This window comes from Dreissena polymorpha, chromosome 1, assembly GCF_020536995.1.
Source record: "Dreissena polymorpha isolate Duluth1 chromosome 1, UMN_Dpol_1.0, whole genome shotgun sequence".
In the NCBI taxonomy this organism is placed as follows: domain Eukaryota; kingdom Metazoa; phylum Mollusca; class Bivalvia; order Myida; family Dreissenidae; genus Dreissena; species Dreissena polymorpha.
The window spans coordinates 10,829,214-10,970,650 of record NC_068355.1 but is presented as its reverse complement, the minus strand read 5'-3'; the positions used below and the strand labels follow the sequence as shown (position 1 = coordinate 10,970,650).

Here is a 141,437-nt window from a genome sequence, read left to right as displayed (position 1 = left end):
AAAGCGAAAATATCGTATTGATGACATTTCTTTAAAAATGAACGATATATTTAATTCCTTGTGTGAGCGGTAAAAAAACACAGATGACGCAGATATTTTATTAAGAGATGCATGTATGCTATAAATACTTTACATGATCAAAAAGTCAACAAAGTATCTTAATTGTTTTTAAAAAAAAGACAACGATCTTTTATTAAAATTATTCTTTTCGCAGACATGCTGATGATTTCTAAAACGTCTAAATTTCGCTAAGTAATTTGACGTCATTTTGCATTTATGAAGTTATTTCGCTCCAAAAATGGCTTTCGATAGGAATTCGAAATATGTAACCCTTGCAAACTCTTTAGCTTATTTTTTGTTTGCATAATTAAGATGCATATAATAGCGACTCATGTCATAAACAAGAATAATGTATGACACACATTAAATACTATTTTAGTAAGTAGAGGAAATGCGTAAGTTTCATGATTGGATTCAAATACCATGAACAAACCAAACAACTTGTTATGACCCCTCAAGTTTGAATATATTTTGACGGTCCTTTTTAAGGGGACAATCTGGCTCTTAAGATTGCCAAGGGGCCTCTCGGTATCGTCGCGGGTATAGCATATGGATTCGCAGCCGGAATCTTCCTCTGGTACATCCCTTCCGGAGACGGGGTAAGTGCTAGCTGAGTAGGGTTTGAAGAAATAAATACCTATGAATACCTATAAATATCTTAATGGTGCTGCCATGGATACTCCTAGATTATCTCCCATTATCCCACCGTGAGTTTTGTAAACGTTAACGTAATTTAACAGCATGTAATACCGTTATTTCAATCTAAACCAATAATAATTTTGTATTCACGTTTAATTTTCTCCCCTACCTAATGCTTCAACGTCTATGATATGTGATATTCCTCAAACACGGATTGAGTCACTGACATGTTGTATTCTTGTTCCATTCCCTACCAAATGATTGGTACCTTTATCTAAATATTTCTCCACAGACTAATTATTCCATCTAAATCGATCTTCAACTGTTGATTCTTTCCTAATGTATGGATTTCAATTGTATTCTCTCTGCAGCCTAACCGTGTGTTCTATCGCTATGTGATGTTGCTAAGCGCTGGACTTATCGTGCTATTCGGGAGCTCGGAGGTCGGCCTGTCGGGCGCAGGACCTATCGGCTGCCTCACCACCGCCACCGTCGCGGCCTACAAGTGGCGTCAGGTCGCCTGCCTCACCACCGCCACCGTCGCGGCCTACAAGTGGCGTCAGGGACGACAACCAGGGAAAAAGGTAGAGCTTACAGTTTTCAGCAGCATTTCGGTTACATTACGGTGGTGAGTTTACCTACAAACATTTTGCGTTGCAAAATTAATTTTAATTACATGCGTATTACAGCGTTTAATAAGTCAAAAAAAGAACAACCCAAAACTAAAATAAGTATTTCATTCTATTTTGATCACAGAAGAGGTGACATTTGAAAATTGATAGCTACGTTAAAATGTATGTACTCTTATTCTTTTACTCATAATGTCGTAACGATAAACTAGGATTGACGAAAAGTATAGAGGGGACATTTGATCAGATATGAGATTCATGTAAATGACTTTTCTTGCGTATTAATGACTTATACTTGAAAAGAGATGACATAGCTCTATGTATTCCAAAATATAAATCCATGTCATGTAGTTGGCTATTGGGTGTTTATATTTCGTTACTTAATCACTAAAGAATTCAATTAAAATTAAAAAAATTATTTGTATAATTAAAACAAAACAATTCTTGCAAATAACAATTCAAATATACTTCTTCTTTCTAACGATACACATTTATTTTCTACTCTAGACCGATTAACCAATAACGAATTTGGTGCGAGAGATGCCGGGTTCAAATCCCGGACGAGCGCTGATAGTTTGCAGCTGTTATGCTGTATGAAATTAATTTAAATGTCTTGATGTTAATTCACATGAGCAAGTGAGACTTTTTGCTGAAAGATTAATTAATAATGTAACATTAATCATATTTTTTCATAAGGTATAAAAAATCATGAACAGTAGTTCTATCAAAATATATAGATATAAAATATGCATCGGCCGGGAAAAGCTAGCATTCTACCACTGAACCACCTATGCGCATCTCTATGAGTGACTTTCAAACAAATCGAATGTACACCGATATACTGTTTTCGATCGTCAAAAACGAATGTTCTTTTGACAAGTTGGGTATGGGTGTCACTTGAAGTTATCACCAAAATTAGCATTATGTTAAAATGCACATACTTTGTTATGGAACGGTTATGCAATATTTTCTTAATATTAGGGGAATGTCTTGTGGAAATCACTAACATTGAAACATTGCACTTCCAACTATATGAGTACCCAATTTTAAAACGTCGAATACCTCTAACAGCTCCTGCAATAGATTAAGTAGCGATTTTCGTGAGATATAAATGTGTGTTTGCAAACATTACTGTAATTATTGTTTCGGTAGAATGCAAAAAACACACCGAGTGAAAGTATAAAATTGTCTTTAGAACTATTTAAAAACTTGATATTTAATCATTTCATAAAGAAGTTATCTTAGTTTGAATCCTTGGGAAAGCGCACAATAAATCAGGCATCCCGTTTCAAAGACAACTCTTAGTCGGTTAATGCCCTTATTGAAACTTTTAATACTGTGCCTTGGTTTTACGCCTGTCTAGAAGGATGACTCAAAAGGTTAGATTTAATCGGGGGATCAAACCTGCCCCATTGACATATTGCTTTCATATTTTGCATACTTGTTAACCATCATGACCCCAACCTATTAACAAGAGCAGACAACTGTATCAAGCATTTTGACAGAATTATTGCCCCTTTTATACTTAGAATGTTAAAGTTTTCGTACTACCCCAAATATTTTCTTTGTCCCTTGACATATTGCTTTCATATTTTGCATACTTGTTTACCAACATAACCCCAACCTATGAACAAGAGCAGACAACTCTATCAAGCATTTTGTCATAATTATGGCCCCTTTTCCACTTAGAATATGCAGCAAATGTTAAAGATTGCGTTCTACCCTAACTATTTTCAATGTCCCTTGACAAATTGCTTTCATATTTTGCATACTTGTTAACCATCATGACCCCAAACTATAAACAAGAGCAGACGAATGTATCAAGCATTTTGACAGAATTATTGCCCCTTTTATACTTAAAATATGCATATTATTGATAAATCTGTGTTAAAGTCTGCGTACTACCCCAAATTATATTTCCTATATCCTTTTACATATTGCTTTTATATTTTGCATATTTTATTTTGAAAAATCGTCTAGTAAATTTTTTAATTTGAACAATTTCCCCATGATGGCTTACGTTATAATGTCAAGCACTCGAATAGTCGAGCGCGCTGTCCTCTGACAGCTCTTGTTAATGTATATAATCATTATCAACGGTGAGAGTGTATCCAAATATTTTATCTTCTTGTCATATCATCATAGAAGATTCGACCGGACAAAAAAAACAATAATCAAGAGGACGTGCAGGTCATGGTAGAACGTGTAGTGTCCGGGTGGGATTGGCGAAGTTTATAATACCGCTGTCTGTAGTATTTCTACCATTTTAAACAATTATGGCGGCCACACAAAACACGATGACTTAAATCCGATGTTTTAAATATTCCTGCAGTCGTTTACTTGTGTTATTGTTATGTTTCTTAAATGGACAACGCCAACGTTTCGTTCATGGGACCCGCGAATGGTCGCTAAGCGTGAAAACGGTCTTTACGAACATTCATATTGTTCATTTCCCTTGCCATGTTGGCTCTGTTCAGTTTCTATTTCAGCGTACATTTGATGGAATTCTTGACGAAATAATGTGTTTCTGTAATAATTTTGTTGATACGCTTGTATAACACGCATCTATACAATAACTCGGATAGTGTGTTATTCAAAAACAAACTCGAATACAAACATGTTTTTTTCGGTTCTAAAAAAGATTTAATTCTTTAAAACATTTCCAAGAAATCAACAAGAACGTAGAACTTTCAGTAGTTCTTGTTTTGACGTCATCTTATCCTATAAAACTAATGCGGTATTAAGTTCATTCATACACATTATAAAGTCAGATGTATTGATAGAAATGAAATATCCAATATGATGTCACTGTAAGCAAAAATACTTTCAGTGTATTCTGACAAACACAGCTTGCATTTCGTATTATACTTTTAAAATAATTATATTATATTGTATAAATAATTTATTAGATTTTTGAACGATCAGGCATGTATTTAATTTTATAAATATTAAAAGTTGCCCTGCATAGACTTCGCATGTGAGAGCAAATGAGTACACGTTCTAAAATCTTTATAAATGAAATGTACATGAAAAACCGCCTAACTCTTTTGATATCGCTACCCATATTGAACGACTTATATTGAAATACGCAATCTGTGATGCAGGCGTTCCGAATCACAACGGATGGGTTATCGCCAAATAATAGGAACTAGTGTATACAGGTTTTTCTTAAGTAGATAGAAAAATGCAAGAAGGAAATGCATTATTTCAATACGTGTCTATATTAAGGAAAATAAAATCGATATGACCTTAAAAAATAAAAATAAAGTTCAATAACGTTCAGTTTATAGTACATATGCAAGTGTCATTATAGATTGTATCGTGTTTTTATTGCTGCCTATCATATTACAGGGCCGTACCCAGGATTTTTTTACTGGGGGGGCCCAACCGGGGAGGGTTTGGGAGGGGTCCCCCCTCCCTTTATATATACTTTTTTTAATTTGGCACTTTGCAAGGTGAATTTTAATGCTTATAAAAAACGTATTTTGTGATATGAATTAATGGAATATAACAAGTAAATCAGCACATTTCGGAAGTCTTAAGCTTTAAACATTGGTGTGAATTCACAACAATATTAAAAGCTTTAGATTTCCGAAACTTACAGATTTAAACTGACGATTATCCACATCAACTCTCGTATTGCTTCCACCATTTTTTTTCACAAATCAATAACGTCACAGGTTTTTATAATCTGATTTTTTGGGAAAGACCTTGCCATTTTTGAGGAAAAAAAATGCGCGAAATGCCTAATTTTTGGGGGAAATAATGAAAGTCTTAAATTATCAATTTAACATATTTTACTGTTTTCAAACAAATTCAAGGAAAGAGATAATTTAATTATACAATATTTTTCTACACTGGATCAGGTTAACTTATATAATGAGATCGATTTGTTGTTTCAATTTTCATTTTTTTACCAATGAGCCATTAATAGGTTGATATTACTCAATTCTCGGTACTCAATTATTTTAAATACTGAATTCTGCCAAATTCTTATCTGTTGCTCGGCAAATTTATGAATCTGTTTTTCTTTTAAACAAACATGTTAACTATCTCATCGTAGTCTTTTTCAGTGATTTCCTTTCAAAAATTATAAATACTTAGTTTTAATACCTTTGTCAGTGTTTTGTTCCGGTTCAAATTCAGGGCCCTATTCTCAATGCAAAAAGTTTATATGGGGACTTAAAATCCCCAATAAAAGGTTTAAAAAAAAGCAATTAAACTTTTAGAAGGGAAAAAAACGTCTGGGGCCTTCTCAAAGAAGGAAAAAAACTTGAGTCGCAATTATCAGACCATAGTCTACGACCTCCTGTAGCAGTTGCTTCCATTCGCTGCACTTATCAAAATACATGTTACATCAACCAGCGATAGATGAAGCAATTATGATCACAATGGGGGACTGATCGGGGATGTGTGTACAAGGCGATAAGAAAACATTGCCTAGAGGCTTATCTCGATTGGCGAGCGTTAATCCCCTTGTTTATCAGGGACAATAAAACAAAGCTGCTTGTTTTGAGGGAAAGTGTACTGTGGGCCCTTGCACGAGAGAAAAAATTGCAGTGGGCCGATTATTTAAAAAAAATCATAGTTCGACAGCCAGCTGGGGGGGCCCGGGCCCCTGGGCCCATGGCCTGGGTACGGGCCTAATAAATACAAGATAAGTATTGATGCAAAGCATCAAAGGGCCTCGGGAATTTCAGTGTAAAAGGCACTCAATGAAGTTACATGGAGCGATTTTTTTCTACTGTAAATATTAATATATTGGCCGATTATTTAAAAAAAATAGAAAAAGATACAGGTATAACCAATATCTATGATTTTGTGTTATAACCCCCAAATAACGATTATCTATGATGTTGTGCTATAACCTCCAAATAACGATTATCTATGATTTTGTGTTGTAACTCCCAAATATTTCATAGTTCATTTTATTTACATTGGTTTCCTTTTTTTACTGGCATCCGTGTGCAGTTTTCATTAATGGAACAGTTCTGTGTAGGTTTTAAAAATTCTGCTTCATCTTGTAAGCGTAATTTCATATTTTTCTCAACTTCAAGGGGAGATGATTCTGAACTTATTCTTACGTTGCTCATTTACGATAGGGGTTGAGTACTCATTGATATGAAAACACTGTTAAAGTTTTAATGTGTTTACGACCCCCCCCCCCCCCACCCTCTCACACATATATTTCATGGGCATAAAAAATGGTTACAATAAAACAGCATATTTATTTAAACTAAAATGTCTACATCAAAACAAAAAGTTAACATAGAACACAAATAAAATCATTTGATTCTACTGGGGCTCGAACCTTGGACCTCTCACATGTGAAGCGAGTGTGTAACCACTACACTACGGAACCGCTTGAAAATCACCTTCTAACTAAGATATTAATAAGTGACTGTGGTGTAACGGTTATCAATAAAGCAATAAATCGTGTAATCGCTGTCGTCTTGTAAAATTGAAGAAAATACGCGTTAACCAAAACTCGAACAGCAAAAGTCTGCGCTATTGTTAGAAAAATCACAAAATAAAGATATTTTGATTATGTTTTGTTTTTAGACAAAACCAGAAAGTTTCACCGGTTCGCGTATTTGCCCAGTCCCTGTGATCTTTTATTATTGCCCAGTCCCTGTGATCAGTTATTAATTAAAAGAATTAGCTTTGCATTATTGGCAATAAATGTTGTAGTTAATGTAATAGGCACAAATGGAGTACTTATTTACACTAATTTACACATAAAAATCACCACTATGCAAGATATTCTGACAACAAAAATATATACATTGATCGTAAAATAACTTCTCCCATTAGCGAAAAAACGTATTACATATTAGTCGCCAACCTCCGCGCAGTGATTTGACGGGAACCAGCAAAGCTGGATCAAATCCCTGCCATCATAAGCAACCACGTGATGATAGTCGAGCCACGTGATACGATAAAAAAACAATGGCGCCTTACAATATAAAGTGTTTCTTAATTTCTGTTCATTAAGCCTTAGAAATTGCCTGTAACAAAGTTAGTGATAAGTGTAAACTATTAACTGATAACTAGGAAAGTGGACAGAATAAAGTCGAGTGCGCCCGCTAATAAAGTAAGTTTAGAACTGTGTTAAAATATGTTATGTCTCATCGAAATCCAGGCAGACGGCGTAGAAATGGTAGAAAGAATGAAAACATTGGCTTCAAATAGCTGCTAAGAAGCGGGATAATTATATTGTTTACAAATTATTTGAATTTGTGTTGATTCCTCAAAGGAAATGTAGAATAACCCCTAATAAATTGTACATATTCTTTTAAGGACCAGCTATGAAATTAAACAGATAATTTCCCTTTTCCACAATAAACTTTTTTCTATAAATAGACATCAACTATATTATTTAATATACCAGTAACCTTTCGGTCTATTGTAGATATTATCCAATCGAATTCAAGCAAGATTCTTGGAACAAATCAACAATGTCTGCGCACGATTGTCCTCTAGAAATGCTGCATTTAACAGCATTCTTCTGAAAAAGAAGTGTCTCACAGTTGATGCAGAATGCGGAAAACATTATTCCAGAAATATTACACGAAATATCAGAAAGGTAAAGACTTATTTGTAACCATACATTAATAAGCAATCTATACAAAAAATGTGAAACTGTACAAATTGATCCTATCTGGTGCATAGAACTCTAGTAGAAGTATTTTTTTTATGAATGAAAAGAACATGAAAGTACACCTGAATGTGCAAACACACTAGCTGTTCTTCCCAAGTTATAACCCTACTTCTGTTTAAGATATTTTCATTCATCAAAGTGGATTCTGTAGGCATTACTTAAACATTAACATTTAAATAATACCTTGATGAAGTGTAAATTCTACCAATCATGACTATGCATCTTAAAAGTCTTTGATAGGTTTTCTTCTTTATTGTGAAAATTCCCTCTTATATGTTGTATGCATTACTATATACATGTTTGTTTTTTGTGTGAGTTTATGATTAGAACGAAAGCTTCCACTTTATCTTATTGGATCATCATTTTCACGTGTGTGATGAATACAGAATATAAAAAACTTTCATTATATTTATCTGTCAGAAGTGGATGTATTTAGAATTGCGTTCTGTTTCTTTTTTCGTTTTACACATTTTGTTTAAATAAGAGAAAAAGAAATTGTCAGTATTCCTCTTTGTTGACAGGTCTAATTCACAATAAATCACAATTAAAAAGTGACATGCATCATGCCTTGTTGTTTTTTTTTTAGCCTTCCGTTCGTCCTTGACCTGTTCTGCACAATGGCAATAGCTGGGAAAAACCCATCGGCCAATAAGATTGCCCCGATTGTTGCTGCCTAGTATGCCATCCTCATGAATGCCAGGAATGAGAAGTTGTCAGCGTGGCACAGACTCACAACAGTTGTATCCATCAAAGGGCACTTTGATAACTCTGTAAGCTCTAGAGTTGGCACAAGCACATTTTCTAAAGACAGGGATTTATGTTGGGGTTAAACGAGCTGCAGACAGAAAACTAATTTAAAGGAATAAAAAATGGGGGATATTTATATATGGGGCCTCATCATAGCTAAAAAATAAAGGAAAAGATGGCCCTAGTTTGGTTTTTACAACTGTAGGAATATGATCATTGAGGTTGGGAATTAAACTAAATTTTTCGTTAAAGTATTTTAACAGCGTGGTTCAAATTATGTATCAAATTCTGACCACAAAAATATTAACAGGACTTATGTTATATCTTTTCACAACAATCTGAAAATTTAATTAAATAATATGCCTATGGATAAACATTTGTTTTGTCATTTGGAACCTGACCCAAAAATGAGGATTTATCCATTATTGTTATTATCTGTTATTGAAAGCATTTGATTTTGTATACTATTCAAAATCATTAATATCTGCTGCATAAATCCATTAGCATTCTTAGGTTTTAAGATTAAAATAAAATGATGTAATGAACACTTTAAGTCATTAAGTGGCTTCTTCTAATTAGTTTCTCTTACTGTTAATATATGGATCATTTCTACAATTGACTACTGGTAGGCACTAACACTTTTCAACCGCACGGGGCTGACAATGTCGACATCATCCAAACTGCGCCTACTGGATGAAGCTGGTGAAATGCTGGAAGACAACATCGCCAGAAGTCTAAGAAAAAACCCACTTGTCAAAATCACGGGTGACAATTTGGACATCTATGTCAGAACAGGACATCATTCACTGGACAGACACGAAAAGGACCTCCACATGTTTGCCTCAAATATCATCTTCAGCAGGGTAGGTAATGTTTGAGCTAATGGTTAAAACTACACCCCTTCTTGTCTGGTTTGATAAGTGAGGTTAACAATAGCATCACTGAACTGTTGATATTATGATCTGTTAACAATATACTGAGTAAATAGTGGTAATGCATTTTTGTTCACATTGATGGTATCAGAAGCTTTCCACTCTATTAAACATGTAAACAGGAGAATATTGTTTATTAGTTAAAATGAATGCATGTATACAACAGGTATTTTTTTTTTAATATCGTGATTCTGATTCACTTATTACAAAGTGCCAAACACAGCAAATTAAATTTATATGGAAAAAAAACACTCAATTAAAAGGTGTTCAAAAATGTTGTAAATCAAAAACACGTGTATGTCTATGTGTATTTCAGATTGCACAACTAGAATCGTTCAGCACTAGTTTCACCATGCCATCACTTGGAACACTTTCTCCAGAGAAGTTCTTTCCCAATGGTCACCACAGAGACACTTTGACAAACACCTACTGTGTATTGGTAGGTAAAATTCAAATTATTTGAGTGCTGGTATTGTTTGACGTGTGAAGTGTTTTTTTTATTTATTGTCTATGGTTGAGCATGAATCTATTTATCAGCTAAAAAAATCTTGTACAGTTACTATAATTTAATAAAATACTCTTAAAATATATAATCTTTATATTGAGTAGACTGGGCTTTTGTTAAAGGAAGTTTGGGAGTAATTTACTCCCAGTTTTGTTCATAAAAACTTTCAAAATTGCATCCCAGGAAGTCTCAAAACTTTCCAAATCCAACACTTCAAAGTGGAAAATACAGAGACTTCCAGATTTCAAAGTTAACGGAAACCCCGGATATCATAACATGTACAATTTTCTTCTGTTAAGCTGCTTAAGCATGTTATTCCTTAAATCTGGTGTTATTACTGTATAATCATTAATGCTAAGTTTACATCTGGCCACGATCTCCCCGATTAGCCAGAGGCTAAAAAACCGGGGAGCTCTACGATTAAATGGTATACTCCACGTTCTGTTACGCTTCCTGACAAAATCAGCACGATCGATTTGCATCACGTTCTTTTACGCGATTGGCTTCCACGCTCAACCACGTTCTGTAGTGTTTTATACAGGAAGGAAAAGGGGCGTGGTGCAAAATTTCAAAAAAGGGCACTTAAGCGCGCGACATCCATAAAAAGGGCACAAATATATCTGTATAGTGACTTAATAACAAGCTTTGTTACACACAAACATTGTATGTATAGTTTTGAGATTTATTGTTGAATAATTAAACCAACAAAATCCAGAATGTATATTTTATTATGTGTTTTATATTTTCATGTAGTAACAAAAAACAAGTTTAAACACCATAGGATATACATGATATACAACTGGCTTTCCTGTTAGCACTCAAGTCGAGGATCCTTTATATGACAACTGGGCTTTCAAATAACTTAATTATTTTATTTTTATTTAATAAATGACATGGTGAAATATGCATGTACTAAAATTAAAGTGTTGCCGCATAAAATTGTAAACGGGTATTGTTTTCACTTTGAACTTTCATGACCACGTGTTGTATTGTGAACATTTTATTTCGCAAAAAGTGTAACTAGGAACGGCGCCGTACTGTCTTTTGTACATTGTCAATTAATTAAATACACGTTAATTGGTCTCCGATATAAACTTGTTTTGCTTACAAAGCAATTTGCATCAATTTCTAATTTACGTTTCGTCGAAAGTGGAATGCCAAAATCGGAAAGCATACGTTGCGACATTCTAAACACGAATGAGAAGTGGTACAAGTTCAATATTTTTGTAAAATTCATATCTGTGTTTGACAATTAACATATTTTGACAAGTTACAAACGGGTCATAATGTTTTTAATTGAACGAATGGTGCAGGTTACTACTGTTACAACAATTAACAACTTTTGGCCAAACAGGGTCCAAGACGGGGTATCAACTTCTTTGCCGACACTCACACGTTATTGTAATCAAAACATCGTGACAATAAACAAGCACGTGCTCCAATTAAGCGCGCTCTGCTTAACCGTGAACAGCAAACGTGTTAAGATTGTCATCTGTTACAATTCATCAACACACATCTACTGTGAGCCTGCGCCAATTGTATTGGATAGGAGGCGGAGCGTTATTTTAATCGACAGCTTTAATATGAGCCTGCGCCAATTGTATTAAATAGGAGGCGGAGCGTTATTTTAATCGACAGCTTTAATAAGTCACGGGTTGCTATTTTCGGCGTATGGCCAATTTTCAGGAAGTACAGTGGACGTCATGAGGCTTTGTAATCGGCGTATGGAAACAATTAACGGGCGTAATATACGGCCGTACGCCGCTTAGTGCAAGCCCTGTTAATTAAATTTTATTAACTTAAAACTGTTTTGCATTAAATTAAAATCAAATCAATATTTTACAGATACAACTTTTTTTTTAAATTTAATTACGCGTAAAAATAAATGTTTTGATATAACTGAATTACGCATGAAATGCACAATTTCCACGTGAATAACATCGAGGTTTTCATCAAGTCTCCTAAGTAACTGCGCACTCCGGTAGTGTTACAAAGCCACTGCAATTATCGATTGATATTGACACATGGTTATTCACGCATGATGAATTCACAACCGCGCGAATCTTCGCTGATAATAGCTTGGTTAAGAGGCAATTAAGATGTTATCAATAAGGTCGCGCACAGCGGAAAACAGGGCGGCGGCCTTTGAAAGGGCAGCGTGGCGCTGATTTGCTTTGAAAGGGGCAGCGAGGCGCTTCAAAAAAGCGGCGTGGCGCTGCGCCACGCTAAAACGGCCTGGATAAAACACTACGTTCTGTTACGTCCTGATAAGATCTCCCACGACAAAGCCGCTTTGTTGCGATCTCATGCTCTGTCACGATTAAAAAATGAATCGGGGCAATCGTGGTGAAATTTAAGTTTGATTTAAAATCTGTCCCGATGCCCACGATGTCCCCGATTCAACCACGTTCCGTTACGCTCCCCCACGATCACCCCGATTCGACTCCACGCTCTGTTACGTTCGCCACGATGCTCTGGAATCGGGGACATCGTGGTAATCATTGCCAGATGTAAACCTAGCATAAAGTAGTTCACTGAAGAATGCTAGATAAACAAGTAATACAAAATAGCAAGAATTGTTATGTATAGAAAATAGTTGTGACTACTGTATTTATTGTTTATTATGTTGTTTTACTCCAGGAAGAATACTGGCAGAGCTTAAAGACTTCTCCTGGCTTCAAAAAGTGCTCCCAGCCCACATTTATCATCTTTACCAAGCCGAGATGAGGCAATGAAGTTGACTGAATACATATAAAATGATATATAATTAAACATGTGAACCTACATCACAGCGGTTAATATTTAGCTATTGATTTTTTTTGTGGATAAATAATGAAAGGGAAAAAAATACCAATAAGAATCATTCTTGGAAGAAATGATCAATACATTAATGATCAAAATATACTTATGTTAAACAAATGCCCTGCACAAGCATTTTGTCCTCCAAATAACACATGTGTAAAGTATGGCCTTTGCTGGGAGTTGAACCCAGATTTCTTCCCACAGAGCAGGGGAAGTGTTCTTACATTGAACTACAAAGGCTAATAAATTGTATATGAAATTAAGAGGATATATGTCTTGACTGTTCTATGGGGCCCATATTCCCTACTTCACTTACTGCTGTTTTTGATTTTGTATGTGAATACATGTGAAATCCTGTATAAACAGCATTTTTGTGTGAGTTCTTGTTTACGCCTCATAAGATTTAGTTTAAAGAGTAAATGTATGTTAAAATTAATGCATTAATTTATGTACTGATAAGTATGAGTACTCCTCTTAAATATAATTACAGTCAATATGTATTTCCTGATGTAAATTATTTATTGATTCATGTACTCAGTGTGCGAAATTCGCATTAGCTTGAAGTGTTTTGGCTAGTGAAAATCCTTTCGAGGTAGTGGAAATTTAAAAATGTATATAGTTGGGCTAGTAAGAAATTTAACTTTTCTATACATGTGTAAAAGAATTTGGGATATTACTTTCAAATTTGAATTTTCGCACACTGCTTGTACTACTTATGTTATTGTTATTTTAAACGTTTTGTAACCTCATAATTTCAAGTCCTTGTTAAAATACTGTATATATGTCTATTAATGTTATTATCATATTGCATGTATTAAAATCTGTTAATATGGGCAATTGGCCTTCTAAAAATGCTGTTAATAAAATCTTGAATCTTACTTAGTTACTTACCATTCTTTTACAATGTGACATTCATCTATCACTACCCCTTTTACATGATCAATGAATTGTCTTTTGCTCAGCAAGTCTTTTCCACTGACTGTGTTAAGAAGTACTTCAGGATGAGCAAACACAATTGCGAATTCCCCTTCTGCAATATTCTGGATCATATCTTTCTCCATCAGCTGTAAATAAATATACCAATATTTGCTAACTTACAGGTTATATGATGTAAATAATAACTCTTCTTTCACTCTTGGTCAAGTCCGAGTGGAAGTAATAAGGTACTACTTTTACTGGTATAGTTATCGATTATTATATATATGTTATATTTCTTGAATAATAATAATATGGTATATATACTGACTATAAATACAATTACAATGGCATTATATCAGTACAGCAAAGCATATACATGTTATATAAATATCTATCATTTATTCTAAAATATCATTTATTCTAGCAGTATTAAAAATAAATTTGAAATACGTCATACAATGAATTACATGTACTTATTAACAATTATTGCTGGATCTACTAAAAAGTGTTAAATTCCCCCACTTAAAATTAATGAAATACGAATGTTATGATCATTGTAAAAAAACACTTACAATGTATCATACCGGTAAAAACAACGCTGGTCCATTATATCAACTAATGATATCTTGATTTAACTTATAACTGTTGATACCATGTGTGATTTTGAAAGTACTATAAATGGGTCAGATTTATTTGTACCAAAAGATTAGTGGGTAATTTCAAAAGGTTACTTTTCCGGGATACATACATTCCACACATAAAGAGATGTTTTAAATGCCACAAACAAAAAGGTACATATATATTTTATTTTGTTGAAAATATGGGTAAAAAATCGTCACAAAAGGGCATGCAAAGTCTCCTGGTAAGAAGTCTTCATAATATTTCTAATAATGATAATGCATGATAGCTATAGGTTAGTCTCATTTATAAGACGCGCAAAGAATTTAGAAATACTTTTTATATGGGCTAAATTCTTAGTCTCATTTATAAGACGCGCAAAGAATTTAGAGATACTTTTTATATGGGCTAAATTCTTTGGAACGTCTCATCGTTGAAGGACCTTTTTTGTGGTGGAAACCAGAAAGTTTAAATTTTCATCAATTTGCGTAAAATTGCAAAATAACATTACCAACTCATTCAGAAGTCCATTTTTACATCAAATATCGTCGATTCGAAGTTAGAAAGGCATAAATTCTTCAGTTAAACATCTGCTTAAATCGCAAAACAATCACTGACCTGTAGCCATGTCATGAAACTGATTTAAATATGAACCAATCAGAAGAAGGCATTACGGTGTAACGTGTACGCGTAATTTTATTTAACATGAGCTTTTAACACCGACTTTTACCTTACTAGATCTAGTTTGCTAATCTTTGTCGATTTGATAAGCATATGTTCAAAACAGATATGGTGCAGTTTCTATTCACTGTTCTAAGTTTCAGCAAGTGTTTATGCATGTCTTTTTCGCACCTCTGTCTGTGTTGTTTTATGTACTTACATTTTACGTTACAAAGGACGGTATACTGTACGATCTGTATCAATATTATTTATGTACAGTATAAAAATAAAAGATGTAATTTATTTCAGAACTTTTTAATTGTCAATTTAGAAAAAAAACAATGCTAAATTAATCCAGAAAAGTATAACATCGGTTTACTATGTAACGCGCTGCACCACAACAGACGAACGCAAACTGTATTTTACGCTGTTTATTCTTCCACTTTAAACCAGATGCTTTACATCGAGGTCGTGTTATCGATTTATATCTACACAGCCAGCGAATCGAGAGATATTGAAAAATTGAATAGTTGTTGGATTTAAATTGCTCAGGCGTGCAAAATTCAAAGTGTCATTACATAATTTTTACGGAACATTATCGAGAACTGAATTATCTACACAGGTATGTAAATATTATTGCAATCCGTTGTTATTAAGTATCTTATATCGGGGCTTGAATGTTGCGAACAAAATCCTTGCGCAACAATATAGACAAAGAACAAAAAATTCCCACTACATAATTGGTCTTTCACCCTTTGTACGCTCCAAATATTACCCATATAAAAAGTAGCTTAATAATTAAGAGCGTCAAAAATTTGGACTAATATTACCCATATAAAAAGTAGCTTAATATTTAAGAGCGTCAAAAATTTGGACTAGCTATAGGTGTAATACTTAAAGCTGTGAGATTTTTACGCTACCTCTACTTCTCCATCACATTCATGGTAAGAAAGCCTACAGGCCTTTACATCATACTTTTTCAGAGTTTCAATCTGCTCATTTTGAATGATTGTTAATGGAGAGATGACTAATATCGTCGCTTGCGGTTCATCTTTTTTCACAATTGACAACAACTTTGGAATTATCTGATACACCAAACTCTTTCCATAACCTACAGGAAGGTTAGCAATAATGTCTCTCCCTGCTAAAAAATGTTCCAAACATTCAACTGTTTCGCTTTAGGCTGAAAAGATGGACAAAATTCAATAAAAGCTCTCGTTATTTCAGAAGTGAACGCCATTTTAACCAATTCGAAAAAATGTCCCGTCGTTATTTTTACTTTTTTAATTTAGGTAATTTATTTTTTTATTATGAACCTAAACTAATTCAATACGTTGAAAATCTAAAAGAGAATGATACTACTTTTCATAATATAACACTTATAAAAAAATAATAACGTCCTACCGAATCTGGTAGGATTTTCTTGTGATGGCAGAGGTTGTATGTGAGAGCAAGGAACGACAACTCTGCATGGAGATTGATTAGTCGCTGCACTTCAGTGCGACGCCAATAAGTATGAAACGATTTTGATAGAAGCCGTTCAAGAACATCCATTTACTGCACAATGTCCCGAATAGTACCAACTATTATTTCCAAAACGCTGTGCCTCGCAGATTAACGCTCACTTTATTTGCAGCTCTATTTTGAGACGACAATCCATATGTTGTGTTAAAATCTGAGGTAACACCGGTGAGGTATAAAACCCGGAAATATCCGGAAAACCCGGAAATCTTTTAGGTAAAACCCGGAACCGATATAAATGGTTATAACTTCATTATTATTCGTCCGATATTAATTATAATGGTACCGTTGTAAAGAAGATCCTCTACAGATTCTAACCATATCAAAATATTTTATGGCAGGGTCGTAGTCGGCCTGTAAATCGCGGACAAAGTCGGCCTGTTTTAACGTTGTTTTTTTACACACGCAAATGCCGTAAAGAAAACCCGGAACCGATATAAATGGTTATAACTTCATTATTATTCGTCCGATATTAATTATAATGGTACCGTTGTAAAGAAGATCCTCTACAGATTCTAACCATATCAAAATATTTTATGGCAGGGTCGTAGTCGGCCTGTAAATCGCGGACAAAGTCGGCCTGTTTTAACTTTTTTTTTTACACACGCAAATGCCGTAAAGAAAACCCGGAACCGATATAAATGGTTATAACTTCATTATTATTCGTCCGATATTAATTATAATGGTACCGTTGTAAAGAAGATCCTCTACAGATTCTAACCATATGAAAATATTTTATGGCAGGGTCGTAGTCGGCCTGTAAATCGCGGACAAAGTCGGCCTGTTTTAACGGGTTTTTTTACACACACAAATGCCGTAAAGAAAACCCGGAACCGATACAAATGGTAATAAATGCATTATTATTCTTCCGATATTAATTATAATGGTACCGTTGTAAAGAAGATCCTCTACAGTTTCTAACCATATCAAAATATTTTATGGCAGGGTCGTAGTCGGCCTGTAAATCGCGGACAACGTCGGCCTGTTTTAACGGGTTTTTTTACACACGCAAATGCCGTAAAGAAAACCCGGAACCGATATAAATGGTTATAAATGCAGTATTATTCGTCCGATATTAATTGTAATGGTACCGTTGTAAAGAAGATCCTCTACAGTTTCTAATTATATATAAAATAGTTTATGGCAGGGTCAGAGTCGGCCTGTAAATTGCGGACAAAGTCGGCCTGTTTTAACGGGTTTTTTTTTACACACGCAAATGCCGTAAAGAAAACCCGGAACCGATATAAATGGTTATAAATGCATTATTATTCGTTCGATATTAATTATAATGGTACCGTTGCAAAGAAGGACCTCCACAGTTTCTAATGATGTTAAAATATTTTATGGCAGGGACAGTGTCAACCTGTAAATCGCTGTGCGGTAAAAGTTGACCGAAAAATACCGTGTTTTTTACACAGAACAATGTCTTGAGGAAAACACGGAAAAGCTAAAAGGGGTTATAAAAGCATCCTTTTTCCAACCGACCATACATTTTTGGTACCGTTGTTACGATATTCTTCCACTGTTTCTAAATATGTAAAAAATATTGTGAGAAAGCATAATATGAATTAAGGCGAAGCATCAAAGCCAAAATGGTTATAAATGCATTATTATTCGTCCGATATTAATTATAATGGTACCGTTGTAAAGAAGATACTCCACAGTTATTAACAATGTCAAAATAATTTATGGCAGGGTCAGAGTCCGCCTGTAAATCCCGGTCAAAGTCAGCCTGTTTTAACGGGTTTTTTTACACACGGAAATGCCTCAAGGAAAACCCGAAAAAGGTAAACGGGGTTATAAAAACAGTATTATTGACTCGATATTAATTATAATGGTATTGTAGTACAGGAGAACCTCCACAGTGTCTAACCATGTAAAAATATTTTAAGGCAGGTTCAGATTCAGCCTGTAAATCGCGGTCAAAGTCGGCCTATTTTAACGTTTTTTACACGCGCAAATGCCTATAGGACTACCCGGAAAAGGTGATAAAATCATCACTTTCCCAACCGACCATACATTATTTGATACCATTGTAATGTAAACAATGCACCTATTCCTACAGCAGTGTTAATACCAATATGAAAAGATGCCATATCAATCCACAACCCCTGGGTAGGTAGATGGGCACCTTAGACCACTAAGTCACGGTAACTCCGTCTGTTACTGCTACTTTTGACATTGATGTTACCAGTTAAATGTCAATTTGGTGACATGGTTCATGCAATACCCTGAAATTTTCCGGGGACACAGTAACAACAACTGCCAATTAAGGATACAATGGTCGCGATCACAGGTTAGTGCCACTTATGTATATCTGCTCTTGGCATGTTGTTCTTACTTACTGTCAATCGAAGATTTGTGTCTTGGGTAGATATACAGCTTGTTGTCAAACCGTTCCGGTCCGAATACTTAAATAAGAAGTTTTTTGTTAAGAAAAAATCATAACTGCAATACAAGTCTAGCTTTGATCACGATATAAATCATATAAACATTTTATGAATCGATGTTGATATAAAGTGTGTTAATTGACCTTGTGTTCGAATTGTTGTGTTTGATTTTATTTACTAACAATGCCTTTAGTAGTGGGACATAGCCAGACAAAGTACTTGTCTGATTATTTGTGTAAGGGATCGTACACAGTGTTCTCCTATTCTGGATATAAAACGCTCCAGTTTATGTACGAGAGGGACGTTTTTGAAGTTGCGCCTTTCTTTTCGGTAAGAACCGTGCACAGTATATATATATATGATATGATTATATATTGTATATATGGGTAGATTGCTCACTATGTATTGTTCCCGTTGTCTATACATAGTTATTTACGGGTGCATACAAACACCGAAAAGTACCGAAAAGCATCGAATAGCACCGAAAAAACACTCAATTTCTCGCTATATATATGCAATATAACGTTTCTAGTGTGTGTTAACGGGTTTAATAGTTAATTAATGGTTATATGATTGTATGTCTACACTACAAAATTGGATAAATATCGGCAATATACCGACCGAAATGCTTTTCCTATGAAGACCGAAATGCACACAATTTCTAGCTATATATATTTATATAAAGTTCCTATAAACGGATTTAAATTAAATAAAAGTTAAGAAAAAGATGTGTGGAAAAATACCAAATAAGCCAGATACTTCATTCTGATTTCGTAAATACTGTACAGATCTTAAATTTACGGATCATTGTAATTTCCTGCAACGATATCTATTCATACGACACACGAACACTAACACGGATCTTAATTAAGCAGACAAATGCTTCTGCTATTCACAAATTCACACGAGCCGCACTTTTATAAAGGATAATAACTGAATATACACTTATTGACAGAGATCAACGCAAATGTATATTATGTAACCTAAATGACATCGAGGATGAATTTCACTTTGTTCTTAAATGTCCTTATTATAATGATGTTAGGAATGCATTAATTCCGAAATATTATAGAATCCGACCAAATATGTTCACGTTTATTAAACTACTTAATAGCACAAACAAAACTGTATTAAGAAAGCTAGCCATGTATTGTTTAACATGCTTTAAAATAAGAGAAAATGTCATATATATGTAGTGTTAAATAGAAATACATTTTTCACACAAAAATAAGGTAAGAAATATGTAACTGTATCTATATTTTTGTAAACCTATATGCATAACATTGTGTGACCACTGTGTATTAAACCCATCCATGTACCATTCTCACGAAATATGTTCACGAAATATATTTCGTGTTTATTTAGATTATTTATTTCTTAAAATGATGTGTGTTTTTGTGTGTACTTCAACGCATGCTGTTATTTATATGTATGTTAATAACGATGAGCTTCACATGCTTAAGTCAAAGTATGTATGTTAATAACGATGAGCTTCACATGCTTAAGTAAAAAATAAACTATTCTGTTTTGTTCTGTTATATATTTGCAAATGCAGCAGCATCATACTAAAACAATCCCAGAAAAAAATGAATATCAACCGACATAACCGACAGAAATGATTCGATGCACGATGTGAATCAAAATTTAGTTTAAGTAATACGACACAAAGAAACTTTTTTAGTTTACGGATCATTTCGGCTTAGAGGACTGAGACAGTCATGTAAAATATCAAATAAAATATATAGTTATAATCAACTGGTAGCAAGTTATAAATATATCGGCAATGTACCAACCGAAAAGCACTGCTGTTTATCATCTTATACGTAAATTGGTGTAAATGTTTTAAGTATTTCTAATTGACGTGAAACTCTTAAATAGCAATTGCAGCATGACTTTTAGTTAATGTGCTTTGTATTAATAATAGCGATTTGAATTGTTCCATTAAAAGCATTTATTGCGCGAGCATCGAGACACTTTTGAGTTATCGATGTTAGCACAATTCAAGGTGACACAATAGTATCAGTTTTTAATTATGTGTAATTTCATTCGCACCTCTCGCTTAACTCAACGTTCAAAGGCACGCGCCGTCTTTAATCTGTTCTATAGATAGATAGATAGATAGATAGATAGATTTATTTCGGCAAGGAATGCATACAAGGGCATTTACAACATGTACAAAATATAAAATATAACATACATGAAAATAAATATACCATTACATACATACCAACACCAAGGATAACACAAAAATGGGTAAACCCATATTTCCATTGTGGTCCTTTGAGCTGGTGGCATGACATAGAGTGGCACTTAAATATTAAACAAAATTACATCAATAAAATGACCAACATAATTTAAATAAATATATTAAATACTATGCATGTATATCACAGACCATTTTGATACTTAAGATATCACAGATATCATTATTAATTATGAGATCCTAAAAATACACTATTAAAAAATGTGTAAGAAATAAATTAGATATCACAGATAGCATCATTTATTACACCATCCTAAAATACATAGAATAAAAAATGGAGAATGCATAACATTTTTGAAAGATAGGATCAATTTTGATAAAAATTGCTGACTAAAACTGATTCCTTAAGCCGAAAAAAACAAACAATACACATAAAAAATTACAGATTTTCTAATAAATAATTTTTTAAAGATGACTTAAAAACAGGCAATCTGTCAATCTGTGTAATACTGGAGGGTAAATTGTTCCATAATGAGCATCCCGTGTAACAAAAGGACTTTGACCCGAAACCTTTGACCCTGGGGACAGCAAAAGCACCTTTTTGAGTTGACCTGGTCCTGTATGAATGAATAGAGGCCTGCGGGATAAAATGTTCTCCCATATAGTCAGGGGCCAAACCATTTTGAATCTTAAAAACATGGCCAAGAACAATCTGGTCTACACGTTTATTGACTGGTAGCCAGTTGAGCAAACGAAAATGTTCTGGCCCAATGTGTGCCCTTGCATCGAGACCTAGAACGAACCGCATTAACTTATTCTGGGTGGTTTGGAGCTTATTTTGTAACATTTTTGTGAGACTATGGTACCATATAGAGCAAGCATAATCAAAATGACATTGGATTAAAGACATGACAGATTGATGTGAACTTAATGAACACAATTATTTTAACTAATGCAAGTTTAGCTAGAATTAATATATGACTACTTGCTATACAATCATTATCATTCGAAAATGGATCTTATTTAATTGTGGTTCCTTCTTTGAACTTATGCTGTCCGCCGACATTTAGAATAGGTAGTGTCAGTAATAAATGTATTGCTTTAGATTCACGTGTTTGTTTTTTTAAGATATGAAAGATGCAAATGTGTCTAACTTATATTGTTTTCTGGTCTTTAAGCTATCTTATATATGTGACTACGTGCTATTTTGTTGGAGAAATGAAAGATTCAAATGTGTCTTATTTATATTCTATCCATGTATCATGTGTATTCAGTGTCATGCGTAAATATATCTTATTTCTTAATTTCCACCTTCGCACTTTATTAGCGCCGTCTTTAATTAGTTCATTAAATTAATTAATTTAATATACTGTGCAACGGTGAGGTGGATCAATGCTCGTTGTTAATTTAAATTACACACCACTTCAGCAATAAATGAAATCAGTTATTTTGGCTGTAAATCCAATTTTTTCAGTACAGTAGCCATGTTCCTGTTTATTGAGATGATAAGATCACCACAGCAAGTTGCTAATACACAGTGTAGACTTAAACGAAATTGGTTATTTTGACTGTAAATCCAATTTTTCCAGTACAGTAGCCATTATGGCCATGTTCCTGTGTATTGAGCTGATACGATAACCACAGCAGGTTGCTAATACACAGTGTAGACTTCCCCTGTTTTATTGTCGTATTTGTTATTTACCTGCTTGGAATAAATGACGTGTATTCATTCGGGTCTGATGGCGTTTTGTTAAAGGTCATTTTATGCGAAAAGCTGGTTTTCTGACATAATTTTTCAATCATTTAAATTAAAAAAAAAAAATGAAACAATGAATGTGTTATTTAATTCTCAACTCTCGCTTAACTCAACGTTCAATGGGACGCGCAAAGTTCTGTTTATAAATTATGTACAAATATAATATGCTATACATTGTTGTTAATTTACTCAAGAAGTACCAGAAAGAAGCATTGTTATGTATAAAGCGCTTTACTTTTTCAAAATTCTACATTAAATAAAGAAATATCGTATTTTTTGTTAAGTGTACGTGCTTGATATATATTCATAAAATAGCAGTTTTTTTAAACAATCGGACTTTAACCTTTAATTTGATGCAAATGAAAAGAAGAACTGCCTTTTTTATTTTTAAACTTAAATCAATATTTAACGAAGTCATTATTGACTTAATAAATATGTACATTTTTTCACTCCATTAAAATCGGCCCTTATAGTTTACTTTCATGTATATATAGAATAATTGAGTGCTTTTCGGTGATTCTATGCTGGCGCGATAGTGCTTTTCGGTTGCAAATAAAAATACTATTGTGCGTGATCTTTAAACTTAAATCAATATTTAACGAAGTCATAAATGACTTAATTAATACGTACATGTTTTCAATCCATTATAAACGGCACTTATAGCTTACTTTCATGTAAATATGAAGAAATTGAGTGCTTTTCGGTGATTCTGTGCTGTCGGGGGAGTGTTTTCGGTCTTCACATGAAGTGCTTTTCGGTCGGTATATTGCCGATATTTATCCAATTTTGGGCATTAATACATCATAATAAACACAAGGTAGTATAAATATGCATGAAATATAACCATTTATATCTAATTTAGTCCATTTACACACAATAGAAACGCAATTTTTCATATATATAGCGAGAAATTGAGTGCTTTTCGGTCTTCACATGAAGTGCTTTTCGGTCGGTATATTGCCGATATTTATCCGATTTTGGGCATTAATACATCATAATAAACAAAAGGTAGTATAAGTATGCATAAAATATAACCATTTATAACTAAAATCCGTTACACACAATAGAAACGCAATTTTTCATTTATATAGCGAGAAATTGATTGCTTTTCGGTCTTCACATGAATTGCTATTCGGTCGGTTTATTGCCGATATTTATCCAATTTTGGGCATAATGTAGTATAGACATACATTCATATAACCATTAATAACTAATTAAACCCGTTAACACACGCTAGAAACGATATATTGCATATATAGAGAGAAATTGAGTGCTTTTCGGTGATTGTATGGACCGATTTAAATACCAATAGAGCGTGACACAAACACAGCACAATTGTTTATTTCGGCAAATATTTTGATATTATTTGCTTTTAAACATAGCTTTTAATGACCATTGATAGATGAATAATGTTATACTATTATTTGTAATTTCAAAACATGTTACTTGGTGATGTTATTCACGTTCAATAAATACATCAGTTATTCTTATTAACCTGATGCCTGTTGTCTGCTACTGTTACAATACGACGCTTGAAAATGTGGATTGCATAAAGTTAAAGGTCAAATTCCGTTTGCACTTTAATACTTGTAATAATGCATTATAAATATGTCAAGCATGTTCACTTTAACAAATACGATACTTCTTTATGTAATGTAGAATTTTGCAAAGGTAAAGCGCTATATATATGACAATGTTTTATTTTTTCTTGTTGATTAAAAACAAAAACAAAATATACCAATACATATAATATGTGAACATACTTTTTTAAACAAATATAATGAATCACGTGATGATTTTATAATTTTGTGAAGCGTGCGTGGCATTGAACGTTGATTTAAGCGAGTTATGCGATTTAAAAACTGATACCACTCAGCTTGATTTATACTTCATGTTCCAACGCGCCAATGTATTTAATTAAATGGTTTCATGAAATTGTGTTTAAAAGCATAACGATTGAAATTATGTAAGAAACACAGTTTTGCACATAAAATGATCGCCAACAGACCCGAATTAATACACTTCATAAATGCCAATCAGATAAAAAACAATTCCAATAATAAAACAAGGGAAGTCTACACTGTGTATTAGCCACCCGCTCTGGTTATCCCTATTTATCAGCTCTATCTCAGGCACCTGGCTACTGTTATGAACAAATTGGATTTACTGAAAATAACTGATGTCATTTATTGCCAAATTGTTATGTACATTTAAAATAAACAACGAGAGTGGACCCACATCATTGTTGCACATTAGTATAAACTTCACTGTAATCTGGGCGCCCCGTAATCTGTTCTTTAAATAGACATAGCCTTAATAAAGACGGCGCTAATTAAGTGTGAAGTTGGATATTAAGAAATAAGATCCATTTTCGCATGACCCTGGCAGTATAGCATGTAGTATTATATCAATAAGACACATTTGAATCTTTCATTTCTTCGAAAAAATAAGCACGTAGTCACAGGTAAAGAAGCTACATTAAGCGCAAAGATGAATTGGACACATTTGCATCTTTCATTTATTACAAAGCATGTGAATCTGTACAATACTTTTATTACTGACACATTATTCTTAAAGTCGACGGACAACATGAAAGGGAACCACAATTAAATAAGATCCATTTTCGCAGGATAGTGGTTTTTTAGAAAGTATTCACATATTAATTTTAGCTTGCATTAGTTACAATAATAAGTGCGCGTGCCATTGAACGTTGAGTTAAGCGAAAGGTGCGAATTAAAATCTGAAACTATTATGTCATCTGTGCTAACAGCATTAACTCAATGGTGTCAAATCCTCTATAGTCAATTTAAGGGACATTTTCATTTTTTGAAGTAGTTAAAAACCAACTTGTAGTGAGTGATATTTTGATGCAACCAATTGAAACTTTTGACTTTAAATGACGAAAAATCGGATATGGGTACATTGTGTGTGCTTTGTATAAAACATGACAGTCACTACAAAATCGTATATATAATATACTCTGTAAGAGACGTTACATATTATGACATTTCAAATTTAAACCACAAAATTGACAACTATCCTAAGATATATCATTCATTTTAGTGAAGGAATGATATATTATAATAACCATGAAAAGTTTTTCCGTTTGACTATGCCTTTAACGGAATAATTTTTCATAATAATATATATAAAATAAACGAGGTCAATGATACCTTCCTTTCATGTATAGTGTACATGTAAGACAAACAGATTCTTTCAATTCATCGCTGTCATTACAACAGTCTATTAGCATCTCATTCGCAATGAAATAATTTGCATTTCACGTGTGCAGAAATTGATTCATATTTTGGTAAAAGGAATTGTACTTCTTTTTAGCGTATCTTACAAAAGTATAAGCACGCATTGCAGAAAGCACTTTTTAGAACAAAAAAAATCAACGAAAGACTGACTTGCCTTTCGCTAGTAGTAAAATCGTTTTAAACGTCTACTGTAAACAAGACCACAAGCTGAAATAACTGCACAAAAATATGAGATTGTAAACGTATATTGCATTTAACACCAGAGAGAGACTTGAACGCTCCAAGGCTGCGGGTCAAAACTTGTACGAATTGGTCCAAAATCAACGAATTAGTATGCATAATGCATGTGCGTACAGTGTCGTCCCAGATTAGCCTGTGCAGTTCGCACAGGTTATGAGGGACGACACTTTTCGCCTTACTTGTATTTTTGCTAAGAAGAGACTTCATTTAAACGAAAAATGTCATAACAGCGAAGAGTGTCGACCCTGTTTAGCTTGTGTGGACTGTATGTTAAATATTTTGAGGTTAAACTAGTTTTTTTTCGTCACTGAAATGACCACACACGATATACGTCACAAATCTCCTAATTTAAATTTAAAGCCACAAGGCAATGCAAAATTAATAAAACATTATCTTATGAAAATGAATGAAGATGTTTTGATTACAGATTTATAAATTTACAGAAAAAGATTTTATGTTAGTCAATTGTGTTTTGCTATGAGCGGGGATGTGCGAATAACTGTAAACTTTTGCTGAGCAAGTCATTCATGCTATTATACAGAATTGCAGTTTACCTACATATTTTTCAAAAGGTCAGATAGCTTAATTGGTAGAGCAACCCAGGCCGGTATCATTAGATGGCTCATGGGTGGGTTCGGGTTCGAATCCCGATCTGAACTTCGTAGGTAAACTTGTGGTTGCAAGGCTGGAAACTGATAATGTGACAATTTGTTTTCGGCGGGGTTTTGGGCTAACCGTTCAGTTCATCAGTTCGTCCGGTCACATGAAACCGTTTAATATGGCCTGTTTGTTGTTTAATTGCTGATTAACATATTTGACACAAATCGTGCAGTCCCGCTTTAACTCCTTATTTATGTTGGCTATATTGCACTTTACCGGGACGCTGCCATCATGGATTCCGAAATTTGCGCAACTTAACACTAATTATAAGGGCTTGGGTTATAGTGCGTACCGGTAAAGTGCAATTGCCCCGGACTGTTTAGTTGCTCTTATCCGCAGTTGGTATTCGAACCATATATACTTCAGATGTGTGCCGACATAAGGTGATTTTATCTATTTTACAAACAGCAGCTTTTGTGCGATTTTAAAACAAAAAAGTTACTTAGTTACAAGGACTATTCTGTTGCTCTTATCTGCAGTTGGTTTTCGATCCATATATGTTTCTTCCAGATTTGTGCAAAATAAGGGTTTATATGAACTACACAGTCGGCAAATTATCACCATTTTACAAACGGAAGCTTTTGTGGGCTTTTCAAACATTGCCTCGTGTGACCTTTTGAACTGACAATATATCGTTCTAAATCATAAAACAATTTCACTGAAATGTACATGTAATTCTTTGGAAACGTTTTTCTATGCAAGTTAATCATGCTATTCAACAGAATTGCAGTTTACCCATATATTTTTCAAAAGGTCAGAATAGCTTAATTGGTAGAGCAACCCAGTCCGGAATAATATCTTATTAAGATGGCTAATGGGTGGTTTCGGGTTCGAATCCCGATCTGACCTTCGTAGGTAAATTGTGGTTGCAAGGCTGGCAACGGATAGTATGACAATTTGTTTTGGGTGGGGGTTTGGGCTAACAGTTCAGTTCATTAGGTCACATGAAACCCTTTAATATGGCCCGTTTGTTGTTGAATTGCTGATTAAAGTAATAATTGAAAGTTCATTTCCTTATTTTTTATAACAGTCTTTACGAACTCCAGGTTCTTCTGCTAGGAAGTGCCTTTAATGATTTAATTCAAATATTATCTGTATATAAGTTGTGTGTTAGTTTCTTCACGGTGCGTATATTGTATATTGTCATCTAGAGTCCGTGGTTTCTTCTATTACAGATTAATTGAGCTCGCTTTGATGCATCGCCTTCTCACTATTTTTTTTACATATTTAGAAACAGAAGAAGAAAACCATAACAACGGCACCAAAAATATATGGTCGGTTAGAAAAAGGATGCTTTTATAGCCCCTTTTAGCTTTTACGTGTTTTCCTCAAGACATTGTTTTGTGTACAAAAACAAAACGGTATTTTTCGGTCAAATTTGACCGCGATTTACAGGTTGGCACTGACCCTGCCATAAAATATTTTAACATGGTTAGAAACTGTGGAGGTTCTTCTTTGCAACGGTACCATCATAATTAATATCGAATTAATAATAATGTTTTTATAACCCCTTTTTCCTTTTCAGGGTTTTCTTTACGGCATTTGCGTGTGTAAAAAAACCCGTTAAAACAGGCCGACTTTGTCCGCGATTTACAGGCCGACTCTGACCTTGCCATAAATTATTTTATATATTATTAGAAACTGTAGAGGATCTTCTTTACAACGGTACCATTACAATTAATATCGGACGAATAATAATGCATTTGTAACCATTTATATCGGTTCCGGGTTTTCTTTACGGCATTTGCGTGTGTAAAAAAAACCGATAAAACAGGCCGACTTTGTCCGCGATTTACAGGCCGACTACGATCCTGCCATAAAATATTTTCATATGGTTAGAAAATGTAGAGGATCTTCTTTACAACGAGGTCATTATAATTAATATCGGACAAATAATAATGCATTAATAACCATTTATATCGGTTCCGGGTTTTCTTTACGGCATTTGCGTGTGTAAAAAAAACCGTTAAAACAGGCCGACTTTGTCCGCGATTTACAGGCCGACTACGACCCTGCCATAAATATTTTGATATGGTTAGAATCTGTAGAGGATTTTCTTTACAACGGTACCATTATAATTAATATCGGACGGATAATAATGAAGTTATAACCATTTACATCGGTTCCGGGTTTTCTTTACGGCATTTGCGTATGTAAAAAAAAAACGTTAAAACAGGCCGACTTTGTCCGCGATTTACAGGCCGACTACGACCCTGCCATAAAATATGTTGATATGGTTAGAATCTGTAGAGGATCTTCTTTACAACGGTACCATTATAATTAATATCGGACGAATAATAATGAAGTTATAACCATTTATATCGGTTCCGGGTTTTCTTTACGGCATTTGCGTGTGTAAAAAAAACGTTAAAACAGGCCGACTTTGTCCGCGATTTACAGGCCGACTACGACCCTGCCATAAAATATGTTGATATGGTTAGAATCTGTAGAGGATCTTCTTTACAACGGTACCATTATAATTAATATCAGACGAATCATAATGAAGTTATAACCATTTATATCGGTTCCGGGTTTTCTTTACGGCATTTGCGTGTGTAAAAAAAAACGTTAAAACAGGCCGACTTTGTCCGCGATTTACAGGCCGACTACGACCCCAGTGCTCCAGCCAGCTTTTCAAAATAGAGGGGAGCTTCCCCAAAAAAGGCACATTTCACGCGTAATTTTGCAAAATAGGGCATTTGGTTATACATATACTGAAGTATATACTTTGGTTATACTATATACTTATTAATTGTAAACACTAGTGCATTGGATGACTTCACCAATTGTATGCTGTTCCTCATTTTGTATAATGAAATTACAATAAATATATAACTATCTACATTTGCGCTAAGGAAAACAACTTAGGAGCCAATTTCCTAACCGACTTGGGCTAGCATCCGACTTCACGCTTTAGAGATATGTAGATATAGTATTTCTTTCTTGTGTGTGTGTGGGGGGGGGGGGGGGGAATTTTGATGTTTTTTATCATCTATCATCATTGAACTGCATGTTAATCTTTCAGGTTCCAGTTTCAGCATCAGTGGCCTTTAAGAAGAAAATGAAATGAAGAAAACATGAAATAAATTCAGGGGTTTCACTGGGTCAAACGTTGTAACTGTCACTACTTAAATTCGTTGCTTTAAATAACTTTGAGCCAATGTTTGTCCACAATAATAATATTAATTAAAACAAAAATCTATATTGACAAATTTAAAGTCTAAACAATGATCAATGTCACCATGAAGTACCATCCAGTCTGGAGATTAAAATGAAACATTGTTATTGTTAATAATAGGATATATTTATTTCACAAGTTATTTCAACTAATGTCAACAACGTTGACAGTTTTGTTAGGTCGCGAAAATATATGACAATATCAACATTACATTTTACTTGCAGAGTGATAAATTCTCCTTCCAAACAAGTTCTTTATTTGTTGAAATAACAACTGTCTGCCCCTATTCATTTTAAATTCATCATGATTGAGGACAGACAGTGTTTTAAAGTTCAGAAATAAAATCCAAACACAAATATGTTTCCATTCCGTAATTTGGGACTTAAAAATAACCGCATATTCGTATTAAAAAAAGATGATTAATTTTCAAGTGTTAATAGGTATTTTGAATTAAAAATCACTATTTTTGCAAACAAAAAATTATAGCCAAAGAATTCAGAAGTTTTAAAAAATCAATAGTGCTGAGTTTGATTTCATTCAGTGTGATTGTGCCTAACCAAGCATGACCTCCGAGATACTGTAGAGTCGATGCGGCTAATTCCGTACGCATTCGGACAAGAATCAATATGGATGGTTATCGGCTGTTTTCTACCGAGAAATGAAAACTGTAGTGCACAGCCTGTTACTATCGTCTGCAACAAAAGGCTAATAGGTGATCTGATAACAAACCATGCCCTTGGGGCTTGTTTGTTCACAATGTGTTGACTTAATACACCCCAGGCAGTCATGTAAGGGTGTTATCTGTGTATTCATGTCGATGTTTCTGGCGATTAATACGGCTTGAAAGGAGGAATTTAGAGATTAAAAGGGCATTTGACAGAAAAATAGAGGGGCGCTTTTTAAGTGGGCAAATTTTAGAGGGGCGCAGCGCCCCTCTATTTATTGCTAGCTGGAGCACTGGACCCTGCCATAAAATATTTTGATATGGTTAGAATCTGTAGAGGATCTTCTTTACAACGGTACCATTATAATTAATATCGGACGAATAATAATGAAGTTATAACCATTTATATCGGTTCCGGGTTTTACCTAAAAGATTTCCGGGTTTTCCGGATATTTCCGGGTTTTATACCTGCCCGTAACACCTGCTAAATCGGTGATTGTTCGGAAAATACCGGCGATTATGCAATAATACCAAGTTCTAATATAATTCGGTTGCGTGTTTCATATCAGAACCGATAAAACAATATTTGGGAATCGATTTTTACAATAACACATTGAAAACTACCGTTTGCTATCAAGCATGTGTTTAAATGTAACATATTGTTCATGACTAAAACTTGTTTTGAGATTTATTTATTTTGTCAACATGTGGACGCTGTTAAAATCGTTGAATATATTGTGATTGATACTCAGGAGAAAACTATTTGGAACATTTAAATACATGTTATTTTGCATATATATGCATTTGCACAAAATCAGTTTGATCCAACTTCGGTCAGTTGGTCGAACCTTTATAAATATCGTTCTAGAGGTAATAAATACATATGCAGCACACGAAAATTAACGGTACATTGTTTGCTTCAGGACGCGGTGGCCGGTGTAATGGCCTTGACCTGGATAATCGTGCAGCACTTCCTGTTCGGCCTGATCGGCGCCGCGGTGAACATCGCGAACATCAAGTCCGAGACAGCAGGTACGGATACTTTAATATTTGAGACGCGTTCTGTTAACGTCCGAAAGGCTAATCAGGGACGACACCTTTCGCCTAGACTGGATTTCCGTTTTAAATAGTCCTCCTTTAAACGAAAAATTCCCTAAATGCAAAGTTTCCTCCATGATTTTCCTGTGCGGACTGCGCAGGTCAAGCTGTGGTGACACTACACACATGCATGAAGGCAAGAACGCGGCTCAATTGACAGTGACAGACCGTTTCAGGGGCGGGTCCAGGATATCTGGTTAGGGGGAAGGGGGCGGGATATTGGAAAAATTCCCTAAATGCAAAGTTTCCTCCATGATTTTCCTGTGCGGACTGCGCAGGTCAAGCTGTGGTGACACTACACACATGCATGAAGGCAAGAACGCGGCTCAATTGACAGTGACAGATCGTTTCAGGGGCGGGTCCAGGATATCTGGTTAGGGGGAAGGGGGCGGGATATTGAAATATTTGCTGGGGGTCCAGGGGGCCGCTCGTGCCCCTATTGGGTGCAGGGCAAATCCCTGCTCGGGGAGCCAGGGGGACGAAGCCCCTCGTAATCTCCACGATTTTAGTGATTTTGAAGGCTTTGACAACCACTTCTCAAGCATGTCACGCCTTATATGCTTTCATCAAAGTACCTTCTTATAATGCCAAAAAGTGCATAGCTTTTCGTTTAGGGGGTCCAGGGGGGCAAAACCCCCCTGGAAGCTCCACGATTTTAGTGATTTTGAAGGCTTTGACAACCACTTCTCGTTCATGTCACCCCTTATATACTTTCATCAAAGTACCTTCTTATCATGCCAAAAAAAGTGCATAGTTGATACTTTTGCGGGTCCAGGGGGGGCGATGCCCCCCGGAAGCTCCACGATTTTAGTGATTTTGAAGGCTTTGAAAAGTTTAAATAGTTGATTTAGATCTTGTTAAGTGTGAAACATCAAATGAATTGACTTTACTTTGGCGATTTTAGGGATCGTACGCCGCGTCAGCCCCCCCCCCCCCCTTTATTATTTATTATTAATAATCGAGGATAATAAATCTACTCGTTAAGCACCAAATTTCTCGAAATGTGAACGTTATTAAACGTTGCAGGGCGAGGTTATATATTTAACTGATTGAGGTAAGAGGTTATATAATAAACTGATTGAGGTCAGAGGTTTTTTAATTATCCGATTGAGGTCAAAGGTTACTACAAGTGTCATACCAAATTTACAAAAGAAAAAAGGCAGCTATTTAGAATCTCGATTCCAAGTGTGCTGTTTTATGTGAGTTGATAGTGCTCATTTTATCATTATTACAATAAATAATAATGTATTAACATTTAGTTTAAACATACATTGATAACCTTTTATCGAATGCCTAACAAATGAATTTTGTAATTATCTTGTTTGTATAAAGAGACGCGTTCACAGTTGTCACATATTTACATTTTGAAAATAACACAAAATGTATGTATTAACAAAACAAAAATGTGTAGAATAGATTACAAATATTTAATAAGAAAAAACTAGTTAAACAAAAAGTAAGCCTTCTTCCGGGATGTAGCCCGGCTACCACTGTTCTTCGCAGGCATTAAACATACCTGGAGTATTTTAAAGGTATGGTAATGGTATACGTATTTCCAAATAATCGATCACAAGTACAACACAAAATATTTCTTTCGATTGATGATTTTCCAACTACAAACCTATAGTTTTAGTGGTAAGTTTTTTTTTCATTTTTGAATGTTGTGCTTTTTAAAACATGACAGTAGCCTTAACAATCATAGCCTCTGTAAAAGCGACCACGCAGAAAGTTTTCATTAAACATTTTTGCGTGCAATATGCCTTTTCTCCGTAAAGTTGAACGGCCAATAACTATTTGTCTTGTCAATTCACATGCAACATAAATTTTCATAATCAATAAATATACACAATGTAATTCGACCAAACATAGATTGCAATAAACAAGTATCATAAACAAACACGTATTTTATCAACATGGACTATAGTTGCACTCTGTAAACTATTGATTATGCATACTTTATTTGGTTGTGTTCTATGCTTTGCCTAACTGACCTGACACATTTTTGTTCTCTTTTTCAAGGCGGCGTTTGGTGGTCTCGCGCTTTATAACGTGAGACAGTCACATGACCCGGACGGCAGCCGTTTAAAATACGCTACGGACATCCTGACAATCTCAGTCCTCGCCATTATCATCTGTGCTCCCGTGGGCGCAACGTGCATTGCCGTGTTCGGACCCAAGTTTCTCGTGCAAGGTGTGTTAATAGTTGTTAAACGGAACTCTGCGATGTTTCCGCTGCTTAAATGAGGTACAAAAAATGACCTAAATCCATAGGGTTGTTTATTATAATTCGAACTAAAGTGACTTCCAATCCTTCGCCAGTAGGCGATTATTCCTTTGACTCAAGTGCATATAATAATTTAAAAAAATGTTTGAACTTTGGAATAAGTTGAGCTCCAAATCAGGCCTATTAATGTCATAGTTTTGTGCCGAAAACCCAACAGAAGGAACAGTAACCACCAGTTTAATCATAACGTAATAACACAATTCATATTGTATTATTTGTGAACGGTATTGATGACAAGGAAGTTGGACGGGTCTGAAAAAGACGTAAATTAAAGACGAACAAAGAGGGAAATATGCACTGGTCATACATGTATGGATTTGGACTGCATTATAATTTATGCTATAATTGGAGATGAGCCACAGCGTTCATGTATGGGATTCTTACATTTTTTGTTGTTTTATTGTGAACGAAAGCAGCATTATATTCGAAAATTGTATCTCAAACTGTTTCTAGGCGATCAAGAAGAAGTTGAGGTAGAAGAGTCAAAAAAAGAAACAAAGGTCGAGAAAGAAGCAACTCCAGAGGTAGAGGTTGTAGTTGATTTGGTGTCAGAAAAAAGTAAGTGAACACAAGATGAATGTTTACAATTTGATGTATCTTTTAAGGACATTTAAATTCATTTAGCACAAATATGAAATATACTGAAAGGAAATTAGACGATATATAAATCAAGATTTCGAGCTTTTAATAAAATTAAGTTTTACTGTAAATTAATGTTTATCAATTAAACATAGTATGATGTGTTTATAACAAGGCTTTATTCTTATTATACATAGGATTAATCATGAATGGTCCAAAGGAAAGATTCTAAGCGTGGTGAGTTTTGTCGTATACTATTTATTACACGCAGACATAACATGCTTTCATTTCTAGAGTCTGTCAGAAGTAGCTCGCAAGCCTCGCTAGCCAGTACTTCCTTCCAGTCAGAGGTCTCGTCGGTCTTACGAAGACGTTCAAAGGCCGATATCCTTGGTTTTGACAACCCCGCGTTTGATTCCAACGTAAAGGTGCGACAGCACGATAACATGGAAAAGTCTATCGATGACATTGTCGATACAAAGGTTGAATTGCAGGACGATGTATTTGAAGATAGCAAAAAGGAGTCTAATATAGATAGAAAACAGAGACATGTTGTTATTGAAGATGTTACTAGTGCATCCACAGAAAGTGGTATTGAATTGAAGGAGGACTTACACGATAATAGCAAAGAATCAGTTGACGACAATATTGAAAATAGGACCAATGACGCGGTAGATGTAATATCAATTGCTTCGAGTCGGAGCAATTCAAGTGGAACTGATTAAGACAAAGTTTATCAAAATGCAAATGAAGCAGAGATGATTGCCGTCGCAACATTAAACAAAACAACAGAATCCCTCTAGGGCAATACACTGAACTTTAAAAAAACTACATCTCAGGAACATAATTATCAAACTTAAATATCAGTTTCACAAAATCAATGATGATTTCAAACGGAATACATACTCATTTTGATAAGTGTCTCTAGAATCTAGTTTCACAACTAACTTGCTCGTCGTGATCTTTGATACTTTGGTTTATGTTTCATCATCATTCTGTGTCTTTTTTTATTGTGCATGTATGGGCTTCATAAATTTGGTTTGTTTTTCAACATGATGCTTTTTTGTTTTGATGAAAGTATGATTTTATAACCTAACGGTTGTTTTCACCCATAGCTCATATTGTTTCTATTTTGGTTATAGGTACTTACATAAGGCCATAGTTCGAACTTGTTTGATTTAATGCTCGTCAACATTGTACATTTTGTTTTGCTTTCGTAAATATGCGCTATTCAAAGGATTATATGGGCTACATAATATATGTAAACCCTTTTTGGAAACTTTTTTTACTCGGACCATTTCTATACGTGATACATGTATATCAGAGTAAGTATATCACTATGAAAGGTTAAATACACGCTGCTATTGCTAAATTAATAAATATACATGTATGATAATTATTTACTCTTTTTAAACACATGATATTAAATATTTACTACCTTTTAAATCAAATTGAAAAAGTACGCCTATTTTTATAGGAACTTGGAACTAAGACAAAATGTCTTAAAAACACTTTGTAGCGAACTGTTTAAATCGGCATGTAGGCAAACTGCAACTACCGGTAAAAACTGGAATGTGTAAGTGAACACAGATTGTTGTAGCTTTAAATGTCTACTTTTTACTGCTTATCTGATGATTTTAATCTTTATTTAATCTTTTTCATTCTAATACTTGAAACCCTAACTGATTGTGCGTTGTGGGAATGAACGACACATTACTTTTTTTTTAAACCGAACTAGAAACTATCCAATCAAGATGATATCAGATATTGCACGTTATTAAATTTTCTTCCAGTAGTTTGACACTTTCGACCAAACCGGCTATTTATTACATAAAATAGCCTCTGGTATAACGTGGGCGCCATTTTGTTTTCGGACTTCTTTCGAGCAAAATGGCCGCGCCCATGGACAGTTGTCAATTGAAGGAAAACAAAGTGCAAATCATGTCCAATACTTAGGACAGCGATACTTAAAGTATGCAGTGCAGGCTATAGATTGCTTCGATTTTAGACCAAAATTATGAACTCTCGGTCTCGGAAATTGGAGAGGAACAAGGAAAATTCGGATATCTAAGTTCTGTAGTAGCGGCACCCTGTAGTAGCTATAACTTAATTTTTTAACTTTTTCCCATGGTTCGAGTTGTCGTCAGCAGCATTTCTATGAAACTAAAAATACATACCTGTGTTTCATAGCTATAGTGCTTAAAGGCGCCTATTCACGTTTGGGTAAATTGACAAAATTGAAAAAAGTTGTTTCAGATTCGCAAATTTTCGTTTTTGTTATGATATTTGTGAAGAAACAGTAATACTGAACATTTACCATGCTCTAAAATAGCCATTGTATGCATCTTTTGACGATTTAAAAACCCGAAAATTATAAAGCGACGCAACGCGAAACGAATTAATAATTTGGAGCGTTCTGTTGTTGTCGTTATATTTTGTGAAACTACAGGGATTGGTTATATGAAGTATAAAAAACACCTACCATTGTATCCGGAAGGATAGTCGAGTGGTATAAGTGGTAGACTTTTTACTCCAGGACTCCAGGGGTCAGTGGTTCGAGTCCTGATGAGGCTTACCTTTTTTCTTTTTTTAAATTTTATTCTTGATTGTTTACTGGAGCTTTTTATATTCAATGGTAACATTATTCAATATAAAGCATTTAATGAGAAACTTCAAAACATTCCACAATCTGTGAAAAGGCCCCTTTGAGACATAAAACACAATCATCTTCGAAGTCAAGTTTCTTGGAGCAAGTTTATGGTAACCATTTATCCAATATTTCTTAATACTTTTTTGTCAACACAGATGCACATGGTCAGTTTCCAAGACTTGCCATTCAACCATCTAAAGTATTCTAATTGTCTGGTCAATAGTACAAGTCCGTAGTCATCGTATGTTGTAAAACTAACATATATCATGTGTTTCAACTTTGTTTTTTAATAATTCATTAGATTTTAATAATGCAAAAATATAAAACACTCACATTTGAAAATTGTGTTGGCAATTATTTTTTGTTATTTTTTTTGTAAGCTTCTAAAACAACCATATGGCCCAGCTGGACAACACACGAGTTGAAATTTGATGCCCCTATCCAACCAAAATAAAAATAAAAAACGCTTGATTACATGTACTTTCTTTTGATACAAATGCATTCTTACTAGTAAGTTTTACTGAAATGTGATATTTGCACTGATCCGAGAATTTAAATGTGAACACATGCAAAATAATATGAGTAAACTTAGAAAAAAAAACAGTTGACACTTTTCTTTAAGTTTTCCTTTAAATCTTAGAGTTAATAAATGTTGCAGCGATTTACTTAACTAGTCTTAAAGGTATTTTGAAATTATCTAAGTAAAATTTGTATTGCAATATTTTGTGAACTATGTTTAAAATTTAAAAGAAAGCCGCCCATGCAATGTAAAAGCAATACTATGGAAGAAAGCATCTTGTTTTTAGTATAAATATGTAATATTCTCTTAAAGGCACTGTCAACCACGACGACAAAAAAAAAGACAAGTTGTAAAATACCGTATTTTTTACAATTATTAGCTTATATTGATTAAAATATCACGACTGGTATATTACATTTATTGAAAAAAGTTGTTAGGTTTTCATATTTTTAGGATATTTGGTTATAAATTTTACTGAGTATGTCTACCAGGTAACTACCAGTTAACTATAAATCACGCTAGTAGATTGATCATCATCGTCACGTGGTTAACCCAGGAATGCAAATTGTGCATGCGTAGTGAGTTGTATATATCTAATATATAAAATGATCAATCTACTTGCGTTATTTATAGTGTGTATATCGTTGTATCGCCTATTTTGGCGATGTACTTTCGATTTCACATCGCTAAAGTTTATATGAACTTTGTTCAAGTAATTTAAAATACCAGTCGTGATATTTTAATCAATATAAACTAATAGTGGTAAAATATATGTATTTTAGAACTTTTCTTTTTTCGTCATTCGTGGTTGACAGTCCCTTTAAGTCTAAGAGAAAATTTACAAAGGGTATTTAGTTATGACATTTGGGTTTCTAATAACAAATTGATCAGCCTCTGTCCACTATTGTTTATTGGAAAATCCAGACAGAGTGTATTAGAACCCCAGAATGAAACTCAAAGCATGTAATCAACAGTTCCATTGACCCTGAATAGACTACATTAGCATTGTTAAACTAGGTTGTGTGAGTATTACATAAAAAAAAAAAAATATATTAAAAAAAAAACAACAACAACTGCATTAAAATAGACAGTCATTTCTTAGTTGTTTACAAAATTAATATCGCCGTCTTGTAAATTTTAGTTTAAATTGATTGCAATTTTAAGTAACTGTAACTTAAGTGATATGCATTTTTAATTTAAAAGGTGACTTACATGTAGGTGTTTCCCTGTATCTATATTTTCTTACTGTGACTCATTGTAATCAAAGTATTGAAAGTACTGGTGAGGCGATTTTGCTCAAATTTTGTGGTCGTAAAGACACTTTACACCGTGATGCCAACCAATCATGTTTGTTGAATAAAACAGATGGAATGTAAGAATGGTGACTGGCTGTCAACATAACATATGATTAAGCTATTGGGGTTAAAGTAAATGCTTCTTTTTAAAACAAATCATTGTCGTTCGTGCCAATTCATAACTGCAAAACGTCTGTGAATACAATGTTGATTATTATCATTGGAACTGGTGACCTAGGTGTTTACTCTGACTTAGAGTTATATGCATCTGAGATTTTGTGAAGACAAACGTTGTCATAAGGTTTCTTCTATACATCATGTATATTCAATTATTATTCATATATATATATATATATATATATTCAAGCTTTCAACTATGCCAATCTCTGTAGTTCTAAAGATATGTCCTTTAAAACAGAATTCCAGTTTGTCACAGCTAGATAGTTCACTTTAATATACAGGGGTTTTCCTTGCCTCTTTGGGTAAAGGAGTCTGGTTAAATAGGGAATTTTTTTATCGACAAAGTGGACCGACAAAGTAAACCGAATTGGGATTTTTTTATCAACAAATATTGACACATCAAACCTTTATTTGAATAAACATAATTTGTTTTAACTTTAATCAACAGTCTGTTTACACAAAAGCATTATAATGTTAAAACATTGTTTGTTTATTATTATTAATGAAAATAACTATTAACTCGCCTGCTAATGTATCCATTTACATCAAAATTCTTCATAACAGTTTAATATATAAGTTATGTTTTGCTAAATGATCATATTATTTTACCTAACGCGTGGTAATACATGTTTTTAAAGCACACACTTATGTTCACACTTTCCTTTATGATTTGTGAAATGTGTTATCGCACGAATACCTCAAGTATGTGCTCTAGTTAAACTACAGGCTGTAATATGTAAGAGACAGAAATGTATTGCTGTTATGGCTGATATGATATCTATGAAGGCGTTTGCTAAGTAAACAAACGATTAAAGGTACATTATATATGTTGCATGATTCTCATAACTTTGTTCTATAAATCGCTCAGATGATGTAAACGCATTTCATATCAAGCCATTGAACCCATTTGAGACTTTGCTTACTGTAAATCTGATCGTAAATGGTATATCTTGTAATTGTTTGTATGTTCAACCTGAAAGACAACAATTTCTATATTTATTTCCACGAATAATTGTACTTTTATTACTAGTTCTTCTCTAATATTTCTATACAGTGGTCAAGTCATTTTATGGACGCCTTTCAAACAGGATGTAGTGTTTGTCTATTGGAATATATGATGCAGTCAACCATTTACCACCCCATATCAAATGGCAAGTTTCTAATAAGCAAAATATGAATTTTCTATAAAAATATGTTGCTTTATTTAATAAGTGTTCTTACATCGAAACCGATACATTGCACTGCAACCGTTTACAGTATTTCTTAATGCAAAAATAACCTGTGGTACGTGCATTTGATCTATTTGAAACTACAATATGTCAATAAATGCAAAAATACATTCATCCTTTAAAATAAAATGTTTTAAAGTGGCATAAAATCTGAGAGCACTATACTTACAAGCTCAGGAATGTGTTGGTAAACATGGGGATTGTAGGCTTGTAATTTCCACTACTATTGTTGGACTACATTATAGTTATAACATGTTTCTGAAAGCGTAAGTATTGTGTTGTTATGGGCTTATTACTTGTACGACTAGGTCGTTTCCTATATTTCTACTAAATAGTTTTCGTAGACCGGTTTCCCAGGTTTAATGAAATTATATTAAAATTGAGTCAGGTATAATTACTAATTTTTATTATACTACGACTTCTATTTCTTTAAGTACTACTCCTGCCTACTACTACTGTTTACTGCTACTACTTCTACAACTATTACTGTTATTTGGAACTCAGTGTCAACTGTTTTATCCACCTTTTTTATTAACGACAACTAACAGTGACATACATCCATGGGGTCTTAAGATAACGATACAAGTTGCCCTCAATGAAATTGCAAATATTAATGAAATGCAAATTCATATTACAGTTAAAAGACGGTTGTACCTGTATATTAGTTGAGTTCTAAAATAAATACATTTACATGAATATTAATAACATGACCTTATAGCACTTTCAAGTTAACACTGTATCAATCCGATGGTCTACATTTAAACAATGGATTTTGTATCTTATAAAAACTAATAGCATGGACAGTAATAAAATGTTCTGATTTTATCTTGTTTAAATTCTCGCATTATTGTCCCCTACCGGTTTCACCGGAGGGGACTTATGGTTTGCGCTCTGTCTGTCTGTCAGACTGTCAGTCCGGCAGTCAGTCACACTTTTCTGGATCCTGTGATAACTTTAAAAGTTCTTAATATTTTTTCATGAAACTTGAAACATGGATAGAAGGCAATATGGACATTATGCACGTCATTCCATTTTGTTCCTCCTTAAAAAAATTTGGTTGCTATGGCAACAAATAGACTAGAAATACACTGAAAATGGTGGTTTTCTGGATCCTGCGATAACTTTAAAAGTTCTAAATATTTTTTCATGAAACTTGAAACATAGATACGTAGATGGCAATATGGACATTATGCACGTCATTTCATTTTGTTCCTACGTCAAAAATTTTGGTTTCTATGGCAACGAATAAATAAAAATTCTGACAATGGTGAAATTTCTGACAATGGTGGAGCCGGTAGGGGACTATATTGCTTTACAATAGTCTTGTTATAAATATATTCAATCGTATTATTCCTTAAAGGGGAAAAAGGTCGAAACAGGAGAGTGCGTCTAGAAGTGTTTCTTTTTTTCTCATCATTAATATATCTAAAAGTATCACACAGTTCCCTTTAAAATATTGACCCCAATAACAAGTCTTTTACTTGTCTTCTACTTTTCAAATGTTTATATTTAATTTTATTTAACATTATACCTAGCACTAGATTAAAGTTTCTACATATAATATACATGGTATTGTATTTTTTTTTATTGAATCAAAGACTTCCTTGTAAAATGACGGTTTGTCTACACTTGAGCCAATTTAATATACCTGTAGTAAAGGGGAATGTTTGGAACAGAACTTTGGGTTTAAGGTTATCAAATGACGAAACTAATGAAGCAAAGCCCCACCCTATTTTAAGAATATATTGTTGTTGTTTTTCATTCTAATGAACATCTTGTATACAATAGATATCAGCGGGGATAAGCGTTTTAAATAATGCATTACATTAAGTCTTTTTTTTACTGTCTGGTACCTTTACTTACAAAATGTCTTTACTTTAACATTTTTGAGAGTAGGGAATATACATTTAATAAACTGATGTCCTCAAGACACGTGCTGCCATATTTATATCGCTCATGCAGCTGTATAAATATTTGCCTCAAATATTAAAGTCCTTTTCACTCAACATTTAATAGAACAGCATTTAGATCTTAACATATACATTTTGTAAATATTATTTTGATAGTAAATTAAACACTATTATCTTATTAATACCAAAATTTTATATGTGCAAAAAAACTTCACATACACTTGGATATAATATAACTTAAATAAAACATTTAGACAACAATAAAACATCATACACTAGTAACAAATGTGCCTAGTGTTGTTAGGTGGATAATAATGGTATTGCTTTAAAAACGCATTTTTTTCTGAAATTATAAATGACTGGTTAATTAATTTATCTAATCTATTTTACATTTAGATTTTAAGGATAACGCTTAACAAAACATGCATTATGTTTATTTGCATATAATGTTACAAGCATGACATGTTATAATATATCAAAATTCAATATTAGGGTATAAATATTGCCGTAAATGCTTTATTTATTCAACGACAAACACCAAGAAAATATTTAAACACAATTTATTCACTAAAAAGGTTTGGCATTTAAATGTCAAGGCTGGGACGATTTGTATTAACAGATTCCCCCGAGAACGGCGGGAAAAAGCAGTATATAGTGTCAAATCCCTGTGACAAGAAGGGAAGTGTGTTCATGGAAACTATGCCAAAAAGGACCACGGCCACAGGAAGTGGTCCTTCCGCCACACAGTTCCGCGCCCATGGCTTGAAGCGCTTGCGCGACTTCCGCACGACGTCTTTTTTCACGTGGTGGCATTATAAAACCATGAAAATAGTCTTGTTAATAATTGAAATTCATAAACTCATGTTTACAATATAACAACATACAAGACAAAATTATTCACTAAAATACCCGTTCGCTAACTAGACACAAAATTGTCGCTGAATTTAAGCTTTGCTTAATAATACAAAAGTTAACTAAACAAACCACGAACAAGATAAACAGATCCCGATTAAGATAAACAGATCCCCAGTGAAACACGAACAGCTTTCAAAATGTAAAAAAAATGCACCACAAACAAATGGTTGAAGTAGACTTTAGCTGTTTATTTATAGATTCAAATATCGATAATCATACAGACACGTGATCGATCTATGTTATATCTTATCTGATATTTAATCTTATATCTAAAATCCAAAATATATTTATATTTCCCTGAAAAATATATGTACTAAATGTTTAGATAATAAATAACAGTACGAAAAACATTTTGAAATTTTACAGAAACATCGAAATGAAATTAAAATAATACTTCAGACAAATTGTTTAAGACCAAACGCGTGGTCGGCCTATCTGGTCCGTGTACATACCGTCTTTTCGTTTTTCGTTTTGCATTCGACAACACGAAACACGAAAAAAAACGCAAATTAGTTCATATTCCGATTTTCTTATAACCGAAACAAATACAAAAAACAAAGAACAAAGCGACTTTTTTATATAGTTTTTCGTTTTAATATTAAAAAACAAAACACGAAACGTGTGTGTCTATTCCTATTTCGTTTCAATTTAAATTTTAAAAAAATCAATATTTGAAAATTGAAACAAAGCGCCTGCTCTCATTTATCGTTCTTGATTTGATAAAACGATACACGGAAAACGGAAAACGAGGGGCGCTGCGCAGCTTTATTTGGATGATAACTCATGATTAATCTTAGTGCGCAGTTTCCTCCCTTTGAAACTATTATTTTGAATAATAAAATGTTCACTATTACATGTATTATAGAGGAAGAATAGACGAGTCTTGGCTAGTCTAATGGAATAATGAATAGATCAACAGTAAAGTTATATACCAATATACATGCCTGTTTTTGTTTCAAGTCATTGGGATTTGAGTTAATGTATAACATGCATTACAATAATCAATGCACAATAAAATATCTTTGTTCGGCGTAGCCTTTCTCTTCAAGTAATAAACAAAAATCGAATTATTTACTACACTGTATTCATATCTGTTTAAAAAATGAAATAAAAAATCCACATTATTGCTATATATATATAAACATGTACATTCAATTAGTATGGTGAATTATTCCTAAGAGCATGCACGGCCTCATAAAGCCCTGTCATGGCACGTCGTGTGCCGTCCTGGCTCATACACTTCGGGTAACTGGCTGGCGGCGGGCTCTCGTACCAGGTGTCCATGCAGTTCTTGCATCAAACCAGTGATTTGCAACAAGTTGCAAATGTCGGCTGCGACACTGGTCCTAAATGTATTAATTTATGTTGTTATAAAGCTATCGGTTCACGCACTGAGTTCTTTTTAAATTGTATCAGCATGATAATATTTGGTGTTCCCTTTATAGAATAAAGAAAATTTGCTTATAACAATTCTAAAATTATTTGAAACTCTTTGCAAGAACACATCATTCAAATAACAGAAAAATCAACGCGTAGTATAGTACATGTACATTATGTCAATGGATTTTATTTTATAAGTTACAACTCTGACGTTGTTACAAATTTATTTATTTATTTTTAATAACGTTTTTGTTTGGTGTACAGATTTTGTCCAATTTTTTGAAGGACTGTTAAAATGAACTGGATGTGTATAAAACGAATAAAATAAAATGTACTTTAACAGATCATCCAAGCGAACGCTTGATGGCGCGCTCCTCATATATATCATTGACTCAGCAAATCATACACGTATTGTTACAAATGTAATCACTTTTCTATAATGGAATTTGAGTTTCATTTTAGGAGACAACCAAGGTCTTAAACGGAACATTTTAACGAGTGCAAGTAGATTCTATAGGCCTGACGCATGCTATTCGCCTTCTTTAAGTAACGTAACGTTTAAAGGAAATAATATTAAGCGTCGTTATAATATCATTGGAATGTATATATCTTGTTAGCATTAACTATATCTTGGGCGCTCTGTCAGGAACATTAAATATGTTGTTTAATAAGTTATTAAATTGGCACATTTATTAATTATATTTAAGTTAATTTCATTTTCTTAAAGTGCAAAGCGGTTTCATATAAGGTGTTTGGTTATAACTCTTGTTTTAGAGCTAAAATCACTAGACATATAACAATGCTGTTGTTAAATGCAACATGTATTTGTTATTAATCGAACGAATTGGAAATTATATAATAGACACCTTGCACTTTACCGTTCCATAAGATTAAAACATTTTTATTTATTTATTCTATTATGCAAGGTGACGTTAAAAGTAAAACATAGGGACATTTTAGCAGCCGCCGCCGATTATTGTGTCCTTAAATTGTCATGCGGGTCTAACGGCTAATACAAATAGGAATACGGGACCCAGGGGACGCGGTATTGCAGCTCTTAAAATGTAAGGAACTCCCGAATGATAATAGGATTAGAACGAATTTGTTTTTTTGTAAAATAAGTACTGAATTTACATAGCATAGGGGCAAAGAACAAGAAGTGTTATAAGAGGCTATTTATAGCCCTATCTAATCGGCTGGATCGGCATGAAATACCGGTACGTTGGAAAACCGTTCGATGTCAAGATTATGATCATTTTAAATTGGAAAAATACAATACCTGGAAAAACAACTGAAAATATCCACGTCTTTGTCCCTTACGGGCGTGTCTTTACCTCCACGAAAAAAGCACGTAGGAAGTCATGCTGATGGAAATAAGTGATTAAGTCTTATGTCAGGGAGAAAAATACGCGCAAAAAGCCACTAAAGAGTTACCTCCCCAAGACAGCAGCACATCCCGCAAACGCCACTCGTTTTTCGTTTTTCGTATACCGTTTTTTCAAACCAAGAACGGTAAACGAGATCAGACAATCCGTTCCAATTTTCAAACATTTATTTTTGTCAGTGACTTACTCAGTTTACTGGTCAGCTCGAAAAGGAATGACTGCGAGGAAAACAAGCGGTTTATAAAAGTGGACGAGTCTAAATGTGTGGACTATAGCATTTCATAAAGAGGGGTGTTTTAGAGTTAGAGTGGAAAATAGCCTTTGCGTTGAATAAGATAGTTTATTCTTAAGCGAATAAACATTAATATGGTATGGATGTATTTTATTTTTAAAAGCATGTTCTCTAAAATTGAGCAAATTTATTTTTAAAGTTTATATAAAGTTTTGAAAGTTATACTTACGGTATACGATATAACTGAAAATACATTTCCAAATATATCTTAGTTATAGTAATATTTCCTTAAATACTAGTTCTAAATTAAATAAAATTAATAAAATTGAATTACTTATAAAATAAATTGCGAATAGTTAAGGACATAAGAAGTGTTAACTTATATGTTCGATATAACCTAAAAGCCCTAGTCCCATATAGATTGCAGATCAACACGGCTCAAAGCCGGCAAGATACGGCATGTGCACGGTATAGCCGCCGTGTAGCTCCGCGTCGATCCGTGTAGGTCCTGGAATGTTCGGGTATGTACATTTGAGAGGCCAACACGGCAGTTTCGGGAAGTTCAACTGCAGTGGTGATGCCGTATGGCGTCCGGGGACAGTTGTATTAATGCCTTAATTATCCGTGTTCGTCCTTGACAGTCCGGGAACAAATTTAAGACTCCGGACCATCAAGGACAATGCCGGCAGTTGTACGGTTGTCTCAAGACCTTCGGGGCGGTTAAACGGAATACGGCGATTTTATCGTTACCATCACGGATCAGAACGGCTACTAAGGGAGAAGACGTTGCAAGCACAGACAAACACGATGAAAACACGGCCCATACACGGGCTTTCATTCAAGAACACGGACGATGTCGGAAAGACAAGGGACCCTCATGGATGAACACGGTGACACACACTGAGTATCATGGATGAACACGAAATAACATTGACGATGGCAGATGTTCATATATTCACATCACCGGCGATGCAATATGGGCGATGAGATGACGACCGAGGACAAGCTGATGCTTATGCGATGCCAGCTTCTACTGCAAACACCTTAAGATGAAAACAGTATTGTTGCTAAAGCGAAGATGAGACAGAAAAAAAGAAATGTCGCAAAAAGATCTTATCAACACCGGTGAATAGAAGGCAAAGAAGAGCCATCTGGGTTAGAAAATGGCTCGCCAAAATAACCTGCGCATGGGCTATCAGATATATAAAGGGATCCTGACACACAGGTGGTTAGCGTGTGGCTATGATATTAATTAGTGAAAACATCATTTTGAATGATAAATAATCATTATAACGAAACATTAACTTTTCTGGGAAAAAAAATCACTATCAAATATATATATAACAAGGTATGCAACTCCGAATCACCCCAAAACGGGGTGCATCGCTTTGAACAGCCATATCTTCATCAATTGTGCAGCGATTTTCACGATCTCGGTCTTATTCAACGCAGAAATGAATTTCCTTTCTGGAAATGTATATGTCTTGCGATATTTTTTACACATGCTGGGTCAACTTTTAAGAAATAACACGATACACAACTCGCATGACCCAGTTGACACTGATCAGGCAGTATTTATGAATGAAATCTCCTGTTGTAAAGACACAACTCCGCATTGGACCAATAAAATCACTCGTGTGTTTAAAATGTCAGTTAGTTGAAATGTATGTAAACAAAGGTTTCAAACGGCGCTGGACAGTTAGTTTTAATGCATAATGTAACGGCAAGCACGGTAATGATATTTTTTTATACGTTTTATTGAATTATGGTATCGAGGTTCGTGAACTTTGCAGGGAAAATGCCCTTTACTCCGTGAAGATTTCAGTCTTAAATACTACCTGATCTGATCGTCGTTTTAAACTGAATTTACTGTCTTTTTTTTAAAAAGTTCACCAAAATCTATCGAAGCAATCCCCACCCTATTTTAAGAATCTATGTGTTTTTTTGCATTCCGATCAACATAGTGTAAACAATAGATATCAGCGGAGGAAAGTGTTTAAAAAAATTCATTACATCAAATGTCTCTTTACTGTCTGTTACTTATACTAACAAAATGTCTTCACTATAACATGTTTTAGAGTATGGAATGTACACTTAATAAACAAATGCCCTCATTACACGTACTTTAATATTTCTATAAATATTGCAGCTTTCATTTAAAATTGAGCAAAGAATCAAGCCGAAGAAGTAAAACTTCATGAAGCTTCTGTCTTCTGACAGATAGCTTAAAATTGGCAATAACATTGCGGTTTCTTGCATAGGGAGACAGCTACTACTCTTTAATGTATGGCTTCAGCACAAACACATCATATTCAAGATCATCCGTCAGGTCTGCGATGCGACACTTGATGATGAACTTTTTTCCTGTCATAAAACGTCATATGAGTGAAAGAACATCGCCAAGCAGCTCGGCGACCGATGGAAGCTGCATAACTGTATGGATGTCTTGGGGCGGGAAGAACATCGCCATACAATATCCTCGGCGTGCTTCTTGTGCATCAACTACCATTCTATAATCATCATGGCCTTGGTCGAGACCGCCTACAATAATAGTTGGGCGTAAGTAGGCAGCAATTTTGATGCTCAATTGTACAACAGCAGTGAACGGAAGCAAACCATTGACAGGGAATTGTTGTACCTATCTGATTTACAGAACGAGGACAAACCAATGTCGTTCTAAATTGCTGCGAATGACGAATTTGATTTGAAGAAGTGGCTTATGTTACCTTTCTCGAAGAAAAACAAAGCATTCCGACAAAGTCTTCAATTACCGCCTATCCAGGGGACGCCGTAGTGCGTTAAACGCGTTCGGGATTCTTGATCATCGCTTTCGATGTCTACACACTACAATATTGCACTCCCCAGAGATAGTGACTTCCATTGTGCTTTCTTGCATCTGCTAACAACAATCATAACATCAAACCAGGACTATAGCAAAACGAAAATCAGCTCATGGATGGGATTTCGGAGCTTTCTTCAAACTGAACCACAAAGAACCAACGCGAATAACTTCGGGCCTTCTTCAGCTCAGTTTCCTGACAGAGAGGCACTGTGATTGAACGATCTATTTTATGGACCTGTAATGTTCATGTAGTTTAGTCATAATTATAAAGTCAACATTATTATGTGGATTTATATTTTGTGAAATTTAGGAAATGAATATCATTTGATAATAATATGAGCAAGATTATGTGATGTGTGGTTATAATAAATTGAAAATCTCTATGCTTTAAAGTGCCATATCAAAATAAAACATTGCTCGTTTCAATGTGCCAAAAAGAGCATTCCCGGTTACACCTTCGAGATCCGATTGCAGAATGACTGAATAGCCGAAAATCAACATGTTTTTATACAAGTTATTGTCGTTTCGATGCAGATCGTGTTTGGTCCGTATTGCTGCCGTGTTTGTCATTGTCGTTGGCGTAAAGGTCCGGGATAGTATGTGTTGATGCACTGCTGGTCCGTGTTTATCCGGGGCTATACGATTCTCAGCCGTGTTAATCTCTAATAGCTCTGCCTGGACAATCCGTGTGGGCGTCGTGTTGATTGCGTGTTGCTAACGCTATTTCCGTGTTGGTACAGGTTGATCCGTGCGGATGCCGTGTTGTCTCCGGGTTGATGCTCTTTGAAAGACCGTCGACGCTCACACATCGCAAAAGGTCCACGGGACGATCCAGGACTGCCGTTTCCGTCCGTGGTCATATTGGACTGTGTCTTAACGCTTTTCCATAAATACACACATTACTCGCGTAAAAATGTAAACATCGAACGGCCGAACCAAATATTTTATAATGTGTCAATTGGTTGACTTCTCCGAATGCATGCATTCTTTATATTTGATTAAAACAAACATAATGCTTTAACTATTGTCATATGAAGGTAAACAATGTGAGACATCCCGCCACGATCAACCTGTAATTTATTTAATCTTTGGTATAATTTGAATTTCTATTCGTTTTATGGTTTTGTTTCATTCTATATTTGGCAAAATTGAAATTAGATCACTTCGCGAAAGAATTAAGATAAGAGGTTTTTAAATTATTAAATCGTCCGCAGTATTTAAACATTTTTGCGCTTTAAGTCTGGGACCCTCTTTATAAAGATCGTTTTTCATTCAATTGAGTATAATTTCGCACTCTAAATTACTTCGATCTTTGGAATAAATTAGGACGCATTCACTATTGAAATATTATATTAATTACTGGAAACTTGTATGCAACAAACCGTTTGTATAAACATGTAAAGAGCATTATAATTAATTGCAATATATATGTGAGATCAATATTGTTGAATATTGAATCTTCGGACTGACTATGATTCAAAAGGTTTTATGCTGCAAACGACTAATGGTTGAATCAACATGTATTCCACTTTTCTTTCCCAATAAATATTGAGACAAATGGTGCTAAATACTTAAGTATTTGTTTTAATTGTTGTTAACGTGAATATTGAAAATATATTTTATAGACACGATATTATTATTTTCTCACACGGGTAACTGTGCGTTCTCGCTGTATATTTCAGTATTTTTCCTATAAAAATACATTTATGTTATTATTATTATTATATCATTATCATTAGTAGTAGTGGAAGTAGTAGTAGTAGTAGTAGTAGTAGTAGTAGTAGTAGTAGTAGTAGTAGTAGTAGTAGTAGTAGTAGTAGTAGTAGTAGTAGTAGTAGTAGTAGTAGTAGTAGTAGTAGTAGTAGTAGTAGTAGTAATAGTAGTAGTAGTAGTAGTTGTAGTAGTAGTAGTAGTAGTAGTAGTAGTAGAAGTAGTAGTAGTAGTAGTAGTAGTAGTAGTAGTAGTAGTAGTAGTAGTAGTAGTAGTAGTAGTAGTAGTAGTAGTAGTAGTAGTAGTAGTAGTAGTAGTAGTAGTAGTAGTAGTAGTAGTAGTAGTAGTAGTAGTAGTAGTAGTAGTCGTAGTCGTAGTAGTAGTAGTAGTAGTCGTAGTCGTAGTAGTAGTAGTAGTAGTAGTAGTCGTAGTCGTAGTAGTAGTCGTAGTAGTAGTCGTAGTAGTAGTCGTCGTAGTAGTCGTCGTAGTAGTAGTAGTCGTCGTCGTCGTCGTCGTAGTCGTCGTAGTAGTCTCGTAGTCGTCGTCGTAGTAGTCGTAGTAGTCGTCGTCGTCGTCTAGTAGTAGTAGTCGTCGTCGTCGTCGTCGTCGTAGTCGTCGTCGTAGTAGTAGTAGTCGTCGTAGTCGTAGTAGTCGTAGTCGTAGTCGTAGTCGTAGTCGTCGTAGTCGTCTAGTCGTAGTAGTAGTAGTAGTCGTAGTAGTAGTAGTAGTAGTAGTCGTAGTCGTCGTCGTAGTCGTAGTAGTCGTAGTCGTAGTAGTAGTCGTAGTCGTAGTCGTCGTAGTAGTAGTAGTAGTAGTAGTAGTAGTAGTAGTAGTAGTAGTAGTAGTAGTAGTAGTAGTAGTAGTAGTAGTAGTAGTAGTAGTAGTAGTAGTAGTAGCAGCAACATTAATATTCATTAAAGCATGCAGTGGTACATTGAATGCTTACTAAAATTCATTTCAGTGTCGTGGTGTTCTTTTGCGTCTTCGGTTTCGTCCGTTCGTATGAGGCCAAGACGGCGCTAATTGTAGTCGATGTTCAGGTAAACATAACCCAAAAGTTTCGCTATATTTCTTTACCAAATTGTTGTTCTTGATCACACCGAATTTCTCAAACGAAGTGATGCCAGTAATATTTCAGTAAAATGTGGATTTGTTTATTGTGGGTTGTTTCGTATATGGGAAGTCCTAGTTGTTACAGTCCCGCGTGTATCAGACCTCAAAACCGTTATTCGTATCTCACCTGAACACGAAGTGCTTGGTAAGCTATTGGTATTGGATACCTCTCCTTTGTCGTCCGTCTACCGCCATATGCCGCCGATCTGTCCGTCAAAAAGGCGGACTAAAAAGAGACGTGATTGTTTGCGCATTCTTACCCTAAACTTGCTTTGATAATGGACTAAATCCAAACAAGATATCCAGAGATATTGTCACTTTGAGAAAAGCACGGAAGTTAGGCTCTTTTTAAATATTTAAGCTTAATTTTTTCATCCGATCCTTACCAAACAAGCACAGCATGTGGATGTGCAAAAGCCATGAAAAGTCCAAGAACGCTGTAAAAACACTCGAGATATTGGCCTTTGTTTGCCAGGAAATAATGAACACAGTGGCAAAATACCGAAAGATACATATTTCCTTTTTCTTTATAATCTTGACCCAACAAATAAAGTCGTGTGTCACCAAAACGTCTCGGTTGAATTCAATATTGATCAGACCATCATCATATCACAGTAATTAATTGAAAGCTACAGCAGTAATCATTCTGATAAGGGGCAGTTTTGTAAGCCATGGCACAAAGCTGTCGGAACTGGTATCTGTCATTGTTTCTAGTAATCAAATGAGCTCTTTAGGCAATCATGAATCTCATATTTAGCCGATAGACCAAACAATGAAAATAAGAAAAATCGTTTCATATTGTTTTGATATATAAAATGCTTTTTCAGAATTGTTTTCTATATGGTGGGACGCTTGCTGTCGGCCATGGCAATGAAGTCATAGCCGTTATAAACAACATCCGGTCTCATTACGATAAGCTGATCGCACTGACGGTGTTCACTCAGGACTGGCACTGTTGGAATCACGTGTCATTTGCGTCCCAGCATAGCGGCAAAAAAGATTATGACGTCATCAATCTGACCTACAACGACAAAGGTGCTCCCTACAGCTTATATATACGGAATCCGGATTGACCTCACGAGCGTTGCACTCTAGCTCTTTAGCATCATGTTGTGTCAAACGTCTGTCTCACGGAAATTATGTGTGGTTTATTTAGGCTTATCACATTTTTTAAATCGTAGATAATGACCTTGGTCTCAATTATTCGTGACATGCAGGTGTTCGAACCTCCAGTAACGGACCCGTACTCAATGTGTTCATTTGAGCTATGCTCAGAGCCAGTCGGAACGTTCAAATGTTTGTTGTTCGTTGTGATTTTCTGTTGCAGATTTTTTATAAAGATGTTAACGATTTGTTTATGTTCAAGAGCCCGGAGATCAGTCATATGTCTCAATAAACTAACAATTTGAATAATCACTTTCTATTTCAGGCGAATTGTGTACGTCAAACGACCCAAGATGTGTCGTCAAGTACAATATCTCTCAGACGCTTTGGCCGGACCATTGCGTCATCAACACGACAGATGCGAAGATCAGTGCGAACATGAGCATACAACAGGGTGACGTCATTGTTCAGAAAGGATACCACTGCCAGGTAAGCGTATATTAAATATGCCATCGGAAGTATGAACAATTAGCGTTTGTTCTGTGCGCTTGTTTTGGTGCGCAGAAAATGATAATTGCACACTTGGCGCAGAATTGCCTTCTGTTAGCGGCAAAGATGATCTTCGTGAGCTATGGTCGAAACTAGTCGAATTCTGCAATGTTGTTAATTGATAAAAGATCTAAATTTCTTCTAATTTTAGCGAGTGTATACGTAATATCAGACGCTTACCGATATGAACAGACACAATTGTACATTTGTAATAAGCATAATATATTATCAACTTTTTCAGACATAGTGAACAATATGGCTATGGCTATACTGTATTTAATTTAGCATTTACTTAAGATAATTTCATACAGTGTGGATGCCTTCGACTGCGATCATGTGAAACATGAGTTCTTTTTTAGAAAGAACTTCGATTTATAAGGTGAATGAAGTTTTCACTGTTCTCTTGTACTTGCAGGTTGATTCGTACTCCGGATTCTACGACAATGGCGGTTTTTCGCACACAGAAATGAACGACGTTCTGAAGAAGAACGGGATTACACAGGTGCTCGTTACCGGACTAGCGCTCGACTTCTGTGTGTATTACACTTCAAAGGACGCCAAAAAGCTGGGTAATTCAGTCTCTATTGACATCGTTGCCATAGACAACCTTACTTGAGCGCTCATTATTTTAACCAAACATTATCTTTTATGCACCCATACCGCACTCACTGCTTGATCCTCTCAATCAATAGCTGTTTGCTTACTCCAGTCACACTTTTTCTTCTCACACACTATGTCAGGTGTTATTTCCTCCGTCACTCACTTAAACAAATAAGGCACACACACACACACACAAACACCCTCGAAAAAAAACTAAAAAAACCCAAGACAAGCACAACAACAACCCGGTGAAACAATCGGATGAAAGAGTGTTTACAATTTAAAGGTGGACCAATAATTTTCATTCTTTCATCTGACCAAACTGCATTTAATTGTTTCCTTGGCAACATGTTGTTCAGGTTATTGCTATTCATGCAACTGTTGTTCAGGTTATTCTTTTCCAAAATAATTTGTGGGAAGCAATTTATAGGTGGATCAACGTAACACCTAGTTATTAGATTATTTAGAGCAAGCAAAGTTTTTACAGAAACGACTACATCAGTGTACCCCTCCCTATATTTTCCTGCCGCTGACTACATCAGTGTACCCCTCCCTAGGTGTACGTGTCGCAGACTACATCAGTATATCCCTCACTAGGTTTACGTTTCGCAGACTTCATCAGTGTACCCACACTAGGTTTACGTGTCGCAGACTACATCAGTGTACCCCTCACTAGGTCTACATGTCGCAGACTACATCAGTGTACCTCTCACTAGATTTTCGTGTCGCAGACTACATCTGTGTACCCCTCACTAGGTTTACGTGTCGCAGACTACATAAGTGTACCCCTCACTTGGTTTACGTGTCGCAGACTACATCAGTGTACCCCTCACTAGGTTTACGCGTCGCAAATTACATCAGTGTACCCCTCACTTGGTTTACGTGTCGCAGACTACATCAGTGTACCCCTCACTAGGTTTACGTGTCGCAGACTACATCAGTGTACCCCTCACTAGGTTAACGTTTTGCAGACTACATCAGTGTACCCCTCACTTGGTTTACGTGTTGCAAACAACATCAGTGTAGTTTACGAGTCCCAGACTACATCAGTGTACCCCTGACTAGGTTTACGTGTCGCAGACTACATAAGTGTACCCCTCACTTGGTTTACGTGTCGAAGACTACATCAGTGTACCCCTCATTAGGCTTACGTGTCGCAGACTACATCAGTGTACCCCTTACTAGATTTACGTGTGGCAGACTACATCAATGTACCCCTGACTAGGTTAACGTGTCGCAGACTACATCAGTGTACCCATCACTTGGTTTACGTGTCAAAGACTACATCAGTGTACCCATTACTAGGTTAACGTGTCACAGACTACATCAGTGTACCCCTTACTAGGTTTACGTGTCGCACACTACATCAGTGTACTCCTAACTAAGTTTACGTTTCGCAGACTACATCAGTTTACCTCCCACTAGGTTAACGTTTTTCATACTACATCAGTGTACCCATGACTAGGTTTACGTGTCGCAGACTGAATCAGTGTACCCATTACTAGGTTAACGTGTCGCAGACTACATCAGTGTACCCCTTACTAGGTTTACGTGTCGCAGACTACATCAGTGTACTTCTCACTAGGTTTACGTGTCGTAGACAGTATCAGTGTCCCCCTCACTAGTTGTACGTGTCGCAAACTACATCAGTGTACCCCTCGCTAGGTTTACGTGTCGCAGACTACATCAGTGTACCCCTCGCTAGGTTTACGTGTCGCAGACTACATCAGTGTACCCCTCGCTAGGTTTACGTGTCGCAGACTACGTCAGTGTACCCCTATCTAGGTTTACGTGTCGCAAACTACTTCAGAGTATCCCTCACTAGGTTTACGTGTCGCAGATTTCATCAGTGTACTCCTCACTAGGTTTACGTGTAACAGGCTACATCAGTGTACCCCTCATTAGGTTTACGTGCCGCAGACTACATCAGTGTACCCCTCCCTATGTTTACGTGTCGCAGCCTACATCAATGTACCCCTAACTAAGTTAAAGTGTCGCAGACTACATCAGTGTACCCCTGACTAGGTCTACATGTCGCAGACTTCATCAGTGTACCCCTGATTAGGTTTACGTGTCGCAGATTACATCAGTGTACCCCTCAAAAGGTTTACGTGTCGCAGACTACATAAGTGTACCCCTGACTAGGTTTACGTGTCGCAGACTACATCAGTGTACCTCTCACTAGGTTTACGTTTCGCAGACTACATAAGCGACGTACTCCTGACTAGGTTTACGTGTCGCAGACTACATCAGTGTAACCCTCCCTAGGTTTACGTGTCGCAGACTACATCAGTGTACCCCTTACTAGGTTTACATGTCGCAGACTACATCAGTGTGCCCCTCACAAGATTTACGTGTCGCAGACTACATAAGCGTACTCCTGACTAGGTTTACGTGTCGCAGACTACATCAGTGTACCCCTCACTAGGTTTACGTGAGGCAGACTACATCAGTGTACCCCTCACTAGGTTGACGCGTCGCATACTACTTCAGTGTAACCCTCACTAGGTTTACGTGTCGCAGACTACATCAGTGTGCCCCTCACTAGGTTTACGTGTCACAGACTACATCAGTGTAACCCTCACTAGGTTTACGTGTTGCAGACTACATCAGTGTGCCCCTCACTAGGTTTACGTGTCGCAGACTACATCAGTGTACCCCTCACTAGGTTTACGTATCGCAGACTACATCAGTGTATCACTTACTAGGTTTACGTGTCGCAGACTACATCAGTGTACCACCACACCAGTTTTACGTGTCGCAGACTACATCAGTGTACCCGTGACTAGGTTAACGTGTCGCAGACTACATCAGTGTACCCCTCACTTGGTTTACGTGTCGCAGACTACATCAGTGAACTCCTCACAAGGTTCACGTGTCGCAGACTACATCAGTGTACCCCTTACTAGGTTTACGTGGCGCAGACTACATCAGTGTACCCCTCACTAGGTTTACGTGTCGCAAACTTCATCAGTGTACCCCTTACTAGGTTTACGTGTCGCAGACTACATCAGTGTACCCCTCACTAGGTTTACGTGTCGCAGACTACATCAGTGTACCCCTTCCTATGTTTATGTGTCGCAGACTACATCAGTGTACCCCTCACTAGGTTTATGTGTCGCAGACTACATCAATGTAGTTTACGTGTTGCAGACTACATCAGTGTACCCCTCACTAGGTTTACGTGTCGCAGACTACATCAGTGTCGCCTGACTAGGTCTGCATGTCGCAAACGCGATCAGTGTACCCCTCACTAGATTTGCGTGTCGCAGACTTCATCAGTGTACCCCTCTCTAGGTTTACGTGTCGCATTCTACATAAGTGTACCCCTGACTAGGTTTACGTGTCGCAGACTACATCAATGTACCCCTGACTAGGTTTACGTGTCACAGACTACATCAGTGTACCCCTGACTAGGTTTACGTGTCACAGACTAGATCAGTGTACCCCTCACTAGATTTACGTGTCGCAGACTTTTCCTGATTGACTCATTCAGTTATATTTACTCACGCAATACAATTCAAATAGACCATCAATGAAAAAATATTAATTATTATTATTTTACCGTTTAGAAATTTGTGTTAATAATAACCCGCTGTTTCAGGTTACGACACATTTTTTATTCTCGACGCTACACGTCCCGTCTTCGAGAGTAACGTTAAAAACGTCACCGCTGATCTGCTTTCAAAAGGTAAGTTGCACATTGTTATTTGTTTGCATGTGGATTCTTGTTGTTATTTGACTTTGTTTTCAGAATGAACACTTATAGTTTGTTTCATATCCCTAAGGGATTTCGAAATGAAACAGCACAAACCATCAATATAAATATGACGTGTTGTGTGCATCAACCATTTCGTACGCTTCAAGATCAAGGTCACAGTGGGCACTATGAAGTTTTTGCATATTTTTTATATTCATATAGTGTAAGTATATGTTCGTGTCATCTCCATAACTCGTTATGCATGATTAGATTATGTATATATTGGCAGAAATTATAATCATTCAAGGCAACTGGTCGTGTGCGACAACCATGTCACTTTCTTTAGGGTCAAGGTCAAGGTAGACACTTTAAATTTTGATAATAATTCTTGTATATTTCAATAGTCAATGTAACTTTGGCATCTGTTACAATGTTATTTCGACTTAAAGTCGCATCACGGTCAAGGTCACAGTGGACACCTGAAGTTGGTGTTTACTAATCATATGCAAATTGTGATAGTAGACGGAAGTTCTATTTATTTGGCCATTTTTTCCTGATTTTCAAGAAGTCATTTTGTATGCATTAAATGTGTTGCTTGCTGAGAGGTCACTGTCACATACACATGTACGTGAAAAACGTTTTAAGTGTTGCATGTTACATAGGTCTGGTACATAATACTGTATTAATTGCGTAAATTATATGTGTAACAATTTGATTTATTAATTGCTACGCGTTATCACACACATACACAAACAGCATCATAGCAATATTGCCTGCTTTTTCGTGCTAGGTGTCCACGTCATCAACTCCACTGACATCGGCGACTACATAAGAGCATCAGCGACCCGTGACATCGGCGACTACATAAGAGCATCAGCAACGCGGGCATCAAGCTTTACAGCTCTCGTAACTGTCTTCGTTTATTTCTGTATTTAAGTGATTTCGCGAATTGTTTTGTTTTAATTACATTCCGAATGAATATTGACGAACAGTCATCTCCTTTAACAAACCATTATTTAGATGCATTAAATAGAAAATATTTTGCAACTGATGGTATTATTTAAATGCATTTTATTAAAAATGAATTGTTATTTGGTGTTATCATTTTGATGCATTTAATAAAATAATTTGGTCCTGGAAATATAATTTGGATACATTATATAACAATATGTTGCAAAAGCTGTGATCGTTTAGATGTCTGTGATAAAAAAATGTTGCAACAGGTGTGATAACTTAGATGCATATAATAAACACGTAGTGCTACTGTTGTTATCATTTAGATGTATGCAATAAATTGCGTTGGTACTGGCGTTACAATTTAGATGCATTAAACAAAAATACTGTGATACTGGTATTGTGTATGTCTTTAGGATTATATTTGGTTGATGTTTTGTCACCCATTATCATACAATATAACTTATCAACAGAACTGTTCCCCCTGTTGAAGCACGGCTTGTGCAAACTAGTAAATGTCAAATCGCTTCAACTGTTCCAAGATAAGGTAAGCAGGGTATATCCTTCACGCAGGGTTTATCCTTCACGCATGGTATATCCTTCGCGCAGGGTATATCCTTCGCCTATGGTAGGCTGCGTCCGTCTGCATTTCTTTACCGCTGCATAACTGCCTGGATGCAATTTAAAGTAAGTTCAAATATGTATTTACCATTACAAAACGGCGTGTCGTCTACAGCTGCAATTCTGCAAGGTCGACGTAACAATTCAAGGTTAAAAAGCAAATTGTGTTAGTTGTTTTATACTCTGCAACGTTTAAATGCCTAACTAGGTTTTGTAGGAAATCCACACGTTAATGCATAATCAGGCGACGAGTTGCGTACATTTCCTATGCTATTTAGTTAATGTCTTTAGGTCAATGTACAATGTAACAATTTAGCGTTAAGGGCCAACGATATTTTTCGTCACAGAACTCCTAAATGTGTACTACCATTTTTATAAAACTTAAGCCATTGTAATTCACAATGACAAAAAGGTGTCGCGTACAAAATGTACCTCCCAATGATAAAGATTGTTCCGGGCCTGATTTATTAGTATTAGGATTCTCTAAAAAGCTTTCAGTGTCAATATATTTTATTTCAGGTGAATTAGTGTTTAAGTTGTTATAAAATACTTCTGCTTCTTTTAAAAATTTTGATTGCTCATATATAACATTCCCATCAAGCGTTTCTAAGAAAGGTATTGTTTTGTAAGTGTAATTGTACTTTTCTAAATTGCATAAGAAATGTGTTGTTTTTTCTCCATTTTCTATCCATTTAGTTTATCAACGAATTATATTCCTTTATTTTGTTCGTCTCTTATTTATTGTTATTCATTTTGGAGATTGATCAATAACATTTCATGATCCTAATTCAAATTATTCTCAATAACTTCATTTTTGTATAAACTCGTGTTTTCAATTAATTTGGCATTTCTTTTTTTAAGGTCGATATTAAATTTAAAAGCCTCTAATTTCCACCAAAAGAGTTTCTAAGAACAGGTGGTCATTAATTTGAAAATCTCTATTAGCATTTCACACAAATGAACTATTTTCGAATTTTTACACTGTTAGAGCATATTGTATTGTAATTGTTCTGTTTTTATTATTTATGTAAGTAATATAGACTTTCTCTAAAAGGAGAGAGTTGCTAAATTTCCAAATCCCTTAACCATGTGGAATATTTTCAAAGTTTAATTGATAACCAAATGGTAAGAACGATAGCTAATTCCGATTTTACAATCTCGATATGGGGTTAGAAGTAATACGTGACCAAGAGAAATTAAGCATTGCCTGTTGTAAATGATTCGCTCTACGCCAGGAGAATTTCTTTCGTTTCTCATGTATTTCTCTGTACGGATCATGTAATTTTGTATCAGTGATAAAGTTTATTAACGTGTTGGTTGTTTTTACATTATTATTATTTGATTTGTAATAAAAAATAGTCAAGATTTGCATTTAACACTAAATTAAAATCACCACACCATATAACTGACTCGTTCTCAATATTTTCAATAAGATACAACACAATATCAATGTCAGCTTTGAATATATCAAAACTGTAAAAAACAAGAGATGTGTTTGTCAGAAACACAATGCCCCCTATTGCGCCGCTTTGAAGCCATAAATTTGACATTTGACCTTAAAGGATGAACTTGACCTTTCATCACTCAAAACATGCAGCTCCATGAGATACACATGCATGCAAAATATCAAGTTGCTATCCTTAATATTAAAAAAAGGTTATGACCAAACTTAAACGAAGGTTCAAGTTTAAGGAAAGAAAAATAAAATGATATTTGACCTTTGACCTTGAAGGATGACTTTGACCTTGACTTTTCACCACTCAAAATGTTCAGCTCCGTGAGATACATATGCATGCCAAATATGAAGTTGCTATCTTCAATAATGCAAAAGTTATCAAACTTTAACCAAGGTTAAAGTTTTGGGACACACACAATGAATGAATGCATGAATGAATGAATGAATGAATGAATGAATAAATAAATGAATGAATGGCAGACAGACAGACAGACAGACAGACAGACAGACAGACAGACAGACAGACAGGCCAAAAACAATTTACCCCCGATCTTTCGATCCGGGGGCATTTAAAGCTTTATTTTGGTGTGGTATTAAATCAAAGTACTGACAGTACTGGTGTGACGATGCTTTTGAAAAGGATGGATATAAAAGCATAAATTTAAGTTCATCTACATACCACAATTGTGTATGTGGGTACGAAAATTTTGGGTAAGAAAAAAAAATTGTACGAAAATTTTGGGTACAAAATTTATGCCAAAAAAAATTGGGTACGAACAAAAATTTGGTTACGAAAAAAAAATTGGGTGGGAAAAAAAATTGGGTAGGAAAATAAATTTGGGTATGAAAATAAAATTGGGTACGAAAAAAACATTTGGGGGTACGGGGAAGTAGTACCCGTGGGGAACTTGACCCATTCAGCGAATCTGGTGAGAGGCGGGTTACATTTTTGCTCAAATATAACAAGAAATATCTTTTAAAAAATATTCGACGTGTATTTCCTGTACCACTTATCTTAAAAAACGTTCTGTTACAGTAAAACATTTGTGGGTTATAACATTACTTTTCAGCAGATATATTCAAAACTTGGCATGCTCTTTAATTACACCATGCTCTTTAATTTCACAAGTATACCGTACCAAACTTTATGTTTCGTTGTTTCCTTTCCTAAGTTAATGATAATTGTGTACGGATGTGATTTCACATGCCCATGTGTATGAACATATATTTTTTTCTCTTTTGATTATTGTTTTTTCTCTCTAATTCAATAAGCTTAGGCATGTTTTTTTCGTTAAGTACGACAATACTTTTATGATGATTCCCGAAAGTAGGTATGAGCACATAGTCGTAAGAGCACTTGAATACGTGAGTTCGCCCATGAACACATGATAAGGTTAACTAAATCTCCGCGATATGACCTAATATGTGTTTAAAACATCAAACAATATCCAACAAACAAATGAATTATCAAACATAGTATGTGCACTGATGTGGCTCTGTAATTTCTGTTTGAAAAGTTTATTAAATATGCAAAATGAGAAAACACGCATAAAAGCGAGTTTCATAGATATCGTATGGCTATTATGTTGTTTATATACCATATTCGCTATAATGTTTACAAATGGCAGGTTCGAAATAATTCGTTTTCTTTACACTCATGATCGCGTTAAACGTTAATTATACACGTTTTCATTCGCAATTTATTTACAAAATCACTATTTTATGTATCTTTTAACTTAATGGTACAAACCCTTATATATATTATTTAGTCAATATATTTCAAATACAAAATAATTTAATCGATGTTTTTTTTTCAGAAGTTAAATAAAAAACGATTAAACAAATACACTCATCATTACAAATAAGAGAAGGTGAAAAGCACATATGTCCAAATGCATGTTCAAACATTGCAAACCGTTACAGTGACATTATTACATTTGTCATGGATGTATCTTTCTATTTTAATCTTACCTCATCTTTCCCCCCTTGCTACGTAATTAACAACATTGAAGAGTTTCACAGAATATGTAAATTCCTAGAGCCCAGAGCTTTAGCATTTATATGAACATTAGCGATAACCCACAACGCTTATCCCACAATAGACCATACCTTTGATCAATCTAATTATTATGTGACGAATACAAAATGACTTACAAACAAACATTTAAACCTTGAGAATTTAAAAGTTGTGTATAATCATGCCATCACTCTTATCATGTTTATAAAGTTTAATTATCAAAGTGTATGTTCTTCGGCTTTATTTATGTTTTTGGGCACGGACAGACAGACGGATAATCAAATAGCGGTAGGTATTGGTAGATTCGCAAACTGCAAGTCTAAACACAAAGATTTGTGATCATATATATTTCAAATAATTACACAAATTGAAGCGTTTTATATTGATAGTGACAGTTAGGTGAAATTTTACATCGGGTACAAAATATACCTAGCACAGCCCTGACACTTGAATTATTTCCATAATCAAGTGTTATAGTTCTCATAGAATGTCAAGTTTTTACAGAAGGCTCAAACGACGGACAGACATACTTCAAACCTTATACGGAATTCAAATGTATAATTAAATTACTGCATTTTTTTGTCACAATTGGCGTGTGTATTTGAGATATTCCGATTGACAAGAAATATACCGCTGTCGTTTTTTTTCTAAAGCGGCCCATCCACACACAATATCATTTTCAATTTTATTGACTTAATAACATTGACAGAATATTTTTTGCCCTTAAGTGTACAACAATATTTATCAATATTTTGTTCATTTGTACTTCGGTCATCATTCAAACAAGATAAAAATTGACAATGGGTCAATAAATATTTGAGCTCTCTGATTTTCATCAATACATTGACGGTGTCTTCAATATCATCCATTCACTATCAATTATATTGGCAATCTTCATTATTGACAATAAAATTGACAATGATATTGTGGATGGATGGGCCGCTTAAGAATATGTAATAATGGACGGATTTGCTATTTGCATAGTAAGATCATTTTATTTTATAAATGTGTGAGGTAATGAATGCAGGGAGTGTAGGCTACTTGGTTTGCTTGATCTGATCAATACTATATAATAAAGCGAAATAAGCCACGAAATTTGTCGCAACACCTCGTAATTGATTTGCGTGTGATGCAGCTAAGAACTGCGCAGAAAAAAAAACATGCGCTATATTTAATCGTATAGACATAACTTTTAATTTTTCACCTACACCGACCACAATCAACCCCGTATATCTTTTTTAAAAGATATTTCTTGTTATATTTACGATAGGTCGCGCGGGCTTAAAGTTCACATTGCACTAACTTGAATGATTTCCAAAATTGAGTTCAGATAACCCTCATTTAAGTAATAAAAACATGATTTTATGAATGACTCAAGCAACGAGTAGAAGACATGTAGCACTATAAAGTCATACATTTTTTTTCACACTAGCTATTTCACTACTATATATTTCTTGTTCTATTTACGATAGGTCGCACGGGCTAAAAGTTCACATTGCATTTACGTAAATGCTTTCCAAAATTGAGTTCAGATAACCCTCATTTAAGTAATAAAAACATGGTTTTATGAATGACTCAAACAACGAGTAGAAGACATGTAGCACTAAAAATTCATACAGGAAAGTTATACATTGGTGGGGCCCAAGGAGGACCCATAAGGAACATTGATTTTCTTATGTGTTAACATTATTTTTGTACGAAATATTCGTTGATTTTGAGTGTGTATGGGCTTTTAACAAGATACAAAATGCTATTTTTTGTTTCATGGAAAAACATTTAAAATAAGAGCTTAAATATTAACAAAAGAATGATTGCTTTTCTTACACTATGTAAGTCTATTCACATTCCATAAAAGAATGCTGAGTTCGCCCCCGTCTTGCCCCTAATCACGCACTCGTCACTTCGTTTATCTGTCTGTCTGATTGCTGCCACTTCCTGTGATTTATGTTGGTATCTTCGTTTGCAAGCGATATCGAAAGCAATGCTTGAAGAACTCGTTTTCCGAAGTATTTTTGAGTTGTATGCATTAATTTCTATGTGACTAAAGACTACTCTTTGGCATGCAGTGTTGCTTTTTCCCCAAATGTGAAGATTAATTGTTGAACGCCTTAAAGGGGTCTTTTCACAGGTTTTGGCATGTATTGAAGTTGTCATTAAATATTTTATATTGATAAATGTAAACATTGTATCTAAAAAGCTCCAGTAAAAAAAAACAGGAATAAACTTAAAGAAAGAAAAAAAAAGTAACCCTAAACTGGGCTCGAACCACTGACCCCTGGAGTAAGTGTATCGCTTAATCCATTCGGACATCTGTACTCATACAATGAGTGATGTATATTTTACTTTATATCAGCAATCCTCATAGTATCACAAAATATAACGTCTCCAAATTATTCAATCGTTTCGCGTTGCAACGCTGTATAATTTTCGGGTTTTTAAATCGCCTATATATGCATTTAATGGATAATTTAGAGCATTGTAAGTGTTCAGTATTACTGTTCCCTCACAAATATCGTACCAACAACGAAAATTTGCGAATCTGAAACATTTTATTTCATTTTGTTAATTTACCAAAACGTGATAAGGCCCCTGTAAATCTCCTCCAAACATTTTCCATATATTTGTCAGCATTTTCTTTTGGAATTTGCGGTTCTATTTTGGCCATCAATTCCTTTGAAAGTTTTCCTGCTTTTCTTAAGGTATCAATCTTGCATACAAAAGCAACATGACACTCCCCGCATTGGGCCGCAGGATTAAAAGATCAGAAGAATAAAATAACAAGTATCAAAACTTGATATATTAGAGAATCTTTCAATAACATAACACATTAAAGGGGTCTTTTCACAGATTTTGGCATGTTTTGAAGTTTGTCATTAAATGCTTTATATTGATAAATGTAAACATTAAATTTTAAAAGCTCCAGTAAAAAATCAAAAATATAATTTAAAAAAGGAAAAAAAGTAGCCCGCCGCAGGGCTCGAACCAGTGACCGCTGGAATCCTGAAGTAAAAACGCATTAGCCAACTGAGCTATCCTGCCAAGCATACACAAGATGCATATTTTATACCTTATATAAGCAATCTTCGTAGTTTCACAAATTTAAACGACAACAACAGAACTCTCCAAATTATTCAATCGTTTCGCGTTGCAACGCTTTATAATTTTTAGGTTTTTAAATCGTCAAAAGATACATATAATGGCTATATTAGACCATGGCAATTGTTCAGCAATACTGTTTCCTCACAAATATCATAACTAAACCGAAAATTTACGAATCTGAAACAACTTTTTTCAATTTTGTCAATTTACCGAACCGTGAAAAGATCCCTTTAAGAGCCTGTCGCGAAAGACTTTTTTTCAAAGCATGAAGCATATATCATCACATCCTTTGCAACATTTTCCCAACATATTCATAAAACATTAGTGTGTCGGTAGTTCTGTAACATAATTCGAAGGGATGACAATTCATACACAAGTCTGTTGGAGTTCAGACTAATCTAGCCATCTACACAGCTTATTTAAACATGCGATCAGATAGTGTCAATAATGATAGAAATACAATTGTATATAAAATATGGTTACCGTAGTTCATGTTTCACGTATACTTTCAAATCAAAATGATAACTTAAAAAATGTGTCATTAATTTATTAAAATAGAAATAAAAATATACATCAAGAAGTCCGAAATTACGGTAACACTTGACTAGCCCGCAACTCTAATCGCACAACAACAAGTATGCTTGATCATAAAGCTCTGAACAATAACGGCAAGGAGGGCACAAAAAAACCATAGAACGTTTACCGGCATTCTTTTGTTACTACAATTTGCATATGAGCCGTGAGAAGGGATGTTCAATGCATGTGCGTAAAGTGTCGTCCCAGAGTAGCCTGTGCAGTCCGCACAGGCTACTAAGAGACGACGGAATACGATTTTATGGTATGTTTCGTTTAAAGATAAATACTTCTTAGCAAAAAACTTGTTCAAGAAGAAGTGCCTGATTAGCCTGTGCGGTCTGCACAGGCTATCTGGGACAACACTTTACGCACATGCATTAAACCCTTTTTCACGGAGCACGGCCCAATTATATTGAAATGGTGGGTACACAGATAATCTATCAACTCTGATCGATGAGATCGCTAAAGTGATACAAAATATAAGTAAATTATATAGTGATCAAGTATTAGTACAATGTCCAATAGATTCGATATCAATAAACATATCACTGAGACCAATGATCGACCAAAATGTGTTGTTGTTTTGTTTGCCAGGTTTTCATCTAGTGATCAAATTTACGACACAATGGATACAGTTATTAGTGTGACAAATGTTTTGATCAGGTTTCATTTAAGAGACCATATCATAGTTAGGTAAAATGACAATAAAAAATATGTCAATGATGCAATCTAGAATGTATGCAGTATATTAAAAATAAGCAAAATAACACTACTTACTACAAATAATGTATATTAAAAAACGTGTGTTGATCAGAATCATTCGAAACCTTAAAACAATCAAGCGTTTCGCTCTACGTCGATGATTTAGCAAAAAACGAGTATTAACCCCAGAGTTTTTACCACCGTTCAGATTCAAAAAAGCCTTCGTTGTGCAGCGGTAGCTAGTTAGATCCTAGAGGTTATGGGTTCGATATCCATGTGTATATGTATTTCCTTGTTATTATATTTGATTAAAACTATTCCGAATATTAAAGTTTTTAGTTAATTTACTGCATGTTGTTGATAATCTTTTTTTTTTAAATACGACGATATGTGAAAAAGTCCCTTTAAAGTTGGACAATATATGTGGTAAAACTGTAAACAATTTGTTAACAGAGTTTTACCAGTCAATATATGACTAACAACTGACAAAAGTGATCACAAAAGCTTACCATAAGCACCATGAGCTCATTCGAGCTACATTTGAAATATTAAAATATAATTAAATGTATAATGATCAAATATGTTTTACACACGTACAAAATTGTTATGAGAAAAACGAAATAAATTCATGACACGGATACAAATACGTAAGGCGAAACAATCTATAAGATTACATCTAAATCATACGGACGACAGTTTTAAAAGAAACTTTCCTATAATGTCGGGATTTGAAAATATGTAAAAACAAAAATAACACACACAAAATATTTACATTGAATCATAAAGTGAGACATTCATCTTAATAAGATACACGTATATAGTATTTTAGGCTAACATTTCAGTAAACGATTTCTCTACTTCGAGAAAATAACCTTGAATAATAATATTGAAACTAAAAACAACTACTAACGGCCATTTTAAGCTAATGATCTGCCTATTCAGTTCGATTATCAGCGTAACAATCAATGAGTTCACTATTGTGGCAGTAGATTTGCAGTGGTTTTAAGCAGATTTCTGGACTATCAATACCACACGTTTTTTAATTCACGTAAACGTAACACAGATATCAGTCGATATCGCATATGTAACGGATACATTTATTCAAAACAAATATATGCAAAATATGAAGTTTCTACTATTTCTAACAGTGCATTGTTTTTTCTTTCTAAACTAAATGCAGTAAAGGCCACCACTACAACTTTCTCGTTAAAGAGTATTGTGTCGTAGAGAGCATGAGATCTTTATAACAACACAACACGTCAACACTTGTTATTTTTCATGTGCAAGTATATAGAAGCACTAATATTAAGGTCATATGTAATATAATTTTAGAACAAGAGGGCCTAAAAGGCCTACAGTTGCACACCTGAGATACAAAGGAACTGAACTGTTCTGTGCAGTCCAAGAAATCATTAGAAAACATATTCTGACCAAGTTTCATAAAGAGAGAACTATAAATGTAATTTTTCAAGTCCTAACAAGGTTTTACTATAGCAATTTAAAGATAAGTCGCTGCGACCATGGTTTTCAACATACCGGAACTTTTTTCGACGTCATTTGTCATAGGGTGATAATTTAATAATTGTATCATTTTATCACATGCCATACCCTGTCTCCCATGTAATATAACCATTACATATTTTTTTTATTAAACATGTGTAATACAACATTTGTAAGCGTTTCATATGTATGATATGACAACTTGTGCCAGATCCTAGATAAAACTAATCTTCTGACCAAGTTTCATGATAATCGGACAATAAATGTGGCCTCTAGAGTGTTAACAAGGTTTACTACAACCATATTAGGAAAAATGCCTCGCCCCCTGGCGGCCATGTTTTTCAACCAACCATTTTCGAACCCGTCCAAGAAATCATTGGCACAAATCTTCTGACCAAATTTCACGAATTTCGGACAATAAATGTGTCCTTTACAGTGTAAACAAGGCAACTATTGACGCCGCACGACACACAACTTACGACGGACAAAAGGCGATCACAACAGCGCACTATGAGCACATTTTAGTGCTCAGGTGAACGTAAAAGCGTCGCGCAGGCAAACCATGGATTAATGCATGTGCGTCAAGTGTCATCCCAAATTTGAGTTTGCAGTCCGAGAGGCTACTCAGGGACGACATTTGCCGCTTGTATAGATTTTGTTTACAGTATGTTCTAAGCGAATATATGGTCTAGGCGGAAAGTGTCGTCCCTGATTAGCCTGTGCGGAGTGCACGGGCTTATATGGGACGACACATTAAGAAAAAGTATTAAATCACGTTTACCAATGCAAGGCTTATAAATATGTTTCGTTAGGGAAGCTAATCCTTCTCGCCAACTAAATTTTCATATTTAGTTTAGTGCCCCTCAGAAGTTAGTTATACTCAGGAATGGACGTACGTTTCCATATTATTTAGTTGAGGAACGCCACACAAACATTTATACAAATGTGCGTTGTCATTAAACATTTAGCCACTTTTTTTATTGCATTTGCGCTTGATATGTTGGGGGAGTAAATGATCTTATATATAATTGTGTCTTGTTCTGAGAAAATTGGGCATAATGCATGTGCGTAAAGTGTCGTCCCAGATTAGCCTGTGCAGTCCGCACAGGCTAATCAGGGACGACACTTTCAGCTAAAATTAGATTTTCGATAAAAAGGGACTTTTTTAAAACAAAAAATACCATTAAAGCGGAAAATGTCGTCCCTGATTAGCCTGTGCGGACTGCACAGGCTAATCTGGGACGACACTTTACACACATGCATTAAGTCCAGTTTTCTCAGAACGCGGCTCAAATGATCTTATATATACATAAATCTAAAACATAACTAAAAGTGCAGTGGCGTCAACATATATTGATGGATCAACTTATTTGATACGATTTTAGTAAACATTAGCCCTTTGGTGTTTTAGATAGAACTTTCAATTACACATTTTTTTGAAAGAGCAAATTTTCGACGTAAAATTTATTTGCAAAAATAATGAAATACGGGTTACATGTACATAAAATATCTCCTACTGTAAATTAAAACATTTATGTAATTAATTGCACATTTTCGTTTAAAATGATAAACAATGTGTACATGTATGTACAATTTCAAATAACAATATAATGCCAAAAATAATGCGTTATCTAAATACAATTTAATTATTACCCGATCGACATTAAATGAACGTTAAATTACCGTTTTATATGGTAGTATCAGTTGCATGGTTGTATGCCAAATGTTCATATTTGAGGATAATACAGGCACAATTTGAACATATTTTTTTTAAATCACTTGGAAATTATTTTAAAAAGAACAATTTTAAACTTTCTCAACATGTATTGTTTGATTGTGAAAAAAGCTTTGCCTTAGATTGTTAAACCACCATACTTTGAAATTATAAACTTTAAATGCTATCTATGAAAACCATTTGTATAACACTGGGCGATACAAGCAAACGATTTAAGGCAAACAATACAAATAAACAAGACTATTGCCAAGCAATATAAGTCCCCTACCGGCTCCACCATTGTCAGAAATTCCACCATTTTCAGATTTTTTTTTATATATATTTGTTGCCATAGCAATCAGAATGTTTGACTTAGGAACAAAATGAAATGACGTGCATAATGTTCATATTGCTATCTATCCATGTTTCAAGTTTCATGAAAAAATAATAAGAACTTTATAAGTTATCGCAGGATCCAGAAAACCACCATTTTCAGCAGTATTTCTAGTCTATTTGTTGCCAAAGCAACCATAATTTTTGACGTAGGAACAATATAAAATGACGTGCATAATGTCCATATTGCCATCTATCCATGTTTCAAGTTTCATGAAAAAATATTAAAAACTTAAAAAGTTATCGCAAGATCCAGAAAAGTGTGACAGACTGACTGACTGACTGACTGACAGACGGAGCAAAAACCATAAGTCCCCTCCGGTGAAACCGGTAGGGGACTAAAAACACTATCAACTACAAGTATGTAAGCCATTGATAAATACAGCAACAAACATGGATGCATGTAGGTATATGTCCACCTATTTTGTGTATATTTGTGATTGATTAAGGGTAAATGCCGATGCTGATTTTCTTCATCTGAGTCCGAAACCGACATGTCCGAATTCGGTGTCGCTCAGATGGCGGTAACCGGCGAAAATGCGGGAATATATAGCCCTGAGACTGTTTCTACGGAATATGCTAGTTTGATCGCACTGCATCAACTGCCCTTCCATTTCCTGACAAGCCAGCACTCAACGTCTCAACCAAAGCTTTCTATCACATACTTTCCGTCGAAGTTCTGGTGTCATTCTAAACTCATAAGTGCTTTTGCCTATCTTCCGGACAATTTTGTATGTTATCACAACTGCTTTTAAAATGTCATGATTCGCTTGATCAACAGTTGTTTCGTCGTTTCGTTCAGACAGCATTGTCTGCTGTTCCGTAGGGGATCGCGCCATTACTGTTGTTGTTGGCCGAGATGTCGTCGTGCCTCGATATAGAATGTTTCTTCTGAAACACGAAGACATTATAACAAATCACATAGTTGTAAAAAACACATATTATATTGTCAATCTGAAAAAGGTCATTTTAATTTAGCTTTAAAAAGGCAACACGGACTTAATGGCTCCAGGTCAACATGACATGATAACAACGGAATTTTTCAAACTTTTATGGAAAGTTGATAGGGGTTGCATACACCGCCATCGAAAATACCACATCTATTCTTTGTGTAAATATGTAATAATCTTGAAGTAATGTAATCTTGAATAGGTACTAGTATGTCTCTTAAAATTCTTCACTAGAATGGTCGTATGCATGTTTTATGTGAATATTTGTATGTGTATATGTATAATTTTGTACGTATTGTTACAATTTTTGAGGGGGGGGAGTTCATAAGTTCACCACACAGTATATGTACTCTACATTTTATTTACACACTACGAGAATAAATATATACACAATGAATAAGTCTCTCATACTCCTTCTCTCTTTACATTTCAACGGTCCATTCCACTCTCCTCAGCCTCTCTCTCAACCTGGCTTTTCATACAATTCTGCCCACCCTCCCATATTTGGATTTGTGGACAGACACAGATAGAACTTAGCATTTAATTGGTATTTATTATTGCAAGTGTTGACATATTTGACAAGCAGACTCTGCGAGCACCAGAACAGACCAGATTTGCTAATCTTTATTACAAAATGATGACCAACTGGTATCCTGTTCTGGTAACAAATGCCCACCATGCCACATGGCATCAAACAGAGCAGTCTAAATTGAAATCATATACTAAAATTACAACACTCCCCTCACCTTAGCTTCTTAATTGTCCTCAATTAAGCCAAATAGTTGCATACATGACTAAATAGCCAGACTCACACTCACAACATATTAAACGGAAACTGTTATCAAAACACTTTATATGAATATAATATTACATCACAAATCTACAGATACAAATAAACTATATGTATTATTAATACTTATATTAGAAACCTTCTACAAATAAGGAATTTTACAATGAGATGATGATACATTGTGATAATACATAACATCATAAGAATCATCCCTTTTAAATTACTTGTACATGATTAGAAACCTCCACAACAAGGAATATTACTTGTAAATTACTACATGACATGGCATTAAACATCCATATACATTGACTTGTATTGCAAATAACTTCTCAATAAAAATTACACAGATCTATCCATCAATATAATGAATCATTAAAAGTATTGTCCTTTTAATTAACAAGAAACACATTCAAAGAAATATTATTCTTCAACAACTTTATCTCCAACATCATGCATTACTAGTATATCTAAAACATCGTAACAGTTTTATTATATGAAAGCAAGAATATACATTCTTAGTCATATGCAAAGTAAACACTCTGTTTAATAAGCACATCTACAAAATCTTCTTTTATTGTCCAACTTATAACTTGAAAGTCTTAATATTTAGTTGCACATATTCACACAATCACACATATCACTATCACACAAGTCCTAAAATGCATCCGCGTTAAGTGCCTTACACTTATTACTTTAAATTAACATTAACGAATGTATAATTTAGGCACAACAATTTTGTTAAGTTCATACAATTATAAGTAGCAGTCGTCCTGCTTAATTGTCCTGTGCGCCTTACTTATTAAATGAACATATGGTTATATTATAAACAATTCTATAAGAATATGGCGCAATGTTTGATTCTGAAAAAGAATAAATCCAAGTGTACACGGTTTTAAATCCAGGGAACTTTTCAAACACTCCGTAAAAACTAACTTAATCCAACAAATTAGCACAAAATATATACCAGAGTCATTGGTTTGGAATTATATACACTAAATTAAAAACTATAAAAGCGCACACAGTGACACTACATTTTCTATTGTTACAGTGGAGACACACACATGAAGAATGATCCTGTCGGCTGACAGATTCTATTTCTGAATTTAAGTCAACATTTTCAACAATTCATTGGGGTCAAATTCTTGTAAAAATCCCAGTGTAGCACCTTTAACCAGCGTAACATTACTGGAAGAAGTATTCAGCCGTCTAATTGGTATTTGATGGCTTTTAACTGTCCTTGGGGAGCTTAAAGTGTGCCCTAATGATATCCCATTTGTTGGCTGTTTATTTGACGAAGGGCATAGAATCCCAAGAGTTGAATTAATTGATCAAAGATTTATTGTCTGTCCAGGTATGATACACTCCGAATTGGCTGGAATTTTTACCTTGGCTCGTGATGTGACCCTAACTGCCCTGAGAGGTATTTTCTCAACAAATGTTGCACACCTCTTCCCATTCAAACGTAATCCACTTAATTGATAATCAAAGTCATATAGAAAATCCATACCAATAAGTCCGTCTTCACGAATTGGTGCAACAAACACAGTATATTCAAACCACTGTCCACATGATTTAAACTGTATTTGAAAAGGTCCTTCCCATACATTTGGTGTAGTTTTCTTTGATAGTCTTTTACATTTTGCAGTATTAATGCACAACCTAAAGTCCCCATTTAGCCATCAATTTCGAACACTAGGTGAATAACCAGAAACGGTATCTCTTGGAGGTCTTCGGCTGTCAGATTTAAGCCACTTCAAAACAACGCCAATATCTAGATCCTGCTGTTGGAGCCTGGCCATTCTCTCCGATGAACAGAAGACTTTGCTGAATTTGACAAGACTTTTTACAGAAGATGACATTTCACCTAATGCAGTCTTTCCGTCTTCGAACTGTAATTTGCATCAGAGTTTTCAGAATGTTCACGGAAGCGCAGTCGGAATATCCGGTAGCGACGATATTTCCTAATTCTGAGTAACCCACGATACATGAAACGTACACAGTTCAACAACTTCACCACCCGAAGCTGTAGCAGCAAGAAAATCCAACCCCAGAATCCGGATTCCTGAAGTTTTACTCTGGAAACTCTTGCTTTCGATGACCCCGAGATTTGCACAATCCTTTTTGCAAATAAAGGTACCGCGTCATCAAACTGAGAGAAATCTGACTAGTGCTTATGTTTCCTCAAACATGTGTCACATCCCTTACATGATGGCTCCTCTAGCGTTAGATGTCCTTCATAACACTCACATACTTCTGGTTCACTTGGTATTCGACTGAGGCTGTCCACATTAACATGTTTTCGGCCACTTCGGTGTTGTATCCGAAAATCATACTGCAATAACACTTCCAACCAGAGGGGATTGTTGTCACAATCACACTACTGAAGACATTTCCATCGATCCCTAAACTTTCTGTGATCATTCCGATTAGAATCCAGTCCAAACATGTCCACAGGTTCCACTAACCAGCTAGCAGCTAAATAAATCTTTTCCACGGGTTCCACTAACCAGCATGTGCTAAATAAATCTTTTTGGGCAACAATAACCGAAACTCCAAACATTGAAACAACACCAATAATCAAAATAAGACATTGTAACATTCCCATATGTCCAACCTCAATGAAACAGTCCCCTGATGATTTCGTAAGTCCAACAGCTCACTTTAATCCTGACACAATTATATAATAAGCACTTTCCTCACAAGCGTGTTAAAGTCCTTATCCCGACGCTGCCACCAGTGTTACAATTTTTGAGGGGGGGAGTTCATAAGTTCACCACACAGTATATGTACTCTACATTTTATTTACACACTACGAGAATAAATATATACACAATGAATAAGTCTCTCATACTCCTTCTCTCTTTACATTTCAACGGTCCATTCCACTCTCCTCAGCCTCTCTCTCAACCTGGCTTTTCATACAATTCTGCCCACCCTCCCATATTTGGATTTGTGGACAGACACAGATAGAACTTAGCATTTAATTGGTATTTATTATTGCAAGTGTTGACATATTTGACAAGCAGACTCTGCGAGCACCAGAACAGACCAGATTTGCTAATCTTTATTACAAAATGATGACCAACTGGTATCCTGTTCTGGTAACAAATGCCCACCATGCCACATGGCATCAAACAGAGCAGTCTAAATTGAAATCATATACTAAAATTACAACAGTATGTATATGAATGAGACAATAATAAAGTTTGAATATCTAAGAAAGATCCAAAAGTGAACAAAGAAACTTAAATTTCTGGGACTTCAAGGACATTCAAAGAAAGTTAACATCACAATATACAGTATGTCCGAAAACATATCGTCCGAAAATAAGCGCGAAAACACTGCTAATGATAGAAAGTTAACATCATAATATACAGTATGTCCGAAAACATATTGTCCGAAAATAAGCAGGAACACACTGCTAACGCCGTAAGATACCTCATACTCCTCTTCCAGATGTATATGCGGGTCGTGCATGCGGACGTTCTTGAAGTTTGGCGCGAACGTCAACGTAAACGTCAGAATTGAGAACGCCAGGAGCCACTCGGACACCGTCGACGTCAGGTAGATCTCACGTAACGTGTCCTGTAAATATTAGAATTGGTAACTTAATCTATAAATGTAAACATGTATGGCCGGTAAAATTACATTCGCAAACGCCATAACGTTATTAATTGACGTCATAGCTGCCTCATTCTGATCACCCTCGTTGTAACCTTCGCCGACTATATGAGTCGTGTTCTGAGAAAATTGGGCTAAATGCATGTGCGTAAAGTGTCATCCCAGATTAGCCTGTGCAGTCCGCACAGGCTAATCAGGGACGACACTTTCCGCCTAAACTTGATTTTCGGTAAGGAGGGACTTCCTTGATACTAAAAATACCATAAAAGCGGAAAGTGTCGTCCCTGATTAGCCTGTGCGGACTGCGCAGGCTAATCTGGGACGACACTTTACGCACATGCATTATGCCCAGTTTTCTCAGAATGCGACTCATATCATCGACATAACAGCTCAATCAGGACTTACCTCATTTCGACATAATAGTTAAGACCAGTCATTTCTTCTGGAAAAAATTATTGTTTTTACTTTTGATTGAAAATCATATTTAAAGCAATCGTTCGACCCACACGTTGGGCTTCAAAGGATTGACTTCAAAAGCGAGCACCGTCATTTTAACTTTTACATCGCGTTCCGCCCATGACTTTTATTCGACGTCAACTACCCGTACATTCAATGTGGAGACGACAAACTTCTAGATAAATAACATTCAGTTTACGATGAGACGCAAACAAAGTATTTGAAAAAATAAAAAAGATTCCAACGTGGAGAGATAAAGCCTTTATCTCGACTTGATTTGACATTGACGATCATACTTGACGATTGATAATATCAGAGCCAATGTTCACATCTGTCATTGATCAGTATTTGACTCAGCAGTGAACGTACGTTAACATAATTCTGAACTCAAAAATGAAGTCTGCACTCAATTTGAACATCAGACCAGCAAACATGTCTTCTGTCTATCAATAAAGGTGATGGTCAATACAGAAAACACAAGATAAGCTCAGTGTTAAATTCTTAAGAAAATGGTAAATATCAAGGTCAACGACCATACCCAAGTCGACATAACAACAATGGCATACTAGTTGACGAAGAGCATTAACAATATGCAGCATTTCTCCTTAATAAAAAAATTGTGGTGTTAACTCAATGTGGATTCATTATTTAACAGTATACCATCTGCTTAAAAACAAACTAATTAGACAATTACTGACGCACGGAGATAATTTTAATATTCTAAAAGCTCTTCACTTTCGAAAAAAGGGCTATATGCGAAACAAGAAAAGGAAATGTCAATGAGACGGCGTACTGATCATACCGACAATGAGCATGTTACGATTGCAGTCTTTAAAGAACATATGGCACCAATGACGGATTAACTCGCGGACAGGCTCCAATAGCGGCCAGAGTTCACATTTCTCTGTCTGTGCCTCTGCCTTTAATTCAGCAAGCCAGTGTTGTACAGGTTTAGTTTAAATGCGCTAATGATATATACCAGGCCTACCCGTGTTTACAGGAAAATATACCAGACCGGCGGCATCTTTGATAGAAACCATTCATCTCGAGTCAAGATAAATTAGTATTTTCTCTCATTCATGTCTGTCGTTTGCAAGCAGTCGAACACAAGCTGTAGTTAACAAACTTTGCCATTAAATCATGTCTCAATTTGAACTATCATTAATAAGATGCGTAAAGAGAAACGACCCACAATTCTCTACTAATCACTGCCCTCTACGCAGCCAATAAAGCACATCTCAATATGGATAATGATAGCGCAATTATTTGCTTTCTTTTTGTTTTGTTTTTCTTGTTAAGATATCGTATTCTTATTGTCTGATTCTGGTATTTTTTTCGTTTTTTAACAACGGGTCATGATAACAGAGGATGACAAATAGCGACTTTTTAGAATATTAATTATACTCCGGTTTTGCAAGCCATGACGCTGATAAAAATCGAATAGACAGATAAACATCATCACCACCATGATAATCATCATAATGTCTTTTCATAGTCATCATCATCACCTTCATCCGCGTCGCCTTCGTTTTCATCAACATTATCGTTACCATTATCTCCGAACACCAAGTAAACGAGACTACTTACCCACTTTGAACCCAAGCCCTTGGTCGACTGCACTTTGTAAATTGCTTTAGACGTTGAAACTGTGAAACCGTCAAGGAACCCAACGGTATCTCGACATGAATTAATAATTATTAATTGCTTTTAGCAAACATTTAACACATTCTGTAAAAGAGCGAATGGCGATACAATAAATGCACTTACCGGGTTGAAAGATAATATGTATTGCTACGCTTATACTTCACACTAAACTATGGTAATAGATTCCGCTTATACTTCACACTAAACTATGGTAATAGATTCCGCTTATACTTCACACTAAACTATGGTAATAGATTCCGCTTATACTTCACACTAAACTATGGTAATAGATTCCAAAAACAAAGTACAAGCTTCGAATTAAGTTTGTTCCAAACAGATAAACTTAAATCATTGCTGACTCAACGATTATTTTGTTGCATCAAGGTTGCTTATCATGATTGCATTTATAGTAAAGCACATAGTCAAACCGTACAATTAATATCCAATAGTACATTACACCAACAAATAAAGGTGACTTCCGACGAGAAGTTACCAGTGAAAAATCTATTTGCAATGAAAGGATACACAGCACTAGAAGCACCGTCATAACGACGCTGTTAATGAACTGAAGAATAACTAGCGCCATCTTGCGGAATTTCTGGTCGGATAGTTTGTCGCCCGTCATCAGGCATCGCACTTTATATGACAACGTCGTCTGAATCCAGCAATATACGGTGCCGATCCCGAATGCGAAGAAGGCGCCAATGTAGTGGGGTATCCTTTGCACTTCAGTCTGGAAAACGACAAACGCCTTGTGAATACCATTATATTTGTAACAGTAAAAGTCATACCGAATTAAAAGCTGTATTTTGATAAGTGTGGGAAATGCTTAATATATGTTTACTTTTAGAATTTAATTTCACGATATCTCTAGATTGCCCTCATCAATTTTCGCCCATCATTCGATATTGTATTTGAGCAAATCGACGAAAACGGAGAAAACAATAAAAACAGATTATATGTTTACATAAACAGCAGCATCTCAGTTACCCCATACGGTGGTGATGCAGTAGATCAATTAACCCATTAATGCCTAGTGGACTCTCCCATCTTTCGAAATTTGATCAATTTATTTCCAAAATTAGGGATGTCTAGTATATTTATTTCTATATTTAGAATATTTCTTACAGAAATTCCTTTAAGCAAACAGCGCAGACCCAGATGAGACGCCGTCTCATCTGGGTCTACGCTATTTGCCAAGGCCTTTTTAGACGCTAGGCATAAATGGGTTAACCGAATGTCGTGAGTTCGACCTTAGCTTTTTATCCTTATATTGTTTTTATTTCTAACTATTTTTGACATTTTTATTAAAAATTCTTTATAAATATAATTAAAATTACTTTTTAATATCTAGTCTATATTGTTATATAATACCTGTAAAAGCAATACAATTAACCATTCACATAAACTCTCAATCGCAGTGTTTGAGGATGTATCCGTATACAAACGGTAACCTTTATGCTACACAATTTGTGGATTCTTACACATTATTATACACACACTTGTGCACTTAATGAACACATTAATTCGAACATCAACAATAAACTAAGCCGAATATGTGTCTTGAACTAGAAAGCCATCTATAAGTGACTTCCAGCAGTTACCTTGAGGCTATTAGTTAAAGTCAAATGGTGAATGATCCATACATTATTACATCTACATGCGTGGCTTAAAACATAATTATCAAATATACAAAAAAATATTATTTACATTAAGAATCGGCTTCGGATTTCAACGAAATATTCATTAACGCCAGATTAAATATATCTAATGATAACATTGCCGATCTTTCAAATCTATGGTTACTGTGCATGTTTGTTTTTTTGTTTTACGTAGTACTTATTTATTGTTTAAGTTTTAGATTTTATTGTTTCATTAATTTTCTTATAGCTATACACACAGGGTAGTTTTATAGTGTCTTGTTGATCTTTCTAATCTAGGGTTACTGTGCATGTTTTTTACGTAGTACTTATAGTATAATAAAGTAGTTTTATAGTATAATTGAGTAGTGTTGATCGATTTCTTTTGAAACAGTATTGCAAAATGTATTCGTATCTGCGATACGTCAAATGTTCTTATGTAAAGCGCCTTTGAACGCTCACTTTTGCATGAAAATGGCGCTATATAAATCCGGTATAATAAATAATAATAACATTATACACTTTTTTAGTGTCAAATATAATACAGTTCAGTCATTTCCTTCATCATTATATACAATTATTGACGTCAAGTACATCGCATTCTGGACATAAGGGTTAACTTTTTTTTGTTATTCTTATTAACGATAAGTTGAATCATTTATCATGTATAATATGTCCTACTTTTTTCTGGGCGCAATTTAACAAGGGAATCACATGTGAATTTGACGTATCAAAAAGAGGTAAATGCAAATGCTGTCTTAATATAGATTCCCCCATCGTTACCTGGAAGTTTGCCACCATGCTGAGTCCAAACGCCGAGGCAAAACCGAGAACGAGGCCAGCCAAGTTGACCTTGAAGCAGCGGTCCGTGACCGTGACCTGTTTACACAGGAAGTACCTCTTCAGGTAGAGGTAGCGAAGAATAACGTTCATTGCCACTGAAACGATGTACAAAACTTTTCTTCAATAAATATGTACCATTTATGTATTTAATAAGACATTGTGCATGCTGGTCTCAAAAACGTGTACAGATAATCCATAATTTTATTTATAACAAACCGATGCGTAAATTCCCGTTTTCATCATCCTGTATACATATGCGTCTTGTTCTGAGAAAACTGGGCATAATGCAAGAGCGTCAAGTGTCGTCCCAGATTAGCCTGTGTAGTCCGCACAGGCTAATCAGGGACGACACTTGACGCGTTTATGACATTTTTCGTTTAAATGAAGTCTCGTCTTAGCAAAAATCCAATTTAGGCGGAAAGTGTCTTCCCTGATTAGCCTGTGCGGACTGCACAGGCTAATCTGAGACGAAACCTACGCACATTATGCCCAGTTTTCTCAGAACGCGACTCATATCAGCTGTTATATCGCGAGGAGGTGAGATGAACGCGTGGCAGCACCTTCTGACTCAAGTATCCTTATTGCCTTCAAAATGGTTGCTTATTGTAAATAGACAAGGCAAACGTTGTATGCCAAAGTAAACTTTTTTTTCTATAAAAAATTTAAAGACAAAAAGAAGACCTGTCTCATACATGAAGTCAATCATTTTCCCGTAACACACGTCGGTCATTAAGCACAACTTGTAGTCAGCTTTACACTTTCGATAATTGCCGCACGTTTATTATAGTTTAATAGTGGCTGTGTTATATTCCAAGATAAAAACCGTCGAATTTTAACCCTGTTGCAAGACCCATGTTTCTGGGTGGTATTCCTAGATACACAAATACAGAAATGTGTGCGTTCTCGCTAGATAGAGTTCATACAATCGATAGGTTTGGTAAGACAATTTGACAAAAGTGATTTTGTGACAGAATAACGTTAAAAATATCACTGCGATAGATGTCTATTGAGATATTTCAAAAGTAAACAAGATAAGTAATGATGCAAAGCATCAAAGGGCGTCGGGAATTTCAGTGTATAAGGCACTCAATGAAGTTACATGGAACGATTTTTTTTCTACTGTAAATATTAATATATTGGCCGATTATGATTATTTTAAACAAAATAGAAAATGATACTGGTATAACCATTATCTATAATTTTGTGTTATAACCCCGAAATAACCATTTTTATGATGTTGTGTTATAACCCCCAAATAACCATTATCTATGATTTTGTGTTGTAACCCCCAAATATTTCATAGTTCATTTTATTTACATTGGTTTCCTCTTTTTACTGGCAGCCGTGTGCAGTTTTCATTAATGGAACAGAACTGTGTAGGTTTTAACAAATTTGCTTCATCTTGTAAGCGTAATTCCATATTTTTCTCAACTTCAAGGGGAGATGATTCTGAACTTATTCTTACGTTGCTCATTTACGATAGGGGTTGAGTACTCATTGATATGAAAACACTGTAAAAGTTTGAAAAAAAAGAATGCAAACTGTAAATTGCATAAAGAAGCTGCATTTCACAATACTTTGAAATTCGGTGAAAGATCATAATAGATTTATTGCTCCGATATTCATCATTTTCAATAGGGTTCCAGCAATACTGATATAAAAACACTTAACAAGTTTGGAAAGATTCAGACGAAAGTTGTGAAATCTTTTAAACAAGTGGAAATTGTTAATTTTGTCAAATTTAATAGAAAAAAATCTGGACTTATTGTCCCGATGTTTCTCATTTTAAATGAGGTAACAATGCTCATTGATATGAAGACACTGTAAGTTTGGAAAGAATCTGATGAAAAATGTTGACAATCACCTAACCAAGCAGTTTTTCACTTTTATTTTTAAATTCAAAGAGACATAATTCTGGACTTATGGTCCGATATTGCTCATATAGAGTTTGGGTCGGGTCCTCATTGATAAAAAAACCCGTGCAAGTTTGGGAACAATCGGATGAAAATTTTGGACTTCGAACAACGATTTCAAAATATCTCAAATTCTAAGGAAGATAACTATGGACGTAAGGGTCGGATAATGCTTAAGGGCCCATACCACCTGGACAAAGCTTCGCGCTCGATATGATGGTTCTTAAAAAAAACTCCAAGGAGTGCTTGACTCTAGGGAAACGGGTTGCTGGGATACAGCTCCTCCTTGTTACAATCAATAATACGTGTCGCGCTTCGCGCTCTATATGTGGTAGGGATTGTACTTAGGGCATATGATAGACAACCATAAAAATACATGGATAATAGATGTGTTGTTTGCATTTATTTGTAAATATTAAAACACGTGTATTTTTTATAAGATATTTAAGTGATGTAAGAAATTTTAATTAACGTTGTCACCACGCGGCATCCATTAATTTTAATAAAAATGTCCAATTGTTGTAAAATGGATTTTGAAATTTCTACATAAAATAAAGCTTTATTATATTTATTAACCTGACTGAAAAAAATTGTCAGCCGCCGAACTGTGCCGGAACCCGGGATTGATCAGGGGGCCTTTAGATGATTGTTGCGTAAACAACTTCAGTCTAACGCTCTCCCAACTGAGCTATTCCGGCTGACTTATGTACTGCTATTTGGTGAAGTTGTGTTTAGCGATCGTTATTATATGTCTATTAATAAACTAATACATTGTACGTTCTCGTACCACTACGCCTTCCAATACATTTGCTTGCACGATAGGTCGTCAAATATCGTACTACATTGATTCTCCACTAAATATGCAAATAAGAAAAACACACAAAATAAATATATTTTGATTATGTTTTGTTTTTATTTAAAACCAGAAAGTTTCGCGTATTTGCCCAGTCCCTGTGATCTTTCCCCTGTGATCAGTTGTGGATCAGTTATTAATTAAAACAATAAGCTTTGCATTATTGGAAATAAATGTTGTAATAAATGTAATAGGCACAAATGCAGTAACTAATTTACACAATAAATCACCACTATGCAAGATATTCTTTAAACAAAAATATATACATGTACATTGATCCGTAAAATAACTTCTCCTCCCATAAGCGAAAAAAAATGCATTACATACTAGTCGCCGCTCTCAGAGCGATGCCAATAATATAAAAGGTCCGTGTATAAACCGTTTCTTCGTTTTCCACAGTCTTACAATAAGTATCTCTATGGCTTTATACTAACAATAAAGACAAATCTAATTGACTGAACTGGGTTAAGCCACGAATAGGAGAATCACCTCTCTTTTTATGGTTCACTTTTAGTTTCATTGTTTGAAAATCAGAAACATAACCAGGTGGTCATATGAATGTAACCAGGCTCAAGCGTCACGTCTGCTTTTTTGCATCGGATAGTTTCATCGTCTGCATAAAGATTAACGTAAGCGTAGAACGACGCATAAGAGCACACATAAAGTACGCGTGTACTTGTGCATGATTGCACACAAAAAGTAAGTACACGTGTGCTTGTGCTTGAATGCATACAAAGCACTGTGTACTTGTTCAGGATTGCATACAAAGTGCGCGTGCATACAAAGAAAACTTTTACTTGTGCATGATTGCACACAATGTCTGCGTGAAATTGTGCTTGATTTCAAAGTACGCGTATACTTGTTTATTATTGCATATAAAAATTGCGTGTTTTTCTGCATGATTGCATACAAAGTAAAGTGTTTTATGCATGATGGAATAGAAAATGCACTTGTTCAAACGCAGAATTGCATAGGAAGAGCGCGTGTACTTACGCATTACGGCACCAATGTTGACCAACTGACCGAAGACACAGCGTTCTGGGGCCTCAATGGCAGTATGGCTGATGTAGGGGAAGTCAGCCTCCGTGTGGTTGTACCCCACCGCTATACCATACCTGATATTCGAAACCAAAGCTAATTTGCAAAAACTGATTTGTACCACTGTAAAATCAACTTCCAATAAATATACGCAAAATAATTATATGATCCCATGACGACATATATTATTCTCGACGTTTGACCAAACAGTATTGCTTTCATGGTTTTGACAAAGGAAATAAGCTGAAATTCCCGAATTCTCAAAACGAAGTACAGTACTGTATTTAACAGTTACTTAAATAGTTATGAGTGAAATACTGACGTCGGTAATCGGAGGGTGAAGAGGGCGGAGTTGTGAGGGAAAAGGGAGAAATGGTGAAAGGGTGGGCGATCGACTGAATATATTGAGCAACTACTACAAGCCTGATTAAAAACTTTGAGAAGCTTTATTACTCAATGTATGCTCAACAAAGTATGGCTTTCTGGTGCATAATGGTTGTACAAAGGACAGTCATTGAGAACCGCTGCATGATTTCCTCAAAGAAATCTTCATATTTCCTTCGACACCAGGCTGTTTTTATTCGCCCTCACTGAAGTTCAGTGTACATTATAAATTTATGATTTTATGGCCCTACCTGAAATTCAGAACCAAAGCTGATTTGCTAATATTGCTTTGTACCGCTGTAAAATCAACTTTCGCTAATATCAAAGAATTCCCCGTACGCAGGTGGCCGTTTGACCTTTCTTGGGTTACCTTCATACCTGAATATTTTTCAATTATTATAAAATGTCAAATACATCTAATAAAGCAATCCATCCCACTGATAAAAGACTATGCCGTTTGAAATATTAACAAGGTTCACCCCCGCTAAGTTTATTTTCGTCGACATTCAACATCGTAAATCTCCTCTCCTAAACGTATATAGTATAATCATTCGGAATCGAATTTCTTCACCAAAGTTATGGCTTCTACAATGGAATGAGAAGTCTTGCACGATGGCGTTTCGCGGATTCAAATGAAATCTAGAAAATGTCTCTTATCATAGGAACCATCGTAGAAACATTTCTGATTTCAACGTTGTAGTATCATCATCACCAACGTCATCAGTAGTATCACTACCACAACCATCACCATTCCTATGCATTAGGAAGTTTTTGTTGAACGTTTCGTGTTACGCAAACAATAACATTTCTCGTATAAAGTATAAGTGCAGCATACCGTTTTCAAATACATCACGCGTTCAGAACGACAGACTGTTTCGTGAAATGTCGCACAAAAAAAAACAATACATTCGTAACCTTTCGAGGTAGTCATTATACGCGACCGGTTTTCTTTGACGTAAAAAGACAATACACCCCTCCCCCGCCAGTAAAATAACTCATGTATTTACAACCCTGGCTAGTTCGCAGTATCGGACTGGGTACCACGACGATTATAAATGTCATATTATTTATATATACAAAACATATCGGCATCGCAATCGTATACACTTATACCAGCTTGCAATAACCATTAAAGCACGTCATTGTTTGCTATATTGAAAACTACAACAGTTTGATTTTTTCTGTGTCGCTGTGAATTGATTCACACGTATCCACGTACGTATCTTCAATTTTGTGATACTTCGGGCTTCAGGGGCTTTTAACAGAAGACCTAATTTTGTGTTACCTGGATGACATCTTTTACAAATATTTGTTTGACAAGTGTGTGTAGTTAAATCGCTTATTTTGGTATTTTAATATCTTTTATAGATACTGTATACAGTTTATATTTCTAAACTAAAATCTTTCTAACGGATCCCCTTATAGTACAGTCCGCACAGTCTCAGTCTACATTACAATGTTTATGGTATTTTTGTGTAAACAAAATTATCGTCCCTGATTAGGCCAATCTGGGACGACACTTTACGCACAGGCCAATCTGAGACGACACTTTTCGCATAGACCAATCTTGGACGAAACTTTAAGCACAAGCCAATCTGGGACGACACTTTACGCACAGGCTAATCTGGGACAACACTTTATGCAGAGGCTTATATGGGACGAAACTTTAAGCACAGGCTTATCTGTGGCTACACTTTACGCACAGGCTAATCTGGGACGACACTTTACGCACAGGCTAATCTGGGACAAAACTTGATGCACAGGCTTATCCGGGACGACATTTTACGCGCAGGCTAATCTGGGACGACACTTTACGCACAAGCATTAAGCAACGTTTACCTAGAGCGAGGCCCATTTCCAACATTGTTTGCTTTATTTTAATACATAAACATGCGCCCTTGACCATTGGTTCAGCATCTGCAAACATTCTGACAGTCGATGGATATGCTCAAGAGATTCACATCTATTATTACTCCCGCTTCAGCGAAAGATTGCGTACATTATTTTAATTGGCTTATCAACAGAATCGATAGGCGCACACAGAATGCCACCAGTAACTTTACCAGCGAACATTTATGCCATCGTCAAGGACGAAAACAGACATAAATACACAAAACAGGCGAGACCTTATAACAAGATGATTATACTGTCATTTCCAAGGCATATACGAGAAATTCGTGTTGGTATACAGGTGAACACGTGTTCTAATGAAAATTTATCGGATAGAACGTACCACAAAATTCATTGACAGTCTTCTACAAGATCGTATTATCTTTGATAATTGAACACGAATGCTTGTAAAAAAGATAAAGTTGCTAATGAAGCTTTGTTTGACAATTTCGACTTTTAAACAGCACAACAGAGTGACCTCACCCATCAATCAATAGCAAAAGATAGCAAAAAGCGATCGCAACAGTTGTACAATAGCAAATATCAAGATCTTTCCCGTTTCTCAATTAATAGGTAAAACATTACAAGCTACTTAAAAGAAACAAACATTATGCTATCAAACATTACTAAAGCAATCATAGTGATTTCCTATAGTTTTTAAGCAAAAACATAGTGCTATTTCATATTACTGCTGCAACAACAATTATTTCCCACATTTGTTAAGATCAAATTTTAGTGAGCGCCAATTAAGTAAATAGAAAAAAAATGTGATTTCCTGATTATAAGCAATACAAAAACTGCGATCTCTTATATAAATTTGAGTCGCGTTCTGAGAAAACTGGGCTTGTACGTAAAGTGTCGTCCCAGATTAGCCTGTGCAGTCCGCACAGGCTAATCAGGGACGACACTTTCCGCCTTAACTTGATTTTCGGTAAGGATGGACTACCTCGAAACGAGAAATGTCATAAAAGCGGAAAGTGTTGTCCTTGATTAGCCTGTGCGGACTGCACAGACTAATCTGGGAGGAAACTTTACGTACAGGCATTTTGCCCAGTTTTTTCAGAACACGAAACTAATAATAATACACGCTTTCACACGACAATAACCAAGCAAAAAATTTATCAAGTATTTGGGTCGACAGAAACGCGTGCACGTGTCACTTACGATATCCAGAAGGAGGAGAAGAGCCAACTGGAAGTGAGGATGGGAAGCAGCCAGAGGCGCCGCTTAAGCGCCACGAGACAGAGGATAGACATGATTCCGGGCGGCTCCGAGCGTTCCGTGGATTCCGGTAATGTGTCTGGCTCCGTCCTGAAATTATATTGCATTCTTTGTGAAAATACTTTTAAAATGTCGTAACATGTAATGCGCGGTTTGTGGACGTTATTTGTGGTTGTTTAAAATATCACAGTGACCAACTTGTCAACAAGGGTTGAGATGAAAACATTTTACCTGTCTTTTTCAGTAATTAAATACTAGCACATGACTGCAAAGGGTTATCGATAAACTTGGACAAGGAACCTTAGACATGAAGCAAGGTGTAGTAAACTGTGTTTTGCAACGTTCAATTCGTCATACCAAGGTATACGTGCGCTACATTGCTCCGTCTGTATCTCTTCTTAAACTTTCTCTCCATTTTCCCAGAAGATATGCAATCTGGTATAAATCAAGTCTATTGGATTACACGTTTGAGATGCAAATTTAGAGCTACATTAGAACCGCGTCATGCAACCAATGGATCGAATGTCACATGCGGCCAGCGTAGCTCCAGAACAGTCAGCAATATCGCAATGTGTGGCCAGCGACGCTATGTGCTTTATACGCAAGGTGTCGTGGTCTCATTAGCGGACAATGTAGCTCCTGACCAGACTGCCCAAATGCGCCGGCTGGTCTAGGGCTACAGACTGCCCGAATGCGCCGGCTGGTCTAGGGCTACAGACTGCCCAAATGGACCGGCTGGTCTAGGGCTACAGACTGCCCAAATGCGCCGGCTGGTCTAGGGCTACAGACTGCCCGAATGCGCCGGCTGGTCTAGGGCTACAGACTGCCCAAATGCACCGGCACGTCTAGGGCTACATGTACGTTGGCCGCGAATGGCATAAGACCCATTTGTTATGCCACTTAATTCGCTTTACCAATATTGCTTACATAAAACGTATCCAAATAATGTCGAGTTGAACGTTTTCTTGTAATTCAAGGTAAACAATGAAACTTGATTTTGGATTTGTTAATTCAAATTTACATTTCGAACACATCTCCAGCAGCCTGTTGTATGCGACTGAAACTGACAAAGGTAACATCGTTACAAAATTGTCGACTGCGATATGAACACAAGTATTATTTTCTTTGAGTGAAAAATGCTGTCAAGTCTGCCAATGCTGAAGCTTATGTGTATTACTTGTATGTGTGCATGAATTTGCAGTTTAACAAACATTATTTGATCATATAATGAGAGATTAATACGCACATAGCAAATGGAATTGTTTTCTTGAATATTATCAAAGGTATCTGTGTTTTCGACAGAAATATCCAAGACTGACCTGATAACAAGATATACCATCAAAGAAACAGAGAGAACATGTGCAACGTATAAAGGACCAACTCGCTAACACCGCAAGTGCAACTGACGAAAAAGAAAGTTTCTGACAATTGTTTACAAAGGAAATGTAACACTGTCAAAATCAAAATCAATGAGCCGTAATTTAGTAAGGGAATATGTGTTGTTTTTTTTATTTCACCGCACAATAAGGAGTACTCGTTGAGCGCAGATAATCAAAGCTTCGTAAAATAAATGTCTTTCATCTGGAAAAAAAATCCATAGTATTTAATAAGTTGTTGGATTTAAAATACCCAAACTTAAACACAAAATCATAATATATATTATAGTGTTCTTAAAACAGTTTGCTCAGGTCAAACAACCGAATTTCGTACTTAAATGATCTGAAATAGTCATTTAAGTTTGATATCGTTCATGTAAGATATAAGGGCTTAAACACGACCTTTAACTGAGATTTATTTGAGTGCGGAGCTACAAAACTTCATTTTAGCAAAATCAGTGCAAACAATAAATAACATAATCATGAGGAATAGCATTTATTTGCACAATATTAAGTCATAAGAGTACTTACTTGTCGTTAATTGACCGTTATCCTAACCCATATTTATAAAAGCACTATCGAAAATAAAACAACACTTCGCACATATTATTTTTACAGCACAAAGCTGCATGTTTCCAAAATAACTCCACAAATTTCTCATTGTTATCTAGCTTAAAATAAAACAAACTCACCTTCCCGTTGGCACTCAGAGACTGAATGTAAACTATAATCAAGATTTAACCAAACTTGCAAGCTCCGACATCATGAAAACGACAGAAGAGCGAATGTTGCAAAGCACACAATTTTCAGCACCTTCGGGCGATAAGCAGCTTGAGTAGATACAGGAGGGCCAATGACCCCTGGTAGCTCATCTCCTAGATACAGGAGGGCCAAAGACCATTCGTAGCTCACCTGATAGATACAGCAGGGCCAAAGACCCCTGGTAGCTCACCTGATAGATACAGGAGGGCTAAAGACCACTGGTAGCTCACCTGATAGATACAGGAGGGCTAAAGACAACTGGTAGCTCACCTGATAGATACAGGAGGGCCAAAGACCCCTGGTAGCTCATCTCCTAGATACAGGAGGGCCAAAGACCCGTTGTAGCTCATCTGATAGATACAGGAGGGCCAAAGACCCCTGGTAGCTCACCTGATAGATACAGGAGGGCCAAATACCCCTGGTAGCTAACTTGATAGAGACAAGAGGGCCAAAGACCACTGGTAGCTCACCTGATAGATAAAGGAGGGCCAAAGACCCGTGGTAGCTCACCTGATAGATAAAGAAGGGCCAAAGGCCCCTGGTAGTTCACCCGAAACAGGAGGACGAAAGACCCCTGGTAGCTCGCTCACCTGATAGATACAGGAGGGCCAATGACCCCTGGTAGCTCACCTGATAGATACAAGATGGCCAAAGACCCCGGGTAGCTAACCTGGTAGATAGACGAGGGCCAAAGACCCCTGGTAGCTCACCTGACAGATACAGGAGGGCCTAAGACCCCGTGTAGCTCACCTGATAGATACAGGAGGGCCAAAGACCCGTGGTAGCTCACCTGATAGATACAGGAGGGCCAATGACCCCTGGTAGCTCACCCGATAGATACAGGAGGGCCTGCAAGATTTTTCAGTCGACGGGGAACATTTTCGATATCGGCCGAGACGTAATAAGAACAAATGTTTGAGCAAGTGTCATGACGATTGGAGACTAAATGTGTTTTATTGTTCGCAATGGTTCACATTTTACCTACAATGAAAACTACCCCACCCCTGTGGTAATATTTTTTAACGCGCGGATACAGTTTCGAATTCAGCTGAGATATAATTGCAGTTAACACAGCACGTTTCACTAAGATTTGACAAAAAATGAATTATTAAGAGTTCACACGATTTCGATTGATAACTTTCAAGGCAAAATGCCTCGCCATATTGCGGAAATGGTTTCGAACGACCGAAACCATTTTTGTACTTAGCAGAGATATCATAACAAAAATGTTTGAATCAAGTTTCCTGAAGATTCGAGATGACTTCTAGAGTTTGAATTGTTTTTATTTGAGCTGGTGACCTAGTTGTTGGACTCACTTGACAAAGTTTCGAATTCAGCCGATGCATCATTGGAATAAATGTTCTGTCCGAGTTTCAGGCAGATCGGGCAACAAAAATGACAAATGTGTTCATAAGGTGAAGGCTGACGACGCAAGATGCAAGATCGGCGACTAACTACAGAAAACATGGAATCACACAAGCTCAACACGAGCACGGTGTGCTCAAGTGTGCTTAAATGGTGAGATATTAATCAGGCATACACCACTGTAATGGTTTTAACCACAAGGAATTAAAAAAAAATGTAAAGAGTATATCTAGATCTTTGACGGAATGTGAGATTAGAAGAAGGAAGATTTCTGATCATGCTGATCTGTTGATTGATGATGGTAATGTTATTGACTAGCTTTTTGACCAGACTTACAGATAACGGTTTTTTATTTTTAAGAGTCGTAATAACGAGAAAAAACAAGATGTGTTTGTGAAACACAATGTCCCCCTATATGATGTTTGACCTTGAAGGATGACCTTGACCTTGTGAATGATGACCTTGACCTTGACCTTTCACCACTCAAAATGTGCAGCTTCGTGAGATACACATGCATGCCAAATATCAAGTTGCTATATTCAATATTACAAAAGTATTCATAAAATAAGCGATTTGGGCCACATATATTTGACATCTGACCTTGAAGGATGACCTTGACCTTGACCTTTCACCACTCAAAATGTGCAGCTCCATGAGATGCACATGCATGCCAAATATCAAGTTGCTATATTCAATATTGCAAAAGTATTTATAAAATAAGCGATTTGGGCCACATATATTTGACCTCTGACCTTGAAGGATGACCTTGACCTTGACCTTTCACCACTCAAAATGTGCAGCTCCATGAGATATACATGCATGCCAAATATCAAGTTGCTATCTTCAATATTGCAAAAGTATTCATAAAATGAGCGATTTTGGCCACATATATTTGACCTCTGACCTTGAAGGATGACCTTGACCTTGACCTTTCACCACTCAAAATGTGCAGCTTCATGAGATACACATGCATGCCAAATATGAAGTTGCTATCTTCAATATAGCAAAAGTTATTGCAAAATGTTAAAGTTGGCGCAAACAGACCAACAGACAGACAGGGCAAAAACAATATGTCCCCCACTACTATAGTGGGGGACATAAAAAGAAAAGGGTGGACAGGCGTATTTAATTATCTTTCGTTGAAATCCACTTTGTATATACTTCGTTATCACATTGTACATTATGTTTATGATGATTATTATCATGCGGACGCAACTGTGATGTTGTTAGTCTGGTAATGATGATGGCGAAGAATATGATGATGACATTGGGATTGATGATCCTGAGACGGAGGCTATAAAGATGATTAGTGAAGAAACCATCGATTGTGCGTGACAGGACACACACACACACACACAAACATATTCTTGTTGCAAAGCTTTCTTTTAAAAAATTCACACACAGTCGATAAAAAAACGATGATATATGACGTGACATTCCACACATTGCAAATAAACTTTGTCATGGATATAAAACATTGTTAAGTTTAATGAGTTTGTTTTTTTCTGTATTATCTCCGATTTCGTCGTGCGTGCATTGTCTCAGTGTTAATGGAATGATACGATATAAACTAACTGCAGATAGTCAACATTTCATTAACTATAATATGACCTTTAAAAATTTAAGTTTTGTTAGTGGTAGACTTCTAACCATACTCTGCAGGGTAGCTATACAAGGTGAAGGCGATAACTGTTATGTGGTGTACACGAAGATCATGATGGCCCTTAGGAACTTTCGGGAAAATAATGAACCCCGACCCCTTTACAGCACAGGGTCTAATCAAATCAAAACTAATTATGCTCCTGAGAAAACTAATAAGCGTTACCTGGTTGAAGCTAGCAAAGGCATCTGAACGTTACGTGAGGTTTCGGCAATGCTTGGAAAAGTTTCTGCAGTTACGTTAACGGACATTTTTGTCGTTTCAATGTCAATCTTCAATAAAGTCGATGAGTTCGGTTCAAAGTACTTTACAAAATATTGACTAGCGTTTCCGCTTTCCAGTTGAACGAATCACAAATAGATTCTGCATTCAAGTCATATTGTATCAAAACTGCAAACTCAAAAATGTAAGCTAACTCCTACAAATAATATTTGAACACTTCAAATACAGAGCTGAATCGCAACTATAGTTTCAAAATAAAAAACACGATTAGTACTTATTATTATTAGCAATTTTACGAAACTGAAATGCTGATATTACCCACTGCATATTACATACGCATTTTCACAAAACGTGAATGCTGATTTAATCTATTAAAACGCAACGAAAACTAATCGATGCGATAAACATCCTTCGAAACATATTAGACTGTTGACAGTTCTGAAATGACAGTGACATGTTTAAACTGGTGTTTAAACAAAGTCGTAACGATTGTAATGATAAGAACGAAGAGCTGATAAACATTCGAGAAATATGCGTCTAATTTTGACAAGTGATGCACAAATATTTGACCCACATTTTAGCATTTATAATTGCACAAAGTTATGCAATTTGTTAGAAAATTACAACCGTGTCAATTGAAACAAAATAACAGCGTTAACACTGAATATACTAGTATTGGTTCGGTCTCCAATAAATTCATCGTTATCGATTACGATAACGATTTAGCGTATTCTGCCCAATCTGTACTGAGCTCACTAAAGTTGCAATACAAATATACATCACCATGCAGAAGAGCTCCCGTTCAGTCTACACAAACAATTGAAGTCTGTTGTTTATTGTTGCTTGGCAAACAAATCGGTGTTCAAACTTATTTAATAGGACTTCGTAAGATAAAGTTGTCTCATAAAATGCCCGGTGAATATGTGCCAGTGACTTCCTAATGGATTTGTTGTAAGATGCATCAATCCAAACACTAGTCCGTGTGTATGAAAGGAAAAGTTCTGATAAAGCTACTGCTGCGGCTGCTGCTGATATGATGATGATAACGATGATAACGCCGACGATGACGACGACGGTACTTCTACTACTACAACTGCTACTACAACTACTACTACTTCTATTACTACTACTACTACTACTACTACTACTACTACTACTACTACTACTATTACTACTACTACTACTACTACTACTACTACTACTACTACTACTACTACTACTACTACTACTACTGCTGTAACTACGACTACTACTACTACTACTACTACAACTACTACTGCTACTGCGACTACTACTGCTACTACTACTACTACTACTACTGATGCTGCTCCTATTGTTACTGCTAAGACTACTACTACTACTACTACAACTACTACTTCTACTACTAACACTACTTCTGTTGATGCTGCTGCTACTGCTACTTCTAGTACTGCTATTTCTTCTGCTACTGCTGCTACTACTACTTCTTCTACCACTACAAACTTCTACCACGATTATTATTATGATACTGATGATAATAATAATAAAAATAATAATAAATATTAATATTATTATCATCATCATCATCATCATCATCATCATCATCATCATCATCATCATCATCATCATCATCATCATCATCATCATCATCAACATCATCATCAGCAGCAGCATCATCATCATCATCGTCGTCGTCGTCGTCATCATCATGATTTTAATAACTCGAATATTATGTAATCAGTGTCATACCTTTTAAAATACAATTGATATCATAGACTGCTTGCATAAGTAAGACTGTATTTATTCCTTTTGGCAAGTTCGACATGAATACTGTCAAGTTCTGCGCTAAACAACAAAACAGAAAGAATCACACGAGAAATAACTTTTAACACTTTGACGACACGTAAATCACGATGAACAACCGCTAAAACAAGCATAAGCCATTCTTTTTCATGAAGTAATCGAAAACAAAGCCTAATTAATTCGTATTATTTGAAGATAATGTAGTGACATTACGACTATTAATCGGTATCACGTTTACCTTTCAATAGGTTTGCCTTAGTTATTTGTGACTGTCGATGATGCAATTCTGAGTTGTTCAATAGCTTGTCCACACATTATAAATATCGAAGGGACGGCAATTTATGAATAAAATTACACATTAAGATAGATGTATACAGTTGTTTCAGTACCGGGTATATAAGGAATTGAATCCAATGCATCGATCATTAATTTGAACTATTTTACGAATCGCACAGACAGTTTCAGCAGTTTGTTTAATGGTTAAAACGCAAATCAACATCTTAAGACTTTTCTTAATTACAACTCATTTTATAATTGATAAAGAGTCTTCATATTGTTAGACGCAAAGGTTGGTATTATACTCTTGAATAACAGTTAATAAGAAGGTTATAAATTTGAATAAAAATTTCAGGCATTCTCAATAACATTATAATATTGTTAAAGTTATACAGCATGACCTTTCTTGGTGGTTTGGCTGTTACTCACAATTGTGGTGTTACGTCGTAACACTACCATAGCCTAGTTTCCTTTACCAATATTACAAGGGCAGTCCCCAATAAACTGCCCAATGAACATGTACAAAATGATCAAACACTGAAAACTCACATCACGATGTGCACAAAGGAATTAAGTAGCGGAATCATGGGGTATATAATATCAGCTCGCAATTTTTATTTAAAAAAACTACATATCAATAAATGCAAATGACTTACTTTACATCAGGTTGTCCACGAAATTTGTAAAATAATGTTTCGGTTCCGGCTGTTTATATTTCCGAAGAGATCAGGTGAACTCGCACAGACCGTTATCACGTGTGAACCACATCATACAAAGGCAAATTCATTGATCAAAATCATGTGAAATGAAACGGTCAGTAACTGCAGAATAAACTCATCTCGGCGAGAAATCTCGCATGTTCATTAAGACAAAGCCAGTGTTGTGTTTATGACATTTTCTTTAACTAATTAGCGGTAATTTGTTTTCTGCCAATTAATTTACGAGTGCGATGTGGTATTTGCATTGTTCACGGGAAATCAAGATTTGACCGTCGTGATAAAATTGTGATAAAGATAAGATTTTTGTCAAATTCTTATTGGCAAATTAAGAAACACAAAGCTCAATTATTTAATTCCAACCATCATGGATGTACACTTGATCGGACACACACTCTGACAATATTAGTAGGCCTGGGGTCTTAAGATAAAAACTTACATTTCACAGATACAATATACACGAAAACTAGTGCAAAATTGTGTATGGTGAGTGTATATAATCAGAATAAGAGTTTTGACATATTATCACCGATACTGAACACAACTGTTAACATTAAACGACAGCTAAACTTTTCATATATGAGTTTTCGTATTAATACACTGAGTTGTATAATTGTATGATGAGTATGTGTTCATATTAAAATACTTACAAAATAAGCTAAACTACAGTTTCATGTTTACAAATTCAAAGTTAAATTGTGAAATTTTAAAAGTTACATGAGTATTTAGTTTATAAAAGAACGTGAGTATGTTAACATCAAAATTGTCGCAAAACATGATATATGAAAAGTGTGATCCAATATCATCCCCAACAGAGCCCGACATGGTTTTCATGAGAAGCTTTAGTGCAGGTGTCGCTATTTTTTTGTACCTAACCTCTTTAGTAATTAAATTTTGAATTAAAACGCGTTCTTGATATAATTCAAATCATAATAATTAAACAACTTAAAACGTGTACTTAAGGATGTCATACGAGAATCAAAACCAAGCCTGAAAAAAACGATTACAATCACAATCGTGATTATAAGATGACAAGCAAAGTGAACAAACCACAAATAAAACATTCCTGACCGTTGACACTGAAAAATACCACAACATATCAAAGACACCTTGATTAATACCGGAGTCAATCATCTCACAATAAACGCGCAACAACTGATATATATGCAACCACCCATAAAACAGATAATTGTTAGGGAAAAACGCTGGCACAAAGCAAATAAACATTGTGGCTGTGGTACAGACGCATTTACCCGACGATTAAATGTATACGTTAATTAAGCTCCAATGGGGCTTGAAAGCCCTGTGGAATCTAGTAGGTGTGTAATAATAGCCCAGAATATGAGGGTGTAAAGGGCAAGTTAACACCTTTCGACAAGTTAATTACAGACTAATAATACTAATACCCGGGTACGTACATGTGAAAACAGCAATTAACCTGTCGATCCATTTACTATCAAAATTAGACGTCCGTCAACAAGTACTCCGTTATTCTCAACATCAAGTTCATTTTCAAAAGAGGAAATGTAAAATGAAGGATGCTTATTTGTTAACATTCTTTCCCAAAGTGAGTGAAAGCACGTTAACAATTGTATTAAACTTGTTTCATTGATTCCCAGTGTGGCTGTCTAACCTCACATTTGACTTAAATCTCACGCGATAATTTATGCAGCGGGAACGTGGAACATCACGCATTGCGCAGATTTTCTAAATTAATAGACTGCAAAGTTACTGCACTTATGTTAAGTATCCCAATAAAGGTTGCATGTTTTGGGGAATAAAGTCACCATAATTATTTATATTAAGATGTTAACATAAAATAAGAAGTATATACATAACTAACACCATAGAACAGAAATAATTTGGAACTCATTTTCCCCATGTTATACTATGCCCAGAATATAATGTTTTTTTTGTTTTTTTAAATTTAACCCATTTATGCCTAGCGTCTAGAAAAAAGGCCTTTGCAAACAGCGTAGACCCAGATGAGACGCCGCGTGATGCGGCGTCTCATCAGTGTCTGCGCTGTTTGTTTAAAGTAATTTCTGTAAGAAATATTCTAAATATAGAAATAAATAAACTAGACATCCCTAATTTTTGAAATTAATAGATCCAATTTAGAAGGATGGGAGCGTTCACTAGGCATAAATGGGTTAAGAAAAAACAATAGTCTCGTAATGCATATACATTGCATTTTTTTATTTGCGTTACGCGTGCGAACACTATTTGCACTATTAATGTAATTGTTCATACATATGTTCATTACATGCGAATATATCCATAGGATTTAACCCTTTACCAATTAGATACGCATTTTTACGCATTTGTATTCCCTTTGAAAGTTACATTAAATTAAAGACCTTTCTTACTGGATTCAAGTTTGTAAGGTTTCATTTCCAATCCTTAGATACTGGTGAGCAGCAAACAGCATAAAACCCGGTAAGAGGTGCTTGTTTTTCAAATAACTTTGTAAAACATTTTTTCTTAAGTATTTCAACTAGTGCATAAGACAGATTTTTATGCTGCTTATTGGCAATGCGAAATACATCAGAATTACTATATATATAATAAGCCTGTGTTCTTATTAAAAAATTCCTTGTATACTGCACGATAATGCTTCACGCAACAAGGCAGTTGGTCAGTGGAGGTAGTGTTTACAACACCTGACTGCCATGTTTTTAAACAACCAACAATCGTTTTTAACTCAGCCCAGATATATGTGTTTAACCCATTTATGCCTAGTGGACACTCCCATCCTTCGAAATTGGATAAATTTAATTCCCAAAATTAGGGATGTCTAGTATATTTATTTCTATATTTAGAATATTTCTTTAAGAAATTCCTTTGAGCAAACAGAGCAGACCCTGATGAGACGCCGCATCATGCGGCGTCTCATCTGGGTTTACGCTGTTTGCCAAGGCCTTTTTTGCTAGACGCTAGGCATAAATGGGTTAAACTCAGCTCTGATATATGTGTTTTAGTTATTAGCAATTTTTACGGTAGGTGGGTACAAAATGTGACTTCTGGACGGTTCAAATGATTGCATCGAAGTCACGTAAGGAAAGATGTCCCATTTTAGGCGGTCATTGTTGTTAGTGGACAGATACCATACTCTTGAGATATAAGTGCAACAACATAATATTCAGAGAAAAAAGCACGAGGACGGTGCTAACAAAAGTGGCTTCTAGCGTGTTCACAAGCTTTGTATTCCATTTGATCTCATGAACTATTTTAATACAAAAAAAAGTTAATAAATCTTTTTAAATATTTAAGCAAATGGTCTGACCAAGTTTAATGAAGAATTATAAAAAAATGTAAGCAATATAATGATAAAAAACAATGTCTTTAATTTAATCCAGAGAGTAAGTTTCTTGAAACCACATGACACAGTTTCGAACTCAGCAGAGATATCAAAGGAAAAAGTATTGGACGATAAATGTGGCCACTCGATTAAACCGTTGTCAACGGACCAAAGGCGATCACAAAAGTTTATCATATTAGTATGGTGTGATCAGGTAGGCTAAAACAATAAAAGTAAAAGATCGAAGTTGAAAACACAAAAGTGCCAACAGAATTAGGTCAATGTTCAGAATGCTGTGAATGCTGCGCACCGTTGCTTACTACTTTTATCTTATCCATGCCTACAAATAGTTGTCAAACAAACAGATAAGGAGGGAGATAGTGGGGAACTGCAGCGGCTCTGGAATGATTATGACTGCAATCTTGCATACACACTCAAACGATTTTTTTAAGTAGGGCATAAACAGCGCAGTCTGTTTTACGGACAATATATCAGAAGGAAACAAGAGCTGTGTTTGTGAAACACAATGCTTCCAACTGCGCCGCTTTCAAGCCATATATTTGACCTTTTACCTTGATGGATGACATTGACCTTTCATTACTCAAAATGTGCAAATCCATGAAATACACATACATGCAAATATCAAGTTGCTATCTTCAATTGCAAACGATTAAATAATAAATAAGTTCAGTTCAAATTGAAGGATCTAAGACTTATATGAAACGAATTATTGTACATATACTCAAGGAAGAAGTGTCTCCGTAGTTTTATAAAAAAAAATGCGTATAATTACTTAGCATTCTTCAAATCATCAAGTAATATTCATATTAATAAACGCTTTTTTCTATATATTCTTTCAGCATTTATATTATTTCAAATACATTTTTTATAAACTTAAACACATTTGAAAATAAAAATGTGTCACTAAAATCCTATCTTCAAATCAAGCAAATAAAAAACACAAGTAAACCATATAAAGCACGATATTAAATTATAACTCACTTGCGAGTGCTATTTGATCCACACTTGCACATCAAATAGTGACAGATCATTGTGTGCCGTAACCTACGGTTACACGTGACCAAATTATTTAAATGAGCCCAACGACCAAGAATGTCCGAAATGGCAAGCCACTAACGCACAAACTTGTGACAATATACTATCACAGGTGACAATAAACTATCATTAATAGTTTCAGGCGATACATTAATGACACGCTCGCGTCATAAACCTGTAACAGGCCTTATTTGGAGAATGCCCTATACTGGATCCCATGTCGGACACATCATAGACAGTAACGAAAACATAAATATGATTGCGAATATTTCTAACGGAACTATGGTCTGTGATTTTTACATAAAAAAACTCACATGCAACTGTCAGTCAGAGGGTCATCAGTGGAATGTGGTGACTTCTTAATGACTTCTGAATGTCTTTTGGACAAGAATGTTTTGCCCGTCCGCATAGGTACGTCCTCAATGGGCAATATGAGACGTTTTCGTCACACTCAATAGAAATGAGCCGTGCTTTGTGAAAATGGAGTTTAATGCATGTGTGTAAAGTGTAGTCTCGGATAAGCCTGTGCAGTCCTCACAGGCTAATCTGTGCAGTCCCCACAGGCTAATCAGGGACGACAGTTTCCACTTTTATGATAATTTTCAGTTTAAAGAAAGTGTCTTCGCAAAAATCTAGTTTATGCGGAAAGTGTCGTCCCTGATTAGCCTGTGCGGACTGCACAGGCTAATCTAGGACGACACTTAACGCACATGCATGAAAACCCATTTTCACAGAGTGTGGCTCAAATATATAACATTTAAAATATGTTAGGCCTGATGTGTCTTTAAAAACTCAACTGAATGGTTTCTAAAATGTTAGGGCATTGTAACTTAAAGGATAAATTAACATCCATCAATTATGTACTCATTTATCAACCCGTCTATTGATGAACATTAGTTTCAACAAAAATTAACCGCTGCCCAATATAAATAACACTGTCGACGACCGCATAATGATGACGTCATCACTTCGATCCTTCCTCGAGGCCATGTCTACTCATTCATCACTGTGTCATTCTATCGGCGCGTCAATCAATTCGCCTACTAAATCATTGCACTTATACTTTGATCTTTGCAACATTTCGTGTTTAGTTTGAATGGTCTCTTTGAAGTACATATTTTTTAAAGTGAGATTGCTTTTTAAGAATGCTACTTTTAATCGATTTAATGATTGCTTTAAATTATATGTATTATGCAAAGATAAGTAAACTGATTGTTTTTGTTCAAAGTGAAACATAATACATTACATGTATCGATTGATTTGGGGTGATTTAAGTTCTAAGTTAAGTTGAATATTTACTACTAACTTTCGCCGATTGTTGAACAACTGTCTAAGATGCATATATGAAAACATAGTCGCAACAATTTCAATCGGTCATCGACACGCAATGTTTGTGCAACACTAATTATAACTGATAGTATACTTAATTTCATTAACAGACTTGAACAGAACGTATAGTGTAATTAATTAGAAAAAACGTCGGCCAATGTGATTTGCTTCGCTGGGGAAAGTTTTTTTTAGTCTAAGCTCAGCACGAGACACTGTCTATACTTATTTATGTTATTGGTAAAACGTAATTGTATATTTTATAGGCTGTGCTCACAAAGATTTAGCCAGATATACACCAAAAACCGTTTGAACATTTGAACATTTTTGCACCTGCGTTTAAAATGAAGGCACTGTACAATGTATCATCGCATTTCGGAATTGGCGTCAACTTCGGTGTTAAACACCAAAAAAGATTTCATCATTTGTAACATCTTCATCAGGTGAATAGTGCACAATTATAAGAAGTGTTCGCGTTATACAAAACTGGACAAATGACTTGACTTGCGTACTGCACACAGATTGTGCCAACATTTGCATAATTACACAAGTCGTGTCGTTTATTAGGTGTTATTATATCATAATTGCAACAGGTCACTACTGACATCTCCTTTATAACGCACCTGTCACCAAATCGTTAACAGTGTGGCGAAGTGTATTAAAATCGTAATAACTGATATCTATACCTTTGCGATAAATTTAATTCAGCGCCCTTGATAGCAAATGTTCACAAACATGTTTGGAACAGATGCGCGACACTTCAGGGTAATAAATTGATTTATTTTTCATAGCAACTCTCTGAGTCGAATATGAAAGCAATCGCTAGTAAGTTTGAAAAATTTAGCGCGTACAAATATTTTTAAGAAACAATAAGTAACACCAATCATCCAACTCCTGCATGCGCTGGATGATTTTAATAGATAGTACGTTGAGAAAACGGGCCCGATGCCACTGTCACCCACCTCTTGCCGCTGCTGCAGACGACTGGAAGCACGTGGTCCGGCTGAGCTTCTATACTAGAAAGTGATGGAACACCGATCATTTATTTTGCATCCGAAACACAAAAACTCCTTTAAATGACAGAACCTCGCGTACGTTTTCGCTAAATATTTTAAGTCAAGAAGTCCGAAAATAACGCACAGCTGCATTGGCGTTACATTCCACATGATTTTGCAACAAATCGAATTCAAATCTTCCAATATAACATGACGTCTTTTGCTTTCAAAGACCTCTTACTTCTAGTGTTGACATTAATTAACACAGCAATCAGTATGGTCATGAATGAAAACTTCATATATCGCGTTATAATTATGAGCGCAGCTATTGGGTCGTAGTATTTCGTCATCAAAGACTCAAAGCGATAAAATAACACGTTAGTTAATAACATAACATTTGAAGACAATATTTTGACAACGCACTAACAATAAAAGGAATTAGCATTCCAACATGGATAAATATTTTGACGCCTTTCCGGACCTGAGTAAATAAGGGAGAAAAGAACAGGGGCGGTTAACAGAGTAATAGTTCAGAAACTTTAAACCTCCAAAGATTCTAACTACTTTCATACTTTCCACATAGACTGAAATTTCGTTTAAAATAGTTAACTTATTAACATAAAATTCCAAAACAGCGGAAAGTGCCCTGTGAAAAAGGGGTTTACAGTCCAGAGAATCATGCGGGAAAAAGCGCTCATTCAAGCTGGCCAGTGCCAACCATATTTACATTTATAGATAAAGGCAAGATGCCTATTAATATGGAACGCCTTCACTGTCTTATAATACTAAAACTTGTGATATTACGTCAATCTGACTGTGTATGAATGCCTGTAACCATTATATATTTGCATAATCACAATATATAAATACATAATTTGAATATATACAGATAAAGCATTAATGTATAAAGACATAATTTCTTATATATAGATAAAATGTAAAAATATACAGATACGAATGTATTATACACAGATAATCTTCCATTGTATAAAGGCATTACTGCTTTATATGAAGGCAAAATATCTTTATATGAACATAAATCGTTATGTAATAATGATAACGAATATTTTCTCATTATATATAGGCATAACTTGTTTATATAAAGGCAAAATACCTTTATATAAACATAAATCGTAATTATATAAACCCATATAGTCTTTATATGCAGATAAAATTTGAAAAATACGTTAAAAATCTTAAATTAATTTATGTAAATATGTTATTTCAACACGTTAAGATAAATTTATAGTACAGAAAGATTTTAATGTTTTGTATGATCATAAATAGTTGTTTTATTAAGATAATTACGTTATTACATAAATCCATACAAAGTTAAGATGCTTATGAACATCGAAATAAATTACATTAATACCTAATTTCGTAAGCAATATATATAATCTAAATGATTTAAAGATAACATTAAAAATATACGAAGCTTTTATTACACACGGGAGAATTTTTTCTTTGCATTATTTCACAACAATGGATATGGATTTGATACTTAAGCGAATTGGAGTGGAAGAAGGAGTGATACGGCGCTTCAGACAAGAGAAGATAACACCGGATATCATATCACTTATGTCACTGTACGACTTTAATTGCTTGGGTGTAAATGACAAAACAACTATCATGAAATTTCGTGTTGAATGTGTTTGTTAACGGAGTAATCCGTGGTAGCATAATACTAACTTATGTTCATATAAAGATCTTTTGCCTTCAAATAAAGAAGTAATGCCTTTATATAATGGAAGATAATATATCTATATATAAGAGAATTATATCATTATATATTAATGCTTTATCTGTATATATTGAAATTATGTATTTATATATTGTGATTATGAATATATATAATGGTTACAGGCATTCATATAAAGATCTTTTGCCTTCATATAAAGAAGTAATGCCTTTATATAATGGAAGATTATATATCTATATATAAGAAAGTTATATCTTTATATATTAATGCTTTATAAGTATATATTCAAAATATGTATTTACATATTGTTATTATGCATATACATAATGGTTTCAGGCATTCATATAAAGATCTTTTGCCTTCATATAAAGAAGTAATGCCTTTATATAATGGAATATTATCTGTATATAATACATTCGTATCTGTATATGTTTACATTTTATCTATATATAAGAAAATTATATCTTTATATATTTATGCTTTATAAGTATATATTTGAATAATGTATTTATATATTGTGATTATGCATATGTATAATGGTTACAGGCATTCATGCACAGTCAGATTGACGTAATATCACAAGTATTAGTATAATAAGACAGTCAAGGCGTTCCATACATTAATGTGTGCTGTGGTCAGCATCCCACCATGATTAGAGTAATTAAGGGGCCATTGTAGTTGATAAGAAGTTGGCTGGTATGCATAAACTTCAATTCTGAGGTACCTTCTGCGTTTTTAGTATTTCACAGCTACACAGTATTTTATTCACTACAAAATCCTGGAAGCACATGCAAAAATTGTTGGAAATCGATATTTAATACCTTGTGCATAATAAACATTGCGAGGAAATTGTTTGAATTTTTTCAACAACAACCATTTCTACAGACATCTGAAAAGAGAAGATAAGTTGAATTAATGTATACTTGTAAATGTTGAGTGTCAGTCCTGCAGATTAATGACAGCACAAACTATACTTAACTGCCGAAAAAGTTTGGCATGGTTTTGCGCCCAGGCATCGATATGACGTGTTTCTGGTTAAACCGTTTTTTATGAAGATTGCAGGTTTTCTCATTTGCAACTGGGTCTCAGCAATCTCATTAACTTGAATTATATTGAATGATCTTTGTATGTAAAATATAATAAAACATGATGCATCATTTAGTGTACCAACTGTTTGTTTCTGTATAGTATGTAACAAGTACGTCTTCTATTTATTTTACATGCAGCATTTATGAGGTAATGGGTTGGTATACAGTCATGTAGTAGGTTGTTTAACATTAATTAATCAAAGCACTTATTATAAAGGCACTTTAGTTTTTCGCTATTGTATAATCTTGGATGCAACTCAGTTTTCAATATGTTATAGCTTTTTATATCGCAAGTTGACAAAACCCATTCAAATTTATAAAGAGTGTGTCTTAAAGCACTGGTCGAGATGTGTGTTTTTTTTCAACTCATTAATAAACAAGAGGGCCTGAAAGGCCCAAAGTCGTTCACCTGAGATAAAAAGAAATGACCTGTTCTTTGCAACCTAAGATATCAATGAACAAAATGTTCTAACCAAGTTTCATGAAGAATGAACAACAAATGGCCCTCTGGTGGCCATGTTGTTTTTAACAGAGCTGAACCATTTTTTAACTCTTCCAAGATATGTCCAAATTTCATGAAGATAATGTCTTCTAGACTGTTCACATGTTTTCACTATATACATATAAAGAAAACTGCCCCACTGCCTGGTGCCCATGTTTTTCCACTTATCACGACCATTTTCAAACTCGTCCGAGACATCCACATAACTAATGTTTTGACAAAATTGTATGATGATTAAGTAAAAAATGTGACTTCTAGAGTGTTCACAAGCTTTTTTACTATATAAATATAAGGAAAAAGACCCCCCCCCCCCTGGCGGCGATGTTTTTTTTATAGATCCAAACCATTTTCGAACTCAAATGTCGTATCCAGGTGTGTTAGTGCGGTCTCGTTTACTTACGCACGTGAACTGGTCACGGAATGGTAACGAGTAATGTAACTTTGTGAGCACTTATGTAATGCGGAAATATTTATTCCACAATCGCTTATTTCCGGTCAGGATGACACTGCTGACTGGTTGTAATTCAATTAAGTAAAGGTATTGCCGTTTACTTGAATCATTTTATAAACATATTATTCAACAGTAGGCTGTTTTACACGGGAGGCGGAAAACTACAACGGGCGAGGCATGGTCAGGGGTGATAACCCCAAAAAAGGGTTAGGGTAAGGGTTAGGATTAGGGGTCGGGTTAGGGTTAGGGTTGGGTTTAGGCTAACCCAAACCCTAACCCGACCCCTAACACTAACACAAACCCTAACCCTAACCCTCTAACCCCCCCTTGCGCAATACCATACCATGTCTCGCCCGTTGTAGTTTTCCGCCTTCCGTTTTGGTTTTACACTAAACAATTTAGAAATATGAAAATGTATCAATTTTATATTTCATTTCATTAATATTTTGTATAATTCATTACCTTTTTATTTTCAATTTTCTGACATCGTTTAAATACATTAAGCCTGAACATGATTAATCTTGATAAATGAACTCCGCAAATAAGAAAGGTAAATCTTGATTTTGAAGATTATTCTGAATTAGTTTTTTATCTCCAGAAACTTATAATTGAAATTATTTCCTTATTGTTTTCATAGACTATCCATTTGATATTTACTAACATATCCTAAATATGATTATATAGGGTGAATCATTATGGAAACTTGTTTTGATATGAAGTTCCCATTTAAATTACATATTTTTTTGTTAATTGTTAAAAACATGCATTAAATACTCCCACTGTGAAATAAAATATATCAAACAGTTCAACTAGCTTTTATTACTGACCACTGATATGAGCATTTGGCATACAGCACACTGAGAGGGTCAGTAAGCTGAGTGGTAAATAGTTACACACTGCAATGATCAATATCTGGGGTCTAACAAATTCTAGAGCAGAACTAAAAATAGATTGGGAAATATGACTCAGCAGGTTAAACAATGGAGATAGATACTGCAAATTGTTTACATGTTGTCTTCATTTCAGCTTTCTCTTAGTTGATAGGCTTACCATAAGTAATAATGACTAAAACAGTTGTTAATTATGAAAATTCTGTGTTATGAAAAATTAAATAAAACAGTTAATGGTACATAATACTGACATAATAAAACCAAACTTTACTACACAGGACATAAATGTTCAGACCAAATTTTATGAAGATTGGGCAACTGAATTAAATAAAACTAGAGTGTTAACAAGATTTTACTATAGCCGTATAAGGAAAAATGCCCCGCCCCATTGGAAGCCATGTTTTTCAAGCAAACATAATTATTTTCGAACTCATCCAAGATATCAGTGAGACCAATCTTCTGACCAAATTTCATGAAGATTAGACAATAAATGTGGCCTCTAAAGTGTTAACAAGGTTTTACTAAAGCCATATATAGCCATATAAGGAAAAATTCCCCGCCCCTGGTGGCCATGTTTTTTAAGCAACAAAAACCATTTTCGAACTCATCCAAGATATCATTGGGACAAATCTTCAGACCAAGTTTCATGATGATCGGAAAATAAATGTGACCTCTAGAGTGTTAACAAGGTCATACATTTCAATATAATTTAGAATAAAACTTACGAAGAACATGTGTCGAAAAATGCGAAATAAGCAAGATATTTAATTCTGAAATCGAAAATGTCTGTACAGTCGAATTCGCCAGAATGTATATCATGCATGAACGATGTAAATCTTAATTTAGTTTAATGGTTGTTTTTAAATTCCTGCAGCGATGTCTATTCACACGACACACGAACACTAACTCCGATCCTAATAAAAAGACGAATTCTTCGGTTATTGTAGGAAAATATGTACGAAATATCTTCGTCACCATCGGCTCGGGGCGCTTATTTGTCTTTGCTGCATTTTATGGTTTTCGTCTTTAATATCTTGCCTATTTTGTGTTATTGTAACATGTATTTATCAACATATTACAATTTAACACATATAAAAATCGTATAGTCTCGCTTAAATTGTTTGACAAAAGAATGCCACATTGTACAGAATCATCAAACAATAAAAACATATTCAAAAATTTGCTATCTTCCAGAATGTAAAACTATCAGTTATAATTAATTCCACTTAATCTTCTTGTGCTTAAAACAAATATTTAAAAAAGGGAGACAACTCTGTCAATTCAACATAATTTTTCATTTGCAGTTACTTCCCTTGACATGATAAACTATATAGTGTTCAAAAGCTGTTATTACTATATAAATATAAAGAAAATGACCCCCCAGCGGTCATGCTTTTTTACCGATCCGAACCATTTTCGAACTCAACTGCCATATCCAAAAAACACATGTTCTGACCAAATTTCATGAACATTGGACCAAAAATGTGACTTCTAGAGTGTCCCCATGTTTTCACTTTATACATATAGAGAAAACTTCCCCGCCCCCTGGCGGCCATGTTTTTTCACCGATCTGGACCATTTTCGAACTCGTCCGAGATATTAATGAAACCAATGTTTTGCCCAAGTTTCATGATGATTGGGCCAAACTTGTGACTGCTAGAGTGTCCACAAGGTTTCTCTATAGCCATATAAGGAATACTGCCCCGTCCCCTGGCTGCCATGTTTTTCAACGGACCGGAACCATTTTTGAACTCAACCAACATATCATTTAGACAAACATTTTGACAAAGTTACATGTTGATTGGGCATCAAATGTGACTTCTACAGTGTTCACAATGTTTTTCTTTTTTTGACCTAGTGAGCTAGTTTTTGACCCAGCATGACCCAGTTTCGAACTCAGTCGAGGTATCAATGGGAAAAATGTTCTGACCAAGTTTCATTAAGATCAGACAATAAATGTGGCCTCTAGAGTAGTAACAAGGCAAAATGTTGACGACGCACGACGGACAAAAAGCGATCACATAAGCTCACCATGAGAACGTTGTGCTCAGGTGAGCTAAAAAACAAAAAAATAACAAGAGGGCCACCAAAGGAACTCAACTATTCTTGGAAGGTGGAGTTCAAAATAATAAAAGTACATCATACAGACGGGCATACATACTTAACTTGCGCTTTATAGTTCGATTATTTAGTGTAAAATCTTCAAAAGAGGACGAGTGCTGAGCAGACAGGCGGTAGTACAGACTTCGTGTGTTCTATTATTAAAATACGTTTTCACTGTTTTTCCATTCAAAATTATTTAGAACAATGATACTCTGATTTTCAACTAATACTGCTTTTCACATATCATACATGACGTACGTCTGTATATAAAATTAGGTAGAATACTTGTATTTCTGACTTTCACATAATACTGTATTTCACATATCATCCATGTAGGCCTACATGACTTTTGTATATCAATCTGTACATGTGTATTTATGATTTAAAATGAAATTTCATACTTCATTTAAGAGTTAATTTTTGTTAATTATTCACATTTGTAAGTGTTGTTTGTAAACAATTCCTCTACGCTTCTACTCTTTATTTACAACCAATGCAAAAATAAAATGCATTTTAATTGTGAAATTTATTCTCAAATACAAGCTGCATTTAATATCATAAGTATCGCAAATAATTGGTTTTAAGTACATTTTCTTTATCTCTTTAATTCTTGAACAAAGTATATCTGTGATATGATATGTTTACATGCAGACACGATAGTTTTTTGTCAATAAATGTTCAACAGTACAGTTGGAGAATATTTCAATCTATTTTTTATTGATCAATATAATTGAATTTTGACAACAGTCGTTGCCTAAGCAATAAATGATATTTTTACGTACATATCCTTACTTTTTTCTTCTTGATATTCATAATATACACTTGGACTTTGTGATAGTTATAAGTTAAATAATAGCCATATTGAGTAAGTTCAATCAGGCATCACTGTACTTAAAGCTAAAAAATATGAAATATCACGCCCATTAAATTTATATATATTGTATAAACCTTTCTTGGAAATATATAAGTACATAATTTTGCTATTTCAAGAGCTTGCTTCAATGTTGTAATCTGTTCTTTTTATGCAGTCAGCATGCTGATTTTTATACGACAAGAGGGCCTGAAAGGCCCAAAGTCGCTCACCTGAGATTCAAAGGAACTGACCTGTTCTGTGCAGCCCAAAATGCCATTAGAACAAAATGTTCTTACAAACTTTCATGACAAGTGAACACCCTGGCAGCCACCTTTTTCAACAGACCAGAACCATTTTCATACACATCCAAAATATCATTTAAACAAATATACTGACAAAGTTTCATGAAGATTCATAAGTCCATATAAGGAAAAATGCCCCGCCCACTGGTGGCCATGTTTTGCAAGCAACTGGAACCATTTTTAAACTTGTCCAAAATATCATTGGGACAAATCTTCTGACAAAGTTTTATGATGAACGTAAAATAAATACGGCTTCTAGAGTGTTAACAAGGTTTAACTATAGCTATATAAGAAAAAAGGGCCACGACCCCTTGGCGGCCATGTTTTTCCACCAACCGGAACCATTTTCGAACTCATCCAAGATATCATTGGGACAAATCATCTGACCAAGTTTCATGATGATCGAACAATAAATGTGGCCTCTTGAGTGTTAACAAGGTTTTACAAAAGCATAATATATAGCCATATTAGGAAAAATGTCCCGCCCCCTGGTGGCCATGTTTTTTAAGCAACCGAAACCATTTTCGAACTCATCCAAGATATCATTAGGAATCTTCTGACCAAGTTTCATGAAGATCGGACAATAAATGTGGACTCTAGAGTGTTAACAAGATTTTACTATAGCCATATATAGCCATATCAGGAAAAATGCCCCGCCCATTGGCAGCCATGTTTTTCAAGCAAACGTAACCATTTTCGAACTCATCCAAGATATCATTGAGACCAATCTTCTGACCAAATTTCATGAAGATTGGACAATAAATGAGGCCTCTAGAGTGTTCACAAGGTTTTACTATAGCCATATAAGGAAAAATGCCCCGCCCCTTGGCAGCCATGTTTTTCAAGCAAACGTAACCATTTTCGAACTCATTCAAGATATCATACAGACCAATCTTCTGACAAAATTTCATGAAGATTGGACAATAAATGTGGCTTTTAGAGTGTTAACAAGGTTTTACAAAGCCATATAAGGAAAACTGCCCCGCCCCCTGGGGGCCATGTTTTTTCACCGATCTGGACCATTGTCGAACTCGTCCGAGATATCAATGAAACCAATGTTTTTACAAAGTTTCATGATGATTGGGCAAAAATTGTGACTTCTAGAGTGTTCACAAGGTTTCTCTTAAGCCATATAAGGAATACTGTCCCGCCCCCTCGCGGCCATGTTTTTGCAACGGACCGGAACCATTTTTGAACTCAACCAACATATCATTTAGACAAAGATTTTGATAAAGTAACATGAAGATTGGGCATCAAATGTGACTTCTACAGTGTTCACAATGTTTTTCTTTTCTTTTTTATCTATTGACCTTGTTTTTGACCCAGCATGACCCAGTTTCGAACTCAGTCGAGGTATCAATGGGACAAATGTTCTGACCAAATTTCATAAAGATCAGACAATTAATGTGGCCTCTAGAGTGTTCACAAGGCAAAATGTTGACGACGCACGACGGACAAAAGTCGATAACAAAAGCTCATCGTGCGTAAAGTGTCGTCAAAGAGTAGTCCAGATTTGCCACTGACAACATTTTCCGCCCAAACTGGATTTTTGCTTAAACGATTCTTTCTTGAAACAGAAATATTATAAAAGCGGAATGTGTCGTTCCTGATTAGTCTGTGTATACTGCACAGGCTGCCGGTAATCTGGGGCGACAATTAACGCACGTGCAGTAAAGCCCTTTTTACAGAGCACGGCCTATATGCATCATATGCATACTAGGTGCACTCATTAACTGCATGTGCGTATTTTAGTTACGGTACCGACCACGAGTCATTTTGAAACCGAGGCGATCGGTGCGGGGTGGGGGGGTCCTAGGCATACAGCCAAAGGAAATTATTGTTTACATATAGCATCCCTTGTGCGTTTTGTAGACCACTTAAAAGGCATTATATCACAAAATAAGCCGATTCATCACATTGTAGCTAGTTAATTAATAGTATTAAAGTTACTCAATACATGTGACGTGTTAATCCTTTATTGTAGTATAATTTTGTAATTTTATAAAATATTACAATGAATAATGACGAAGTAAATGCGATTGATAATTATCATTCGGAAAACGGACAATAATAAAGCGTGCGTAACGCTTTTCATCGATTATTTAACAAAAAGTTGTATTACTGACACTGTGTTTAAACTACCCTTCAATGTCAGCGTGTTTTAATGGTAGTGCTTTAGCTTTTGTTTCTATGTTCCTGGTTCTTTTTCAGGGCACGCATATTTTTTATTTTATCCTGTAATGATACGAATATATGTGAACAAGTTCCTTCAAGCCGAGGCCGCTAACTTATTGAGCCCTAATATCAAGACATGAAAGTATGCCGCGTAAAGTATGACGCTGCATTGCAATAACCGAGAAGACAAGTATGTACGTAGAATTAAATATCGGCATAAGAGTAGCTTCCCTTTGTATAAAAATTCCTCCGGAGATTGGCGAGATGGAATTTATACCGTCCGAAAAATTTACTGACCGATACACAAAGGTCATTTCATACATTCCTATGTTTGCATCCTGCTGAACTACCAATAAATCATGCTGACATAAGACGAGCTTTTATCAGTTTAATGATACTTTGGCGTGTTCATTTCAGACACTTGTTTTGAAAATAATTATTCAAAAACATATTTTTCTCTTCAGTGTGTATCGTTCTTATAGCTGAAGGTGTACGTTCTGATGATGGCGACGATGACGAAGACAGTTGAGAAGAATATGATGATTTCAATCTATATTATAACGATACTAGTCATACAAAAGAAGATATTGACCATGGTGACGGTGATGATAATTGTGAACACGGCGGTTATTTTCCTGTTGAGTAGGACATGCAGTTTATGAAAGGAACATTATTCTAGCACACAAACTCATGTTTAATGTAACTTATTTTAGATATTCATTAAATGTTTTGTAATAACGGATGCAATACAAAAAGACAACACGCAAATTGGCGATTTTTGAAAGATTTCAATAAAAACCAAATTCATTAAGATAGAGCAGGTCATGGTGCGCCTTTAAAGATATAAACTTAAGTATCTGCTTTCAAAAGCTTCTGAAATTTAATATGACTTCTATACCAATCGTGTTTCTGAATCATTTACGTCACCTTCAATCGCCTATAGTTATGTCGTTTAAGCCCACTTGTCTCAAGTGTCGCAGTGCGTTATTACCAAGTATATCTATAAAGTCACCAGTCATAGTGTGGTAGACTATCATATCGTATCAAGTGAATTGTTTAAATGTATCGCACACTTTAATGTACAAAATTTTGATGACTCTGATCATTTCCCCTTGTACGCTCAGTTAAAGTTCCAAACTACCGAGAAATTGCAGGAGGAGCAAGTCGAGTTATCCGACACTATAAGTTATGATCGTTAAATATGGCGCAAATATGGTCATGAAACGTTCATATAAAATTTTACGCGTAATTTCGCGTCTTTGAAAGATTATATTTTAAGTACTATCCAATCAAATGTCAACGATGTAGCTTTAAAAATAATACATGTTTGTAAGATGTCTGTCGAACATATGATTTTTAGGCACAATAACCCATTACGTAAAAAACAAGAGCCTTGGTGGGACAGGCAATGCCTGTTAGCAAAACGAAAGAAAAACTCTCTTCTTAGACGCTTTCGTTCGACTAATAAAAACGTCGATTTTTTTAACTATAAGGTAGCTAGATCATCTTTCAAAAACATGTGCCAAGGCGAAACTATGCACGTATCAACGTAAAAAACTATTTTCACTTCTAAAATCAAGCAATAATCCAAAAATGTTCTGGAAGCTAGTAAGAGGACACACAAAGCCCGAAACGAAAAGCAATTCTGTCTCACCTGGAAAATGGCGAGATTATTTTCAGTCTTTACTTTACAGTGATGACCAGATTCCAATCCATAATGTCCGCTTTGATAACAGTGACGATTATGATGTAAATAGCCCTTTTAATAGACCAATTAGAGATGAAGAAATAAGGATCAGTATATCTAAGCTGAAAACTGGTAAATCACACGGTAAGGATGGGATAGGAGCGGAATTTTATAAAAACACACAACATATTATAATCCCGATCTTGAAAAATGTTTTAACCAAATTTTGGATACAGGTATATTTCCGGAATCGTGGTGCGAAAGTATTATAGTTCCAATATTTATATCGGGCAGTATGAAAGAACCGGCTAATTACAGAGGAATTTCACTGATTAATGTCATGTATAAAATTTTCTCAAGTATAATTACTGGCCGCATAAATGAGTGGGCAGAGAAAAACACCATCATAGAAGAGTCACAAGCCGGGTTGAGAGCTGGGTACTCGGTTGTAGATAACCTTTTTTGTCTCCAGAGCATGATTCAAAGGTATACGTCGAAACCTGGTGGTCGTTTCTACGTACTATACATGGACTTCAAAATGGCCTTTGATTCATTGGTTCATTTCAAGCTTTTTACCAGCTTATATGCCACAGGTATGAACGGCAAGATCCTAATTGTCTTGCAATCGATGAACGCAAATTTACGCGCACATATCAAAGTGTCCGGAAATATCATCACGCAACCATTCTGCTGTTACATCGGTACCAGGCAGGGTGATTCAAGCTCACCGATAAAATGTTCATTATATATTAATAATTTAGTAAGCTACTTACGGGAACATTGTAGACATGGAATATTCATAACAAATGATATACCAGTTATTTATTGTTTGATGTACGCTGATGACGTAGCTAATTGCTCGTACACAGCATATAACCTTCAATTACATTTAAACGCTGTATTGCGAATTTTGCGAAGATACTGGTATGCAGATTAACCTGAATAAAACCGAAATCATAGTCTTCCGTAATGGTGGTCCTTTACGCAATTATGAAGCGTGGTTTCTAAATGGTCAAAAGGTTGAAATTGTTTCAGTCTATAAATATATGGGTCTGTTATTTACCCCAAAGCTATAGTGGACAGCTGCTAAATCCAAGTTGGTGGCACAAGCACGCAAAGCATTCTCCTCTATCAAACAGTTTCAAGTTCCCTTTGGTTATTTTACCCATAGTGACATTTTTAAACTTTTTGACACTATGGTTGTACCCATACCCACAGTTGGGGCTGAAATATGGGGTTATGAATACTGTGATATAATTGAAAGATAGAATTTTGCAAATATTTCTTAGGCGTCGGCTCGACGGTTAATAACAGCATGGTCTTAGGGTAATGTGGTAGATTATCACTTTGTTGTGTGTTTTATCTGAAATGCATAAAATACTGGTGTCAGTTACTACAAATGCCTAACCATAGATATCCAGTAAATTGTTACAGAATGCTGAAGTCATTAGACGATATTGGAAGGATAAATTGGGCAACATTTGTGAAGGAACTCTTATTTAAATATGGTTTTGGATTTGCTTGGGTTTTCCAGGACGTTGGCGATATGAATATATTTTACAATGTTTTAAACAGCGCATACAAGACTGTTAAACCCAAGACTAGCAAAATGAGATTAATGCATCTCTGCGTTGCGACACTTACAAACAGTTTAAGTCAATTTTAACTCCGAAGAAATATTACACAATAGATGTGTCCCTTAAGTCACGTCGCGCATTTACTCGTTTTAGGTGTTCTAATCATAAATTGAGCATTGAACTTGGCAGGCATTTTAACGTACAGCGCGAAAACTGAACATGCTCATTTTGTTTAACAAGATTTGACGTACATGTATTGGAGAACGAATTTCATGCGTTCTTTGAGTGTCCCCAGTTCACTGATATACATACAAGTTATTTGTATAATTGGAAACGAAACGTCATTTAATATCTTAATGAGCAGCACTGATATTTCTTTTATAAACAATTAACATTCTATGTTACGAAATTAATGAATGTCCTTGGGAATATAAATTTACATTGATTACACACTTTGTTATGTAATAATTTTCTTCTACTTTGTTATGTAATAATTTTTGTTATATAATAGTTTCATAGAAAGACTCTACTTTTGTCACAAAATGCAGAAAAATAATATTTTTGAGTCTCTCATATATGAATGATGGAGCTATATATGTGTATGCACTGGTAACACGGTTTTTGTATCATTTCGAAAATGTGTATTTGTTAAAACACCAGCGTACAAAAAAAAATTTTTTACAATGTGGCATTTATCGCTATGAAATTGTAAATGAATGCTGTATTTTGGGCCGGAGGCCTTTATTTACATGATACCTAATAAATCTTGTGAAATCAGATAAGAGGTCTACGCACTCGATGCTGGGGGGTTGAGTCTTTGTGAAACCAAAGTCAGCTGCATCGCATTGAAAAACGGTTTGGAGTTGACAAACCAGTTAGCTATATCGCATTGAACACTGGTTGGGAGTTGACAAACCAGCCAGCTACATCGCCCTGAACAACTGTTGGAAGTTAACAAACGAGTCAGCTACATCGCCTTGAACAACGGTTGAGAGTTGACAAACAAGTCAGCTACATCGCCTTGAACAACGGTTGAGAGTTGACAAACCAGTCAGCTACATCGCCTTGAACAACGGTTGAGAGTTGACAAACCAGTCAGCTACATCGCCCTGAACAACGGTTGGGAGTTGACAAATAAGTCAGCTACATCGCCTTGAACAACGGTTGAGAGTTGACAAACCAGTCAGCTACATCGCCCTGAACAACGGTTGGGAGTTGACAAACAAGTCAGCTACATCGCCTTGAACAACGGTTGGGAGTTGACAAACAAGTCAGCTACACTGCCTTGAACAACGGTTGGGAGTTGACAAACAAGTCAGCTACATCGCCTTGAACAGCGGTTGGGAGTTGACAAACAAGTCAGCTACATCGCCTTGAACAACGGTTGAGAGTTGACAAACCAGTCAGCTACATCGCCCTGAACAACGGTTGGGAGTTGACAAACAAGTCAGCTACATCGCCCTGAACAACGGTTGGGAGTTGACAAACAAGTCAGCTACATTGTCTTGAACAACGGTTGGGAGTTGACAAACCAGTCAGCTACATCGTCTTGAACAACGGTTGGGAGTTGACAAACCAGTCAGCTACATCGCCTTAAACAACGGTTGAGAGTTGACAAACCAGTCAGCTACATCGCCTTGAACAACAGTTGGGAGTTAACAAACCAGTCAGCTACATCGCCTTGAACAACGGTTGAGAGTTGACAAACCAGTCGGCTACATCGCCCTGAACAACGGTTGGGAGTTGACAAACAAGTCAGCTACATCGCCTTGAACAACGGTTGGGAGTTGACAAACCAGTCAGCTACATCGTCTTGAACAACGGTTGGGAGTTGACAAACCAGTCAGCTACATCGCCTTAAACAACGGTTGAGAGTTGACAAACCAGTCAGCTACATCGCCTTGAACAACGGTTGGGAGTTGACAAACCAGTCAGCTACATCGCCTTGAACAACGGTTGAGAGTTGACAAACAAGTCAGCTACATCGCCCTGAATAACGGTTTGGAATTGACAAACCAGTCAGCTACATCGTCTTGAACAACGGTTGAGAGTTGACAAACCAGTCAGCTACATCGCCCTGAACAACGGTTGGGAGTTGACAAACCATTCATCTACATCGTCTCAAACAACGGTTGAGATTTGACAAACCAGTCAGCTACATCGCTTTGAACAACGGTTGACAGTTGACAAACCAGTCAGCTACATTGCCTCGAACAACGGTTTGGAGTTAACACACCAGTCAGCTACATCGCCCTGAACAACGGTTGGGAGTTGACAAACCAGTCAGCTACAACGTCTCGAACAACGTTTGGGAGTTGACAAACCAGTCAGCTATATCGCCTTGAACAACGGTTGGGAGTTGACAAACCAGTTAGCTACATCGCCCTGAACAACGGTTGAGAGTTGACAAACCAGTCAGGTACATCGCCTTGAACAACGGTTTGGAGTTGACAAACCAAAACCAGTCAGCTACATCGTCTTGAAAAACGGTTTGGAGATGACAAACCAGTCAGCTACATCGTCTTGAAAAACGGTTGTGAGTTGACAAACCAATCAGCTACATCGCCTTGAACAACGGTTTGGAATGTGACAATCAAGTCAGCTAGATCGCCTTGAACAACGGTTTGAAGATGACAAACCAGTCAGCTACATCGCCTTGAACAACGGTTGGGAGTTGACAAACCAGTCAGCTACATCGTCTTGAACAACGGTTGGGAGTTGACAAACCAGTCAGCTACATCGCCTTAAACAACGGTTGAGAGTTGACAAACCAGTCAGCTACATCGCCTTGAACAACGGTTGGGAGTTGACAAACCAGTCAGCTACATTGCCTTGAACAACGGTTGAGAGTTGACAAACAAGTCAGCTACATCGCCCTGAATAACGGTTTGGAATTGACAAACCAGTCAGCTACATCGTCTTGAACAACGGTTGAGAGTTGACAAACCAGTCAGCTACATCGCCCTGAACAACGGTTGGGAGTTGACAAACCATTCATCTATATCGTCTCAAACAACGGTTGAGATTTGACAAACCAGTCAGCTACATCGCTTTGAACAACGGTTGACAGTTGACAAACCAGTCAGCTACATTGCCTCGAACAACGGTTTGGAGTTAACACACCAGTCAGCTACATCGCCCTGAACAACGGTTGGGAGTTGACAAACCAGTCAGCTACAACGTCTCGAACAACGTTTGGGAGTTGACAAACCAGTCAGCTATATCGCCTTGAACAACGGTTGGGAGTTGACAAACCAGTCAGCTACATCGATCGCCCTGAACAACGGTTGGGAGATGACAAACCAGTCAGCTACATCGTCTTGAACAACGGTTGAGAGTTGACAAACCAGTCAGGTACATCGCCTTGAACAACGGTTTGGAGTTGACAAACCAAAACCAGTCAGCTACATCGTCTTGAACAACGGTTTGGAGATGACAAACCAGTCAGCTACATCGTCTTGAAAAACGGTTGTGAGTTGACAAACCAATCAGCTACATCGCCTTGAACAACGGTTTGGAATGTGACAATCAAGTCAGCTAGATCGCCTTGAACAACGGTTTGGAGATGACAAACCAGTCAGCTACATCGTCTTGAAAAACGGTTGTGAGTTGACAAACCAATCAGCTACATCGCCTTGAACAACGGTTTGGAATGTGACAATCAATTCAGCTAGATCGCCTTGAACAACGGTTTGGAGATGACAAACCAGTCAGCTACATCGTCTTGAAAAACGGTTGTGAGTTGACAAACCAATCAGCTACATCGCCCTGAACAACGGTTGGGAGTTGACAATCAAGTCAGCTACATCGCCTTTAACAACGGTTTGGAATTGACAAACCAGTCAGCTACATCGTCTTGAACAACGGTTTGGGGTTGATAAACCAATCAGCTACATCGTCTTGAAAAACGGCTGAGAGTTGACAAACCAATCAGCTACATCGCCTTGAACAACGGTTTGGAGTTGACAAACCAGTCAGCTACATCGTCTTGAACAACGGTTTGGAGTTGACAAACCAGTCAGCTACATCGTCTTGAAAAACGGTTGAGAGTTGACAAACCAATCAGCTACATCGCCCTGAACAACGGTTGGGAATTGACCAACCAGTCAGCTACATCGTCTTGAACAACGGTTGGGAGTTGACAAACCAGTCAGCACCAACGACTTGAACAACGGTTGGGAGTTGACAAACCAGTCAGCTACATCGTCTTGAATAACGGTTGGGAGTTGACAAACAAGCCAGCTACACCGCCTTGAAACACGGTTGGGAGTTAAGAAACCAGTCAGCTACAACGTCTTAAACAACGGTTAAGAGTTGACAAACCAGTTAGCTACATCGCCCTGAACAACGGTTTGGAGTTGACAAATCAGTCAGCTACATCGTCTTTAACAGCGGTTGAGAGTTGACAAACCAGTCAGCCATATCGCCCTGCACAACGGTTAGAATTTGACAAACTAGTCAGCTACATCGCCCTGAACAACGGTTGGGAGTTGACAAACCAGTCAGCTACATCGTCGTGAACAACGGTTGAGAGTTGACAAACCAGTCAGCTACATCGCCCTGAACAACGGTTGGGAGTTGACAAACCAGTCAGCTACATCGCCTTGAACAACGGTTGGGAGTTGACAAACCAGTCAGCTACATCGCCTTGAACAACGGTTGGGATTGACAAACCAGTCAGCTTCAACGTTTTGAACAACGTTTGGGAGTTGACAAACCAGTCAGCTACATCGCCTTGAACAACGGTTGGGAATTGACAAACCAGTCAGCAACAACGTCGTGAACAACGGTTGTGAGTTGACAAACCAGTCAGCTACATCGCCCTGAACAACGGTTGGGAGTTGACAAACCAGTCAGCTACGTCATATTGAAAACTGTTGTGGATTGACAAACCAGTCAGCTACAACGTCTTGAACAACGTTTGGGAGTTGACAAACCAGTCAGCTACATCGCCTTGAACAACGGTTGGGAGTGTACAAACCAGTCAGCTACATCGCCTTGAACAACAGTTGAGAGTTGACAAACAAGTCAGCTACATCGTCTTGAAAAACGGTTGGAAATTGAAAAACCAGTCAGCTACATCGTCTCAAACAACGGTTGAGAGTTGACAAACCAGTCAGCTACATCGCCCTGAAAAACGGTTGGGAGTTGACAAACCAGTCATCTACATCGCCCTGAACAACGGTTGGGAGTTGGCAAACCAGTCAGCTACATCGTCTTGAACAACGGTTGGGAGTTGACAAACCAGTCAGCAACAACGACTTGAACAACGGTTGGGAGTTGACAAACCAGTCAGCTTCATCGTTTTGAACAACGGTTGGAAGTTGACAAACCAGTCAGCTACATCGTCTTGAACAGCGGTTGGGAGTTGACAAACAAGTCAGCTACACTGCCTTGAACAACGGTTGGGAGTTGACAAACCAGTCAGCTACATTGTTTTGAACAACGGTTGGGAGTTGACAAACCAGTCAGCTACATCGCATTGAACACTGGTTGAGAGTTGACAAACCAGTCAGCTACATCGCCTTGCACAACGGTTGGGAGTTGACAAACCAGTCAGCTACATCGTCTTGACAGCGGTTGGAAGTTGACAAACAAGTCAGCTACACTGCCTTGCACAACGGTTGGGAGTTGACAAACCAGTCAGCTACATCGTCTTGACAGCGGTTGGGAGTTGACAAACCAGTCAGCTACATCGTCTTGACAGCGGTTGGAATGTGACAATCAAGTCAGCTACATCGCCTTGCACAACGGTTGGGAGTTGACACAGGAACCTCAGTGTTTCTTGGCGTATGAAAGGAGTGGGGTGGCATGGGTGGTGCTGTCAAACACGAGTGGAGTGGCATGGGTGGTGCTGTCAAACACGAGCATATGCACCGTTTGTAGACTTATTTATAGACTATTTTTGTATTTTAATTCTCTGATAACACACTGCTTTTTAACAGAATGGGATAGACAAACAAATAAAAAAAAATAGGAACGTTTTCATGTAGCTATTAAAAACAAGAAACCGTCGGAAACGGGTCATGCTCCCCAAACGTTTTTTTGTCACAATATTGCACTATATATTCAGATAAAAGGAAACGTCTTGGTGGGCATAACTTTGGACAAAATAATACGATGGATGGTTTAGCAACTTAAAAATTTCAAAGGGCCATAACTCTCTAAATAAATCATCTAACCAGAACCCACAAATAACATGCGCATCTCCTCAAGGTAGTTAAGCTTCCCATAAAGCTTCATTGAATTCCAGTCAGTAGTTGGGGGGGACAAGAATTTCACTATATGTACAGTTAATGGAAAATTTCAAAGGGCCATAACTCTGTGAAAAATCATCCGACCAGAAACGGCTGATAATATGCACATCTCCTCTTGGTAGTGAAGCTTCCCATAAAGTTTAATTGAAGGTCGTCGTGGTGTAATGGATATGGTGTCCGCCTAGCGACCGGGAAGTCACGGGTTCGATCCCCGCTGTGGGAGCGTTCTTTCGATCTCCCATATAGACACCAAGTACTGGTTCTAGGCCCAGGAAACGGACTCGAGAGCATTTCAAATAAGTAGGAATTACTTTCTATGCAATCGAGCTAAAATAAATAGGTTTAAACTAAAAAAACTAAAGTTTAATTGAATTCCGGTCATTAATTGCTGAGAAATAGCCCGGAAAAAATTGTGCACGGACGGACGGACACACGGACAGACGAAGCGGCGACTATATGCTCCCCCAAATTTTTTGGGGGGAACATAAAAATGAAAATGCGAGCATTTACTAGTAATTCAAAACAGATACTAGGGGTAACCGAACAAACTAATACGCGTACATGTAATTTGCGTTATACATGTATATGATGGATTCGATGTATTACAGAAGCGACTTAACTACCGGTACACTACGATATTTTTGATTCCATCGGATTATTTCCCTTCATACGTGCACACATGTGATTGTTGCGAGGTAACTCGGGTATTTCCAAATATTAACTACAAATAAGGTAACCTTATCTGTGCAACACGCTGATACCGTTTGTACAGATGAGTCACTAATTCGCGTTTCGTGCATGTCAACAATTTGATTTTGTTTGTTAAGCAATTACCTGTGTATGCTGCAGTCGAAATCGCAAATATACTGCATGGTGTGATTTGATTTTATTTTTTTGCATTTAGGCTTTTAAATTCCTTCTCCTTTTTTCCTGCCAGTAGAATATCGTTACCCTACTCTGTATTGAGGATGTGAAAGATAGACCAAAATGTGGATTCAATTTTATCCGTAAAATCCACGACAGCGACGAACAGTCGTGGTAAAACAAATTGAGTGCTCATGAATAACGTTTACATGTACAGAAATGGTTTTCAATATTGTTACACAAAAGGCAATAATTTAAGTCCATTAAAACCAACCATTTCCGTAAAACATAAGTATATGTATTGGGTTGGTGAGTTTAATATCCTAAGGGGCTCATCATATCGTCGCCGTCGTAAGTATTAACGTGTATCTCTCATGTATTCATCTCAACGAATGTATGCGTAAGATGCAATCGCGCATCTTAACCCATTTATGCCTAGTGGACTCTCCCATCCTTCTAAATTGGATCAATTTATTTCCAAAATTAGGGATGCATAGTATATTTATTTCTATATTTAGAATATTTCTTACAGAAATTCCTTTAAGCAAACAGCGCAGACCCTGATGAGACGCCGCATCATGGGTCTACGCTGTTTGCCAAGGCCTTTTTTCTAGACGCTAGGCATAAATGGGTTAATACAAACTGACATGTTTACCCGCCGGATGCGGAGATCTCATGCAATGTTCGTTGCAAAATAAAGTAACGTTTAAGGACAACACAGGCATAATACAACGTACAAAGCTGTTGTAAAATGCTAGGATATGATGAGTAATTCGGGTTTAGTATAAAATATTTGATATTAACATAATTACCTCGCTCTGTGAAAGGTGGGCTTCATGCATCTGCGTAAAGTGTCGGCCCAGATTAGCATGTGCAGTCCGCACAGGCTAATCAGGGACGACAGTTTCTTCATACACTGGATTTTTTGCTAAGAAGACTTTCTTTAAACGAAAAATATCATTTAAGCGGAAAGTGCCGTCCCTGATTAGCCTCTGTGGACTGCACAGGCTAATCTGGGACGACACTTTACGCACATGCATTAATCCCCCTTTTCACAGAGCAACCAATATATATGTTCACAACATTTAAGTGTCGCATCGGTCAATATAAATCTAAACGAAATAAAGTTTGGAAAACAATGAATTGGCGAATCAGCATTCACACACAATTCTCACCTGCACACAGACAGACAGACAGACAGACAGACAGACAGACGCATATTTTAGTCAAGTCTCATTTCTGTACATAGAAGTGTATATGTGATTCAAACATGAGTCTACGTGCCAACAATATAACCAAGCATTATATTTATGCATTTTGAAGGACTAGTGCACATAGCACAGTTAAGAACTCGTGCACATATTTAACCCCTGCATGAAAAAATACACGCACATATATAGCATACACTCATTAGTAGTACAGGGCGCACTGTTGATTTTGTACGTAACTAAAAAACAACATGATTAGCCGACAATTATGCAAATACGTGTGTCGAATAAATCACTCAAGCCTTGCAAACCTGATATAGCCTTTGAATATGCTCTTCGTGCTTCGTGTGGCGCAAACACTTGTTTATTAGTTACATTTTTATTTCGTAACCGCTTTAGAGTTACAAGAGTGTCGTTTGATATTGAACTTCTTCACAGAGCAACCCATACATAATATTCACAACATTTAAGTGTCGCATCGGTCAATATCTATCTAAACGAAATAAAGTTTGGAAAAAAATGCATGGGCGAATCAGCATTCACATACCATACCATACCATATTCTTTATTGCATAACACATATACAATGTTATAGAAAACAATATAGAGAACAAATATACACTGGGTTAGACATACAATTAACATTAGTTACATTTTTATTTCGAAACCGCTTTTCAACAGTTTGCGAGCGCAAATACTCATTTGAGTCGGTCGCGTTCTGAGAAAACTTGGCTTAATGCTTGTGCGTTAAGTGTTGTCCAAAATCAGCCTGTGCAGTCCGCACATGCTAATCAGGGACGACACTTTCCGCTTTTATGGAATTTTTAGTTTCAATGAAGTCCCTCCTTACAGAAAATCAAGTTAAGGCGAAAAGTGTCGTCCCTGATTTGCCTGTGCGGACTGCACAGGCTAATCTGGGACGACACTTAACGCACATGCATTAAGCCCAGTTTTCTCAGAACGCGACTCCTCTGTATTTAACTGTTTATAAGTCCGTTGAGTTTGTAAATATGGAGACTTAAAATTCACTCACGTCAATAACGTTACTTAGTGATGATCAGGGTTTTTTTCACTTTTCGGGGAAAGGTTGGCATTCGTATTGGCAATATTAGGACAATCGGGGAAACAAATTTTCGGTAAGAACGATAACAAATTGATATTCTCCTTTCTAGTAAAACACTTACTGCATTCTTCATGGTAATTATGCAATGATGAAAATTGATTTAATGAAAATAACTGGGATTATTCACAAAATGCCCTTTGACAATGTGTGCCCATTTTTTCTCAATAATGTTAGCATTCAGACGGGAAGTTTTTATAGACTACTGTGGGGAAAACATTTGGCCTTTGAGTATGGGAATTGTGGCCAACAATTAGCCTTGAAATTCGATGACTGTATGGTTGACTGTCAACTGATCTGAACGTTTATTTATGAAAATAACGTTTCTGCTATTAGACGCTTCACCAAATCACTCTGAAGTATGTGGCGACTTGTATAACAAGGTGAACTTATCAATTTAATCTCCGTATTGGAACAGAAAGGTGCATAAACATACTATTCAATGTGATGAGCTGACATCGGACGATGACTTTACTTACTGGTGAAGTGGTGATGTCACTGGATTAATATACCGGGTACTACGACATCTTAAATCTTAATATTTAAGATTCAAACGATATCGGGTAAATAGCAAAAATTTGCACATATGTGTTCCGAAAACGTGTACATATTCAGATGATATTCAGACACAAATATATATTATATTTGATACACAAATACATGTAATCAACAGCTCTCGCGAACAAAAATAAAGCCGGACATCTGTACTTCTGTAGTGATATCTAAGTGCATTGAATACGGAAACGAAGAGATCTGATTATGTTTTATGTATACATTTAAAATCATTAAATTGGTTTGTAAACAGGGAAAACAATTAGAACTTTTTGTTTATGCTCATTTTTTATTACCTGTTAAAAGCGTTTTATTCTGAAATAAGCCAAAAATAAAAGGACTTAACATTCTAAATAAAAAATGATATCTGCGCATGATGCTTCAAGAAACGTCGTTATTAAGTAATCATATTATATGTTAAAGAAGTGTTTATTAGTTTTATTTTCATAATCAAATCATGAACACTATTTTCCTTTATATAATACTTTGTAATGACATTAACATTTCCTATTTTATACAATTCGCATCATTAATAAGCCTTCAAATTATGTATCCTGGTGTATGTTGACGTGAATGATGTCATTGACATTAGCTAAAGGAAATAGCCATCAAGAGGATAATAGCGGTTACCATGTTGCACACATCAAACAATTATCCTTATTAAAATTCTTGCTTGTCAACATTTCTCTAAAAATTAAAATGTGATAATTGCAATCCACACCCCCCCCCCCCCCCCCCCACGCACACTGCTCTTACGAACAGCTAGCCTCCTCCCAAAACTGTCCATTTGTTATTCAAACCTGTTTCGTTATTGTACATTGCAAATTGCCAATATTGAGGGTTTGTGGGGAGGGGAAGTAGCTAGGGAGTAACAGTAAACGCAGATAGCCTGTGATAACTAATAACTTATAAAACTAAATTGATCATTCGATATTCAGCCTACAGGTAAACAATCTGTGTCAAATGTTTTAATCGCTATAGATGTGTGTTGATGGGTTTTCTGCACCATTCAAAAATCAATAATCATCCTACTACTCAGGGACCTATACAAACAAGCGTGTACAAGTCCCTGACGTAATCCACCACTACTACTGCTGCTGCTGCTACTTCTGCTGCTACTACAACAACTACTACTACTACTTCTACTACTACTACTACTACTACTACTACTACTACTACAGCTACTACTACTATTACTACTACTACTACTACTACTACTGCGCTGCTTCTACTGCTACTGCCGCCACCACCACCACTACTACTACTACTACTACATCATGTACTTCTTGTACTACTACTACTTCTAAACCATCACCACCATTACAACAACTACTACTACCACCACTACTACAACAACTGGTATTACTAATACAACCACTACTATAACTACGTCGTATCTATCACAACAGTAGCAACACGTCGTGTATATATCACAATATGTAAAGCTTACATGCATCGCACGAGTGTGGTCGACAGCTACCAACCCACTTTAGAAATTAATTAAAGTATATCCAGGTAAACACAATTCTCACCTTGTGCGATCCAACAACCCATTGCACTCGAATTTGTCCAAACGTTCTTCTTTCTCCATGACGATTCTCAACGTGTAAACCGAATTATAGACTAGTCGAACACTATCAAAACCTGTGTAAGTTTGTTTCTACGCAACAGCTAGTTGCAGTCTTTTTTAAAACAAATGCATGTTTAATATTTAACCTAACGTCCACAACAGTACTGACTAGAGTTGTAAAACATGGTTCATTTTGTCAAGTGTTTACATCGTTTGAGCACATCAGCGATAAATTTAACTGTCCACAACGTTAGGCACGCTTTGTATGTATTGGCAAGCAGCTGGCTTACGCGAAATCTGATTGGCTTCCGTACTGGATCATTTTCTAAATATAGATTTTCTGTTGTTGAGTGAGATATTGGGTTTTCCATTAAAAGTAGGTCACCAACACCACTTTTGCGTTATGAACGATACAAATTGACATGAGAATTTCAAAATGACGCGGGCAAAATGAATCGTAAATAAGCGGTTTTCAGAAAATTGCATACTGAGTAAGTGTATAAGCAAAGTTTTACAGTAATTTATATAAATCCCAATTTTATTGAAATTGCTTAAGCGCAGTGGGAACAGGGTCGCCGTGACGGTGGGAACAGCGGGCTTAAAGCATGTTTGTACAGTTTCGTCGCTGATTAGCCTGTGCAGTCCGAATTCTCTACAAGACGTGATCCCAGTCATAGCAGAAATTGTCAAGCTGATTAGCCTGTGCGCGATGGGCATAAGGCCCGTCTTCACAGAGAGAGGCTTCAATAATCTTAAAATTCATCAATCACTCCATTTTCAGCTTTTGAAGATTTAAATAGTTGTTTTTTAACAGTTTTGTGTACAATTTTTTTCACGTAGAAATGCCATAATACATGAACAGATTAGTACCAACTTTAAACATATGTTTGAGACCACAATGCCGAGAATGTCGAGGTGTAAGCAGATGTTTGAGACCACAATGCCGAGAATGTCGAGGTGTAAGCAGATGTTTGAGACCACAATGCCGAGAATGTCGAGGTGTAAGCAGCTGTTTGAGACCACAATGCCGAGAATGTCGAGGTGTAAGCAGCTGTTTGAGACCACAATGCCGAGAATGTCGAGGTGTAAGCAGCTGTTTGAGACCACAATGCCGAGAATGTCGAGGTGTAAGCAGCGTCGAATCCTGGTAAGGCTGGCCTTTGGGCTGAGCCGTTTGTCGTATCAACATTGTATCTTATACTGCGTACCGGTAGTCAGGATTAAAATAAATATGCTCGTCTTGGGAAGGAAAATTTTATAAGACAATAAAAAAGTCTGACAATTTTATCCCTGCCACGCAAATCATATACGAATCGAATCCTTCATACCGGCAACTTGTGTTGTCAGACTTATAATTACGCTCGTGCAGAAGATTAGAATGGGCCGTATGAACACAGTGACATAATTGCAAGAAGGTAATGCTAATCTGTTAGAGTGAACGGTGGCGTCATTGCATGGAAAAATGGATAATCTGTTAAAGTGAATATGGGTCTTTTTGTCTCAGCTATATAAATACACACACGTGGAACGACCACTTTCCTTTTTGAGGAAAGTGAAATTACCAATAACACGTAATTCCCCGTATAGTTTGCATATTTCCTACAGGCCTGTTGGGGGAATCGCTTTTTGCGTTGCGAAATACTAAAAAGACACAAGATTTCCCCGCCGAAACTACAAGTACACACGAACGAGCATAATTTCTTGTGAGAAATGTATTCTACAGCCATGTTATTATTTTTTAGTGGAAAAATCGTAAGAAAATATATCCAATATTCATTCTTTTTAGTTTATGAATCCATACCAATTGCCCTACTTTTATATAACAAGAGGGAACGATGACACAAAATGATTAACTTAGTACTAGCAGAGATAAAGATCGTACAAAATAAATACATACATGTTGGCAGCTGTGATAAGAGTATCACGAAATGATTCAGAGCGATTCTTTTTAAACATGGGTTTAACATTGGTAAGTGCCATGTGATATACATTGATATAACAAGGGCTAATCAGGAAATGCCGGAACAAAATATTTTCGAACACTGCATAAGAATTATTCACTACAAGACAATGCATAAGAAAGCGCAAAATGTTTGTAGTGTGGCACTGTTTTGCTTAGCCATGGCTGTACATTTTAATTCAAACTGGTCCAATTCTGTTTGTATCTGACTTCACAAACAAGTAAACAGAACTAAACAAGATCAGTCACGATTTGAAGGATACAGTATATGTTGTGTTTATTTGGTAACAGACGGCAATGTCTTGAGTGATACTGGCTGGTCCTCGCTTATATAATAATAATAATAATAAAAATAATAATAAATATATATATATGTAGAGAAAAGCTTGGTCAGCTTAGTGAAGATTAAACAAGACTATTGTCAAGCAATATAAGTCCCCTACCGGCTCCACCATTGTCAGAAATATTTTATATATATATTTTTTGCCATAGCAACCAGAATTTTTGACGTAGGAACAAAATGAAATGACGTGCATAATGTCCTTATTTCCATCTATCCATGTTTCATGAAAAAATATTAAGAACTTTTAAAGTTATCGCAGGATCCAGAAAAGTGTGACCGACTGACTGATTGACGGACACACAGAGCGCAAACCACAAGTCCCCTCCGGTGAAACCGGTAGGGGACTAATAAACCATCCAGTATCTATCATAAATGTGCCCATTTCAGCATGTTTCACAAACATCGGGCATTAATCTGGTGGACCTAGTGCATGTACTTAGCTATTTTCTATATGGATACACATACCGTGCAAGCTTGGTAAATATTGGTTTACTTACCGAAATTATTGAATAAAACTGAAATACCAAAGCAACAGCCTTATTTGTTGTAAAGTGTGATCTATCTTAACCGTGATAATATTAATCAGTGGTAAGTACTCTGCAAACGCCGTCGGCATTTATCATGAACGACAAGCTAGAATACTGTCATAGTATGCGTATTTCATAAAGAACAAAGGACAATAACTCGGGGGAGTCTAATCCGATCTTTAATTTCACGTCCATTCGCAGTTGCACATATAAGATGGATTTTAATTGTAACATACAATACGTTAAAAGGAAATATATATTTGGGAGGTGTATAATTTGTGATAAATATATTGAGGAGTACAGGAAAGAAGAGCTTAGGTTTTAAAAGCAGGACCCGCTTGATGACCTGGTCACTTTATAAAACAGCTAAATAACGGCGAAATTCGTGTCGAATAGACACGGAACGTTATGCTTGACCCATCGTTAAATGTGCACCTAATGGCCCCATATTAACACCCTTTATCCAAATACATGTACTCGTTCAGCACACAGAAATATGAATAAGCTTCATTCTTCAGAACATATATTTTGTTTATTTTTGCAATGATAATGGCATATTCATTGCATCATATAGTAGCTGAATACCAACGTTTTACCCAAGCAGAACACAAATAAGGTCGGTCTACACGCACACACAAATAACAAGACAGCCAAAAACACTTCAGTTCCTTACAGTCAGTGTATATATGAACGCGATCACCATTCGAACCCTAGATTTTCATTAATTGACCATCTTTTCTTTTTTATCACCACAATGAATAATCGATACGTGATGTCAAGCATGTGGACACAAGTATGTTGATGTCACAAGTGTATACTTAAATTAATCAATAATACATGTTTAATTTACAGGGTAGTCTATATAAGCATGCATTGCCATAATATTAAAGTAAATTGGAAAAGGGGGGATGGGCGTAGGCATGCGTAATATTGTGTCAATACTGTGTATTTCAAGAGAAAATTGTATTTGTACATCCAATTCTCGAACGTCGCGTAAGCAGACAACATATTTGTGGACGGTTTTTCTTCAGTAACTTTTTTATCCCGATGTCTACGATTTTGATACAAAAAAACGAGGGAAGTGCAAACACCTTGGAACCGAACGAGCGTATTTATTTAAAACAAGTATAAATATGAAGTGGATTACAGTGTTAACATATCCGCTACTCCTTCACGATCAAGAGGGTAAAAAAGGCCCAAAATCGGTCACCTGAGATACAAAGGAACTGATCTGTTGTATTTGTAGCCCAATATATAATTAAAACAAATGTTCTGACCAAGATTCTTCAAGACTGAACTATAAATGTGACATTTATAGGCTTAACAAGGTTTTCCTATATCCATATAACAAAAAATGCCCAGCACCATCGGGGCCATGCTTTTCAACAGACCTGAACCATTTTCGAACTAAGATATAAGAGATATCATTACAAAAACTGTTCTGAGCGATTTCAATAAAGACTGAACTGAAACTGTGACTTTGAGTGTTAACAAGGTTTTACTATAGTCATATAAGGAAAAAACACTCCCCAATGGCAATGTTTTTTTTCAAGAAACCAGAACCATTTTCGATCTCGTCCAAGATATCATTAGAACATATGTTCTGACCAAGATTGGACAATTAATTTGATTTCTAGACTATTAAAAAGGTTTTACTTTAGCCATTTAAGGAAAAATGCCCAAGCCACTGCTGACCATGTTTTTGAATCAACAGGAACGATTTGTTTTACTCATCCAAGATATCCTTGAGAAATATTTCTGAACAAGTTTCATGAAGATCGGACAATAAATGTAGGCTTTAGAGTGTAAACAATGTTTTACTATAGCCATGTAAGAAAAAAAATCCCCGCATTGGAAGTGAGTTCCACCTAACCTCACTAAAATCCAATAAGCTCCAGTTTATGTAAGTCTGCCCCCACCCCTGTTTACTAACATTAAGCAACAAGAATATTAGTGAAAATGATGGATGCTTGCCGTTAAAACTTTGTCAATATATGACGATGACCGGACTATTATGCATATTTCCACCATATAGAGATGCTACGTATCTAGTTTAATCAAATTGGGATCATTAATGACCGAGACAAAAGCAAAAGAGCTATCTTTAACTAGGCACAAGTACAACCAAGCCACTATAACTCAAAGCGCTGAAGGCACTTAAGTTGTTTGCTATTGCATAATTTAAGACGCAACTCATTTTTCAAAATTAATCGCAAGTTTGAAATCAACACAAGCCATTCAAATGTATAAAGATTGTGTCGCACGGGTCGAGATGTGTGTGCACTTTTTATCATCCTATTTATTTTCTAGAAATAACTTGGACAAAATAATAACAACATGGCCCTTTTTTGACGTTAAGAAAGCATACAAGTATGATGAAAATGGTAATGAAAACTGAATATAAGGACAATTTGCAATCACCATCATATTAAATGAATATTGTTGGAATATTGAATACCTATCTTACTAAGAATATAATTTTATTATGGAAATTTCCTGTACAAAACTTTTGATTTTTGACACAATATACAAATTCAAAATATACAAAAACATAAATGAGGAAAAAAAATCTGCGAGCAATACTTTTTACTCACGAATTAGGTAGTCATAAAGACAGCCCTGTTGACCCGTACTTTGTTGTTTATGCATTACTTGTTACCCTAGCAGTTCACACGGTGTCAACAACTCTGACCTAAACATGGGTATAGAGCACTAATGCGCTTTTTCGGCATAGCTGTTTTACCCAGCTTTTCACCTTACATTACTTTTACATAACGCCATCAGACACACGTGAATATATTCGAATATTTCATAGGCTGATTCGAGATAAAACCTCTGAACTTTGGCTACATCACTGTTTTTCTGCTCAGCGCAAAGGATGTATCACTATTCAGTGTAAGGCATTCCGGACTACTCTCTGTATGTTCAAATGACACAAATTGTGGCCCAGTTACATTTACGCCTTAAAATCCATCTCGCAGAATTTCAGGGTCTGTACTTGTTCACTAAATCGTCCGGGGGAATATATAATTAACTATCGATAAACAGTTTTGCTTTCAAGATGAGAAAACACAGTGTCACGATTAGAGGAAAATCCTTCAATTATCCAACCACAAATGTTTGCCGTACTCGGACAGCACGTCTAGAAATCGTTCCATAACGATAGGCTGGCCTTATTTAAAAGTTTGCTATTTTGTATACAATTTTGTATCGAAAAGCATTGAGCTAAAATGTGCCGTTTACAATTCGCGATGAGATTTTTAATACCCTCGTCATACGAAAATGAGTCTTATTCCATATGCGCCCATCATATATATAGCCCACTCGGCCTGTGCATCTCTCAGTCTGGTCAGGAGACACATAATAACACCATAACACATTTGGTGATTTTATAGCGAACAGCATCACCTCTGAAATGTGTCCACATGAAATAATGCAGGCAAATATCACAATTTCATGTATTTCAAAGTAATATACCGGTAATACAAAAAGTTTATTATGGCCTTATAAAAAAAAATACATGTACCACTAACACAAACATGATTTATTTTCTTTATTTGTATTTAAGAGGCATGCTTGGCACTTCATCAAATGTGCGGTTAACTTAAAATCATCTTATGAGTGAAATTGAATAAGAGAAACACATGAAGAGAGAAACACATGAAAATACAATATACATACAAATCAGTTGGCTAAGTAAGAAAAACACACTGAACCCTTTTTTAAACAAGGTCTACTCATTTTCTCAAACAATTAAATATAATCTAACTTATAACCAGCTTAGTGTGAAAATGAGTCTTATGGCGTAAGAAGCCAGCCACCATGTCCGCTAGACAGTAAGTCTGACAAAGTTTGGCGACTACACAAGCTTGCTGGAGCTACCCTTGTTGTGTTAGGCATGAGACCCATTTTCGCTTGAGGCCAGTCCTAGTATAATACAATACTTATATGTTTATCACAAGCAGCCATTATCCACTTCTAGCATGAAGTGATTTCAAGAAAATAATTTGTAAGAGGATGAAGTTAGATCACAATATGAGAATGAAGCAATGTGAACCAGGATACATAGGGATGGGTCAGCGCAAAATAAGTATTTGCTAAGAGCACTTGAATCTCAATCAAAATGAAGTATGAGTAAAATCATATGGTACATACAAATCTGTTGAAAATTCCAAGAGCTGAAACCGGACAGTGGTATTTTGAATTAAAACAATAACTCAGAAGTGTGTATGTGGAGATTCTGGGAAGTCCGTTTGTCTTTTGTTTATTTTATACCAACATCTTGAGAAGACAGGTCATTTTTCAGTTGGGACAGTAAGTAATGGCTTAAATTAGCTTCAGGTCGATGATTGAAGACACAGCAGTTTCACAAACAACATTAGCTGTTTGGACATTTTAACAATGGCAATGGCCCTTCATTAACAAGTCATTATTGCGAAATGGAATGATATTTTATATAATTAAATGACATAACTTAATGGTAAGGCTCTACAATTACGCAATTTACACTGGGAAACCAACTTCACAACCACAGTTTACACCAAAGAGGCTGAGTGGAGATGAAAATGACTAATGACTAATACATCTTTCTGTATTGCCTCATGGTATATCATCATGCATACGGTAGTTTCACAATGTAATAACTTGATTTATGTCAACAATGAAATAACTTGTTACAAGTAAAACAAGCATTATAAAATATTCATTTATCTTTTTGAAATATCAATAATTTCTATCAGATTATTAATACAATGTTTAAAATGTTAGTGTTGTTGTTTGTACCATCTGTTTTGAAGCAGTGTGCATGGAATGCCTGTAAATTGTGTCGTGTTCTGAGAAAACTGGGCTTAATGCTTGTGAGTAAAGTGCCGTCCCTGATTAGCCTCTGTGGACTGCACAGGCTAATCTGGGACGACACTTTACGCACATGCATTATGACCAGCTTTCACAGAACAAGACACATATCCATAAAGTGTTGTTACAGACTGGTTGTAATCCATATGCATAGTGTTGTCACAGACTGGCCTTTGCAGTCTGCACAGGCTTATCAAGGAATACACTTTCTGCCTTGAAAGGATTTTCGTTTAGAAGTTCCTTTCTGTAAACCCAATATTTCATAAAAGCATAAAGCACAGGCTATTCAGGGACCACACTTTCTGTCTATAATAGATCTTCATTTCGAAGATACTTCCTTTAAACTTGATACTTCTAAAAAGCAGAAAGTGTCATCCCTGATTAGCCAGTGCAAACTGCACAGGCTTATCTGGGAATACACTTAATGCACATTTATTGAGCCGCATTTTCACAGTAATGCACAAATTAATTATAACAACAAAACATCAACACAAACTCTAGATTACAAGAGCAATTATTAACAAGAGGGCCGGAAAGGCCCAAAGTCGCTCACCTGAGGTAACAAGATATTATTGGGACAAATCTTCTGACCAAGTTTCACGAAGATCGGAAAATAAATGTGGCCTCTAGGGTGTTAACAAAGTTTTACTATAGCCATATAAGGAAAAATGCCCTGCCCCCTGGCAGCCATGTTTTTCAACCAACTGGCATCATTTTTTAACTCGTCCAAGATATTATCGGGATGAATCTTCTGACCAAGTTTCATGAAGATCGGACAGTAAGTGTGGCCTCTAGAGTGTTAACAAGATTTTACTATAGCCCTATAAGGAAAAAAGCCCCGCCCCTTGGAAGCCATTTTTTCAAGCAAACGTAAGTATTTTCGAACTTATCCAAGATACCATTGAGACCAATCTTCTGATAAAATTTCATGAAGATTGGACACTAAATGTGGCCTCTAGAGTGTTTACAAGATTTTACTATAGCCATATATAGCCATTTTAGAAAAAATGCCCCGCCCCTTGTGGCCATGTTTTTAAAGCAACCAAAACCATTTTCGAACTCATCCAAGATATCATTGGGACAAATCTTTTGACCAAGTTTCATGATGATTGGAAAATAAATGTGACCTCTAGAGTGTTAACAAGGTTTTACTATAGTCATATAAGGAAAATAGCCCCGCCCCCGTGGTGGTTAACCATCGGCATCATTTTTGAACTCGTCCAAGATATTATTAAGATGAATCTTCTGACCTAGTTTTATGAAGATCGGACTATAAATGTGGCCTCTAGAGTGTTAACAAGATTTTACTAGAGCCTAATATAGCCATATAAGGAAAAATGCCCCGCCCCTTGGCGGCCATGTTTTTCATGCAAACATAACCATTTTCGAACTCATCCAAGATATCATTAAGACAAATCTTCTGACCATATTTCATCAAGATTGGACAATAAATGTAGCCTCTATAGAGTGTTAACAAGGTTTTACTATAGCCATATAAGGAAAAATGCCCCGCCCCCTGGCGGCCATGTATCTCAACCAACAGGCATCATTTTCGAACTCATCCAAGATATTATTGGGATGAATCTTCTGACCACGTTTCATTAAGATTTGACAATCAATGTGGCCTCTAGAGTGTTAACAAGATTTAACTATAGCCATACATAGCCATATAAGGAAAAATGCCCCGCCCCTTGGCAGCCATGTTTTTCAAGCAAACGTAACCATTTTCAAACTCATCCAAGATATCAGTGGGACAAATCTTCTGAGCAAGTTTCATGAAGATCGGAAAATAATTGTGGCCTCTAGAGTGTTAACAAGGTTTTACTATAGCCATATAAGGAAAAATGCCCTGCCCCCTGGCGGCCATGTTTTTCAACCAACTGGCATCATTTTCGAACTCGTCCAAGATAATACTGGGATGAATCTTCTGACCAAGTTTTATAAAGATCAGACAATAAATGAGGCCTCTAGAGTGTTAACAAGATTTTACTATAGCCATATATAGCCATATAAGGAAAAATGCCCCGCCCCTTGGCAGCCATGTTTTTCAAGCAAACGTAACCATTTTCAAACTCATCCAAGATATCATTGAAACCAATCTTCTGACCAAATTTCATGAAGATTGGACAATAAATGTGGCCTCTAGAGAGTTAACAAGGCAAATGTTGACGCCGCACAACACACAGCGGACAAGGGACGATTGACAAAAAGCAATCACAAAAGCTCACCATGAGCACATTGTGCTCAGGTGAGCTAAAAATACACATACACACCCATACAAGTTCTTCATATTTTATTACCAAAAATATTTTTTTATTAGTAGCCAATGATGGACAAAGATTGTAGTCATGGTAAGAAGTGAAAGCATTCAGTGCTTAATCAGAAACTGAAAACACTTTCCAAAATGAGGTCACATTTATTTATTGTTTCTGCAGTAAGCTCTACTATTAGGCCTTATGGACAGGTCATTGACTTTAATTATAATCAAAATGACATTTAGAATTGACAATCTAATAAATATTTATTTTCAAACTTATAACTGTATCATTAGTATGTCTTTGCCAAATACGGAGTGTTAACTAGAGCTTTGTCACAGACGTGACGTATACCCCCACATGCCGCATTGACACAGACTATTTTGCGTGCTGTCTTCACAAAACAAGAGAATCAAAATTGCAATTTTTAAGAATTATAATGCCATTATCATTTATGGCCATTTTGACCTTTGAACTCTTGAATTCTTTTGCATGACATGCCATCCAAATTTATGGCCATTTTTTTTACTTTTGAACTCCAAGTGTGACCTAGACCTTGGAGTTATCGACATAATTCTTTCGCATGACACATCGTTCAATGATTGTGAACAAATGTACCAGGTATTTTTAAAATCACACAATAAATGACATAGTTATGGCCCGGACAAGATCATTTATGGCCATTTTTGACCTTTGAATTAACAGTGTGACTTTGACGTTGCAGATATCGAAGTAATTCTTTTGCGCGACACATGGCCCAATAATGGTGAACAAATATGCCAAATGATTTTAAAATCTCACAATGAACGACATAGTTATGGCCCGGATAAGCTCATTTATGGCCATTTTTGATCTTTGAACTCAAAGTGTGACCTTGACCTTAGAGATATCGACGTAATTCTTTCGCGCGAAACACTGTCCAATGATGGTGAACAAATGTGCAATATGATTTTAAAATCTCACAATGAACAACATAGTTATTGCCCAGACAAGCTCATTTATGGCCATTTTCAATCTTTGAACTCAAAGTGTGACCTTGACCTTCGAGATATCGACGTAATTCTTTCGCGCGACACACCGTCCCATGATGGTGAACAAATTTGCCAAATAATTTTAAAATCTCACAATAAATGATAAAGTCATGGCCCGGACAAGCATTTGACCCTTTATGGTGAACAAATGTACCAAGTTATTTTAAAATCTAACGATAAATGACCTAGTTATGGTCCGGACAAACTTTCGGTTTAAAACACACTAAGTGACCCCGTGACCTAGTTTTTGACCCGGCATGACCCTTATTCAAACTTGACCTATACATCATCAAGATACAACTTGTGACCAAGGTTGGTGAAGATCGGATGAAATTTCGGGACAGACCGACAAAGTGACTCCTATTTAGCCCCAATTATCAATGGTAATGGGGGAATAATTATATTTTAAAAGTTTGAGTATGAAATGTTAGTCATAACTTGCCACTAAACACTATTATTTAAGGCTTTAAGAACAAACACTTTAATTCATTTAAACATGCTTGGAATGGAATTAATAATAGTTTTAAGCTCTTCAAAATATAAATCACAAAATTATATGGAAAACAGATAGGAACAGTCAGTGACTTGATGGGATGATAAACTTATTGGTCTAATATGTGCAGGGACAGTATCTTATTCTCGACAATAGCAACTAAGAAACCATATTATGAAGTTTCAGTTTTGATGCAAAGAAAATCTTCAATTTCATCAGAAAGTATGCCAAATGATTTTTGCTGAGAGCAGCACACTATGTCAATGACATTTCTCTTGTTAATGACAAAGACTATGACAGCATTAGAAACTTTAGTCCAGGCTTTTATAGAATTAGCATTTATGTATCCTGTATGTACTTATGAAGCCCCAGGCTTTTACAGAATTAGCGTTTTATGTATACTACTGTATATACTTGTCCCATGAAGCATGAACTCCTGCCAAGAATTTGTAATAAGTCTTTAACTTCCCTGTCTGCCTATGAAACATTGTTGTAGGGTAGCTCATGAACAGACTGTGAATGCGCACACTAGTTTGAAGCTAGGCTGGTCACAAATGGCACATGACCCATTTTGTAATGACACTGGTCATGTATAAGTACTACACTGCTTCTTAAAGTACTTGGACAAACTGTTAAAGCAATCACCACATCAACTGGATGCTTATGTATCATTATCAAGATCAAATCATGCTCATATGATTGTCAATTCCATAGATACAAAGGCGATTACCATGACTCACATTTCATAATTGAACTGCGTATTTAACCCATTTATGGACTCTCCCATCCTGCTAAATTGGATCAATTTATTTCCAAAATTAGGGATGTCTAGTATATGTATTGCTATATTTAGAATATTTCTTACAGAAATTCCTTTAGGCAAACAGCTGAGACCCTGATGAGACGCCGCATCATGCGGCGTCTCATCTGGGTCTACGCTGTTTGCCAAGGCCTTTTTTCTAGACGCTAGGCATAAATGGGTTAAAATGGTTTCTGTACACATTGTTTGTTCATTTAATGTACACTATAAAAATGGAGACCAGCAAATGAATAAGCCATTATTGATTTATTAATGGTTAAATGATAATATCAACATTTGGAACATGTCCACATCATTGCACAAATCATGTGATTATCATACGCCTTAATTTGTCTAATGTGGTGGAATGGAAAAACAATAACAAAGCCAAGATCGAAAAAAAAGTGATTTCATTGTTTTGAAATATAAAAAAAACAGAATTTTTGTAAAAATATTTCAGAATTGAAAGGAAAATGTACAACTTGTTTAAGTTATGCTGACTGGTACACATAAGTGATATCCTTTTGTAACCAGTTTTACTTTTACAGTTTTAAATGCATATAACAGGGCACTTTTAGTTATCATTTTAAATGATCTATAGAGAGAATATTGGTATTTAAAATCATACATGTCACTTTCATTGAAACACACAATATGATGGCTGGTTTGGGAAACAGAAGTCCAAATAGTAAAACTTGCATAGCTTTGGAATTTTTATGAAAGGTATAGCACAAAACAAATAAGACACATGGACAGAAAACTGGGCTTAATGCATCTAATCACATAATTATACATATATTTTCAATAAATTAATAAAATGTTCACACTAAAGCTAGTTTCATTGATT

General features: G+C 35.8%; 3 protein-coding genes and 1 pseudogene across 9 annotated transcripts; 3 read left to right on the top strand and 1 right to left on the bottom strand.

Moving 5' to 3' along the window:
• LOC127865012 (sodium/hydrogen exchanger 9B2-like) overlaps nucleotides 1-36,055 on the top strand; it is a 39,849-nt pseudogene extending 3,794 nt beyond the window's left edge.
• LOC127870998 (uncharacterized) lies at nucleotides 7,244-12,955 on the top strand. Of its 3 annotated transcripts, none has more exons than XR_008045039.1 (6): nucleotides 7,244-7,422; nucleotides 7,741-7,914; nucleotides 8,576-8,759; nucleotides 9,366-9,603; nucleotides 9,985-10,111; nucleotides 12,814-12,938. XR_008045039.1 is itself a non-coding variant. In XM_052413615.1 (6 exons), exons 3-6 carry the CDS (start codon nucleotides 8,679-8,681, stop codon nucleotides 12,898-12,900), a joined length of 525 nt encoding a protein of 174 aa, XP_052269575.1. In that variant the 5' UTR covers nucleotides 7,244-7,422; nucleotides 7,741-7,914; nucleotides 8,576-8,678; the 3' UTR covers nucleotides 12,901-12,955. The 3 variants fall into 3 exon arrangements, 2 of the variants coding, with proteins under 2 accessions (XP_052269575.1, XP_052269565.1); XM_052413615.1 differs by having other exon boundaries at nucleotides 9,366-9,599; nucleotides 9,985-10,107; nucleotides 12,814-12,955; XM_052413605.1 differs by having other exon boundaries at nucleotides 9,366-9,599.
• A 4,955-nt stretch (nucleotides 36,056-41,010) lies between the features above and the next one.
• Nucleotides 41,011-61,205, top strand: LOC127870986 (nicotinamidase-like). The gene is made up of 7 exons (XM_052413600.1): nucleotides 41,011-41,144; nucleotides 52,214-52,292; nucleotides 53,193-53,400; nucleotides 53,795-53,958; nucleotides 54,434-54,587; nucleotides 58,223-58,309; nucleotides 59,109-61,205. The coding sequence occupies exons 1-7, from the start codon at nucleotides 41,131-41,133 to the stop codon at nucleotides 59,252-59,254; spliced, it is 852 nt and encodes a 283-aa protein (XP_052269560.1). The 5' UTR covers nucleotides 41,011-41,130; the 3' UTR covers nucleotides 59,255-61,205.
• A 9,286-nt stretch (nucleotides 61,206-70,491) lies between these two features.
• Nucleotides 70,492-128,618, bottom strand: LOC127870957 (DNA damage-regulated autophagy modulator protein 2-like). 5 transcript variants are annotated; one of them, XM_052413563.1, is made up of 9 exons: nucleotides 93,922-94,401; nucleotides 89,615-89,656; nucleotides 88,537-88,683; nucleotides 85,054-85,175; nucleotides 81,235-81,389; nucleotides 79,337-79,544; nucleotides 78,755-78,813; nucleotides 76,529-76,675; nucleotides 70,492-72,241 (listed from the first exon to the last, which is right to left on the bottom strand). In XM_052413563.1, the coding sequence occupies exons 1-9, from the start codon at nucleotides 94,005-94,007 to the stop codon at nucleotides 72,149-72,151; spliced, it is 1,059 nt and encodes a 352-aa protein (XP_052269523.1). In that variant the 5' UTR covers nucleotides 94,008-94,401; the 3' UTR covers nucleotides 70,492-72,148. The 5 variants fall into 5 exon arrangements, with proteins under 5 accessions (XP_052269523.1, XP_052269538.1, XP_052269528.1 ...); XM_052413578.1 differs by lacking the exons at nucleotides 89,615-89,656; nucleotides 93,922-94,401 and adding an exon at nucleotides 128,291-128,618; XM_052413568.1 differs by lacking the exon at nucleotides 89,615-89,656 and having other exon boundaries at nucleotides 93,922-94,400.
• Nucleotides 128,619-141,437: the final 12,819 nt, after the last annotated feature.

Bases quoted from the DNA above. Each gene is read 5' to 3' on its own strand.
- LOC127870986 (XM_052413600.1), top strand. The intron at 53,401-53,794 runs GTGCTCCCTACA...TTTCTATTTCAG, and splicing joins TCTGACCTACAACGACAAAG to GCGAATTGTGTACGTCAAAC. The intron at 58,310-59,108 runs GTAAGTTGCACA...TTTTCGTGCTAG, and splicing joins CGCTGATCTGCTTTCAAAAG to GTGTCCACGTCATCAACTCC.
- LOC127870957 (XM_052413563.1), bottom strand. From the start codon at position 94,007: ATGTCCGTTAACGTAACTGCAGAAACTTTTCCAAGCATTGCCGAAACC. The intron at 88,684-89,614 runs GTAAATTTGAAT...ATATAATTTCAG, and splicing joins GCTGGAGATGTGTTCGAAAT to GACGGAGCCAGACACATTAC. The intron at 72,242-76,528 runs GTATCTTACGGC...TTCGTGTTTCAG, and splicing joins ATCTGGAAGAGGAGTATGAG to AAGAAACATTCTATATCGAG.
- LOC127870998 (XM_052413605.1), top strand. From the start codon at position 8,679: ATGAATGCCAGGAATGAGAAGTTGTCAGCGTGGCACAGACTCACAACA. The intron at 8,760-9,365 runs GTAAGCTCTAGA...GACTACTGGTAG, and splicing joins AAGGGCACTTTGATAACTCT to GCACTAACACTTTTCAACCG. The intron at 10,112-12,813 runs GTAAAATTCAAA...GTTTTACTCCAG, and splicing joins CACCTACTGTGTATTGGTAG to GAAGAATACTGGCAGAGCTT.